Source organism: Leptosomus discolor, chromosome 1 (genome assembly GCF_034619465.1).
Source record: "Leptosomus discolor isolate bLepDis1 chromosome 1, bLepDis1.hap2, whole genome shotgun sequence".
Taxonomy (NCBI): Eukaryota; Metazoa; Chordata; class Aves; order Leptosomiformes; family Leptosomidae; genus Leptosomus; species Leptosomus discolor.
The window spans coordinates 198,249,160-198,393,338 of record NC_141391.1 but is presented as its reverse complement, the minus strand read 5'-3'; the positions used below and the strand labels follow the sequence as shown (position 1 = coordinate 198,393,338).

The following is a 144,179-nucleotide window of genomic DNA, read 5'->3' as shown; positions in this document are numbered from 1 at the left end:
ATAATTAGAAGACTTTCTACTAACTTCAATTACCTTTGATTTACTCCTTAGGTCTTACTTCTATGTACAAAGGGCATGAAACCCAAGAGGCTATTTAAACAGATGTTCCAGCTTTCTGCAGGTACTACTTGGTATTGCTTTATGTTGAACCAGATAAGCAAAACTTCCAAAGTAGATGGCTTACATGTACCAGCACAGGTGCTGTCACCAATCCATTTCTGCTCATCTAAAGATCTAACTGTGGGGATGAAACTCCTTCCAGATATACTTTGGTTGTCAGCAGTCACAACAGGCCTTCTACTGGATAAAAAGTTGTCTCATTTCTGCAATACATGTGAGAGTCAGGGAAGACAAACCTTGGAGAGCAATGGAAGTGGTGGTGTACTGAACACTTAAGCGCAAAGCCATAAAACTCAAGTCTATCCAGTATGTTCTGATGTGTCCCTGCAGCAATCAAATGAGAAAACAAGAATGACTAATGGGTCCTTGAAGGTTGTGGAAGGACAACAGTGTATGAGTACAGATGTGTGCTGCAACTTTTCTGCTGAGTTAGAAGATAGTTTTTTGCTGTTATGATGAAGGAAATGAGAAACCAAGTGAACTAGAGGAAAGGGAGAAATCCACTCACTCAGCATTTACCATATCAACATCACAATAACCACTGTTGCTGATGAAGATGGAGTCAAGATAAACAGGAAACTGTATGGTCATCACAAGAAAGAAAGCATAAGACAAGATAAGGAATGTGGTAAAGACACATCCCCCCAAAAATTGTATACCTTAACTGATAATCTTGAGGTTCAGTTTCGAGTACAAATAACCGGAGAAATCATAGAATCATAGAATAGTTTGGGTTGGAAGCAACCTTTAAAGGTCATCTAGTCCAACCCCCCTGCAGTGAACAGGGACATCTTTAGCTAGATCAGGTTGCTCAGAGCCCCATCCAACCACTTGTTGAATGTTTCCAGGGATGGGCTTCTACCACCTCTCTGGGCAACCTGCTCCAGTGTTTCACCACCCTCATTGTAAAAAATTTCTTCCTTAAGTCTAGTCTAAATCTACCCTCTTTTAGATTAAAAACATTACTCCTTGTCCTATCGCAGCAGGCCCTGCTGAAAAGATTAACTCCATCCTTCTTATAGGCCCCCTTTAAGTACTGGAAGGCCACTATAAGGTCTCCCCTGAGCCTTCTCTTCTCCTGCCTGAACAACCCCAACTCTCTCAGCCTTTCCTTACAGGAGAGGTGCTCCAGTTCTCGATCATTTTTGTGGCCCTCCTCTGGACTCACTCCGACAGGTCCATGTGCTGAGGACTCCAAAGCTGGATGCAGTACTGTAGGTGGGATCTCGCCAGAGTAGAGTACAGGGAGAGAATCACCTCCCCTGACCTGCTGGCCATGCTTCTTTTGATGCAGCCCAGGATACAGCTGGCCTTCTGGGCTGTGAGCACACATTGCTGGCTCATGTTCAGTTTTTCATCCACCAGTACCCCCAAATCCTTCTTGACAGTGCTGCTGGCAACCCCTTCATCCCCAGGCCTGTACTGATATTGAGGGTTGCCCCAACCCAGGTGCAGGACTTTGCACTTGGCCTTGTTGAACCTCATGAGGTTCAAATGGAACCACTTCTCAAGCTTGTCCAGGTCCCTTTGGATGGCATCCCATCCCTCAGGAGTGTCAACCATACCACACAGCTTGGTGTGGTCTGCAGACTTGCTGAGGGTGCACTTGATCTTACTATCTATGTCACTGTTGAAGATATTAAAGAGCACTGGTCCCAGTACAAACCCCTGAGGGACACCACTCATCACCGATCACCATCTGGTTATCGACCAATTGACCACTGCCCTCTGGATGAGTTCAAACAATTCCTCACCCACCAAACAGTCCACCCATCATATCCATATCTCTCCAATTTAGAGAGAAGAATGTTATGGGGGACTGTGTCAAAGGCCTTGCAGAAGTCCAGATAGACGACATCTGTAGCTCTTCTCTTGTCCACTGATGTAGTCACTTCATCACAGAAGGCCACCAGGTTGGTCAGGCAGGACTTGCCCTTGGTGAAACCATGCCGGCTGTCCCAAATCACCTCCCTGTCCTCCATGTGCCTTAGCATAGCTCCTAGCAGGATCTGTTCCACGATCTTACAAGGCGCAGAGGGCAGGCTGACAGGTTGGTAGTTCCCAGGGTCCTCCTTTCTACCCTTTTTAAAAATGGATGCCATGTTTCCATTTTCCTAGTCTCCAGGGACTTCTGCTGACTGCCACGACTTTTCAAATGTCATGGAGAGTGGCTTGGCAACTACATCAGCCAATTCCCTCAGGACTCTGTGATACATCTCGTCACGTCCCATAGACTTCTGTACATTCAGGTTCCTTAGGTGATCACAAACCTGATCTTCTCTTACACTGAGAGGGACTTCACTCCCCTGGCACCTGTCTTGCGGCCTGTCCTGATGAGAGGTGTGGAAAGGGAGGCTGCCAGTTGTTGACCACTTCAACCTTCCCCTCGTCCATTGTTACCAGTTTGCCAGTCTTGTTCATCAAGGTTGAATGGTTTCTCTGACCTTCCTTTTCTTGTTGATACACCTGTAGAAGCCCTTGTTATTATTCTTTGTGTCCCTTGCCAAGTTCAGCTAAAGTTGCACCTTCCTGACCCCACATCTACAGAACTGGGCAATGTACTATACTCTTCCCAGGACGCCTGTCATTGCTTCCACTGCCTGTGCATTTCCTTCTTGACCTTTAGTTTGACCAGCAGGTCTTGACTCAGCCATGCCGGTCTCTTGCCTTGCTTGCCTGATTTGTTACTCCTGAGTATCGAGAGCTTTTGTACTCTATGGAAAGTGTCCTTAGAGATCTGCCAGCTGTGCTCTGCGCCCTTGTCCCTGAGGGTAGATTCCCAGGGGGTCCTATTGACTAACTCCTTGAAGGGCTGAAAGTTTGCTTTCATAAAATTCAGGGTCCTAACTTTACCCTTCACCTGACCCGTGTCCCTCAGGACTATGAACTCCACCAGTGCATGATCACATGATCAGTGCAGCCCAGGGTGCCTCCAATCTTGACATCACCAATTAGCTCACTCACATTGGTGACCGTCAGGTCCAGTATTGCATTCCCTCTGGTAGGGCTATATATTACCTGGCTTGAGAAGTTATCCTCCTTGTATCATGGAAACACTTTAGCTACCAGTTGAATAAACATCTCTGAGCACTAATTCAAAATGTAAATGACACACTGGTTGACCAAATCCTTTCAGTTCTGGTATTTTTCACAGTCTTAGTCAAAAAAGGAACAAAATCAAACTTTCGTGTCCAATTTTTATTTGCCTTGGATCACTGATGAGAAAATGTAAAAGCTGAAAACTGCAGAGTCTATTACTTTTCCTGTACTATAAGAAAATGCTCTTAAACCAGATGAGTAAATGGATGGGTGGATGGATGAATGGATGGAAGGATGGAAAGAGAAAGAAAGATAATGTGTGTGCGTATACATATATGCACACACAGAGCTTTCATGTCTATAGAAGTGTGTGTGTATATATATATATATATATATCTCAAAAAGCGTATTTGCTACAGACAAAGCTTTGTTCAGGCAGACCTCCAGAGACTGCATTCAAAAAGAAAAAGGAAAAAAAAAAAAAGTGCTCCAATGAGAAAGCTTTTGAGCACCTTAAAGTTGGCTGACAAACATCCATTTCAAAGAGATTTAAACGCTGCAGCACGCAGGAATGGTACACAGTTGTGGAAAACAGAACAGTTTGCAGTAGTAAGAAAATCTGATGTGCAGTAGCTAAGGTAATATTTTTTAATTTAAGAATCAAAACAAAGAACTTAAAAAAACGCCAGAAATTAAATAGACGCAGTACAGCACACATGGCTTATTAAGTCAGTCACAACATTTCTGGTTTATGCTGCTATTTTAACCACAGACTTCTGATTTTTAAACAAAGCTCCTGATCTCATGCAGGCTTAGCCTAGATTTTAAATTCTGATAGAAGCGGTTTCATGTTAGAGAAAACTCAATAGATGGAAAATAGATTGTTTTTCTTCAGCGATTATTTTATTCCACAGATCACAGAGTTGCTAAAGGCAGTGGGACGCTCCCCTGTGGTGCTTTTTGCTTGGTATTTGTCAAGTGAGTTGCAGAATTGTTCATCCGGTACTAATAAACAATCTCATTAATGCTGCCTGAGCCCTGCTGCCTGCTCCAGCAAATCTGTCCAAACCTTCATAGGCTAGTCACCTTTACTGCAACATGCACTCTCCCTTGTGTGCAGGGAGAAGTCTTCCTCCCTGCTGCATTCTTTATCTCTCCCAACTATCTTTTTGTGGTCCCAGTCATTAAATTAACACAAAAAGAATGATGTAAAGAAACTAACATGGCAATTTAACAGGTGTATATTGCTTTCACAAATTACAATACACTAAGCAATACGAACCGTATGATCCAAGGGACTGATAATTTTTTATTCTCTTATTATTCATGGCCCTTTTTTATTCATTGAAAACAGCTCTGTTAAAACTAGAGAGAAAGCTGGTTTACAAGTAAGGTTTCAAATCCTATTTAAGGGTACCTCCGATCTCAGTCCTCTAGGAAAATCACATCAGTTTGCTCTGCTAGAGTCCCTCCAAAAGCAAATAAAGTCTTGGGACTCATTCCTATTGTCTGATTAGACACTCCTCAACTTGGTAAAATCTTGCTCATGTGGACATTTGGTGGGTCCCAGGAATTTCCTCTCCAGGTAGAAGCAAGGTGAAATAATTAATACTTTTCTAGAGAAGGTCCTTTAACTACATCTAAGGATTTTTGTATCTCTAAGTAGAGAGGTAGGTAGATAGGCAGTTCTGTTTTTCTAAGAGAAACCTTTTTGCTTAGAGAGTTTAAAAACTTTAGCTTGGCTTTTTCTTATTCAGTTTTTGTTTTCATTGTATGTAGTCTTTACAGAGTACTTGTGCAATAGGCTTACAGTTCAAAAAGTTATCTGAGTTATGAGAAGAGGAAACATTAATGATAAAATGACAAGCCAGACTACCCTTATAAGAGAAGGTCTGCAGATGTAAAGGTATCGATAAAAAGTGTTCAGAGCATCTATGCAGTGAAAGCATAAGATCTGAAGGCTCTGAAGCCTCCAGAGTGAACAAACTCAGTAAAAGAAATATGAAAATAACAAAAGGTTGTTACAGAGAATGTTTCTATACAGCCAGAAATCTCACATTCTGTTTTGAGAGATGACCTACACACAAAACATCCGGGTGACAGATTTCTTTGGGATCAGGAGAAGGCATTCATGTGTGTACACGTCACATCATCCCTCCGGTTAGCCCATTCGGGTACTGAAATTTCAGGATCCTTCTCTTACAAAATCATCATGACAGAGAGTCACTGCTTTCTGACTGAGATAGAGTGAATTCACAAAAGGTGATAGCTCTTTCTAAAGGAATAGGAAAATAACTGCTTAATGAGGAGCTGGGTAGCATAGTTTTCCCTTCAAACCTTGCTTACAACATCCCGGGCATCTGGATTTTTGCAGTCTTGCCCAGAATTATTCATGCACATCAAGAAATCTCATTTATTTTATTCTTTGTAAAATACGCTTAGCAATTTAGTAATGCCAAAAGGGGGAAATTAAGATAATTCTTTACCATTAGATTCAGATGCTGCTTCAGAACTGAAAAGCAGAGATCTAAAAGTGGGCTGAGTTCCATTAATGCCACTTCATAGACTTGCCTCCTGCATTCTCATCCGAAACTCTGCATCCTGCCTGGCACAGCAAACCAAACAGCTGTCATACGAGAATGACAGTCACTGCCATGCTTAGATCCACCATTCAAGGTGAGTGAAATAGGAAAGACCTCATATTCTGCTGTGCCTGCTTTCTAACATCAATTTTTTACTAAAAATATACAAAACATAAAAAATATAGTTTTTCAATATAGTTTTGTTTTAAAGGAATAAACACAAGTGTAAATGTTTTCTGTAATTAGTGTTGTTTAATGAATATATGTCTCCTTGACACAAGAGAGAAAAAATTTTAGTGAAATCTGAAATAGTTCTTCAATGTCTAAAATTTACCATGACTTTAACTCGCATGCATAAAAAGTCCATGAAGTACATGATGAACCTCTAGAGAGCAATCCAATACATCCCACATTCTTAACCGAATTAGATACTTCTGGTATAATTTGGTGATTAGCTGACCACCTTTTTTGCTACACACATACATCACCAAATCATGGAACAAAATGGAGATGGTACCCTCAGCTACAAGGGGTACTGTCTACAAGGCAAAAAATAATTATATTTTTTTAAAAGGTTGCTCTTGAGCTGTCTGTTTCAGTTGTCTCTATATGCAAAAGGGAACATTACAGAGGGATCAATAAAACACAGGTTTGCTCTTCATTTTATGGAATTGTTAACCATCAAGATTAAATAAGCCCAATGCATGATTATGCTGAATAACCATATAGTCAGCTAGGCCATTTCAATAAAACCTAATCCATAACACTCTACCAAAAGGAGACAGAAATTAAGAAACAGACTTATCATCAAATAAAACCGATTTGTTCCTCACACAATTTTCTTGCTATTGCCATTGTCCATTTTCTCTCTTACCATTTCTGCTCATTTTGCAAAAACCAATTGTGCTTTATTTGATCTCTTCTCCTTTCTATGTTTTGTCATTTGTAGTTATTTTCATCCTTTTTATAGTATCTCTATTCTCTTTTTTCTTCCTTTGCAGATCCAGTCTAGAGGACTTCCTATATTCTTAATCTCTTTTTTATATACTAATTCATTTGGTTTCTGCAATCTCCTGTTTAAATTTTCTACCCAATCTGGTATTCTGAATATGCACTTCAAGTATTTATTTTCACCTTTTTTTGGTACTGAATTACATTCACCTATACTCATGCTACATTGCTCTGCTTCCTAATTTTTAATTCTTATAGACATCAGCAATGTACAACAAATTGGTTGTTAAGATGTCAACCATTTCCTAACTAAAAAAAAAAAAAAAAAAAAAAAAAAAAAAAAAAAAGATTCTCAGATAAGGAAATAAAATATTTTGTATGATTAATATTAATGTTTTCAGCATGATTGAGCAACTGAGGGGAGGATCTCAAATGTATTTAATGTATATTAAATATCAGCAATTTAGAAAAAGATCATATTCTTTACTTACACATATGTAAGAATATTTGAATTAGTTCTGAATTTGCATATACATGACCTTGGTGACTCTGAAAGACACAGGTCTACACTGCATATCAGAGCCCAACAGGTAGCTCCCTGGTTTTGCAGTAATAGCCACATTTTAGTGAGGAGACATGCAGGCAAAACAGCTCAGGTCTAGAAGCAGTAAAACGACTTCTGGGCAGCGCTGCATCTGACTAAATGAGCCCCATCTCCCTTGTATGATTGAGCTACAGAATAACACAGCTACGCTTCACTCCTTCTGGGTCCCAGGATCCCCTCCAATCTCTCTTACGCTGCCGGAAGGCTTGTCTAAGCCAAGTGTCTCTGTACTCACCATGCAGTTGGGCTCTTAAAATGATAAAGGACAACCATTCTTGTGTTTTTCTTTAGCAGTGTTGCTGATAGGCTTTTGTAACCTGAAAAGAAGTAAATTTGAATGCGTACCAATAATATTGGTGTCATTTTATTAATGTTTAGTCAGGTGTTAAGTATATATATTTTTTTAATTTTTTTTTTTTACTATTGCCCTATAACATAAATTTCCAGGGATGTTGAGAAATATGTGAACCCTAAAATAAGGATGTCTGTGAGATGAGGAACATATCAGAACTGTACTGACTTCCACCTGGAAAAATATCACTGAGATGCCAAGGCTTAAAAAATATTTTAAAGAATCTGTATCTGAAGAAAATTCACTAAGTTATCCTGATAAATACCTTAAAAACTTCAGCTGCCTATGAAATGTTGTCCACAGACAAGCAGCGTATCACTTTAATGCAATCAACAATCTTTCGTAGCAAAAGGAACTAACCGTTTCAACAGTAGGCGAAATTACCTTGGAGTTGCATGTGCAGGACTGTGTCAAACACTGCAGAAATGTGCAGGGACCCCTTTTCTTCAAAATGGAGTATGCAGAATTGATTACTATGTAACAAATAAGCACTGCTTATATTAACTATTGTCTTATCATAAAAGGGAAATATAAGTCTCATGTTTTGGTCTCCACTTTACATTTATGTTCAGTCACTCTTATTATCTGTCCTTGAGGTGTTTAGTTGTAAGATTTAGATGCAGAAGACTGATCCTTTTCTGGACAATATTTAAAATTCTGTACCTCAGCGTCAACACTCATCAACCCCATCCAAGGGAGGTAGTATAATTTGCAACATCCTTCTATGTCAGAAAGCTAATCTAGCACATCAAACACAAGACTATCTCTCCGGCTTGTACTCCACCAGAGTGCCGACTACCATGTAGTGCCTATCTAAGCATAGTATATATGGTATGTCAGCACAGCATCACCCCACAGGACAGGATAATATCCCTAATTCAGTGGTGACTCACATAACAACTATCCTCTTACTCACATAAAAGAAGCACAATCACAGAAACATTCCTGCGTGCAGCGGGCAAGATGCAGCCTGATATGAGTGTATCTATGTGAATTCACCATTTCTGTAAATGCAGAACTTTGCAGCCTCTACTGTGTTTTTGTGGTGGGTTGACAGTGCCTGGCTGCCAGAGGCCCACCCAGCCACTCTCTCATTTCCCCTCATTAACAGGACAGGGGGAAAATAAGATGAAAAAGCTTGTGGGTCGAGATAAAGACAGGGAGATCACTTACCAATTACAGCCATGGGTAAAACAGACTTACCTTGGAGAAAACTAATTTGATTTATTGCCAATTAAAATAGATTGGAAAATGAGAAAAAGTAACAAATTAAAACCATACTTTCCCCCCCCACACCAAACACTTTTTCCCAGTTTCATCTTCACTCCTTCATTCCCAACTCCTCTACCCACCCCCAGCCCCCAAGCAGCACAGAGGAATGGGGAAAGGGGACTGTGGTCAGCCCAGAACAGATCCTCTCTGCCTCTCCTTCCTCCTCACACTTTTCCCTTGCTCCAGTGTGGGTCCTTCCATGGGCTGCAGTCCTTCAGGATAAACCTGCTCCACTGTGGTCCTTTCCAGGGCCTGCAGGGGAACCTCTGCCCCAGCACCTGGAGCACCTCCTCCCTGTCTTCTTCTCTGATCTTGGCGTCACAATGCTGTTTCTCAGACTTTTTTCCTCACTCCTCACTGCCATCCTGTGCTTTGTCCTTTCCCAGAGGTGCCACCACCTTGGCCGAGCGGCTCAGCCGTGCCCTGCCGTGGGTGGGTTGGAGCCGGCTAGAACCGTCTGTGCCCAGCACAAGGCAGCCCTGGCTGCCACTCACAGAGGCTGCCCCACAGCCCCCACTGCCAGCGCCCGGGCACTGACAGCTGGCACAAACTTTTTCCATCACCCAAGTCCTGTGGTGGAGGAACATGCTGCTTGGTAATGTCTAGATTTGAACACAAAGACACGAACAGGTTAAACAAGTTGCCCCAGATCTTAACTTTAGAGTGTGACAGAGCAACCTCAGCAGGTGATTATAGCTTGTTGTCAGCCAGAAATTTCCATAGGGTCTCTCAGACAGTGTGATCTATGCTGGCTACGGCTGTGGGCTGTGAGCAGCAGCTGCGTTAGTTCAGGGTTATGCACAAATACAGCTGAGCAGAATTTTCTTGACATTTATTTAAGCATGTTTAGATGGTTTTGTCATTTTGTCCATGACCAGAGAGACACACTTATTACTTGAAACATTGCATTTTTACATTTTCATTCCTTTGATTTGTTTAGCTTGCTACAAGGTCAGTAGGATGTTTTAGCTCAGGCATGGGTTTTTAGATCAAAAATATGCCATGGCATATTCTGACAAATGCACAACCAAAGTTCTTGCAGCTTTCCTTACTGTAGTACCCAAATGCCTTGCCGTAGTCATGGCATTTACACCATTTTGTATTTTAATACGGGCCATATAGCTTTCTAAGCTTTTAATAGTGTTCTAGGGACTGTATCATGGCGAGCCTGAATCTGATCTGTAGGGGTTAAGAGGTATCTGTAGTGGGTCCATGCATACCAATGCATTCTTCAACAGCTCTGACTTCAGTAAATGTTTCCCTTCAGGTGATCCCATGAAGAATTAACACTATAAGTCAAAGACAAAAAAAAAAAAAGAAAAAAGAAAAAAAAAAAAGAAAAAAAAAGAAAAAAGAAATAAAGAAATAAAAAGGAAAAGGAAAAGGAAAAATAGAAATACATTTAGATAAGTTGAAGAGAAAATGAGAGAGGAGAGGAGAGGAGAGGAGAGGAGAGGAGAGGAGAGGAGAGGAGAGGAGAGGAGAGGAGAGGAGAGGAGAGGAGAGGAGAGGAGAGGAGAGGAGAGGAGAGGAGAGGAGAGGAGAGGAGAGGAGAGACAAAATACAAAAGAACTGCTGACTGTATTGGGAATTCGTACAGAAGGGGGACAGCAATTGTCCACTTACCCAACCAGAAGAAAATCCTCAATTCTAACAAAAATCAGCTTTATATATATATATATATATATATATATATATATATAAAGTCTTTGTATTTTATTTACTTCTATTGTGCGTAGGTATATCAGGTGGAAAGGTGAGTTAGGTGTGCCAGAGATCATCAAAGCTGCCCCTGGTCTTCACTGTAAAATGTGGGACTTGGATAGCTTAGACCTCTAAAAGCCTCTTTGATCCATGACTGCCACAGGGGCATGGAGAAATTAATACAATGTAAAGCAACTTTATCCCTAATTTGCCCCACTTTGTATCAGCCCATCCTCTGGCGTGCAGGACCAGCCAGGGACTGGAAAGTATGGCACCCTCTTGATACAGTTTCTTTGTACTCTACCAGATCACCTCTGCCACAGCAAACTCTTAGGTACTTACGTAACAGAGCATTTTGTCCCTTTGAAATGCTCTAAAAAAAGATCAAAAGCTAATCAAAACTGCGTATTTGCTTGCCTTCTGAAATTAGAATCAGACACATGAAGTCATTTAGCACAGAGAAGTATTTGTGCAGTCCTAGAATGGTTCAGAAATATATTGTGGTTGAAATAAGTCGTAGCTCTTTGTGACTGAATATATTCAACAATGATGTACTGTAGATTCTTCAGTGCAGACTGCACTGATGATACTAATGATCTTGAATGTGGGAAGTATAACTTTCTGCAGCTATGCAGCTGCCTTTTCAAATATTTTGGTTTGTTTTCCTCATCTGAGATTTACAAAATCATCCAAAAAACCAATAGAGTCCTTGAGTAGGTTTTCCATTGCTGAAGTTCTTTGACTAAATCTGAATATTGTATAAGATGCCATTCACTGCTGCCATTCACTGCCAGAGGATTGCAAAAGGTCTTCTCTGAATATAGCAACCTTCAAATGTCTGTATAATACTTAAACTTCCCTTAATTTAGTAGCTGGACTGAACTAATTATCACAAACATCAAAAGGTTTCCAGAAATACAGTCATTAAATATATTTTCTTTTTCTGGCATTAAAAAGCAACTCCTGGATTTATTAGCATAAGTTTTCTCTTTAATTGGGTGCTAATGACGGTGCTTTTTCAAGGATTTTCACAGCTACTACCTTGGGGTGAGTAAACATATAAATAGGTCTGCTAAGCTTTGGGTCTGAAATCTCAGGTTAACAGCATCATTATAAAAGGGTATACAATAACAACACTGATTTCCTTAAATTAGCTTTGGTGCTTTACATTTCAAAATGACTCATAACATGACCAAAGAAAAAAAAAGTGATTTTCTTACAGCTTGACTCAACCTCTAAACAACCATTTACAGAATTTCAGTGATGCATAATTTAACAGTACCCTTGTTCACTATTTTTTGCTTTAAAGTGAACTCAAAATGAGAAAGACCCCTCTAACAGCAAGAAAACACCTCTCAAACAACTGAAATGTGAAGAAACAGGATCTCAGAGCAACATTCTGAACACACATTTTGTTTTTTCAGCTATTTATTTAAAGACCATTTGCTCACTGTAGTCACAATTGATGTTTACTGGTACTTGCATCCTTCCATAATTTACATTACACGCTATTTTGTGCCTAAAGAGTTTAGGGAGGTGATGAAGATTCTGTACTTCTTCATGACTTAAATGGGTTCAGGCTAAGGCTATTCCTTTTATCTTTTCATTCTGGTAATGTGGGAGGTTATGGAGGAGTGAGAGCTGTCACTGATGACATGTCAGGCGTGAGGTCTGTCAGTAATGAAGCACCATAAACCCTGGTCCTACCTTCTCTCAGTCTAATGGTAAGAGCAGTCATTATTCTTTGGGAAACCTGTATCAGCCTGCTGTCACCAACCTCCAGTGTGCAAAAGCACTGTCTTACACCAGAGACTGTCTCTGTTCCTGTTCTCGAAACATAATGACTTCTGCTTTGAGATTCCAGGAAAAGAACAAATCAAAATATTATTAATGTGTTCTATGCACTGACCTTAACAGCAGTGACTTAAGCTGGGAAAATATTACTTTTTAGTAAATATTCTTTCCTACAAAAATACTTCATTCTGTGTAGCAGACTTAAACCTTCCCCTAGTCAGACAAGGAAAAAGAGAAGCTGGCAGCAAGTGAGCTACAATTCAACCATTCTCCAGACTTCCTAGGTCGAATTTCCCTTTACCTGAGACTTTTAAATGCAAAATAACTGCCACTCACATGAACTGGAAACTCTCCATTCTGCAGAAATGCTGACATTTTGATCAAGATAATAAACTGATTAGCTATGAACTAGGGGAAAAAAAAAATGTTTGTACTGAATAAGTTTATCTTCAAATTTTATATCTGCATATAGTAATTTATAGTCTTCTTAAAATATTTAACATTTTCTTCATTAAATGAAAAATTGAGGATGATTCTTCTTTTATTTCTCATCAAAAGCTTCACTGAAAGAAGTACGTTCATCTGAAGCATCTAAGAGAGATGGCTGTTGTCTCTCAACACATCATTAGTTGTTCAGAGACAGTGGAGCTCTCAGTGTGTACATGGGCTGAAACAAAGGCAGCTGTGGTGTGTTGCATTTCCAAGGCCACTGCAGAATATATCCTATGCTTTTGAATCACCAAAATGGTATGCAAGCTTATTCCCTGTCCCATGCAACCTTTTTCTTTTTTTACCCCATAAGCTATATAAATTTGGATTCTGAACTTAATTCTTGCAGGTCATTTTCCTAGCATTCCTGTGGAACTACTAACAGTGTTACCTCCCAGTGCTGAAAAACTTTCCATTCTACAGATTTTCTACTGACAAAAAGGTCACAAATTCTAATGATTTGACTAATCAAATTCATGTTAGGCTTTTTTTTTTTTTTTTTAGTGTTGAAACAAGGCGAAGTTTCATTGCAACTGAAAAAATCTACTTCAAACCAATTTGCCTCTATCTTTGAGTAAGATGCAACTATAATGATTTGATATGCCAGACTGAGACCTGGACCTTACTCTTTACAACTGAAAAGTTTGCTCACTAGTGTCTTTGTGCTTTTAGCTATACGAATGCATCACCTTTAACAATGCCCTCTGGTCAGCTGGCTTTCTGCACTAGGCGTTCAGCTCCAGACAGATGTGGGGAATATTAATCATGCCAGTGTTTTACCTCCTACTGCCCTGACCTTCACTGGGGAAAGCAAAGATCTCAGAAACAGAATATCTGAAAGAGCAGATTAACTTGGGCCAGATCCCAAGCTAGAATCAATCTAAAGACTCTGCTGAAGCCGACAGAATTATGTTATTGAAACCAGTTGAATATCTTTTGCCACAGTAGGCTCTGCACCCCTCAGGAGAAATTTTTTTCGGTTGATTCTAGGCTGCTTGAAATATTAATAACACTAAAGTAAGTACATCCATATTATATGTAAATGGTACAATCTAGATTCTTTGGGAGCCAAACTAAAACTATCATGATTGGCACCTTGTTAATTTATCTATAAGTAATAATTTCATTCTTGCAGGCTATTTTTCAGATAGCTTTGCAGGCTATCTTCTTATAATTGCTGGATTTTTTTCAGCACCTTGCTAGCACGATATTGTGAATACACGAAAATATCCAGTCTTGATTTCTTATGTTCAAGCAAGTTTCTACACTTTAGAGGTATAGCAAAAAGCAGAAAAGTATGTCTCTAACACTTTAATGGCATAAAAAGTCTACATAGTAAATAAGAAAAAAAAAAACCACACAAAAAATCCCACCAATAAAACAGCCGCATGACCCCCCCAGAAAAACCTCCAAATATTGAAAACAAACTGGTAATGCTCTGGAACACTGTTCATCATATTTCAGCTTTTGAGACTGGCAATGCAGCTGTTAGTCCCATTTCACAAATGAAGAAACTGAAGTAGGGTTTTGGATGAATTGAGATGAGCTGCATTTGAAAATGATCCAAGTGTAGGGTTCAGAGGCAGGAGGGAGCACTAAGGTTCCCAAAAGCCCCAGGTGAAAGCTCAGACTGTATTCATCTAGCCATTAGACTGTATCATCATGTAATGAACTAATGCCTCAGAGAAAACTAATCAATCCTTGTCCTTTCAGGGTGATCATAGTGACAGGCTCTGTTTTGGAAAGCCAGAGACACTAACTCGAAACCGGCATGCAGTTCTCCAGGCTGTGTAACCCTGTGCAACATCATAGCAACAGTTGATTAGCCAAATTTGTATGAAAGTAATATAATTTATTCCATTGTAAATAATGTAACAAATCCTCACAGATTATTTAACTAAGCATGATACTGACAGCTGGCAAAAGCATTTCTGACAGGAGGAAAAAAACCCTTTTAATTGGAAAGTGTATTAATGGCCTCTATTTTTAACAAGGAATAAATGTTCATGAGACCTACCATGTCAATATTTCATAACTTCCTCCGAAAGCAGCCACAGCTGTGGCAGGAGCTGAACAAGCTACCCCACTGATGAGCCCAAGCCCTATTTTGAAGGAATAACAGCGCCAATGACAGGAGGTCGATAAAACTCTAATGTAAGGGACGGGAGAGGGGCTGCATGACCAACCAACCATAGTCATTTCTGAAGTTGGAGGAGCACCTCTGCTCTGGGGAAAACTCATGCATTGACATGAGCTAACATCTGCCATCAGAGGGTCTCCAGTGTACCAGTGTACCTGGCCCATGGCCCAGGAGCAGCTCCCACGCTGCTTGGCAGTAAAAGAGTGCAGCTTCTACCCTCCCTGTTTGATGAGATCCTATCACCAGATCCTGACTCAGCCTGAGAGGGAGCTGCTCCGCCGTTTCCATATAGCGAATACATCAGATGATACCAACATTTACACTCTCCAGGGTTTGCAGATTGTTAGAAGCAAGAATCCAAACTCGAGTAAGGTAACTCCTTCCACAGGGGTAGCTCAGCTCTGCGGGATGAGGCAAATTGCAGGAAAAGTTTGGAAACCAGAAGTACAGCAGCCCCTGAGGGTCCGGGTGCTGCCATGGCTGCCACTATGGGGGGCTGACAGCTCCCTAGAGAGTCGCTCTCAGGATGGCACAAGCACAGGTTCCCCTGTGGGCTTAGCCTCGGCCTAGCTGGGAGTCAGTCAGGGCACATACACACATGCAGCGTGCCTCCTCCTTACTAGGCACACCGTTTCAGCAGCAGTGCAACACCCACTCGGCAAACACAAATGAGCCAGGTACCAGAGAGGCTTTTGGATGCAGGAATGATGATCACTTATCACCGTTTTTTCTTTGTTTTACTTTGTGAAGGCAAAGGCAATAAGCTTTGAGAGGAAAAAAAAACAGATGACTAAATGTTCTCCCCCTCCCACCTCCTTTCTCCTTGCCTAGTGAAATCCCACCGCTTAACGGTGGGAACCAAGGTCCTGTAGAGAAGAACTGACAAGAGATGCTTTGGAGCAGCAGCACAATATGAACATCCAGCTGCATCCAGCTCTGCTCCCCTCAAAGAAAAACAAAGTGGTATTACAGTTTTGGTTTAGAAGAACAAATGGTTTCTGTGCTGTTCTTATACAAATCTCAGTTTGCAATACATGGTTTTACACACAGTAATTAATTGTAGAAAAGCTTTTTTTGTTTTTTTCTTTTTTTTTTTTTAAATTGTAATACTTTCCATAATACAAATCCAGACAGTCAGTTCAGAAGTTCATGCCCTCTGAAGTTATTTCTCTTTTAATGTATTTTTATTTTAAGGATAATTTATTTTATTCTGCTTAGTGTATGCACTAAATAAAAAGATAATATTGATCATGCATGTGTTTACTGCAGAGAAATATTCTCCCTTTAATTTTTCTGCAAATAATACATCTTTACATGTAGAAATACAGACTAGCAGTGTACACAAGGTTATAAGAACTGACAAAAGAAGAGAAGAAACTCAGCTCATGTATACACACTACAATGTTTCTTCAGGCAGTTCAGACTAAAAAAGAGCTCCTGCTGGGACATTTTAAGAATACAAGAGATTAGCATAAATAACTGTTGACTGTTTACATTCTCAAGACCTGATCTCTCTCTTATTAAATGCAATTGAAAAAACTCCCCATTACATAGCAAGACTTAGATGAGACCTTTAATTTTTCTGTCACCTTTCTATACTGTTAGGTGTGGGGTTTTCTTGCTGGCAAATGAGATAAAATGAGAAATTACATGGGAAGTTTTTCTTAGTGTTTAGATTACCTTTTTTACGAGCTTTATACACAGTTGTGAGGATCAAGTCTAACTTTCCTAGTAGTACTTCTGAATCAGACTTTTCTTTAATAAGAATGAGATACTAAGGGAGAATTATTGTAGACTATATTAAAATAATTTCACTATCAGCTCTGTCAGTGAAACACACTATAATTCAGTAATATTGCATTCTGGTAAGCTCCTTTTTTTTTTTTTTTTTTCCCAGAAATAATAGCTGAAATGTGCAAAATACAATTTTTCTTATACATGCATAATCAAAAAAATATTGCAGGTGATGAATAGAGGTGAGATAGATTTATTAAAACACTTTGAGTAATGTTCATAAAACCTTAATGTTTCCAAAATTAATTTCAATTGGAATAGTAATAAAGACAATCATACAAAGTGGAAACTATCTGAATAGTCATAAATGCACAACAGTGATAAATACCAAATTTTTGATTGGTGGGCAAAAGTACTGAAGATCCAGGTTTGTTTAAAATTTCCCTGGCAGATCCATAAAATAGGAGTAGAACATGATGTTAATAAAAGGAAGTTTGAGAAATAAAACAAAGGTATCTGGAGAAATTAGAAATGTGATATCAAAAAGTGGCACAGCTTAAGAAAATACAATCTCATACCTCTGAGTAAGACTAATGCAGATCAGAACTTGAAAGGTGGAGAAATCAGGAGAGAACAACATCAGAGGGGTCAGGCTGATGGCAATTTCCCATACCGATGTGACAGCATTGGCTCCTGTCAGGCTGCCCACAACCACCATTTTCTAGACAAAACCAAGACTACAGCTGCCCAGATGAGCTCTTGTCCGTTTGCATGGAGGATGAGTATAGGGTCAGAGGAAGGCCTCAGCTAATACGGTTCTCTATGGCTGCCTTGATTTTTGTCTCCTTTTCTGAGGGATGTAGAAGAGTAAACTGGATTTCTTGACTTTATCTCCCACCAATCTTTTTTTTTTTTTTTAAATAAGCCTGGTGAGAAAGAAGTCACGATGGTCTCTGTATACTTTATGCTTTAAAGAAAGGTAGTTTTGATCATTTTGATCAAGAAAGGCTCATTTTGATCCTTCAGTAATTCAGAAAATATAAATAAAATCCAACGCAAGAAAAGAGCATATTGTTAATCTTATTTTTGTTGGCTTTCTCCCAGATAATGTCTTTTTCCTACTTAATTCTGGGATTTTGTCATTTCTGTATCCCAAATTCAAGCCTTGGCATGTTGAGATGCCTTGAACAGTAATGAGTAGGTACAGCTTGTTCATTGAATGAGTGCAAATAAATTACAAAAAGAATTTTTTTCTTTCACTAAAGCTAGCAAATGAAGGTTTGTCATTGTCCAGGTTTTGAAATCATATCTTAAGCTGGAGGAAACAACTAGACAAACAGAACTCCAGGGCTGATACATGGCTGTGACATGCTCTGCATGGCCTCCTCCAAAGACCTTCTCAGGGCCTCCTGCTGCCTGTTTGTGCAACCATTTGCAGGAAGGCTGAACTATCCCCTAGGACTACACTACCAACTATGCCATGTTAAATGACCTCGTCTTAAAATTGGCATAACGCCTTTAAATCTTTCAGTGCCCCATGAGATAAACAAGCAACTCATTCCAGTTGTACACCACGGTGATTACGCTGAATCCAGTGGAGCCACACTCGTTCACAAAGTCGAGAAGGTACAGCTGTGGTGACTTACTAATACAGACAGCCTCACGTTAAGTCAGCACAGCTCTACTGCAGACTCTTACAACTCCGGTTGGTCCAAAAGCTCATCCTAAGTGAAGCTTTGCTGGGATTTAGACACTTTAATCCACGTGTCTTCATTCTTTAAAGTGACAGGTACCTAACAGCTGTGGGCAACCATGCTGCTGTCTACGCTGCAGAGCTGCACCCAGTGCAGAGCCATTTGAGTGGTGTAGCACTCAGCAGTATGAAAATCACTGGGTTTCTTGTTTATGAAGACTATTACTTACCTCTAGTGGTGCTTCTGCCTAGTCTTCAGCCATATCCATGAGACCAGAAGAAGGGCTGCCTGTCACCAGGGTAGTGACATGTCAGGTGTTTCTTCCCTCACATCCTTGGAGAAGTACACCTGGACAAGTGGACCTGTACACAATGAAAGTCTGCAAGAAACCTCTGTCTGTATGTGTTTCTCCTGAGCTTTTCTGTGAGAGAAAGACCACTCATAAAAAGAAGCAACAGTACTTCCAACTTCAAACTTGCTGAGAGGATATATGTTTTTAAAAAGATTATCAGAGGTTTTAATGCTGTGGTAGGGACAGGGCAACACTTATATACAGCTGTTAATGCACAGTATATGGTTTTGTTTGAGGCTTCTGTTTGCATTAAATGTACAGAAGCCACCAAGAGGTATTCATACTACTAAACATCCTCTATACTTTCAAACAGTTTATTTCAAAACTGGTTGCTTGAATTGGAGTGAGTATCACTGGAAACTGGAGCATGTTTTTGCATTACTTGAGCGGCCGGTTTGGGGGATACTGGGGCCCATCTGAAAGTGTCTCGGGGTGGCATGCAGTGCAGCCCCAGTCGTGAGCACAACACTCCGCGCTTCAAACCTGCTCCCAGAGTCGGAAACAGCAGCGAGGCTATTAACAGAATAATTTGTGGAGGCACTCTCAGACCAAGATTGCCATCTTGTGGACTGTGGTTGCAGAAGAAAATTTTTAAATCGGCTTGCCACACTGTGATCAGTGATGAAGACAAGTTTTGTATCATCTCATTGATTGCACTCCCCCAAAAAATTGATTATTTTTTAAAAGGCTCTTTAATGAATCTTTAAGAGCAAAGTAAGAAAGTTAAGTACTACTGAAACAATCAGAGAAATTGCAGTTTACCAAAATATTAATAATATCTAATAATAAATATTTTACAGCTGCAATGTTTTATAATTACAGGGAACAGTTTCATGCGCAAAAATTTTCAATATAATTTAATGGTTTATAAATTCAGACATAAAAATTTAATTAAATCTTTTCGAGAGAGAGTGACTTGGTAAAGAAATCTGCTCTCTCAACAGATGTTAGCTAGAAAAGCAGCTTTAATACAGGAAAACTGCTCTCCTACTGAGTTACCCAGAGAAGTGTGTTTTCTTTCGTTAGTGGGCATAAAGTATTTTATTTACTCAATATTTTGGTCTAAAAGATTCTAAAATATCTTCATCCTAGTTAAAAATACTTTAGAAAGTTACTTTTTAAAACAAAAACATTCCGTGTTGAAGGAAAGACGAGTGTAGTAAGGGAAAATTTTAAGCACCATTACCTGAGGCAGATCATATATACGTAGTATACATATATGATGCAGCATTGTGTGTATGATTTGCTTAGTTTTGCTATTGCCACACTTATTCAAACTGCCTGGTTTGTAAGCAGACTGTCCTGAGTCTGATTGCTGGGCTTGGAATTCTCAGGCAATCAGGTGCTCCCAACAGCAGGGCACATCTGGAGAATGCAGGTTCATTATGGGGAACGATGAGCCCTGCTCCCTGCTCTGTCATCTGCTATCAAGAAGACTGTTTCATCCAGAGATAAAAGCTAAGAGCATTGTTTTATGTTTTCCAAGGCCCTGCAGTATGTGCGGCTCCTTCTTTGTGCTGTTAATATGCAGCTTACAATGAGACCTCAAAATTCTGAATTCATTTGAGAACCCAAAAAACATATGTTGAAAGGGCCTCTTGATCAATGTTAGCAATATATTGAGGACACATGATATAGAGGTTATCAATTATGTTTCTTTAAACACTTTGCATTTTATTTTAGATATACAAATGACAAACAATAACAAGTTTGAAATCTAATCACATAGTAGCAATCCACTAATAATCAATTCTATCAATCAGCCTGATTTGCTTTTCATTTACACGTTCATTTTCTTAAACGAAAACTTTCTTTAATATTTTATACTGTCATTTTAAACTATGGATCATTATAAACCATGGGTTAAATATATAATATCAGCTATTTAACTGTAACAGAGGTCTGGTGTAATTTTCTATGATATTTTATATAATAATCACTCATTCTCAGTTAACTTTGTATCTGCTCTATTTACTCTGCTATGTATTTGGTGTAGTAATACACAGAGGAGATTCTAAGTTAACACACACAACTTCTATCACAGAAGTTGAAAAAATGCAAATGTATTCAACCATTTGTGTCCATAATAAACAGATAAATTTCAATAGTGAGTATTCATTTTCACTTTCCAAGTCAAAATTACTCATTCCTGATTTTCAGAGGCTCTTAACTTTCTCCTGTCTAAATTAAATTAATAGAAATGTTGCTCCGCTTTTGAAAAAAAAATCACAGGTATCTTGAATAGGGCATGTAAGACGGTTGTGTTTGAAAATGTACAACACAATGCCTCAGTGAACATCAGTGCATGTCTAAAAAGCTCAGGTTTACAATAATGTGAACATGGCATCCTCTAGAGAAAAGATCAGGGTAGAATATTTGTCTTTAAAACAAGACAAGCAAACAGGCCACCTCCATTCCACCAGACACTAAGGTGTGGAATTGGCTAACAAAAGGCACTCCCATGCTAACACGATATGACAGAAGAATACAAATCACAGACATCCGCTCAGCTGTTATTGAGGCTGTAAACACAGATATGCCATAAGCAGAGATAAGTCAAAACCAACAGCCATCCCTTTTTGGTGTTTGCTGTTGTAGTAAGCTTGTCAGTTTTATTACTTTATCTTTTGTTTAAATTCTGCAACTTTGCAACTTTTCACTATTATCAAATTTCTCATATGAAGTACGCGAGTAGAAACAGATATTTTGAGTCACAACAATAACAAATACACATCTCCTCATGTGATATATTTTGACATGTTTACGTTATCACCTTTCTGTTAAACCGCAGTTTTGAAGAAAACATCAGATGTGACACCAGACATCATAAAAAGGAAAATATAATTGTACCTACAGAGAATAACTGGATAGGGATAGCTAAAGAGTCTATCTACTCTTTTATGTCCCTGAATATATCAGCTGACAAAATCCAAAATTTTGAATGTGACTTCTAACACTAAAGACACAAGCATTTAATCTGCTCCAGTGCTAATTCTTATTGTGTCAAAATTTTTCTTCCAACATGAATGATTAAGTGAGACCTGTTTTAAAGAGCTATTAAGTGCAACACTGCTGCACGTAGACCAGTGTTTCTACTGTAAAGAACATAAAGAAATAAATACAATGAGCTCCTGAGATAGAGCTACTACCTTGTAGCTTGTGTTTTATGTTACAGCCCAGAGAAACACAGGGACATAGAAAATTCCACAGTAAATTAAAATGGTGGCCTTTCTGTCTGGTGCTACAAAGAGAAATATGTAATGAGTCCTGCTGTGGACCACATCCAGTAATTCCTCAATGAAATTAGTAGGAAAATGAGGGCAGAATTACTGTTTGTACATGTGAAAAGTAATCTGCAAATGTCAAAATTTAAACTATTTCTAGCAAACTAGGTGGGTTTTACTCCTTTGGAAAAAATCAAACATCAATAGAAACGATTTAGACATATGTATCTTGGTCATCAACAGCATACACTTGCGCTATTTTGCTCCAGGCTGAAAATCCATAAGGTTAATGCTAAGGCTGTGCACATCAACAGTTACAGATTTCTGGATACTGCTTTATTCATGCAAACTGGGTTTTTAAAATATTTTAGCACAGAATAGAGCCTCATGCTCACTGGGAGTCATTTTTATCTATCAAAGCAATAGGGATTTCTTGGGAATTTCTGTATGCACATGTGAATCATCTTCTGGTCCATCTGTTTTCTGCAGCCATGTGCTGAAATTAATTTTAAAATTTCCATCGATTACAGTGGTTTCTCAGAAATCTACTTTTCTGGAAAGACAAACTTGGTCTGCTTCACTTTGTTTAACAGAGCTTCCATCTTTACGAGGACACAACCATCATTGTGAAGAAGCTGATGCAGCAAAATGTCTTTGCAAACCAGATATTTTTGTACCTACAGTCTCTACCTGTGCAAGTAGATAACCTTGGTGGAAATACAGCAATAATTTTAAGCAATGCCACAAAATCAGCCTTGCCATTATTACCCACAGGCCTACCATGTTATGGGAATTCTCCGTAACCCAAAGGTGAAAAGATATTAATCCTGCATGACAATACATATTCTTTATACTTTGTTGCTAGCCTCATTTACTGGGCTTTTCTGGGGAAACAAGATTCTGGGCTCCTCTCAATTGCTGTAAGTGATTTCATGGAGAAAAGTAGTTAAAGCTGTGGGTGTTATTTTCCATCATCCTTCTGGGGCCAATAATATAAGCTGATCAGAGCCCTAAGGCAAGTGATTGCTGTCACAGCAATGGTATCAGCTGCATTCCCACAGAACTAACCAGCACAGGAGGCCTTGGTGTGGTCCCACAGACCCTGTTTCTGACGAAGGGGGGCAGCTGAAGGATGAGGAACTGCTACAGTGTCTGTGAAGGACAGTCTGATTTTTTGCCTTAAACAACCTGTTTGGCACATTTTATGTATGTGTCTTGAACAAACCTGGTTTACAGTGCAAGTTTCATGTATTAGCCCTAAAAACACCCTGCTTTGCAGTACAGCCTGCTCCAGGGAGGGAACAAGCCCTGAGGAGGTGGAGCGGTGCTCCCTCCTTAGAGATAGGAGGGTGGAGCAGTGTTCTCCCTTCAGAAACTTTAGATGGGGAGATCAACAAAGGGGGCTTCAGTGAGCAGCTACCCAACCTCCCCTATCCAAACCAACAAACCCTGCAGAAGAGGGGGTGTTACCGGACTTGGGGAGGCCCCCTCCCTTATCTACAGGTGTACACTGAACTTGAGGTGGTCCACTCACTTATCCATAGTGGACAGAACCCCCTTGGAACCCCCAAAATGTTGTATACTGCACCTGTGTTCTAATTAGCATGAAAAGCAAGAAGAGGAGGGGATAATGTTAACAGGACTTATGAATATTAATGAAAGGGACCATAAAAATTACCAATAATCAAGACGAGTGTGCACCCACCACTAAAGAACCAAAGATCAGACTAGACCTAAGAGACATCGCTGAACCCCAGGAGTGGTGATATTTCTTTCTCTCCTTCTTTATTTCTCTCTTTCTTTCTTTCTCTCTTTCACTCCGTTTTTCTTCTCTCTTCATATTATTAGATAGAATTACGGAAAGCCATACTTTTATCTGATCTGTGAAATATTATTTTATCCAATCTGTGAAATATTATTACTATTAAAGTGCATTATTTCTGCCAATCTACTGACCAAAGAGAGTTACTAACTTGCTACCTTTGCCGAGCAAAGGGTCTTGCCATGCAGAGGAAAACCCCTTTTAAAAGGGAGGATACAAATGATTCACCTACCCTGAAACCCACCTAGTGGAATGGGACAACTGCATGAAACAGCAAAGTGTGATTACAGCATCAGCCCGGCAGCAAAGCACATGTGCCACTGCCAGAGAAATGCGGCTGAAACAGAGGGACTCGCTGTCCCTATGTGGATGCTGCTGCAGAAAGGAGGTTTTCCCTGTGTTCTGTTGATGATGGATAGACACCCACATCACACAACACGCTCAAACAGTGGCAACTTTGCAGAAACTTTCAGACAGTGAGTCAGTTGTACAGGGACCGCCTCAGCAGTGCCCCAGATGTCTCCAGAAAAAAGGCGGAACAGAGTAACGCAATATGATTAAACTCTGCTTCTTTTGCCCTAAACAACCCAAGTTCTGTCCTCAGCAATTTGTATTCATTTCTTCATGGAAAGGAAATTAATTTCAAAATCTCAAGTAAACCATCTTTGAAAGGTAGACAGAGGTTTTGCACACAAAGAACCTGTAATTCCATCTTAAAATCACGTAACTATTTTAAACAAACAGATTCAGAGATCTCTGAGAAGAGCTAACCACCTGTCAGGAATAAGGAGAAATCCCTCCAGATCTTGTTTTGGACAGGAGTCTACATTAACCACCTGTCTATACATATGTCTGTAGGGACATGTGGGACCAGCTCAGTATGACCTCTGTGTTCTTTTAGATTTATTTTAACATGCAATATGTTATGTTAAAAGAAAACTGTCCCTGTGGCAGCATCCATCAAAGAGAATATCTTCAGCATAAACAGCAGGTCTTCACGGGGGAAAACACACAATTCTTTTCAAAGTTGTCAATATCCTTGAGTTTTTCTTCAAATAATAGTTGGAATTTTCTCTGGGTAAAAGTTGAGTGCAATTAGGATGGGCATGTTTATTAAAAGGATTAAAATAGGATTTTGATGTGAGAATAAGGCTGACATAGAAAGAAAACCTAACGAATGATTACGTTGCTATAATTTCTGGTACCAAACAGAGGAGTCTCCTGGTTTTAAGATATGGATGTTACAATGTGAGAAATTTCCTATGAAGAAAGAGTTTTGATAAGGTTTTGGTGACACCTAAACTCAATTTGTAGGACATTTTGGCTCTTCTTTCTGTAAGCTCCAAAATGTTTCCGGGCACATTTGTTGTCAGATTGATAATAAGAATTACAGTATCAAGTTAGGATAAAAAGATTTATACCTCAACCATACACAGCTTTCCTGTTCAGAGAACTTTTATGAGAGTTCAGGTGACAGCAAACCCATAATAATGAAGTAATTTTCTATTAAAATTATAATAAAGTGCACTACACAATGTCATTGTAGAACAAAGATGTTCTTAAAGTTTCCACTACTCTATTAATTACAGTATTAACTCTAATACTAATAATGTTATTTTAAATGTCAGTACTGTTAAGTAATTCACAGTTAAAAGACTAAGAAACGTGATGAGACTCATTATAAATACTTTTATCAATACAAATTAGTATGGATTGCATCAGGCACATGCAAAAATTGTTCAAATTAAAATGCATTTGTGATTAATAGGTCATGTGAAACATCTTGAGCATGAATAAGTGCAGTTTCAACAGACTAATTTAGCTGTGCTCTTTTCATTTTTTTAACACACAAAAACCCCAGCAAAAATAAGAAAACTACTTATTTGTGTAACTCTCCACTGGTTACTGAAATGCTGGTGATGATTTCATCTCATAAAATAGTTTGTCTTTTTTTTTACAACAAGATTTGTGAGCTCATATAGATTGAAATTTCAGCCAAAACGTTTCAAAACCTTTGAACGATTTCAGTTTTCCACTTTGAAACATCTTACTTCAGAAACTACCTATTATTATTTTTAACTCCCTCCAAATGGGAAAAAGTAAAAATGGTTCATATCAGATGTAAAAGTTTTAACCACAATGAAATGTGCAGAAAAAAGGGGATTGAAATATTACTACATGAAAAGAGAAAAAAAAAAAAAAAAAAAGAAAAATCCATACTGAAATAGTTTAATTAATTTTTCTGTTAAGACAGCAAATTGCAAAAATTCCACAAAATCCATCAGCTATCTAAACCTGAGCTGCGAAGTTACTACTACTAGGGAGCTTTTTTCCTAATGTCAAACCTAAGCCATCTTGACAGCAATTAAAGCCCATTATTTCTTTTCCTACACAAAAATTCCTTTTTTCAGCTATTTTTTACATATTGAAGACTCACTTTTCCCTTCTCAGAATTAAACACCACCAGCATTATGTACTACTAGACGTTTCTTTTTCTGTGGAAAATTAAATCTTTCTTGTTTGAAAATAGAGCCTGCTTCACACTGCATGAAACCTCTCGAATAATGAAGACAGCAGCGCTTATGCTGTTCTGTCTTTTCTTGTTGCTGCTGTTAGGAGAATTAAGAGCAGAAAAGGGACAGGAAATAAATTACTAGATGAATAACTTCACGAGAAGAAAATAGTCTTCTGACCATTCTGGACTCAAACATTTCTCACCCAGTTGTTAATGAAAATGTGTGGGTTTTTTTTCTGTAAATGTTATTTATATGAGCCTGAATCCCGCAGTCAGACTTGTCATGTAATCACATTGCAAGAGTAGGACCGTGGCCATCATCCAGACCAGCAGCATCAAAATCCTGCAAAAATTGTCAGGTGTATGCAAAACTCTTAGTAGAGCATAAAATGATTAAATTATTCCTTGCTGGCTTTTCTCTGTAGCTTTATGTCTTAATACACACTTCCTTACTGCAATGTGCAAGGAGGATGGGGAACAGCAGCGATGCTTCAGCCTCATTTAAGGGTCTTGGGACATGACTAGAGATGGTCTGAACCATTTGTTCACTTTGATACACTTCAGATGCCCGTGCAACATAAAAAGCACTCAGAATGAATGAACAGTCCCCGTGTGAACTGGATTACGTCATACAGGTTTACCTATACATGCTTGTAGACACATAGAGGCTGAATTGTAGAGGTGGACTCATCAGAACATTTCCTTAGTTAATTAGGTACTGCTTCTTATTCCTAGACCTCAACGAACTTGCTTCATATTCATGGCAATAGCAGAGCTGCAAATAATTGCAAAAAATGATATTGCATAGATTCATATGGTATATACTCTCACGATATCTGAAACTGATACTTGTTCCATGCCCTTTGAAGTAGGCATCATTTTTACACTACCTGTTTCTGTAGCCTTGTGAATTCAGCTGATTATTCAAATACAAAAGAGGAGCTGTACTTCTCCGAATCTGATAAAAAAACAGTCGCCTTTGAGGTTTGTTGTCACTTCAAAGCCTTCATTAACAGTAGAAGAACAACTGTCTTAAAATATCTGCCTTAGCATCAAATTCCTCCAAATTGTGCTATATCGGTCATACATACTCCTGACTGATGTATCTGCAGCCCGTCAGCCCAGCAAATACTCATTTCATGGAAAGTCACTCAATAATTTCAGTAAATTTTGGAAGAAACTCTAGCTAATGTATTTTGATATGTTGGACAGGTAGTGATGAATCAGCATGTAGAAACAGCAGCTTAATGATCAGGAATCAGGAAAAGTGAGAATTTAGTTCTAGCTAGTCAGACTGTGGACAGTGGGAAATAACAGCGCTCTGCATATGGTTTAAACAAAAGAAATCTGGAAAACATAAAAAAAGAGTTACTAAATGGCATCCCCAAACAATGCTATTTCTGCAACAGGAGTGATCCAGCAAGGATGAAAATACACCATAGCATTTAGGGAACTGGCTGTACATTTAAGGTGTATAAGCTTAGAGTTTTGGACTCTAATACTTTTATAGATACCGGGATGGGACTTCTGATGAAGTGAAAATGACAGGAAGAAAAATGACATTTTTCACATAAGTAAATTTAGTTGTTTCAGAAGAAGATTCAAAACTTTAATCTGACATAAAAATTGCCTTTTAGTTATTTACTCCAAGACTCTGGAAAACATAAGAGAAAAATGAAAACAATGAAAATACCTACATTACATGTTTGATTTAAACCCAAGTTTTTCACCTGAAGTCCTTTAAAATCTATAGAGTTAATTGCTTAGCTGAGGCCATCTTCACTCTGGAAACCCTCAGAAGATCTGCAAGGACACCTTTCCATTCTTGGCATGCTTTAAGCTCTCCAGTATAAAATATATCACATAAAATAAGGACTGAAATACAGAAACGAACAATCTTTGCCAGCTGAGTAGAGGATCTGTCTGAGTCAGCATTGCTGCCATGCTCCAAAGCAAAGTCACACAAATAAGATTAAATCATCATGGATAATTATTTTGCCTATAGTGAGAAAGGTCTTTCTTACCACTGCTGAAGTTATCCCACTTTAAATAAGCAGATCAATATTTATCAGGCAGGGAATCTGAATCCAGACATCTTATGTCATGTTTGTTCCCTGGCCTGCAAGTGAGACTTTGCAGAAACAGTTTAAAATTTGCCAGAGTTGAGCAGCTCCACCAGAAGACCAAACCAAAACTGCCGGCTTGCACTGTAGCTGTGAAGACAGCAGTGAAGACATTTGCATTAGGCGCAGCACAGCTGCGTTCAGATTCCTTAGCAAACTCAAGCAGGGCGCAGAGCTGATCTCACATATCCATACTGGATGGTTACTGCCAGCCTACTGGGACCATGAGTTGCTTCCCTGATGGATGTGGTGGATTGACCCTGGCTTTTAAGCGGTTAAATACTTATGCCCTAGATATTTGGCTGGATGCCAGGTGCCCACCAAAGCCATTCTATCATTCCCCCTCTTCAACTGGACTGGGGAGAGAAAATACAGTGAAAGGTTCATGGATCAAGATAAGGACAGGGAGATATCTCCCAGCAATTACTTTCATGGGCAAAACAGACCCAACTTGGGGAAATTTGTTTCCTTTATTACCAATCAAATCAGAGTAGGGTAATAAGAAATAAAAATACAGTCCCCCCATCCCTCCCTTCTTCCCAGGTTCAACTTCACTCCTGATTTTTCAGCCTCCTCCCCTCGAGTGGCACAGGGAGATGGGGAATGGGGGTTGCAGTTGGTTCATCACACACTGTTTCTGCCACTCCTTCCTACTCAGGGGCAGGACTATTCACACTCTTCCCCTGCTCCAGCATGGGGTTTCTCTCACAGGAGACAGTCCTCCACGAACTTCTCCAACGTGAGTCATTTCCACAGGCTGCAGTTCTTCACGAACTGCTCCAGCGTGGGATCTTTCCACAGGGTGCAGTCTTTTAGGAACAGACAGCTCCAGAGTGGGTCCCCTGCAGGGTCACAAGTCCCACCAGCAAACCTGCTTCAGTTTGGGCTTCTCTCTCTGCAGGTTCATAGGTCCTGCCAGGAGACTGCTCCAGTGTGGTCTTCCCACAGGTTCACAGCCTCCTTCTGCCATCCGTCTGCTCTGGCATGGGGTACTCCATGGGAGTAGATGAATATCTGCTCCACCATCAACTTCCATGGGCTGCAGGGGGATAGCCTGCCTCACCATGGTCTTCACCACAGGCCGCAGGGGAATCTCTGCTCCGGCTCCTGCAGCCCCTCTTCCCCTTCCTTCTTCACTGACCTCAGTATCTGCAGAGTTGTTTCTCTCACATATTCTCCCTGTTGAGCAGCAGGCTTTTTTCTTGAATATGTTACCATAGAGGCGCAACCACCGTTGTTGATGGGTTTGGCCTTGGCCAGCAGTGGGATCGTCTTGGAGCTGGCTGGCTTTGGCTGTATCAGACACGGGGGGAAGCTTCTAGCAGCTTCTCACAGAGGCCACCCCTGTAGCGCCCCCACTATCAAAACCTTGCGACACAAATCCCATACAATGGGTTATCTAAAAGGTCTATCTTGGACCCCAGAATATTCGTTTACAAAACCAGTGTTAAAGTTTCTCTATTTCATGGAAGCTTGAGATTCATCAAACTGACATATTTTGAGAAAATAAACTTCTCAAATTGAAAAGTTGGTTAATATTTATGCCCTAGAAATTTATCCTTTGCCAGCATATCTTCCTTGGAGAACAAGTCAGAATTTAATTCTATCACACCTTAGGGCTTCTCATGGTCTTCTAAGTCGTTAACTTTCATAATTTAGTCTTAAAACATTATCAGATTTCTCTGCCAAAGGCCTATTGACATTGCTATTATCTATATGATCCTTAGACATTGTTAGCAGTAAGTTTACTCTGTGAATTCAGTTAGAGTTGAAGGACATTGCAAACTGCCTCTGATTTCTGGACTGCATAAATTAAATCATAGCAAATTGAAATAAACTGAGTGAAAGACAACTGATTTTACATATTACAGTATTTTCATACAGGTGTTCCATAATCTGAAAAGAGGTCTTAATCCAAAAAGTATTTTACCACAACATATTGAACATGAATCTATTCTACTTTGTGAAATGCAGGCATATTTACTGACTAATAAAATGTTTTAATTACCTTAACATTGTTTACGTATATTTGTTCTGTTTGAACTGCTAGTTGTAGCATACTATCAGGAAATCGGCATCTTTCCAGACTTGTATTTCTCTGTAATACATATAGTTTTTAAAAAGTTAATACAAGAAATCCAGTCAAATAGCTACTTCAAAATTTCTTATTTGGTATGTATTTCCATGCAGTTGTAAATGCCGTAGCATTAGCCTTAAAAACTAAAAGCGCTAACTTCAGCAGGCCTGTTGGGATGTACAGAGCAGCGTCTAGCTAAACGGTTTCTTGTGCACCTTCTTAATCTCATGTTGTGCAATGGTAAAAATCCCATGTGGAAGAGTTGCTCAGCTTGTTCATCTCCTTCAGAGTTAACATTTTCATTTCCTCTCTCAGAGCGGAGAAGGACAAAGAAAGTCAACCAAGGGCAAACCTGAAAATGTCTGTTAAAAATGGACCTATAAGAAATCTAGAAGATGAAGAAAGACAGAAAATGAAAGGCAGGGCCAAGCCCTCTTCATGTCCATGTCCAGTTTCACCCTTAAGAAAGATTATCAGAAATTATATGGGATGAGTAGAGGGAGGGGGCACATGATTTTATACATAATCTATGTCCAGATCAATCTTCATCTTGGGCCTGGGTGAAGCCTGAAAATGGTGGGCACTGGAGCAGCTCCACAGCGTCTCCGTTTATGCAACTGCAGCCCCCCTATATATTATAATAATTCTTCATATTAACTAACAAAGGAGGTCTACTGTGCATTAGGACAAATCTTTCCAAGATATTAGGCTATCTTCAGCATTTTAGCATATCCACAATTCGGTTCACTTATATCAAGCAAACAGCTGAGAACAAGTTTTCTATGCTTGCATTTCCACAATTCCTTTAAAACAAGCAAACAACCTTAACAGAGTAAAAGAGTTAGCTTTAGTCTTTTGTTGTCAAAAAATTTCATCCATGGCTGTAATTTTTCAGTAATATATGAATTTTAGCCTAAACCTTAAGTTCGGGCAAAATTCATGCTGTGAAGGTATTTATATCTTATCTCTGAAAAAGAAGTATTTAACTAAGGTTGTACTCATTTAGTGAAAACAATTATGTTTGTGAAAGATATATAAGCAGTTTATAATTTTACTGTGTTTTCACAATAAGCTGGTCTTAATGAGAAAAGTTTTCCACAAGAAAAATTATGCCTATCATAGTTCTCCTGCATCTTTGTAGTATATTTGTACTAAATGAGCAGCTCATCCATCAGAATGAAGTACTCAAATCCCTTAAAGACCATTGTGCTAATTTAGTGCTATCATTTGATTAATACTCAGTGCTTCCACTTTTCCAAAATAAGGGATTTTTTTCTCTTTTTACTATTTTAACATACATTTTGGCATTCATACTTAACAACCTGTCATCTTTTTGCCTAGAGATCTAGCAGTATAAAATAAACTTACATAGAAAGTTGAAACATTCATATTTCAACCAGCACATAAAGAAATGGAAATACAGTTTCTAAATGAAGAAGCAGAAAATGGTAAACCCCCATATCTTTAAACACAGTACAGAAGAATTTAAACTCTTTAACTACATGCACTACTTATTTGTTTTGGTAGTCCCCAAATGCATTCCCACAATGCACAGTAAAACTTCTATTTATTTCACTCCTGTCATGGCATACCTACAGATTGTATACTGGGAACAGCTAGTACCAGCAGTCAATATGGTAGTAAATAAATTAGGATAAATTAGTATCTGTTTTATAAAAAATGTTTTATATTGTGCCTCACATCTGTAGCACAGGGGTAGAAATTAGGTAGAGTCAAGATTTATGGGTAGATAAATTGACCCCCAGGTGTAAGAAATCAGGCAAGGAAGGCAAGAGACCAGCATGGCTGAGTCAAGACCTGCTGGTCAAACAAAAGGGCAAGAAGGAAATGCACAGGCAGTGGAAGCAATGACGGGCCTCCTGGGAAGACTACAGGAACACTGCCCAGTTGTGTAGGGATGGGGTCAGGAAGGCGCAGGTGGAGCTGAACTTGGCAAGGGACACAAAGAATAATAAGAAGGGATCTACAAGTACGTCAACCAGAAAAGAAATTCAAAGAAAGTGTACCCCTATGCTGAACAGGACAGGCAAGCTGGTGACAACGGAAGAGGAGAAGGCTGAGGTACTCAATCACTTTTTTGCCTCAGTCTTCACTGGTGAGCTCTCTTCCCACACCTCTCAAGTGGATGGACCTCAAGGGGGGGACTGGGGGAGCGAAGTAAGAGAGGATCAAGTTTGTGACCACCTGAGGAACCTGAACATACAGAAGTCTATGGAACCTGACGAGGTGCATCCCAGAGTCCTGAGGGAAGTGGCCAATGTAGTTGCCAAGCCACTCACCATGATATTTGAAAAATTCATGGCAGTCAGCAGAAGTCCCTGGAGACTAGGAAAATGGAAACATGGCACCCATTTTTAAAAAGGGTAGAAAGGAGGACCCTGGGAACTATCAGCCAGTCAGCCTCACCTCTGTGCCTGGGAAGATCAAGGGACAGATCCTCCTAGAAGCTCTGCTAGGGCACATGGAGGACAGAAAAGAGAATCGGGACAGCCAGTATGGTTTTGCCACAGGCAAGTTCTTCCTGTGTAACCTAGTGGCCTTCTATGACGGAGTGACTGCATCAGTGGACAAGGGAAGAGCCACAGATGTCATCCATCTGAACTTCTGCAAGGCCTTTGATAAGGTCCCCCACAACATCCTTCTCTCTAAACTGAAGATACGGGTTCGATGGGTGGACTGTTCAGTGGGTGAGGAATTGGTTGGATGGTCACATCCAGAGGGCAGTGGTCAACAGCTCAATGTCCAGATGGAGATCAGTGATGAGTGGTGTCCCTCAGGAGTCCATACTGGAACCAGTGGACTTTTGTCTTAAAACTAAATTTAAAAGTTTAGCATAACAAGACCTTTAATGCTGATGCAAGATCAGACCGAACTGAAAAACCTCAATCTTTTTTTACTGAGTCTGGCTGGAATGGAGTTCGCTTTCTTCACAGCAGCCCATACGGTTCTGTGTTTTGGATTTGTGACTAAACCAGCATTGATAACACACGAGAGTTTTGGCTATTGCTGAGCAGTGCTTGCACAGCATCAAGGCCTTCTCTGTTTTTCACTCTGCCCCTTCAAGTGAATAAGGCCAGGGCTGGGCAACAGGCTGGGAGCGGACACAGCCAAGACTTGACCTGAACTGGCCAAAGCCATATCCCATATTGACTTTTTAAATTGTCTTTACCTCGACCCACGAGTTTTCTCACTTTTGATCTTCCAATGCCCTCCCCCATCCCACTAGGAGCAAGGGAGCAACTGAGCAGCTGTGTGGGTACTTTCTTTGCTGGCCAGGGGCAGCCCACCACACTTCTTTTTCTAAAAAAATTCACCAAGTGGCTGAGTTAGCGATTAAGTTCCAAATTTATCAGCAGATTAAAAAAGAAGCTATCATTTGGCAGTTGAGGCAGAAGTGTGTTCAGTTCAATTCCTAACTCTGTCACAGGCTTCCTCTGTGGCCTTGGACAAGCCACTGAATTTCTGCTGTCCTTGGACAGCACACTGAATTTCTGCTTCACTCCCTTATCTGTTTGCCAGAGACAACAACACTTCTATTACATTCTTCTGCTGCATCTAAATTACAGCCAAGCCCCCAGAAGGGCTGTGGGCAGAGTGCAATACCAGACCAAACACAAGCAAGAGATCAGAAGTCCAAGCAGCAGGGTAAGCAATACCATAGAAAACTGAACACAAGCAGTGGAAGTCCATTTCCCTTTAACAATCATTAAAAGTACCTTCCTATAAAGTACCTTCCTAATACCACATACACACATATCTGTCTGTGCACACATCAAGTATACATGATAATCTATTGATTAGTTCTGCATACCTGACTCAAGTATGGTGCCATTCCAGCTAACTTTTTTTGTTGCAGACTTATATACACGATCTAAAGAGGATTTCACCTGTGCTATCAACTATGGGCAGTATTCATAGGTTGTTGTACAGTCCTATACGTGGTCATATGAGCCCAATTAGGAGGCTTTTTTCTTTTTTCTTACCATCCATTGAGAAACAGAGTTTCTCCCAGTCTTTTAAACTAAACAGTTTTCAATCAACAGAAGGTTTCTATTTTTACTAAAACTAACTTAATGGCGGCAGCAGCACTAAGTCATATATTGCTTTTGTCTTGCTCTAGAACGGGTTTCCCTCCTGTTTGCATTCAAATTAATCATTAAGTGATCATCTAAACTTATAGCCATACAGCCTCTGGCTTAATTTTATAACAGATCTCATGAAGACCAGAAAAGGTAGTGGTAATTTGATTATCTGAGCTTGAGTGGACTAACACCTACTGCAAAGATTCCACATGTTCTCTAGCTGCAAACGCAACAGCTAAGCAGGCTCATCTTCAGCTTTGTAACTGTTTTTTGACTTTCCAAGGCTGTTTGTTCTTTAGCTGGTAATTGTACAATACGGCTAACATTAAAGAGCAAGCTGAATACAAGAGCTAATATGAACTTCAGACTGTCCTCAGAACTAATTTTTAGACACTTTTAGAAAGAGAGGTAATAAAACAGACGTGTAATTCATTAACTACACCTAACCCTAGGACTGATTGAATATATCACTGTCAACTGTAACCTTGGACACAGAAGATAATGTCATGCTAAGATTAATGAAAATACTGAAAATTAAATATGAAACAAGACCAGAGTTTTCAAAGCAAAAACTTTTTATTGCTGAGGTATTAAAATGCTAATGGTTTATTTTTACGCAAGTAGCTTATATGAAGCATGCGAGATTTGATAGACACTTTGAGCAATTGCAGTAACGAGACAGCAGCATGAGCAATGTCTCTAGCATACAAGGCTCTGGAGGAGGTGTCATGCGACTATACGCTGCTGCTATTGTCTTTGACCTTATTTTTTATAATTCTGACTCTAAACAGAGAACTCTGCCCTCATTATTTACACAGCCTCCTTTTCCTTGTCTAGAAATTAGGACTTTTTAAATAACAACTGTTTTACTGTTGTTTGTCAAATTCAGTTTTATTTGCCTTTTTTTTTTTCTATTTTCTGGTTGACAGACATAGCCTTATCATCTGATAAATCAAATAATACAGTAACATCTCTAACTGGTAATAGTTTTCTCTCACTGCTTATTTTGATGAGAAGTGTTTTTCACTCCATTCCAGAAATTCTTCTGAAAACCAGAAAAAACCCACACTTTTATTTACCTAAAATATCATTATCTTTAATAAACTAGAACCTTTATACCTTCTAATGATGTGCTTTGTATAAACACCACCACAACTGCCCTTGAAAGAATTCGAAATATTATGAAGTAAATAATAAAACAGAATTTGAGAGTAAATAAACAAAAAGGAGAGCAAACAACCCAGCATGTTCGCTTTTCTCATCCTGGGAATCGTTAATTCTGACGACTTATTCTGGCTTTATTTTAACATATGAATCGGGGGAAGAGGGGGAAAACCATTCATAGTAGCATTAGACTTACGAAAATTAGGTTAAAAGCCAAAACCAAATCATATTTACCTGTCATGGTGCAGCTTAACAACCAGGAAGTAGCAACACAGCATTGAAGAGACCTTCTGGGCCATCAAGGGCAATCACCTGTTATTACAAACAATTCAGTTACACAGTTCGTGTCAGAAAATTGTTAGGCTACATTTTTGTTGATTTGTCCAGTTAAATTTTAATGCGGAGTTGCCTCTACCCTACTGCTTCAATGGCCACATGTCAAACCCATTGTAGAAAGCTTTCCTTCTTTCTTTGCCCATGCGCTGCGTTAATGCACTGCATGAATCACAGAAGGGAAACACTGCTGCACGTTGATAGGGATTGTCCAGACCCCAGGATGTCTACTCTCTTCTGTGTAATATTTTGCGATTTTTTCCATTTTCATCCTTCCTAACATGTATTGGTTTGCTGTTCTAATACCCAATCTCAGCAAAAGAGAGACAGCTGAGGAAGAAAAGTTCGATGGTAGCATTAAAAATAAGAATTATTGTAAAAGAAAAACTTGCGGTAAATAAAACCGGCCCCCTTTTTTTTCTTTTTAAGTGAACTTTGGTTTACAACATAAAATATTATATGTCTTAATTATTTTCATTATAAAGGGTACATACAAATGTGCTAAAGAGAAAATCTTAAGAGGCAGTACTTTAGGAACACCATCATAAACTTTGATTAATTTTAAAATAAATTCTAAGAAATAACAGAAGACATGATTGGCTTCCTTAAAACTTCCTACCCTCCCCAAGGTGCCTCCTAATTTAAAGTGGAGTTACAAAACTTTTGTGAACTCTGCACACTGAAAAGTTAGATGATCTTCAGGAAGAAGTCTAAGGGTATCCTGGGCTGCGTTAGATAAAGTGTTTCCAGAAGGGAGGAGTGTTTCCCCTCGACTCAGTGCTGGTGAGGCCACACTGGAGTACTGTGTCCAGTTCTGGGCTCTCCAGTACAAGAGAGACATGGACATGATGAAGAGAGTCCAGTGAAGGGCCCTAATGATGATTAAGGTACTGGACCATCTCTCCTATGAGAAGAGTCTGCAAGACCTGGGACTGTTCAACCTGGAAAAAAGGCGGCTCGCAGGGATCTGATCAATGTATATAATAGAAACCTGAAGGGAAGATGTAAAGAAGACTGAGCCAGGCTCTTTTCAGCAGTGCCCAGTGAAAGGTCCAGAGGCAACAGGCACAAACTGAAATACAGGAGGCTCCATCTGAACACCTGGAAACACTTTTTTACTGTGAGGGTGACTGAGCACAGGCACAGGCTGCCCAGGGAGGTTGTGGAGTCTCCATCCTTGGAGATATTCAAAAGCATCTGGACATGGTCCTGGGCAACTGGCTCTACGGTAGCCCTGCTTGAGCAGTGGGGTTGGACCAGATGACCTCCAGAGGTCCATTCTAACCTCAGCCATTCTATGATCTGAGACATCACAAGCACCTACCATGTTTTCAGCAGTTCAACACAACCCTCCAATTATTATACCTAAAGCCATCAGAGTCAATCAACAACTCCAGCTCCAAGGAACAGGACAAGTCTTGTGCACAGTAAAATGCAATATCCAGGAAATCTTTCACTGTCAGGTCTACCCTGTTCAAAGGCCAAAAGTGAAACAAGTGGCTGACACGCCAGAAGGCTGTGCTGCCATTCAGAGAGACCTGGACAGGCTGGAGAGCTGGGCGGGGAGAAATGTAATGAAATACAACAAGGGCAAGTGTAGAGTCTGGCATCTGGGAAAGAACAACCCCGTGTACCAGTGTAGGCTGGGGACTGAGCTGTTAGAGAGTAGTGTCGGGGAAAGGGACCTGGGGGTCCTGGTGGACAGCAGGATGGCCATGAGCCAGCAATGGGCCCTCATGGCCAAGAAGGCCAATGGCATCCTGGGGTGTAGTAGCAGGGGTGTGGTCAGTAGGTCAAGGGCGGTTCTCCTCCCCCTTTACTCTGCCCTGGTGAGACTGCATCTGGAATATTGTGTCCAGTTCTGGGCCCCTCAGTTCAAGAAGGACAGGGAACTGCTTGAAATAGTCCAGTGCAGAGCCACAAAGATGATTAAGGGGGTGGAACATCTCCCTTATGGTGAAAGGCTGAGGGAGCTGGGTCTCTTGAGCTTGGAGGAGACTGAGGGGTGATCTCACTAATGTTTATACATACGTAAAAGGCAAGTGTCAGGAGGATGGAGCCGGGCTCTTCTCAGTGATGTCCAATGATAGGATAAGGAGCAACAGGTGCAAACTGGAGCACAGGAGGTTCCACATTAACATAAGGAAAAACTTTTTCACAGTGAGGGTGACAGAGCACTGGAACAGGCTGCCCAGAGAGGTTGTGGGGTCTCCTTCTCTGAAGATATTCAAAACCCGCCTGGACATGTTCCTGTGTGATCTACTGTAGGTGGTCCTGCTTTGGCAGGGGGGTTGGACTAGATGATCTTTCGAGGTCCCTTCCAACCTCAAATCTACCCTTCCTTACTTTGCACTGCTCACTTCCCACAGCCAGGGAAGTAAACTGAATAGCAATCAGGGACATAATTTGTAAATCTACTGGTCTGCACAAGAATGTAAAAAAGGCTTTGTACCTGTTGGAGTATGTATTGTGACACAAAAAATGAGAAGAATTCAACAGTGCTATCAACAGACTAAAGCTATGAAATATAGCATTATACTTAGAAGATTTTGAGAAGCCTATTCTGATCCAGATTAATTTGCCACTTGAGCAAGATCTCAGAATGTTTAAGAAGAATTAAGTAGTCCGGGATGGATTCACTTAAGAGATGCCTTTATGCATTCTCTTGTACTAAAGTATTGCTCTTTTCCCCAAAACAACCACCAAAGAATTTGGTGAAACCTATTGTGTACAGGAAGCTACACACAGGGCTGCTCGATCTTACTTAGTATGACTATAAACATTTAATTACCTATTAAAGACCAACTAACTTTACATTTACATACACCTCAACATTTTTACATTAGCAGTAGAAGAATTAAAACCAAATAACTAATAATAAGTTGCATTCAAGATAAACCTAGGAATTTTAACAGATCTTATAGAACAAAGTCAGTCAGTTTAAAGATCTTTGACTGAAAAGGAAGTAATGGAAACAGGAAAAAAACATACTATTCTGTGAGTTTCTAGAATACAGTACAAAACGTATACACACATTTCTTCTTCTAGTCAGACAATACAAAAAGCCTTTTTTCTACATTGCTGAAATCCCCTTTTAGAGTAACATTTTCTTTAAAAATTAGGACTAATGTAATCAGCAATGCAGCCAAGCCCCATATATTCCTCAGCTAGGAACACCTGCTGACAAGTACTGTACTAGACATTTTCAGAAGAAATAAACATCTGTGGAAAGAAGCAGACAATTATGCAGCAAATTAGATTAGCTTGGTTCAAATTATTTGATGAAGTTGATCTGAAAAATGGATCTTCATGCTTCATCAGCATCTTACCAGTATCTTGTATACATTCTCCCCATAATCATCATCTAGCACAAGTGCAGAGAAGTAACTTTGATTTTACTTTTCTTCTAAAATATATATAAATTAAGGACTACTCATTTGCACCATCATAAACATGGAAGTTATAGAAAAGGCATAAAATTTAGATTACTAGTTAAATTCATGTACAAACTGACTGTAGTTCTACTTGTTTTCTGTTTATCTTGTAAAAGTCATTTTCCTTGAGCACAGACAACTATTTCCACTGAAAGAAAAAAGAAAAAAAAAAGATATTTTTAAGATAAGCCTTTACTTTCTTAAGGAACTGCTGCCCAAATGCATCATCTTGTCCTGGTTTGGACAAATAAAGTCTCTTTAATTCAAAGTTCCCCCTGTGCTGGTGAAAAAACCCCACAAACTTATTGGTATTCAAGCACAACATTTTACAGCTAGTTCAGTGAAGTCTACATGTCAGTCTGTAAAGAAATGAATTCTGGGATGTCCATATCATAGATAGAAAAATCACACCAAGTAGCGTGCAAAGTATGAGCCAAAGAACTACCAAAGCAAAACAAAATTCATTCAAAATGTAGGTATAAATATATATTAAAAAACCCCTGGACTAGCATTTAAGAGTTTTGCAGTGCTATTTAACGTGAAAGTATTAAGTACTATTCATCAACGTGCTGACCCAAAAGGCAGACTACTGAAAATGTTCCCCCACTTTCACATCAATCTGTTGACAATTACTTTGTGAACTGCTGCTTTTTTTCAAAAACCTGTTGGTTCTAGGTGGTATTTTTTGTGTTTGCCGAAGAAAACACGATGAAGAACTTCAAAAGCATTGATGAGGTCAAAAGTAATCCTGTTACTTCCCCTTTTATTCACCATTAGGACTGTTACTCTATCCTACACAAGTAATAAATATTTTGAAATTAACTAAAAATTAAGTTCTCCATAACTTTTAACTGCTTATAAATCCACATAATTTGTATCTTTAAGTAGAAAAGTAGGAAAACACTGTTGCCTGCTCTCTACCCATCTTTCAGCTATTACCTTTCCACCTAAAATCCAGCCACCATTGCTTGTCTCACCATGTCCCTGCAGTGGCTTAAACTTTAGCAAGACTGGTAGACAACTCTCTAAATCCCCCTCTTTATTTAAAGACACTACTTTAGCACTTCTCCAGCTCTTTAGAAAGCCTCAATGTCCTTCATGAGTTCATGATGAAAATTGCTAATGTTTTTCCTATAGTTCCCCATTGACTTATTGACAAAAATCTCCATCTACTCGAGCATGTGCATCAAGCTCCTACAGCCCTAAAGAATAATTAGATAAGGAAGATACTATCAACAACTAGGAGTATGAAAAAATGAACTGTCATACTCTCAAAACTACTCTTTTTGTGAGGAATGAAGCAGAGAGACAATCAAAACAACTCCAATCCTTCATCATCTTTGCATCGTCTATTAGCAATTGTTTTCCCATGAAAATAGTAAGCACAGATTTTCCTTTGTCCTCCTTTCATTTTCCGTGTACTTTGACAAGCTTTTTCTGTTTTGTTTTATGCTATAAAAGTGTGAAAATTCCCATCCCTATAGAGCCAATTTTGAGGGAGTGAAGGACATGATAATTGAACATAGATGAGGAAGACGCGTGAACTCTCTGAACCTGTCTTCTGAGGCTATAATAAATCTTTGTTACTTGGGGATGTTGCCAGGAAAGCTGAACAGATCATTAGATCTCCATAGGGTTTGCAAAGTGAAGCCCTTCACAGAGGAGAATGGCTCCAGACAGTTTAGGCAATAACAAAAATTTGCTAAAATGGAGATTAATGGTGGAGATAGTAAAGTAGTATCAATACTTACGCTCATTGAATAAAGAAGAGTAAAGACTGGACGTGGAAACTATTCACATTACCCCAGGCCTCTTTGTACACCCAGACATTAGCCCAGAAAGCCGAGAACACAATCAAAGAGAAAAGGATTTTGAATAACTTTACAGTTGAAGTACAGCTGTTGAGATCTTGCATGTTCCTCCCTGACCGGCAGAGATTTGATAGCAGTTTCTGTGCACAGGCAGTAAGAGAAAGCTGAATAAGTAGGCAGGTAAAAAGAAATTTATAACCCGTTCCCATCAAACAACAATTTTCAAAAAAGCTTAAAAAGACCTTACCAATTTCATGCTATCCCAAAAGAATATTTTCAAACTTTCATTACCTTGAATTTACTCTTTTTCTACCTTATGAGTTTTAGAGGGAATAAATCTTTCAAGGATCTTTTTTCCAGGTTGAACAGTCCCAAGGATAAAATAGGTAAGTCATAATGACTGAATGGTATACAAAAATGTAGGCAAGATAAACAAAGGGTGTTAAGTGGAATGTGGACACTGCGTGCTTCCTCCATTTACATTTCACTTCAGTATTTGTGTTATAGACTTACTGAGTGGGGGGATAGAGGTGTTCTCCTTATACAGATAATGTCCTTTACCCATACCACCACGTGTCAGAGCTAAGTTTATTTAATTCCCTTGTGCATATCCTCAACAGCCTTCCTTCGCCAGCCTGCAGGACAGGGCATTTGTCTGATCTTGCACCTTCACCTCCAAACTTGAATATTTTTGTTGGTGATTGCTGTGTGTCTGACTTGCACTGCGTTACTAGCAGCAAGCGGCTCTGAGCCATTTTCTAGCACTATAGAATGCGCCCATAGCAGTACACACCTGTGAAAAGAGGATCAACAGCTAAATAAAAGTGTAAAAAGTAACTCGCCTGCCACTAGCAACTAGACGTAAAGAGAGACAGAAAATCCAGAGTTGTTCGGTGCACTAGCTCTAGTTAAAAATAAGCATTCCCAAAATGGTGGGCTTGCAGCAAAACCATCAGAGAAAGCTACTTTTGGCAAACCACAAATACTAGAAGCAGAAAAGACTGTTTACCAGCAAAAAGTTTTAAGAGCAGCATTTTGAAAAGAAAGTATTAAATATTTATTTCGTGAACGTTGATGGTCTGTGTGTATTGCTCCCTCTAGTGGCAAAAATACAAAATCACAATCAACATTCAAAAAAAGTCAGAGGTTGGTGACTGTTTCTGAAAAGAAAAAGTCATTCTCTATCCCCACTTTTTCCCCAATATCAGTAACATGATTTCTCATAATTTGTGCAAGAAAATACAAATTTTAACTTAGTTTCAGCTTCTGATCTGGGCCTCTTACACTATTAACAGGAAATGATAGTACTAGAATGGAGCAGTGAATATGCAAATCTACACTCTGTATTCACCACTATAACACTCCCCAAGAAATCGGCAAGATATAATGTGGTGCTCCCTCTTCTTCCCTCCCCCCTCGCCATTAGAACAGTAATTTCCAGTCTATGATTGTTACAGTTATTAATGGTGTCATAGAAGAACTTGGTCTAAAATGTAGTGAAGCGCATTCAGATAAGCACGTATTCATCTGACTGCTGTACCTGGTTAGGCCCCAGAATCTGGAAATAGTTTTGGAGCTCGGACTTCCTTTTCTAAATAGGTAAGAAATCCCTTAAAAACACACAAGTCACCCTGAAGACTAACAAGTCTGAGAAGTTATTTTAGACTTTAACCCAATCTGAAGAACCACTGGATGACACTCGACGTCAGGATGAGAGTACGGTAACAGCTGTAGCCACTGCCGCAATCTCTTCTCAGGCAGTATCTGGGAGGAATTCCTGGGACAGTTTCCATTACATATACAGAAGAAAAACAACGTAGCCTTCGATGCCAGTTTCATCAAAAGAATATGCAGTGCGGTTTGTCAGGATGCTTAACAGGCTTCTTCTAACCGGTAAAGTTTTCCAGCTCAGAATTCTGTGAAGTGCAAATAGACACCTGTAACATCAAGGCAGTAAATTTACCTTCTCCAAGAACTGATGTAGCTGCTCTGAAGATAAAAGCCAGAAAATAAAACTGGCTGTGAACCATTATCCTGTTTCACACACATCAAATTTGAGTAGATTTGGTGGAACAAGTCTGGAATCAAATCTGACGGTCCTAACAGACAAGAAGTGGTTCTACTGTCTCAGTATTGCACAAAATAAGCTCCATTCCCTTCAAAGATGAGCATGGTTATATGGCAGATCCTTGAAGTCACTACACAGATGTTCTATTGGAGGCAAACGACCAAATTTTCATTTTATTTTTCTACCCAATTTGGCTGTTGTTTCTATCACAGCCACGCACCTCAATGACGGTCCTTACACGATACCTGCCATCACTACTCCCCCTAAAGCTGTGTCTACTGTCAAGACCGAGAAAACTATTTGCTTGATCATCTGTGAAATTTATCCAACTCATCTCTGTAATTAAGAGTCCATTACAGGCAACTGGTCTCAGCTAGTGTAGCTAGCTAGAATACCTACCACGCAGAGGGCTCAGTAAGGACGATTAACTGCATGCACAGCAAGAAAACAATCAGGTTCTTGAACTAGCGCCTCTGTATCAGCTCAGTCGAGGAGTAAGAAAACGGGCACTAGAGCAAAATCTCAGGGGCTAAATTCAGGACAAAATTAACAGTTGAGAAAGAAATTTTATTTCAAGCTTCTAAGGGGGTATTACAAACAATAGAGAATAAAAACATTAAAAACTATTTAAAAAGTAATTGTCCCTTTAAAATAAAGATTCAAGCAGGTTTAACAATGAAGTATGCTATTCAATGAAGTTCTAAAAAAAGATTTAGAAAGTATTGGTTTTGCTGTATTTGCTAATCCTTTATAAAAAAGCTGGGCATAAATACTTCGTGCATTCATATGCATTATTTGGTGTTTCATATTATATAACTTGATACAGTATTTAAGATATCACTGCAAAAGAGTTCAAACACAGTGCATTTATAAATAATGGAGTCATTATAAATCACATTGCAAACATACCTTGCCATTTTCATTGTTACAAATTCAGTATCTCAGTGAAGGTAGGAATAAAGTAGCTACAACAATCAATATCTTGACTTTATTTTTTTTCTTTTTAATATAAAAATGCAGTTCTGGAAACCCACCCTCCTTTTTCCCCCTGCCCAAACATAATGCTTTACTTCTTAAAAATAAAAATAAAGTACTAATTCTATATACATCACATGTACCATACAAAAATGTATCCAAAGTTTCTATTGCTACCAAAGTGTTCTAAATTAAAAGTTACATAAATCCCCTCATCGGAAACAAAAGATTACAAGTTACAAAAAAATCAAATTACACACAAACCATCAAGTTATTTTATACAATTTCCAATACATTTTTCTCCCAAAGCAAGTTGTCTTCTCATGTGCCTGTATAAAAATGCATATCAATATATTTGTCAATTTTATTTTTCATTATAAAGCAAATTAATACATTTTCTACAATAAATAAAACACAGGGAGGCACACATATCAACAAAATTAAATCAATGGGAGATAAATGGGATATGGTTTTGAAAGTAAAAATGTGCTTGCAGGCTTTAAGCCAGGTTTGTTTAAAACAAAAACAATCTTAAGTTATTTTGGGCAATAATGGAGTGTTTTTGGTGATTTGCAAGTGATGTACATAGTATAATTTTTTTCTTGGTGTCTTTCTCACAAAGTACCCTCCAAAATAATGCAACTTCCTTTCTTAAAATACATATCTGCAATTGTAAATTTACATCAATCTTAAATATGTGGTACTTTGTGCAAAGAGCAATGATTTACACAAACATTCAGAAGTCTTTTTCAGAAGCTACAGACCAAGGAGAAATGATACAAGCAGCACCATATTGTGTATGATCCAGGCAAACATATATTTGATGCCATTTTGATATTAGGCTTTAAGATCCACTAAACACCTTAAGCTGGAAGATGGTGCTTAGGTAACAACCTCAGAAAAAAAGAAAAAAAAAAAAAGCATGGAAACAAAAACCAACTCCCTCCCCAGCAAAATTATAAAAGGAATTAAAGAGCTACTTCTAAAATCAGAATAAGTTAAGTGTTGAATATACATTTATGTACAATTATGAACACTATGAACAAGACATTTTAACAGGTTTAGTGGAAAATCCTCCAAACTACAACACAATAAAATCAATAATCAATATGGCAATGGTGATTTAGAAGAATTGCTCAACTATTTCAAGTTTGCAGAACTCAGCCACTGAATCAACAATTAAGGGGTTGTATCTTCAATACATTCTTTTAGACAAAGAGGTTCATTAGTAGAGTTCAAGTCTGCGTGGTATTTTTCATGCCTTGGTAGAATCTCTGTCAGTCAATATCACTGAAGTCACTGACTGGTTCTCCATGGACTCTACTCAGGTGATTCATAGCACGATCAAAAGCAATTCTTACTGCTTTTCGTATGCTTGAGTTACGTCCTTCCATCATTTTTAACTTGTCTATGGTCTCATCTATACCAAGGGGAACCATTTTGGATTTGGGAAGCCACTGCCTGTAAGAAAAGGTAAAATAAGTATCTTAAATATAGAACAAAATCAAGCATTTTGACCAGAAATGTCAGGACTGCTATACCGTGTTTCTCATATAGCAGATCAGCTTTACCATCTTAAAGTGATGAAATTCCTTTTCAGACAGTACTTACTTGCCTTAAATATTTTAAGAACCAGAAATATTAAGAAAGCCTCTTCCAAAAACCAAAGAATACATTGCATTTCAATGATACATAGTATCAATAATTAAATAAGTATCAACTGAAAAAAAACTTAGCATGAAATACTGATGCAGTTTAGTTTCGGAACAGACAGCAGCAACTAACAATGAATGTGGCTCAAGATTCTTGACACAAAGACTTGACGCATCATTGTTTCTCTTCATTCTTTCATTTCCATTATTGCAAGGAGTTTGTAAGGCAGAAGTTCATCATCTGCATTTCATACATCCCAATTTGGTCATATGGAGAAAGCTAAACTGTCAAGGAAGTTCTACTTAGCGTGCTTTTACCCTGCAGTACAAAATCCTACTAAGTACTCAGAGTACTCTGTTTTAAGTTCAATGAATATCATTAATTGCTGGGCATAGAAGACTGATAACAAAAAAAAGCTCTACATCCCATTCTTCTAGTTAAACAGAAAAGCATTCTAAATACTTAATTAAACAGTATAAAGTAAGTTTACTTCATTTCCATAAAGGTTTATATTAATTCTGTTTTCTTAAGTTACAGGTATTAAGGAAACAAAAAATAGGGTAAACTAATGAGTATCTATTACTGTATGTTACTGTAGTCTGCAATCCCAATCCTGCAAATGGCAGAAGCCATGCTTCTGTTTAAAAACTTCAGTTTTGGAGTCCATTTGGAGCGAAACCAACTGCAAATCAGACAGTAAAGTCCGATATAAAACATTTATTCGAAGATTTTTTTAACCAAATAAAACCATCTCTTGAAATACTGGTTTTTATTAAAGCACTCTAAACTACAACCCTATTGTACTAAGCACACACAGTGAAACAAAAAAAAAAAGTAAAGAGTCAGTACAAGGATACAGACAGAACAGTAAAGAATAGTAACATCAGCATGATAAGCAGCAGTCCAACCATTATCAGTTTTAATACAGATCATAAGGAAGTTTTAAGAAGGTATTTTTAACAGAAAGCTTTCCAAGTCCTCCAGATGCAAGCAGCAAAGGAAAAGAAACAAATATGACTATTTGGAAAGGTAATCCACAGGTGAGAGAAACTGAAATCACAGACTGAAGATGACACATACTCTGCAAGAGAATGAAAATCATAGACATGGGTTCAGGAGTAAGAAACAAAAATGAGATAGAGTGATGAGAGCCAAAATGACCAAAATAATCAGGATAAAAGAACCATTAACAAAAAAAGTTGGAGGGGTGGAGAAGAGGGGAAAGGGGCTGGAGAATATTTAGCCTTTCCTGTCCATCTGTGCAGAATATCTGTTAATTCCATAATATTTCCAAGATTTAGGACCACCTGCATATGGCAGCGAATCTGAAAGGTTTAAGCTGCAGAGGATTCCAAAGATCAAGAAGCAAACACAACAACTATTAATAAAGTGGCCAGGGAGAGCATGCATTACACTTGTGAAATCAGTAAGAGAAAAAAAAAGAGAAGCAGAATATAGAGTATGTTTAAATTTGGATGTTCTCTATAAACAAAGGCAAAAAAATGCAGGATCTCATGAAATCCTGTGCAACTGAACGAAGATCACAGAATCACAGGATGTTAGAGGAGTTGGAAGGGACCTCGAAAGATCATCTAGTCCAACCCCCCTGCCAAAGCAGGACCACCTACAGTAGATCACACAGGAACATGTCCAGGCGGGTTTTGAATGTCTCCAGAGAAGGAGACCCCACAACCTCTCTGGGCAGCCTGTTCCAGTGCTCTGTCACCCTCACTGTGAAAAAGTTTTTCCTTATGTTAATGTGGAACCTCCCATGCTCCAGCTTGCACCTGTTGCCCCTACTCCTATCACTGGACATCACTGAGAAGAGCCCGGCTCCATCCTCCTGACACTTGCCTTTTACGTATGTATAAACATTAACGAGGTCAGCCCTCAGTCTCCTCCAAGCTCAAGAGACCCAGCTCCCTCAGCCTTTCATCATAAGGGAGATGTTCCACCCCCTTAATCATCTTTGTGGCTCTGCACTGGACTATTTCAAGCAGTTCCCTGTCCTTCTTGAACTGAGAGGCCCAGAACTGGACACAATATTCCAGATGCAGTCTCACCAGGGCAGAGTAGAGGGGGAGGAGACCCTCCCTTGACCTACTGACCACACCCCTTCTAATACACCCCAGGATGCCATTGGCCTTCTTGGCCATGAGGGCCCATTGCTGGCTCATGGCCATCCTGCTGTCCACCAGGACCCCCAGGTCCCTTTCCCCTACACTACTCTCTAACAGCTCAGTCCCCAACCTACACTGGTACACGGGGTTGTTCTTTCCCAGATGCCAGACTCTACACTTGCCCTTGTTGTATTTCACTACATTTCTCCCCACCCAGCTCTCCAGCCTGTCCAGGTCTCGCTGAATGGCAGCACAGCCTTCTGGTGCGTCAGCCACTCCTCACAGCTTTGTGTCACCAGGAAACTTGCTGACAGCGCACTCTGTTCCCTCATCCAGGTCATTGATGAATATATTGAGTAGTACTGGTCCCTGCACCGACCCCTGAGGGACTCTACTAGACACAGGCCTCCATGAAGAAGTACCAATTAATTAAGAAAAGAATTGAAGAACAGAGAGAGCAAGCCAAACAACTGTGATTATGCCAAAGGATCTGTAGGGACAGAAAAGCAAACATCAGTTCCAAATTTCAGGCAAGAAGGTAGTTAGGTGAATTTGACAGAGACAGTTAGGAGAATGGCAGCATTTCCAGACATCACATATAATCAGCTAAAGAGGAAAATGATATCTGAAAATGTAAGCAAATTCAACAGTAAAACAGGTATAAGATTTAAAGCTAGCTTGATCTGTGTGGAGACTCAGAAACAGATTAAGAACAACATCGGAAAGAAATATATAATTTGATGAAAAGAAGAAAGATGCAGATGAAAAGCTTCTGTACCTGGCAACCACCCAACCAAACCAAAATACACCAAAAACCCTAACAAACAAAAAAAAAAAGCGCTAGTGGATGGGGAAAAGAATGTTTTATTATGTTACTTAACCCTTCAAGCTCCACACAGCATATTGCTGATACTGAAAGAAATGGAAAAATGGAAGGTTTAATGAAAAAATTCAGAAAGGACTAAGAACTTCAAATGAGAGTGTTAATAAAGCATTCAACTAAAGAGCTTAAAGATTTCAAGAAAATGCACTTGAGCAGACTGGGGGGGGGGGGGAGGAAGTGTGTCATTCAGAAAGCAATGACGATGGCTCATACAGATGAAGGCTACTACCTTTAAATAAATCTGTTTAGCCAAAGAAGCAATCTCATCAGGTCAATAAATGAAACTAGCTTGTAAATCAAACCAAAACACTATTGAACAACTTATATTATTTTCTTCCAAAGGTGCCTTGGTCAGAGAACAGACTCAAATATGAAATTTTAACATTACAATTGATACTTCAATAGGAAAAGTATCCATGGAAAGAGAATGTTTCAATTTTCTTTTAGACTAAAGGTACAGGCTTTTAAAATTTTAAGTCACTGCAGCAGACAATACATTTCAATAACATACCAACTTCTTTTATTGTCAAAAAATAGTACTAAGAACAGTTTCTCATCTGATTTGGTCTGCATTTGTTCTCCAATTTTCAGTACATCCAGAGGTGGCACTGGTATAGTAACACCGTTGTGATGGCCAGCAACACGAGGCATCTTAGGGTCAATAATCTATAAAAGAGAAGAAAGGGCAGCTCCTGATTTTTATAACTACATAATTCATTTTAATGAGGTATTAAAATTAAAGTTAAAACAGCTACTGCATATAAATTGGCTTCGTGTTACACACATAACTTCTTGACATAAGCTGAACAGCTATAGCGGAGGCACAGTTTAACTGAAAAAACCCCACCTATCTCTAGAGCATTTTTTACCCATATCAGTTCTTAAAGTCACATCTGAATCTCACTTAATACAACTTTGCAGACTGACAAGCAGGTTTCAGAATGAGAAAGCTGAACGAGGATTTCTAAAAGCCATAACGGACCTTTGGTTTTGAATTTCAGATACCTTAAAGAAACAACCTATGGTAAAGTATAAATATTTGTTTCTGAAAAATACAAGCCCCATACTCAAAATCTGGAGCAAAACCTCTAAACAAGCAAAAAATCCCCAAACACACAAAAAAGAAACCAGAAGTCACTTTCAAATATCTTGCATATGCAATTTAATGACTCAGTTTTCAGGAAATCATGCAGTTACAGTTGCAAATTCTTTCTAAACAAAGGTTGGAGGAGAGGGGGAAGATGCTGTTAAAGGCTGATGGAAAAACTCTACAAACACTACCCTAACAAAAACCTGCTGTTTTTGTAGCATCCACACTGGCATCGATCTTAATTTCTCAGTCAACTCACCACATGCTTAGAGAAGCATCAGTGCTGACATAAAGGAGTGTGCAGAAAAGAAAGGGAGCCCTTTGGTCACAATCAGCTTAAATCTAACAGTAAAGTGCTAATACCATTCAAGAGATAATCACATTATCAAATTTTCAGCATCTGACCCAACAGTATTCAAGTCACTCACTGAGAGTACTTAAACTCAAGTGCTTAATCTCACCTCCACAGGTTTTAACCTGACTCTGTATGATTACATGTCCTGATTGTCCAGTCTATTATATAAATCAAGCCATAGTGTATGAACTGTTTCTATAACCTCAAATGCCTGAGTCAAACAGTTTATCAACAACACTTTCTCTGCAAGCTTTGATTTAAGTACAACTGTGTGTATTTCTCCTAAAATAACATGGGCAAAACCACCTTAAGTTTCCAGTACACCATTCACAACAAATTTTTTTTGTTTCTTTAATGAACTGCAGAATCAGAGTATTTTTTGCACTCATTTTGCATCAGAAAATATCTTACAGTTCCGACACTAACAAGATGTCTGCCAAAGGCTTATTCAGTTGATCCTTTAAACAACATATATTGCAGAAACAAAGACTACTGCGACAGGTGTGCTTGTTTTGGCTGGGATAGAGTTAGTTTTCCTTATAGCAGGTGATATGGGGCTATGTTTTGGATTTGTGCTGAAAACAGTGCTGATAACACAGGGATGTTTTAGCTATTGCTGAGCAGTGCTTACATAGAGCCAAGGCCTTTCCTGCCTCTCCCACCACCCCACCAGCAAGGGGGCTGGGGGTGCACAAGGAGTTGGGAGGGGACACAGCTGTGACAGTAAACCACCACTGACCAAAGCAATATTCCATACCATGTGACGTCATGCTCAGCATATAAATCTGGGGGAAGAAGCAAGACGGGGGGGACACGTTCAGAGTGATGGCGTTTGTCTTCCCAAGTAACCATTACATGTGATGGAGCCCTGCTTTCCTGGGGATGGCTGAACACCTGCCTGCCCACGGGAAGTGGTGAATGGATTCCTTGCTTTGTTTCGCTTGTGCACACGGCTTCTGCTTTACCTATTAAACTGTCTTTATCTCAACTCATGAGTTCTCTGACTTTAGCCTTCCAATCCTCACCTCCATCCCACTGGGGGGCGGGGCGGGGGGGCATGAGCAAGCGGCTGTGTGGTGCTTAGTTGCTGGCTGGGGTTAAACCACAACAGGTATTGCACATCTCAAAAGGGTAGGGTAGTAGAAATTGACTCAACATCTCATATTGCAGTAATTTTACAAACTGGATGCATGGTAAAGAGGGCAGAATAATCCACCTTTATTCAACCTGAATGGGAATTTTATCAGTTACCTTAAGCTCATGCAATGATATTTTCAGACCAGAAACAGTATCACTAGCGTACTGATGGAAAGCTGTGTACTTACCAGAGCTGGGTAAGAGGGATATCCACTACATTTGGCCCATACTACTTTTAGTGGCTCAAGAACAGATGTTGCAGCATCCGTTGAAATCCACATACTGCTATGCCCAACTTCTAAGAACAAACAATAATTAAATATAAAATTAAAATGTTAAAGAATGAAACCTCAGACAAATCTTCTGCAGTTGTTTCCTCATCAATATCTCAGGATCATTAGAATCCAAATACCAATACCACCTTTCAGGCACATACCAATAAAATGCAGGTCATGTTCCTAACAGCTCTTTAAATGATACTAGTAGTTTAAACCAAGCCTACTCATAAGGAACAAGTTTTTAGACACTTCTAGAAACAGCGTATCTTAAAACACCTTAATTCTCAGAAAGCAAGTGTTCGCCAAATTCTTAGTAATCATTTCCCTTTGAAAAAGCTCAAAAGAAAACATAGAATTACTGTACTCCAAATAACCACCATCTTTTGAAACTATGACAAGAATCCTGTCAAAGAGATGATGGTATTGAAGATGCAGCTTGCATAGTATATTTCCGAAGTGCTGGATATCCATAGCAGGATTAGACCTGATAACTTACAATGCTTGTGTGGTATACCTTTCTATTCTTATGTATAAGTTCTAATCTGCATTTTAATTTCTATTTATTTATTTATTTTTAATCAGCCCTCTTGGTGTCTCTGCCCAGCCCTTTCCCGCAGCAAAGTTCAAAAAGACAAACAGGATTCAAGGAAGCAGCTGCAGGAGGGGTTTTTTTTTAACTTCTTAGGAGGTAGCATAACAGAAAACTGAGTTTATTTTACTGTTTTCTTCTCTGTTTCTCACCACTGGAATGAAGTATGATACAGGTTTAAGCCTTTCAGTCAACCAGAACTGCAACTGGCTCCCTAGACACACAGGAACACGGTCAAGAGGCTGGGCAGAAGACAGTGAGTTATCTCCTCAAGATGGAACTGGGGGTAGAAAAAGTAGGAAGGTGGTAAGGAAAGTTCAAAAGCTGTAAAGACAAGGCAGCACTTCTTGTATGTGGAAATGTAGTACCAAAATACAGTTCAAAGATTGCAGTCGTACTTTTTTTTTAGTTGTAAGGCAATACTTGATAGCAGTAGCTCTCTACTTGCCAAAATACAACTTAATCCTCAATTCTTCCCAATGTGCTCCCATTTAAAATGGGTAATGTTTATTTATAATGAAACGTGGCATGCAGATATGCATTCTACCTCAACATCACAAAAAAGTACTGGGAAAAAAGTGGTTTCAGACCTCATAAGAGCAGAAATAGCAAGGAAAAAGTGTTTAAGGTGATCAAAAAAAAGGGCAATCATTCTCCACAATATATTCTAGGTCAATTTTCAGCCATAGGCTAATTCATTGAATGATAATTTCACAGAATCATAGAATGGTTTGGGTCTGAAGGGACCTTAAAGATCATCCAGCTCCCAAACCTCCCATGGGCAGGGACACCTCCCACTAGACCAGGTTGCTCAAAGCCCCATCCAACCTGGACTTGAACACTGCCAGGGAGGGGGCAGCCACAGCTTCTCTGGGCAACCTGTTCCAGTGTCTCACCACCCTCACAGTAAAGAATTCCTTCCTTAAATGTAATCTAAATCTCCCCTCTTTCAGTTTGAAACCATTACCCCTTCACTACAACCCCTAACAAAGAGTCCCTCCCCGCCTTTCCTGTAGGCCCCGTTTAAGTACTGGAAGGTCGCTATAAGGTCTCCCCAGAGCCTTCACTTCTCCAGTCTGAACAATGCCAACTCTCTCAGCCTGTCCTCACAGAAGAGGTGCTCCAACCCCTGATCTTTGCGGCCCTCTGTGAAGGACAGTCTGATTTTTTTACCTTAAACAACCTGTTTTGCAGATTTTATGTATGTGTCTTGAACAAACCTGTTTTACAGTGCAAGTTTCACGTATTAGTCCTAAAACCAGCCTGCTTTGCAGTACAGCCTGCTCCAAGTAGGGAACAAGCCCTGAGGAGGTGGAGCGGTGCTCCCTCCTCAGAGATAGGAGGGTGGAGCAGTGTTCTCCCTTCAGAAACTTTAGATGGGGAGATCAACAAAGGGGGCTTCAGTGAGTGGCTACCCAACCTCCCCTATCCAAACTAACAAACCCTGCAGAAGAGGGGTGGTTACTGGACCTGGGGAGGTCCCCTCCCTTATCTACAAGTGAATACTGTGCCTGTGTCCTAATTAGCCCGAAAATCGAGAAGAGGGGTAACATGAACAGGACTCATGAATATTAATGGCAGGGACCATAAGAATACCAATAACCCAGACACGGGTGTGCACCCACCACCAAAGAACCAAAGATCAGACTGGACCTGTGAGAGGTCGCTGAACCCCAGAAGTGGTGATATTTCTTTCTCTCTTTCTTTCCTTCTTTCTTTCTTTCTCTTTTTCACTCTCTTTTTATCTCTCTCCATATTATTAGATAAAATTAGGGAAAGCCACACCTTTATCTGATCTGTGAAATATTATTAGTAATATTTCGTAGATTGGATAATAGTAAAGTGCGTTATTGCTGCCAATCTACTGACCAAAGAAGGTTATTAACTCACTACCTTTAGCTGAGCAAATGGTCTCTGCCGTGCAGAGGAAAACCCCTTTTAAAAGGGAGGATTCACCTATGCCTAAACCCACCAAGTGGGACAGGACACCCTCCTCTGGACCTGCTCAAGCATGTCCATGTCTTTCTTATGCTAGGGACCCCAGAGTTGAACACAGCACTGCAGGTGAGGTCTCACCAGAGCAGAGTAGATGGGGAGAATCTCCCCTCCTTTGACCTGCTGGCCACACTTCTGATGCAACTAGCTACCTGGGCTGCAAGCACACATCGCTGGCTCATGTCCAGTTTTTCATCCACCAATACCCCTGAGTCCTTCTCCGCAGGGCTGCTCTCTATCTACAACTGTATCAACTTTTCAAGAATTTACTTGTTTGGAACTCTAACTTAAGAGATTCATAGCTATGTAACATCAATTATCAAATGCAATAGTTCATAATAACTTGCCACCACAGCATAATTAAGACATTAGATGTTTTTGAAGCCAAAAGATGTTATAGGTTCTATTATAGGTGTGAGTATCATAGAAGAATGAGAAACAAATTAAATTTTTCCAGTGTCTTTAAGACCTTGAACAGGTCTGCTAAAGAAAACAGGGATATTTGCCATCAATCCCAGCAGGCTTTACAGAGATCTTTAGTTAGTGGATTCCATTATACAAAACCATGAAAATAATTTGTCTTATTTACATTATTTCTTACTGAACCACACAACCTCTGAAAAATAGTTACTAAATCTATTTACTAGTTTATTTATTTGCTCCTTTCTATCTATTTTTAAAGAGGTCATTCTAGGGCGTTCTTCACTTTCTCATTAAAAGCCATAATAACATTCTTTAGATTTATATAATACAACAAATACAATATAAACAGGCATTCTTACACTTCTAAAAGCATAGCTGAATACATAAAACTGGATATTATGGAAAGACATGTTAAATCCAGATGAGCCATTTTGGTAGTATCTCCAAAGAAAACAATCAGAGCAATTGCTAACACAACAGAAAAAGCAATTTAAGCAACTTCTTTCTCTGCTCTACTAACGTATGTTAAGTATTCACAGGCCACTTAGAGTCATGAAGGTTTAGATTAACATATCCTTCATACCCAGACTATTCTGAAATATATATACAGAACTGTATCTGGTACATAAAAACAGTACAAGTCCTCCTTTTCAGGGCAGCTAACAAGAAAAGAAACCTACATTATTCTCAGCTGCAGAGTTGACATGAAAGAAAGAAAATGGTATTTTATAATGCTGAGTAGAAGGTCATACACACGTTGACAGGACACATGCAGCCAGATTCCCTCAGACTTCTCAGGTGTATACACAGTAGAGAAGAATCTCAGAATTTTTCCTAGTCAGAATTTATTCCATATGGAGATAGAAGGTTACTACACTAGCACATATGGTTACCAGTTTTCTGTTACAACATAACAGCCCTTTATTTCCTCAAGCTATGAGAGACAATTAAGTTAGCAGTCAGGACACCGAACTGATAAAGATTTTCAGTAACAGTACTCCCACCAGCTGAAAAACAACAGTTTCAAAATACCACAAACCAGACTTAAAGATCCTACATAGTTTAGAGCAAAGATAAGGACGTCTCACTATACTTTTTCTCCCCTTACGGACTTTTTACTTCTTACAATATTTTTAAAACAACTAGTGTTTTTTTCAGTAACATTTTCATAATAGAGTCAATGTGTTTCATTTTTTGTGGGAAGTTGAGCAAAACACCCAGTAGGTGCCAGCGTCACAAGCCTCAAAACTTTAATGCAGTTATGTCTTCAAAAACAGAGCTAAAAGCTTCAAACCCAGTATCCGCATAGCTTTCAGCGAGGAATGCGAGTTCTTCATAGGCCAGTTTTACTTTAAACCAGAAACTCCAGCCACAAACAGAGAAGTCTATTTTACTGAAAGATGACCAGATTAATAATAGTGCACAGCGTTGCGGGTGGGGTTTTTGTTTTGTTTTGTTTTTAAAAATCACATAGAGGAAACTAACACCTAACTCTGCAGAGAAATCCACTGACAGTGAGCATATTTAAGTTTATTCTTTAAGATTAGTCTTTAGCACAAATGATCAATTGAGACCTTCCCTTTAATGTGTAACTCTGGGCTGGATAAAGTGTCCTCTCTGCTGTCAATGTTACCTGCAGAAACTAAGAGCTTGCAGAGGTGAAAGCTATTTGAGCCAAATGCAGCAAAATGTCCCCCTACAGCCTATCCCCTGCCCACTCATGCTCACCAGTCTGATGTGACTGAAGGGAAAGACAGCATCGAGACACAGCTGGAAAAAATACCATCACTAAGGTTCACTGAGGTGAAAAGAAATCTGACAAGAAGGTGAATCAACTGGCTGAATGAAGATGGAGCCAAATAATTGAAAACCGAGACAAAAAGCATAAGAATGCCTGGGAACAGGAGAGCTAGGTAAGATTCTTGGACGAGGGAACAAGTAACAGCCAGGCAAAAGGATCAGGCAACTTCAGCACAGCAACTTCCTGACCCTATAAAGGAACCCAAGACCTACAAAACTCAGCACATCCCTGTATACAGCAGCTATTAATTAAGACCACTCATAGCATGTGTCTATTTATCTTCCAGTGCTCAACCAAAGATAACAAACTATTAAATACAGATAATTCTATTTTAAAACCAAGAAAACCGTATTAAGCCTACAAGTCCAAAACGCAAAATTTGGACAGAATTTTGAGTCACTTTTGAAACTTGAATTCATACTCTGTATTTATATCTCACTGTTATCTTCATATTTCAATACAGACCATATTTTTTCATAATAGTCTTAACTTGTCCAGTACACTGAGTGGACCTGGTTCTAAAGCACACCTCAGTCTCACAAGTCAAAACCACTGAACACAGCAGCAGTGTCACAGAAAACAGCATGCCCTACCTTGTGCACTTGGCTTTGCGATTTCAATAGCACTCTTCTAACATTGTCTGCGTTTGAACTAACATATCTCAGTGTGTGTGCACATTACAATGATTACATTCATTAATCAATGCAAAACAGCATTCCATTATAACTGCAGTATTACAACATACCACACTATAGGTTCTGAGACAGCACCTTGTAAATAGAAACAAGATATTCCTTGAACCTAAATATAGCTTAACTGTAAGCACAGCCTCTGTTTCTAAAGCATATCTACACACTGTCAAACAGAACTGTAAGACATTTTGCCAAGAATGAACAACTCTTTATTTAAGTTTCTTTGTAAAATCTGGGATTTTACTAATAAAAGTAAATCATGGCAAAATTCCAGTTATGCACAGAATGTAAGCAGGAGTTTTCACTTCACTCCTACTTATGTCCTCTTCTTGATCTGCCGAGGTAACAGGGTGCAGAAAGCAGCCAAAAGAGCTCAAATTAGACAGAATATATAGTAATATATATAATAATGCTGTTAAATGTCATTGCTCCTCCTTTTAGGCAGCTGTAGAATGTATCTGAGAACAGAGACAGAATTAAGAGAGATCAAAGACAGTTCTGAAAAAAACAGGTCCAGGAATTCTAAGTGGAAAATGTTAAATACAAGAATACCCAGGACAGAGCCAGAAAGGCAAACAGAAAAGGTTACGTCCTGTAGAAGTGGTTACCGTACAGACAATAAAGATACTAAACCTGAGAGTAATGAAGCAGTAGCTGAAAACAGATTAGCTGCAAGAAAGAAAAACAAAACTGATCAGATGGGGAGGAAAGAACAGACTAAAGCAAACAGAATCATATAAAAACACTAGAAAGACATGAAAGAGTCCTGGACAAAGAACACCCAGGACGAGGAGGAGAAGAGTTGTAAGGTCAGAAACTAAAGTCAGACCTGCTAAACACCGCAAAGCTGATGCCTAGCTTCAGAGTGCGAGCAATACATGATACAACCACAGTTCTACTTACAAAGAGATGACCTTCTTAAATCTTGTAATGCAATTAAAATGTTGAAACAGGTGGAAAACTTAACAGAACATAGTTACTTCTCTAAAATTGGGTAACTTATCCTCTACATTCCTAGAAATTTCCACTTCTTTCCAATTTCAATTTTTTCCTGAATCAAAGCAGGCCATGTCTTACCCAACTGTCAACACACTTATGCAGAAAAGTATATGAGGAGTAAACCTTTAACCAAAAATCCCAACAAATAGTGACAGAACCGAAAATAGTATTTCAGGCCAAGTTTTGCTTGTATTACTAGAGTAGCTTGATTACTTTAAACACCACTTATCAAATAATAAAAAAAAACCAACAACCAACAAAATCAGGTACTATTCTTTTATCTTCAAAGTCTTTAAAGAACCAAAAGCAGAAACCACTAGTTTCTGCAATGCTATCAACACCACTTGCAGAATGCTTAATGCATTTCAGCAGCAAAAATACGAATGCCAGAATCTGTCAAATAAATGGACAAAATCATAGTTATACAATATTATTAAGAAAAAAATTATTTATAGTTACCAGCTGCAATTCTTGCTGCTTTGGCATAGTTTCCATTTTCAATGCATGATATCAATTCACTTCGGTCTTCCAGTGTGTGTCTTCGAACAAGTGCAGGTTTACCTTTACCACACTTCGGTAGGCTGAAACTAGGGAAGTATTAATATTAAAACCATTACTTGATAATTAACATTGTTCACTATAAATCAAGACTTTGAAAAATAACTTAAAATTCATCAGTGCACAGTAAAATCAGAGCAGGAAGCTCTAGTATTTTATGTAACAAACAAAAAAAACATAAAGGCCAAAAACCTAGATTATTTTCACACACAGAATTGCCTGGATATCAGCAAAAGACCAATAGTATGCAACTGCACCTCAACGGCTGTACAGGTTATACATGCACAAATGAGAGAAGCCGCTTTGTCTCCAGTGTTACAGCAGATACTGGCCAAATGAAAACATGTTCCCTCTGCTCTAACAGTGCCACTACACAGGAAACAATTATTTTTTCTTTCATTTTTCACGACAAATTCAAGTCTTTCAATTGTAGAATGTCTATACACAAAAAGGGAAATTTGTTCTCTGAACGCTTGAGTTTTCTTTTAAGAGATCATAGAACAGCAACTATTCTAGATCAAATCCTCAATAAATCACATTTACAAGAGGTGCAATATTAAATTCTCTTTGTTTCTGAAAGCTTGTTTGATATGAGTGCATTAACATCATTCCCTTAAGCAGTTTAATACCAAATCTCAAACATGAATAAGCCTTCTTTTTTTCTCTAACAGATTTACCCTATACTCCTGTATACCCCATCCTCATAGCCCAGGACTAGAGACAGCTACCTTTTCACCCAGAGATTAGTGTGCTTTTGGAAGATGTGCACCATTGGTGATGGAGAAATATTTATCAACGGTGGCAGACATGACCATTCTGACAGTCCTATCTTTAACAACAGATTTCACAAAAAGAAGGTCAATAGTTGGTACACAGGTACAATCATCACTGCACTACTAGCTAGTAATCCAAACCACAGACTGATAATCTACAGTTCCATGGCTACTAAATCTAATTTCCCTGTGTACAAGACTCTGCTTTGGATATTGAGCCTCTCCTCCCCTCACCAAAACAAATACACCTCTTTTTAGCATTCAGGATTAGAAAAGTAATTAAAACAAGATATATACACACAAATGTGTACATATCTATACAGAGTAAGAGAAGCATAGTCAAATATAAAGTGTAACTGTCTGGATCTGAAACAACCTGAATTCAAAGAAGATCACTAGCAATCCTGAAAGCTGTCTCAGCTTTGACACACAACTGAGAAAACTGAAATGTACTTTTTTTCTGAAATTTATGCAGTCCTCCAGTGTGGGTCGCAAGCATAGAAACCCAATACATTCAGTCTCAAATTTATATTTCAGATTTACAGTTTTACCTTGAGTTACACAAAAGACTGTTACTTGATGAAATACTAGATTCTGATGCACAGCGGCGACGAGGTTCAACTTTTCTTCCCGGAGTATCATCTAATGCTCTCTCTTTACTTCCATCTCCAAAACCATTTGACAAACCTACAGTGTAACACAAAAATAAACTGCATCAAACTGGAAACCACACCATTTTCATTAATAACTTTTTGTATTCACACATTGTATCATTATTGTTCTGTACTTCAAGTATTTTGATGTGACGAATAAGAAAGAATATGAATATTAACAAAATATCTAATTTCAAAACACAATATTATAAATAGGATGTTCCTGTAGTCCAGATTTTAAATATGGGATGGAAATTTAGGTAACAAAAGAAAAGGTAAATATTATAATATGGGAAATGCCAAATGAAATATCAAATCAATCTCTGTATGTACTGTTTCCATCTATTAAGACAGCCAGGCTGCAGAAGCTGAGTAGAAAAACTAAGAAAAAATAACGTTACAAACCAAGCAGATTTACCAAGTCAACACAGGACTCACTTGAATACAATGTTACAACCATAGGTCAGGAAACACTGAAAATCCTTTTCAAACCACTGCAAGTAAAGAATGGTAGGGATTCCCTCCTGATGCTATATTTAGTTCTTCCTGAAAGTCTTCCCATTTTAGTAAATTCAGACTGACATTACCATGTCTGTTTCTGTGATCAATAATCAATAATATATGCACATTACTATTTTTGACTATCCTTACCCTGGCACAAGTTTATATACGTCCAAGGATATTATATTTAAATTTTGTAACTGTAATGAAAGTGTAAAAAAGGCTTTTATATTACAAGCTAGTGATTTGATGGGCTGCCACCAATCCTGCTCTGGGTTTGCTAATTCGCAAACAGTATAGTTCTTGTTAAGCCATTTCTATATTTAATTAAAGAGACAAATGAAGAGGTTTAAGACAGCGTTCTGAAGACTTTTCCAAGGAGGGTGGGCATGGAAATTAGGACTAAAAAAAAAAGAATCCAACACAGACTCAAGAATATCAACAGAAATGAACTGGCTAAAGACAACAGTACTAGCCTGCAATCAGCTCCTGCAAGCTGTAGCCTTCAAAGAGAACAAAATTTTAACACAGATTCAATTCTGAGCACACTTATTTCCTTACAGTAAATTAAAGTTTTTACTTAAAGCATATGACCAGCATGTTTCTCGTTACGCAAGAAAGAGCTACCCATCCCAGTCATCCTATTATCAGAGCCTCAAAGGTCATAATGACCTTTGGTCACTCAGATGCAGTCAAATAACCTTATGTAACTTCACATGCCTCTCCATAGAGCATTATACTGTAAGACAATTATACTCCCTTTATTAAGTTCTAATTCTTCCAGTCTGTTTGCTACCCAGACCTCTGCAAAGAGGTCTGACAACTAAGGAATTTAAGCTTAACAAGTTACTTTGTACAATCTAGCCTTATTTCAAGGCATTTCCATACAGTGATTTATGGGACTACCCCCTCCCCCCCAGGAGACCTTCCACTTGTATTATCAACACAATGTTTTTAATAGAAAAAAAAGGAGAATTTCTTCAATGGTCTGAATAATTCACAGATAAGTATTCTCTTTCATTGTTGTTTAGTTGACATTGTAGAACATTCATTTAAGAGCATCTGTTTTGTAACTCCTATATTTGCCTTTGATTTCCTATACAAGAAAAAAAAAAACAATAAAGGTAGCATTGTCTTGAGTGTTCAAGCACCAAACTACATGCTATTGATTAATCTTGTTCTCATTCTCAGCAAGTCAGTACAAATAGCTGGAGATTAAGGAGGAGTTCAGTCCCAGGTTAGGCTGAAAGACCTGTCAAAACAGAGTACACTTTATGACAAAACTTAAATTCCCCTGTAAGCTATCGCAGTACACTTCACATAGCACCTGAAATGAAAAGCTGAAAAAACATTCTGCAAAGATAAAAAGGAGATCTCCTAGGTCTCTGCAAATAACTATTTGTTATTCTTAGATATCCTGTCAGACCTATTTTTCAAGGGAGGTATAGAAACTTTTGTTTTCATCCTGCCACAAGCTGGAGACACATTACTCAAGTTACCATGCAGGCATCTAGCTAATAGAGACCAGCTATCAGCAGAAACAAGTTAGAACACAGACTGAAATTTTAAATTTAAAGACAGATCAAGTCATTATTGCTACCAGAACCACAGCACAGTTTCAGGCTGAAAAAGTGGAAGGAAATAACTGTTTATTCTTGTGTGAGTACGTATAAAATGCTTAACCATACGTATACCAAATATGACTTGGCTAAAAAAAAAAAAAATAAAAAAAAACCAAAAAAAACTTAGGAGTAGCTTCACATTTTGATTTCTTCAATCAGTTTAAGATCATGTTGCTGGTGAAATGGACATTATGGCTCTCTCAGTCCTTTGCAATGGTTTCTTCTCATCATCACCATGTCAGTAGCCTAAAGTATGTCATGATGGTAATGAACTAGTTTTCAGCAATGCACTGGTTGCTGACTGCTGATGTTGAGAAACAAGGGATGCAACAGAAACATGCAACTATAGCCATGGGGACAGCTCTCTGCACTGGTAGTCCAGTCTCATACTAGTTTAAACAAAACCTCCATTATGAGTTTAAAGACTCATTTAATTCACTAATGCAGGTTTTTAAGACTACAGTAAGCAAAGTTGTTTCAATCTGTAGAATGGTCACTAACAGTGGGGAGAAAAACCCAAACTCTTCTGACAAATAAGGAACATTAAAGTGCAAAAGAATTTAGAGCTTCTCGGACACATTTATCTCTTGCTTGTGGAAGTATGAAAACCAACGCACATGTAGGCTAACAGCAGGAGTAATTTTCCAGAGTATCAAGCCCTGAATGACATGAGTTTACGCTCCCCATGAGACCCAAGTTTATCAATGCACTTCTCAGAAATTATAAGGAATAGGCATCATTCTAAGAAAGAAAGACCTCAATGCTTATTTTAAATAAAACACACTCGTATTTAGTCACAAACACAACAGTTCCCAAATGATCTTGTAACTTGCCAGAAAAATCCAGGCAATAAAATGTAAGTGCTTTACGCTATCACTGATGTGCAAAAAGTAAGCAGATACACTACATTTATATGCTATAACTGGGAATATGTATTTTAGATCATTACAAAACTCTTTCTCCCATGAATCAAGGAACACCCAATCTCCTGTAGCTACTAGATTAAAGAAAATCCCCATTTGCTTTGAGGAGTTTGCATTTTATTGGCTCAAAATATATTACTAAGAAGGTGAAATAAAGACAATCCATGGGAGAAGCAACTCATCCTGCTTCTGCGGATTAGTAGCCTGGGTAAGCTTGCAACAAACCTCTATGGGCCATTTACATCTTCCAAAAGCTCACGATTTTGTTAGATCAAATGAGCTTTCTCTACAGTCATGTAACAAACTTCATTAGGTCAGATACTGAACTTCTTGTGTACACCCTCTCACCAACATCCTTGATTGAGACAACCCTCCTTCAAAAAAAAAAAATCCCAATCACCAACTAAAACCTTTCATTAGTAGATGCTTCCTTTTTATTTTCCCTTCTGTTCTTAAGTTTCTTCAAAAAAAGCAGTCCACTCCTCACAAATAGCGAAGTCTGCTATCAATCTTAAATGCAGGGTAACTGCTATTTCCAGTCTTCAGCTCTAGACTTCAATTTACATAGAAAGTTAACTTCCATGTAAATCATAGCATAACACACATAACCACTTTAAAAATAAAGAAACACTAACAAAGAACTGTAAACTAAGAAGAAAAAAAGTAAGCCAAAGATGATCAGTTTGATTCTTTTTCACAGGTTTCTCACTGCCCTGAAAACTGTATTTATTAGGAAAGGTTTCAAGTTTTTCTCGACAGTAGCAGTTTGTTCTTAAACTGCAATTAAAACTTGCACTGACTACCTACACCAAGCAAGTCAGAATCTTGTTGCCCATACCAAATTAATGGAAGAAGGAAAAGATAACTCCCAGAAGGCAGAAGTTTGGGAAAAAAATGACAGAGGAACAAAATTCAGGGTAGTCCAAGGAGCAGCATGTCTCATGAGTGTACAAAATGCTGCCACAGAATACAGAATTGTGCCTTTCAAACTGTAATCGCATCTTGCGGTTCTGCTGAAACAAAAATAAAAAAGCAGAACTTGTACAGAATTATTCTAAAGCAATTAAAACTTTACTATGCATAGCTTGATGCAAAACCAAGCATATCCAAATGTGAGATGAAGTGCTGTATTAAAAGCACAGCTGAAGAGCTGAGAAATAATGAAATCCATTAAAAAAATTTCACCCACTAAAAATGTGGGAGCATTCAAAGAACGACTGCACAAAGCGCACCAGCACTGACATAACACTATTGAGGTTTATTTTACCAAGCAAGGACTAATCAAGTCCTGACTTGTGCACTTACCCAGCACCAGTGATATCAGTCTTCATTAAAGTATATATTCATTAAAGAAAAAAAATGTGTTTTATTTAAACTTCATAAACGCACAAAAATAGCTAAAACATTTTTCGTATGCTTTACTTCTCCAAAGAAGAATAGACTGTTTTTTGGGAAAGGGAAGAGGATGGAGATGGAACAGTCTTAACTAATCTGCTCTCACAGAGCACGTTCCGGGAATAAGAACGCTGGGACTGGTAAAAATCTGCGACCAATTTGTGTCACATATACTACAACATGTACAACTTTATAACTTACGGAAATGGGGCAATATATTGAATGAAGAGCATAGTTTCATATATGTCAAAGACTTCCTCCAACAGTGTTCATATTTTTTTTTTGTTTTAAGGATGGCTGGTGTCTCCAACATGATCCAAAATAATTACGTCAAATGTAATTGTCTTTCTGCGTTCCAAAATGATCATTTAATTGAATTCCATTCCATGTTGAGGATAACAGAAAATAATTAGGATCCAAAGAGATAAATACCCAGCATGATATTAGTTAATATGAGAACCTGGAAGACAGTGAAAAAGCCATTAAGTCTCTCTGAAAAGAAACAGATCTTTCAAATAAATAAGCCATCCTTACAGCAGCGTCCAGAGACAGTGAGAATGATACAAGTGTCCCACGTATTCTAACACTAACACTCAGCTAGAATTTCAAAAGGGGCAAAACTAGATTAAAAGTTTCACTTTAATTCAGTCCTCTTTCTTGAAAAAGAAAACAATATGCAAGTCACTGAAAGCATAGAATACAACCTCCACGTGCATGATGTGCATCAAGAACATGGTTTTGAAATGTATCTAAAAATCCCTCCAGTAAAAGTAAGAAGGGGGATGACCCTAATTTAAGAGGATTTATACATACAGGTATGCACAGACAGGATAAAGGACTACTCAAGTTAATAAATAATCAGAAGTTACTGTACTCTTAAATACACAAACCTTGAAAATGGGTGTATTGCAGCAATAGGAAGGCATCCAAAAAGTTTTTTAAAAAATTCACCTTAGAGAAACCCTATAAATGTCTACTTCCAACAGTAAGTTCTGAAGTGCAGTAAGACTATTAGACACAATCCTTCTTTCAGAATACACAGATGAAAAGTTTATAGTTGTTAAAACAGTCTTCAGTATGCATACAAGCTAGCTACTCACAAAGATAATAAAGTTTGGTGTGAACAGTCCCCTTGGAAATAAAGCTTTTAAAATTTGCTTAAAATTTGGACATGGCCAAAGAGAGCAGAGAAAGCTCAGTGTGAGCCCATGACACAGCACCTACACACTAAAAAGCAGCAGCTTTGAAGGTCCTAAACAGAAAAATTTTATCTTTATCGGTTCAAGTAACACACAATGAATAGTTTGGTGGCTCACTGAACAGTCAATGTTTGATATGTTTCAAAAGAATGCTTAAGAACTCATCCTGTAACTACTAATTTTTTTTGAAATCTGGGAATAAGAAGTGTCTCTGGCTAATCAGATGAGAGTCTTCTAAAACAGCTGAATCTGAATAGGACAACAGAAAGTAAAACTAATCAATATTTAATAACTACAGCTTCCACAAGCTAAGGATTGTCTGTTGCTCTGTGCACGGCAGCAATAGGGTCATTGTATTGTAGGATAACTGTTCAAGACATTTTAAAATATACAAGTGGGAGGCAACACTAGTGGACGAGTTTGAAAACATTCCAGAAAAATCTGAAAGGAAAAAAAAAAAAAGAAAAAGAGCATACAAGCAGAAATGTTTCTCAAAAAAAAAGCTTCACAACTTCCAGAGTATCAGCTGTTCCAGTGGTATAGAAAAGACTGACGACAGTAATAGTACAGTAGAAAACACCATTAAAAAGTGCAAACACAAAACTTGAAGAATTTAAAACAAACTTATAAATTGAATTGCTTAGTCAGCTCTAGTGTATATGATTTATGACACATAAAACACAGAGATGACCGTAAAATACAAAATTTAAATGCCTCAATCACACATAGATCAATGGCTTGTCATTCAGGATCCAAGAAATATGCCTGCAGAAAGTCAGTAATACTTAGGACCGTTTACTTCTAATTATCTTCGCAAAGACTATTTCTGAGGACTTAGATCAGAATCTTTTTTCCAAATGTTTTTTCTGAATTGTACAGTAACATAAACAGAAAAGAACTTTTAGAAAAAATACTTTCTTACACATGTTCCATTGGAAGATTTCCATTTTCTCACCTACCAAATCCTGATATAAATCAAAAGAAAACTGAAGAGTGTTATTAAAAACTTAAATCAATAAAGAATATTTGCCTTCTCAACTCATATTATGAAAACCCATGACAATTATCTATCAATACATTGCATAAAAAACCTAGTGCCTAGCAGCATTTCAGATCTGCCCAGCAGGACCCACAAAGACAGGCTATTCAATTTCCTAAATAGAACTTTCTTAAATTACTACCTAAAGGACTTTATACAGAGCTTTTACCAACACTTTTTTTTAATTCTTTGAAAGTAAATGTTTCCCTGTAATTGTGAGAACACAATCGCTGGGCATGGTATCCAAAGAAACAGACAGACAGGTGGACTTCAGAGCTCTCTTACATCACCATGTCCAGCAATCCTACTCTATTGAAAAGGAAACAAATCCTTTATCATTTATTTCCATTTTACAGCGATATAGAAAAATCAGTTCTTAATTTGTGCCTCATTCTAGGACAGGGAACAGGAACTGAAACTCAAGCTGCCATCTGAAAGAAAGATGAAAGCAGAAATGTTTTCCAGAGATCTGACCCTCCCGAGATGACATACAGGACAACACAGTAAACTGCAAGTCCTCGAATTAGCCAGTTACTTCATTAAGTTACACAGCAGCATTTTTGGACCTTATTTTCCAGTCCTTTTGTACCTTGAGAGGTATTTCACACAGGGAGATGAAAACTTCAAGTGATTCAGTATAAAAGATGCAGTGCTTACTAGGGGCATTTCTATGATAGCTTGCACTGTACCTGAGGAAGTGCGTATCTGAATCCTTTTAGAGACTGGAACATCATACTAAAAATTTATTCCAGCCTAGCAAAAATTAACAGTGTTTGCAATCTTAAGATTGTCTTCCTGGCTTCAACGAAATGAGCTGCAAAGACAAAACAAGATGTTTCACTGCTCAATGCAGTCAACGTGACAGTGCTTGAAGTGTTGTCAAGTGAAGATAATCAAAGGCTATTAAACGCCAACCCAGCTTTGCTATTTTCAAGCAGCACTGAACCAGAGAATTAAAATAAGGCTGACTTGCATATTCACATCTTTGTACCGAATCAGATGAATCTATAACATATTCCCCCCCCACCCAACCTAAACCACTTTTATCTTCAATAAAATAAATAATAAAAAAAAATGTTTCTAGAACTCGGGAGTACTCAGTCATTCTCATCAGCTGAAGGTTAGTCCTCAACATCTACTTCCACCTACATTTTTTCCAATGACATATTGTCAGAAGGTAATTTCTGAGTGACGGTAGAATTATTATGCTGTGGAAATAAGGAGGAAGGAAAAAGTTAAAGGACGAAAAGAGAAAAAAAAAAAAAGGAAGGAGAGGGGAAAGGAAAATGAAAGTGGGAGGAGTATTACCATGTTAGGATAGCACGGCCTGACAAAGTCCAAGCAACAGCATGGCCAATGAACACTGTTTTGGTACCAACAAAATAAAAGCAACTTTGTTTCAAGTATTTTACCTATTCTTGAGTAATACACGTTTCTTTGTATGGGATACCTTCTTAATGTGTATACTTCCTCTATGCACACTGAAGAAACTATGTCTGGGTACGACAATGGGAAACACAGAAGAGAGCTATCAACTTAGAATGGCCCAAAATATTGGAGTGCATGTATGACACAGTAAGAGAGTACATGCTACCGTAATTACTCTTTATGAAGGATCTCCCTCTATGTATGTAACTACATAATCTAGTCTCATCTAGGGGGGGAAAAAAAAAAAAAAAAAACACAAAAAACCCACAAAACAAACCAACCCACACAGAAACCTTTCCTGAGATACGTTAATCTTGCAGTCAATCATACTGTGGGAACTGTCTCCCTCTGTTTCCAATCATAGCAGAACAAGGCCTAAGTCTCATATATTTTTGACTGCTAGGTTCAGTGCCCAAAGTTAGTGTTGGAGTCAGTGGAATTTTTATGATCATCCATCACTTAAATCAGATCCGAAGGCAATTATGTGGGGGTTGGACTAGATGACCTTTAAAGGTTCCTTCCTAACAGGCCAAATAGTGATTTGTTTAACTCTGGTACCTTATGTACCTGATAAGAGGGACTGTACGATATCTAAGCCTGCAAATTTGAAGGTAGGTCATCTATACTCAGCCTTCACACCATGGCAGGCATGTTCTTAATTTGTAAGTATAGTGTGGATCTCCAAAATCACTATTATTTTATTTTTTAATACTGTCAATAAATCCCACGGTTCTCTGTTTACCATCTGCACCACGCATAAAAATCAGTGTTAAATGCCACAGGTGAAGCACATAGGGGACTACGACATTTTATTTTTTAGAAAGCCAAACCTGATCCAAGAAATGAGCTAAGCATTCCAAAAACATGAAGTGCCAGATTACAGTAGAAGAATCCACAATTCCTACCACATCAAGAAAAACAGAATGGCATTTAGAAATATTTTTTTATTATTGAAGAAGATTCAGTTATACTGATCTGAGAAAGCACAGCAATTGTAAGTTGGGTGCTAATAACTAATATCTTAAAAATAACTGAAGAGAGTGCTTTCAAAGAAATTAACAGGTTTAAGACTTAAGAAAAATTTCTAAAACATTAACGTGTATTATAACTTCTGCATGCACACACTTCACAAGCCTTGAAAAAGGACAAAACCTCCATTTATCGAGTTGTTCATCAAGCCCCATAGTTCTTGACCATGTTGCTCAAATTCCCTCTATTCTAACGACATAAATCAAGAAATAAGCAAAGGATTTTTAATCGTGAGGAAGTTAATGCTATAGTTCTTTAGATGAAATAAAACCAAAAGGAACATTTATTCTCCTAAATGTCATTGCAACGGCTGACTGGTTTCCTCCCCCCTCTTTCTGCCTTATGCACTTATTTTATTCTACATGTATTACAAAAATCCCCTATTTCTCAAAATTTTTCCAGAAATAAAATTGGCAAAAATTTTAGTAGGGCTGCCAGAATTCCTGCCTAAAGCTTGAGCAGGCCAAAGACAACTAAAGAAATGCAGCATTCAGTTTATTTCAAATTTTTCTGATTTTCTTAGCAAATGGTCAAAGTTTTTCAGTGGCCTATCATCCCATCCAAAACAGAAAAAAAAACCTAAACCCACCAACCAACCAAACTTGTCAAAACCACGCAAAATTGCACTAGCATCCTCCCCAATAATTTTGGTAGTGTTCTAGTCAAAATTCAGTTTCTCAGCCTCTTTCGTACTTATGGGCTGCTGCACAGCCTGGTTTTATCCTGACAACTCAGAAGTCCAGCTCTTGTTGTCCCCATGTCTCTACACTGCCAAATTTAAGAAGCCAGGGGATAACTCCTTTTAGGCCTTCACAATCTCCAATGCTTTGTTTGTTTGCATATACACCTTAAAATGTTCTATGTTTTGAAACTTCCTGAAGGCAGGCAGCTGAAGATTTTGGATATCGCTAAGTGCTTAAATAACTAAATTTCACATCAGACTTTACAGGAAACAACCACTATGCATCCAAAGAAGAATAAAAAGAATAGTTTTATTTCAAAGTATAAGGACTCCGGATCTGTCAGTAAATTTAGTCAAACTGCTGCATTTTACTCATGAATATACGTATACACTATCATTCCTGTCTACGTTAACCCGACAAGTAATTATACCAATTTGTTTTTTCACTGAGCAGACTCTAGTTTAGTTTGTTATTTACTTACAGGACATAAGTTATGTTCTTAGAGACACATGTTTCACTTTCATTTCTTCCATTTAGAGAATTGTAATTGAATGCTGCACATATGAAGTTTGACTTTTAATCAAATTGGCCTGTGCTCCAGGGAGCTAAAGATTTACTAGAAATCAAGTACTGAATTCGAAAATCACCCTTGTGTTCCATTTTACCCCAGATATAATCTCTATCCTTATCACACCAAATAAAATTAAGTAAAAGTAGCCATTGCTACAATATTAAATTGTATCAAATGCAAGTGGAATTCATATACAGGTGCTTGCAGACAGTTCTCAAGTGCCGTCAAACATTTTGTAGCGATCGGGCAGAAATAAAGTCAGCCCAACACTTACTAATAGATTTAATAAGGTATAATTACATTTTGTTGTACACTGACAACTGCATGCAAAGTATACATTAAGTAATGACAAATTCCTCCACTCCCCAAAAAACCCTGTACTTTTTACTATGTTAAATACTCTAATGCAGTGACCCATGTTATAGATATTTGTTAACATCTGTTTCAGTGCATTAAGAATACCTGTGTAGCTGGAAGCAAGAATATCAAGTAAATGATGTTTCACTGAAATTTTCTATTACTGCTATCTAGCCAAGAAATAATACAAAACCAACATCCTGCACTACAATAATCACTATCTGCAATCCTAATTCTATGATAGGTTAAAGTAATTGCTTTAGGACTGTATATTCTAAATACTTAGGTTCTCATTAAGATAGAGGGTACCAACACAGTAACTGTGAATTCCTAAATTTATGAAAGCTTAAAGTGACTGATAAAACAAGAAACAACATGAAAATTTAACCTGAACCTAATCTAGCATTTCACAATGTTCAAAAGGTATCTTAAACCAGTCATTTGTTCCAGGAGTTTATCTTACCTGTACATAACTGACAGAGGCAAATTTTTAAATGGCTGGTAAAAATCTATCTTCTACTCATTAATCAGCTTTATTTTTCTCAGGTGTAATAATAGTAATAATAGCACCAACTAATTTCCTGAGAAAAAGGATTAGCCTTTGTAACAAAAGAACAAGGTACATATACAACGGATATTTTTAAAAGGTCATTGAAGTTGTCGCAGTTAAGATTTGAACTTCAAGAATCATACATCAATCTCTGATGCAACCAAAATTTCCTAAGTAAAAACAACCTTAGCAATTCTTTTTCAAATTGCTAGATACCATATGAAGCAAAACCAAGATACATCAAGTATGTATAGGAAATTTTTTAAACACATCTTTCCTCTATGTAGTTATTCAGCTTCCACATAGCAACTATGGAGAAACATGTGCTACACATATATGTAAGTGATAGTGCCCTAGTAGAACGCTATGAAATTAAAATTTAAAGTTACATTACACTATTGCTTCACATTTTTAAACAAAGATTCACATATAAAGGGAGGTCAGAGTATTAACTGAACTGCTTTCAGTCCTCTTTGAAGGTTAGGTCATTTTGTGCAATAGTCCCCGATTTCTGAAAAAAGCTAGTATTTCAGTAATTATTTCGTATATGAAAACCAACAACATAGGGGACACCGTACTTACAAAGTAGTGTGTCAATGGATCCGGTATGTGTCTGTCTTGAAACTAACTGGCAAGCACATCAACCTCAAATGTAATTCAAGAGAGCACAATAAAAGGCAGTCTATGAGAACAATGAAACACCAAAGTAGGTGTGGTTTTACTTAACTAGGTAAACTAGCATCTTCCTTTGAACTTCTTCATATAAGAACATGAGTAACACAAAAGCAGGAAACATTGAGGAGACCGAGTAAGGTGAGGGACAAAACAACAAGGCATCCTTAAGTAGTGGCAAAAAACCCACATTGGTTACCAACAGCTAAGGAACAAAAAAAAAAGAAAAAAAAAAAAGGGGAGGGACAATGCAGCTCCCGACCACTTAAAAGTTTCAATGCTTTGTATATTAAGCAAAGTCCTTTTTGTAATGACTTTTTTCCCTAGATCCACTAGAACTGAGCATATTTAACATTCATAGCAATCAAAGAAAACTGTGCAATAATAATTAATTTTCAACTACAGTGATTGCTCATGAAGTTGCAAACTGACAAGAACACATGTAAGAAGCCTGAAGTACACCTTTTCTATCATGGTATTGCTTCGGAGGGGAAAGCTCATGTCTGCTGAGTTCTTTGGAATAAAAACTTTTTTTACCAGCAGCATGAAATTAAAATTTTGTGAAAAATAACCAAATAGAAAAAAAATACATTACTCTAGATATCATCTCATTTATTTTTATGAGAACACAGATGTCTGCATGAATGTACACCAGCTCACATATGCAAAAGTAAAACAATTGAACTGCTTTTAAATCTGGGAAAGCATCCGAGGTTTGTGCTGGTTTCCTCCTGAATCATAGCTCAAAATAGCTGCCAACTGCAAATTCTTAAATTACTGTGGAGACACAAGTTTGAAAATAACATGAGGAATAAAATCTCCAACGTGAAAGCAAAACGCTTGGTTGCAAACGGAAAAAGAATCACAAGAATAAATTTGATAAGCTGACACATCTATATGAGCCATATATGCTTGAAAAAACATGTACTACTAAAGAATAACAAGAACATCTTCAAATGAATTTGTCTACAAAATTTCAATTCACATACACAGCCTCTTCTCGAGCAAAACCTCAAAAAGTTTATATATAAATTCCCCTTAAGTACTAGTTCTGCATAAATTTAATTCTGTGCCCATGTTCACTAGCTTTAGGAAAAGGCTACAGATTTTATTTGAAAATCAAAGAAAATATACCTTTTAGCGTTTTGGATTTTATTCCTGTTACTAGCCTACATGTAACATAAAAAAATCCCCACACCCAACTAGAAATTCTGAGATAGGAAGAGTACTAAAATTCGAAGAAACTATCCATAATTGTTCAGGTTGTTGTATGGTTTATTTGTTTTGAAGATAATCAAAAGCATATTTGCCCCACATACACCTAACTCCACAAAAGGAAAAGGAACAAAATGACAGATTTTAAGTGTATTCAGAAATCTGGTGAGGTCTCCTTTTTCGTCAAGAATTTAGTCAGTTTTACTATGTAAAAAACCCATTTTTTCCCCAAAGAAACAATTCACAATGTATGAGATAAAAATTTCAAGGAATTTGTGGTAATTCCTGGTATGATCCAACACAAAATTATTCGCTGTGCATATGATAAAATGTTATCTGTATAAAGTACACAATGAAATTATCTAAAGACTGGTAAATCTGAATATTTGGAAACCAAAGCTCGTTATATCATTAATGAAGATTAACTCATTTCTACCTTCACATGGTTCCTACTTCAGAACTAACATACCAGATCAAAGCTATGTGCTCTTTCCAAGCTGTTACAAAAAGGAACAGAAACTGGGGCTTTCCAAAGAGGCAAAACAAAGAAATGAAAATATAAATGAAAAGACACATCACCGCCAACCCCAAATCTTATCATTTTCTCATGCTATGATTCCAGCATTAGAATCATCTTCCTCCTTACTTGATCATTCAAAAAAAAACCAACCCAAAAAACAACAAAACCAAGCCATCCCAAAACCCAACCAAAAAACCCCCAAACCCACCCTCCTCCCCTCACCAAACCACCAAAAAAAAAAATCACCAAACCCCAAAACAGAAACCAACAAAAAACACAAACAAAAAAAGCCCAAAAAAACCACAAACAGCTTTTGGAGCACATCTTTACAATAAAATTTCAAATTAGATTACTCTCTTTCATTCAGACACAAAACCACACATGCTGTTTTCATACCTGCATATGGGTTGTCAACACGACAATGAAACAGAGTATTTATTTCAACGGTAATATAAAAGTCATATCAACGGCCATGGATAGCGTTAAGGAAATACACTGAAGTAATTTCCCTATGCTGCTGTATTCTTCCTCAAAAAGGGTTTTATTCAAACTTCTTCAATAAACAGAAGTACAGTTTGCTAGAAAAGGTGTAATTAATGTCTTCAACTATACTGCACCAACATATCAAGATAACAACTTTTTTTAACGTTCTTTAGTGAAGTCTCATTAAGAGCATAATTTAACACTTAGATACTTCAACTTCAAAGTGCACAGACTAAAGAAACAAAGAAAATGTCATTATATTTTGGGATTTTAACACTTCCATAAAATACATGAGTATACCAAGCACCTCAGAGAGAGTCATCAGTTTCATAATGTGCAAATATGCTTGGAGTAACGCTACAGCAATATGAAGTCGTACATGGAACACGTATTCTCCATGCCTCTCCTAGTTTTGGCACCCTATATGAAGTTTCCATATAATTTAACAAGGAATTTCCAAAAAAAGCAGCTGATTCACCCTTCCTATTGGTTGCAACAAAAGGAAACAGCTTAAAAAAAAAAAAAAATCACCCACATGTAAACTCGGAGATTCCACTGCTAAAGTGAAAATTGTGAAAAAGTAAAACTTAGTTCACTAAGTCTAATTGTATAAGGCCAACACAAAAACGAATCAGTAATTTTCTGAACTGTTAACTACTCAACTATGAGGAAAAACTGTTCAAGTGCTAAAATCCAAAGACTAACAATTACATGTATGTCAAAAAATTAACAGATATGTTAACTTCCAAGATGCATCCATTCAAATAAGTTTTGTAACATTTACCTGTATCCAAGCGCTTTACAGGGGACTCATCATCAACCTCAGAATCTCCACATGCACTCCTTGATCTTTTCCTTGGGTGCAGAAGTGTCTCCAACCTTGGAAGGACTACAGACAAAAAGGTTTTGGTCCCTAGCTGTGGAGAAGTTGGCTGGGTTTCAGTGTTCTTTGCAGACTTTTGGGGGCTTATACTTTTCGATTTGCAGAAGAGAATGGATGTACGTCTGTTTACATCAGTTGATGACTCAGCTACAGCAGAAACAGTCGACTCATTGAGATTACTGTCAAGTAAGTGTTCTGGAGTGTGTCCATTTATTTCTTTCTGAATGGAAGTGCTATATAATTCATTATCAAATTTTACTCTTTTGTAAAGCTTACTCTGCTCTGGATTGAGTTCTACTGGTTTGAGGGTTGGTGGTTCTGAATTAGTCTCCAAGTTTGAAGGAAGAGGTAATGCATCTGATGGTTCAAGTTTAGGGGGAGATTTATCTCCTGAAAAAATTATAAATAGAGTGTGATTTTTGAAAACCTGTAGTTATAAAGTCTATTATAAAACTCACTATAAATGTGCAGCCCACCAAATAAATTGTTGTTTGGAAACAAAGCATAACATTTTAAAAACAAACCTTGTCTAGCAACAATCTGTCCTAGTTAGTAGTTCCTACTTTTATACTGGGAATGTAACAGGGATAGAAAAGTAGGTGTTTATAGTTGGTGTTAACGATTTACACCTGGATAAATACTTTTTACTTCTCATGCAGTTATGTTAGTTTCATTAACTAAAAACTAAGAAATCTATTTTTTTAAATATAAAGTTGAGGTGGTGGATGATTATCTGTTAAATGCAATTACACTGCCATTCAAGTAAAATTCTTGATAATATACATTTTTATCTATTTCACTTTATCAATATTCACCTTACCTGCCTAAGACAAATTTTATCAGATAAGGATTAAAAAAACACCTTTGTAACCTGATCTACTAGAGTGAGCTGAAATGTGTCATAAAATTTACAGAAAAGATTCGCAAAGCTGTTTTACAGTTGTGGCTAGAAGTTTAATCTACCAAAAAGAAATTACAAAAAGGGCTGAAAAAAAAAAACAAAAACAAAAAACCAACAACAAACACCCCCAAAGTCTTGCAGCTTGATTAGCCACTTGTTGGCAAATGCACACTTGACAATGCAGACTTAATAGGAGAAATCAGAAAAACCACCCTCTACCATTGATGACTGTTACTCTTCACTAGATCAGAATTGTAACAACAATGCCAACTCTGGATCATGCTCTTCATCATGGTTTTTTTTTGTTTGGTTTTTTTTTTTAAAGCAAACTGTAAACATAAGGAAACAGCTACTGCTCACTTTTGGACTTTTTTGCACAACAGCTGCAGTGAAAGGCTATGTCCTAAAAATGTTAAGCTACAAGTAAAAAAAAAAAAAAGTTAGTGTTTTCATTATCTGCCATTCCTAAAGAGTTATATTCAGTAGCACCATCACTTGAAGTTTAAAAAAAATAAAATTAAAAGTCATTAAACATTTTAAGAATATTTAACAGCCTCAGAACAAGACTAGCATGCTGAGTCACTTACACTTTTTCTACTATTGTTGTTCAAATTACAAGCAAGTTGTATGTCTGAAAAGTATCCTCTTAGTCACACTAAGAATTAAACACCAAGTTGCTGTTTGAATGGCAGTTAAGGACAGTCATTTTATTGACTTAATCTTTCAAAAATTTTGATAGCGTCAAGCTGCACCAGACACAATGTTTTATTTATTACCATGCTTCCACTTTCCCTTGAGCTCTTTCCTCCTCCCATTCAATACACTTATTCAAAATTAAACATGTCTCTAACTCTCCTAAAGAAAAACAGGTTAGCTTCTTAAAGAGTTGATCCTGAAACAAACTCAGAAGAATTTTTTTTGAGAGACTAGATTTTCTTTGCATCATTTAGAGATCAGCAATGAAGACCTCAGTAACTGATTTAAAAGCTAAAAATGCAAATACAATATTCAACTGAAACATAAAGTTAGGTCTTTCTAGTATACTGCTCTCACTGGAATACTGGAACTTAGCCAAGAGTTCCGGGACCAGTATTTTGAGAAGGAAGAGAAGCACAAGGGGAATGGCTGGTTAGATATGGCTGACTTGATTCTACAACATGAAGTTTGTTATGTCCTATTAACGGTTAGCTTCATTTAAATAAATAACCCCCCCAACCTACCCTCCACCCTCCCCAGACTCGAGTAGAGAATAAAAAAAAAAAAAAAAGCTACATTAAGACAGTACAACTGCCAGAGTTTTCAGCACCATTGACCTAGCTCACATGATCCCCAATACCTATTTTGGCATTTAAGTGGATCTCCAAAAGTACAGTTTTTTTCCACTCAGGCATTTCCGATTCGTTTTCTGATGAGGTTGTTTGTACTTTCATTTCTTAACACCTAAATTTTTAAAAATCCTTGCTACTGTGAAAAACAATGGAGGGAGGTTTTGTTTTAAAAGATCATTCTCATATTCTTAGAATATTTATTGTGATTAAGTGGCTACTTGTCCATTTTAAAATGAAATATAATATTCACTTTTTACACTCTAATTCACATGATTCAGGCACCTGACTGAAGAGGTTCATAACAGTACTGATTTAAACATGGTTTAAAATCTTACCTTCTTCTTCTCCATCTTGTTCTAATGCTGCACTTTCTTCTTCAAAACTTCCAATACCTGATTCTATTTGAGGAGCTTGGTTGTGTTGCTGACTTAGTTTGTTGCGAATAATACTGATTTCTTTCTTTAACAGCTTTGCTCTTTTGCTCCTTGACCCACTGGATTTCATTGCACAGGTGAGATCAAGTTTTTCTAGCAGCTCTCTCAGCTGTTCTTCCAAGGACATATGCGCTCTGTTTGCAGGATTCAGTAACCTATCCACTGAAGTCAAAATACGTATAATTGAAAATGTGTTAGTGTTTCCCAGCGTATTTCCCAGAACATAAGACCAACAGAATGAGGAAAAAAAATAAAATTCACTTGCCAGAATTAACAAATGTCATCAAAAAGCTACTTAGATTAGTCTTAGTAGCTTCACTGTACCAGTAAAATGTTGAAATGAATTCCTACTGCATTCCTACCACATAATTACTATTCTTCTTGATCAGCAATTTGCTCAAGAAAGTTAAGTAGTAGAGCAAAGAATTAAAAGGTCAGAAGAAAAACATAATTAATCCTTCCCACTCTAAGAGATGACTTCCTTCTTGCCAAAGGGCACGATTATGTTTACAAAGGAAACATGTTAATTATTCTCCTTTACTGCCAAAATCTCAGAAAACTGATGTGTACGTCAAAAGAAGTAATTTTAATTCTTAGTACTACAGACGTGCTTCATTTCTTAAGTCCGTAGGTTATTTAAGAAGGTGCTTAAGTTTATACACATTGGTAATCATTTTCCATGACTTACAAACAACATACAATTATGTGAAAGAAAGCACTCAATTTAAAAACCTTTTTCATGTATTTTGTTAAATTAGGCTCTGGCATTGTCAAAATTACAATTTGGATAACACTGTTTTCTAACAACAGATCTAGTAGAACAGAAACACTTGAATTTTTCAAGCAATGTTTTTAATGGAAGCAGGACAGGGGAAATTCAGTAAACAAACTGAATGGCAACACCTGTATGGAATGTACACACTGGGTGTAAGAAAAAAGGCAACTTTTAAAAATAATCCAAAAACATCTTACCATCTTCCCAAGAGAAAGGCTGGGGTGACTCAAGTTTAGGCCGTTCAGGTAAGTGCATTCCAGTTTCATTATTATAACCGATTCCTTCAGCATCTCGCCTAGCTTGCCTGAGAACTACACCTCCTTGATCTCTTAACCGCACCGCAGCTCTATAGAATATTGTATCTTTTGCATTGTATTTCATACAGTTATCTATGATAAGATTGAAGTCTTCTTCAAACTCACTGAGGTTTTTATAGCCTTGAGCATCTAACCGTTTTCGCATGGTAGAGAAATCCATAGGATGTTTAATGTGATCCAAATAGTCTGGAACCTTTGAATAAATATTTAAAACACAAATGGGTAAAATCAGCTTATTACAGACAAAGTAACATTAGCTATTAACTGATCCGCATTTTTAACATATTTTTTAACACCTCAAATCAAGAACTTTAAAGTGTGGCTGAGAATTGCACATCTTGATGTTGCAAATGTTTGCATGCCAGCAGAGGTTTATGTATTACAGGATTCTGCATCTTAGGTAACAAGATGGAGCTCTATTCAGAGATGCTGAAACTGCATGTTTTAGGAATTCTGTGGGTTTATGTACATATTATACATGTATTTATGCATATGCACACTTATAAATGTATGCATTTATACATAGGTACACATACATATAATATATACTTGCATGTAGGATATGCACACATACATATACACGCAATATATAGACATGTCTACATGTTACTTATATACATGTATAAACGTAATGTATACATGTGCGTATGTACACACACACACTCTCTATCTAGTTTCCCAGTAAATGAAAAGGAATTTCACCTGCAAGTAAGAACACAGTATCCACGCTTCAGTATTTAAGGCACCCTTAGGTTTTGCTTTATCAAATAATCTTATCACAAAAATCGATACGTACTCATGTTATTCTGTAAAAGTATTCCCCAGAAATTGTGTTGGTATACGAGCATAAATAGTCTTTCATAGCAGTAAGTCATAACTCATAACGTAAATTATCAAAACAGAGATTAAAAGGTAACATTGCTACCAACTCTGCATGCCATAATTTGTTTCTTGTTCATAAGTGCCACCAAGTCACACCTAAACATAAGGAAATACAGCTTAAAACATACCTCTTTAAGGTTCACTGGCTGAGCAAATATACGAGCAGAATCCTTTTCCTGAAGCTGATCCAGAACCGATCGCAGAAGTACAGTGAATGGAGTAAGCTGAAGTTCCATAGCAACCTGCTCAATCTTGACCTAAAGAAGTAATGAACATCCAGTTGAGCATTTTTCATTAAGATACTGCTTTAAAGTCTTTTTGCAGCAACAGTAGGTACTTTAGACATGAAACACCATACAAATACATTTAAGTAAATGAGTTCAATGCTACCTCCAATATCATCAGTTGGCATTTATCTGACATATTTTCAGCTGATGACTCTATAAGAAAAAATCATTTTCACCCCTTCATTGCAGACTCAACTTCAGCTTCTGAGAACTCAAATTTGTATTTTTATCTATAAATGAATTTCGCTCAGTTTAATTGTATTTATTCTTTTTGAAGTTTCATAAGAACATCTACCTATTTTGTCAACAAAGTGAAAAGAACAAGAATTTAAAAGTAACATCTTTAAAATTAAATTTCAGTTGTAGTTCCATGTTTAAAGTATAAAGAATGCATCTGTTCAACACTTACAGACTACATAAGACCAAAACAAAGATTAATTATAAAGACAATGTTCTATGTAAATTCCAAGAAAATAATTAAAAAAAAAAACCAATCAACAACAGCTTCAAATACTTGATCATCCTTCAGATTTTTCACTATTTTTGACAATATTACAACTCTACTCTATAGTTTTATTTTCAGATCATTTAAAGAGTTATCAACATTGAAACTGTCTTGTTATGGCAAAAGTAAATTCTTAATGACATTAATGGTGTGCGTGTATACATATAACACAAACATTTAAACAAAGTATACACACACACACAAAATACATGTGTATAAATAATAATACATAATACATGTGTATAGCAAGTGCTAGGTGATTGTACAGAAATGATGCATGGAATTCCAGAAAACAAGAATTACAAACTATATTATCTTGCAATGCATGTTTACAGCTTGCAAAAAGTAAAAACGGAATGGTGGTTTTGTGAATAAGAACAACTAAGGACTCGTAAGTGCAAACATTTTGCTTTCACAGTTTTCATATAAAGTGTTATCTTTCTGCATTATCTCTTCTTCAAATCTCTTCTCCCAGTAATCTTAACTCTAGAATATTGTAGGACTTAGATGCAGGATTTGTTGTTTTTTTTTTCCCTGGTTTTGGTCACAAAATAAAAGCACTGTTAAGTATAGTCAAATGTATTGGGAAAACCTGAAGGGATCAAATTTTCTACAGTTCTTCAGAAACCAATTGTCTTTGCAAGTCTAACAGAATGACTTGTTAAACAGTTTCTCTACACCAATGCATGCAGCATAGGCAACAAATAGGAGAAGTTACGAGGCCAACATGCTGCTGAATACCTATGACTTAGTTGCCATTACTGAAACTTGGTGGGACAAATCGGATGGCTAGAGTGCAGCTATCGATGGCTACAGGCTGTCCAGCAGGGACAGGCAAGGAAGGAGGGGTGGAGGCATTGCCCTCTACACCAAGAAATTGATAGAGTATGAAGAGCTGTCTTTGAAGAATAGACACGAGTAGGTTGAAAGCTCATGGGTAAGAATTAGAGACCAAGGCAACAAAGGGAACCTTGTGGTTAGGGTCTACTACAGGCTGCCTGATCAAGGGGAGCCTATGGACAAAGCCTTATTACTTCAGCTAAAGCAGGCTTCACGCTCACAAGCTCTTTTCCTGCTGAGGAACTTCAACCACCCTGACACCTGCTGGGAAAGTAGCACAGCAAGATGTAGGCAATCCAGGAGATTCCCGGAGCGAATGGCGGATACTGGATCTGATGCCCATAAACGTGACTGAGTTAATCAGTGACATCAAGATTGGAGGCAGCCTGGGTTGCACTGGTGGAGTTCAGAGTCCTGCAGGTCACAGGTCAGGTGAACGGTCAAGTCAGGACCCTGAATTTTAGGAAAGCAAACTTCCAGCTCTCCAAGGAGTTAGTCATTAGGACCCCCTGGGAAATTGCCCTCAGGGACAAGGGCGCAGAGTAGAGCTGACAGATTTTTATGGATGCTTTCCACAGAATGCAAGAACTCATGACCCCCAGGTGTAAGAAATCAGGCAAGGAGGGCAAGAGACTGGCATGGCTGAGTCAAGACCTGCTGGTCAAACTAAGGCAAGGGCAAGAAGGAAATGCACAGGCAATGACGGACACCCTGGGAAGACTACAAGGGCACTGCCCAGTTCTGTAGGGATGGGGTCAGGAAGGCGCAGATGGAGCTGAACTTGGCAAGGGACACAAAGACTAATAAGAAAGGCTTTTACAAGTATGTCAAACAGAAAAGGAACGTTAAAGAAAGCATGTCCCCCCGACGAACAAGACTGGCAAGCTGGTAACAACAGAAGAGGAGAAGGCTGAGGTTCTCAATCATTTCTTTGGCTCAGTCTTTACTGGCAAGCTCTCTTCCCACATCTCTCAAGTGGATGGACCTCAAGGCAGGGACTGGGGGAGCGAAGTAAGAGAAGATCAGGTTCATGACCACCTAAGGAACCTGAACATACAGAAGTCTATGGGACCTGATGAGATGCATCCCACAGTCCTGAGGGAACTGGCCAATGTAGTTGCCAAGCCACTCACCATGATATTTGAAAAGTCATGGCAGTCAGGGGAAGTCCCACATGACTGGAAGAAGGGAAACGTTACGCCCATTTTTAAAAAGGGTAGAAAGGAGGACCCTGGGAACTATCAACCTGTCAGGCTCACCTCTGTGCCTGGGAAGGTCATGGAGCAGATCCTCCTAGAAGCTCTGCTAGGGCACATGGAGGACAGAGAGATGATTCGGGACAGCCAGCATGGTTTCACCAAGGACAAGTCCTGCATGACCAAGCTAGTGGCCTTCTATGATGGAGCGGCTACATCAGTGGACAAGAGAAAGAGCTACAGATCTCTTCTACCTGGACTTCTGTAAGGCCTTTGACACGGTCCCCCACAACATCCTTTTCTCTAAGTTGGAGAGATATGGGTTTGATGGGTGGACTGTTAGCCGGGTGAGGAACTGGCTGGATGGTTGCATTCAGAGGGCAGTGGTCAATGGCTTGATGTCCAGATGGAGATCGGTGATGAGTGGTGTCCCTCAGGAGTCTGTACTGGGACCAGTGCTCTTTCATATCTTCATCAATGACATAGACAATGGGATCAAGAGCACTCTCAGCAAGTTTGCAGATGACACCAAGCTGAGTGCTGCAGTTGACATGCCTGAGGGATGGGATGCCATCCAAAGGGACCTGGGCAAGCTTGAGAAGTGGCCAGTGTGAACTTCATGAGGTTCAACAAGGCCAAGTGCAAGGTCCTGCACCTGGGCTGGAGCAATCCTCATGATCAATACAGGCTGGGGGATGAGGTGGTTGATGGCAGCCCTGCAGAGAAGGACTTGGGGATACTGGTGGATGAAAAGCTGGATATGAGCCAACAATGCGCATCTGTAGCCCAGAAGGCCAACCATATCCTGGGCTGCATCAAAAGAAGTGTGGCCAGCAGGTTGAGGGAGGTGATTCTCCCCCTCTACTCTGCTCTGGTGAGACCCCACCTGGAGTATTGCATCCAGCTCTGGAGTCCTTAACACAAGAAGGACAAGGTTGTGGACCTGTTGGAGCAGGTCCAGAGGAGGGCCATGAAAACGATCAGGGGGCTGGAGCACCTCTCCTATGAAGACAGGCTGAGAGAGTTGGGGTTGTTCAGCCTGGAGAAGAGAAGACTCTGGGGAGACCTTACTGCGGCCTTTCAGTACTTAAAGGCAGCCTACAGGAAAGGTGGGCACAGAATTTTTAGCAGGGCCTGCTGCGAGACGAGAGGAGTAATTGTTTTAAACTAAAAGAGGGTAGATTTAGACTAGACATAAGAAAGAATTTTTTTACAATGAGGGTGGTGAAACACTGGAGCAGTTTGCCCAGAGAGGTGTTAGAAGCCCCATCCCTGGAATCATTCAAGGTAAGGCTGGACGGGGCTTTGAGCAACCTGGTCTAGTTGAAGCTGTTCCTTCTCATTGCAGAAGGGTTGCACTAGATGGACCTCTAAAGGTCCCTTTCAACCCAAACCATCCCATGATCCTAGGATATTTTTATACATTTTAAACAGTTTGCCTGAGTGTGTGCATGAACGCATGTTTCTTGATCATATCTGATGATTAAAATACAAATGCTGCAGCCTTTCTATTGAAAAAACTATGTGTAAGAAGAAACTATCTTTCCTTCATTAAAAGTTTCACCGAATTAAAAGGTACTCCCTTTACCTGTTCTCTTTTTAATTTCTCACGCTTACGTATAAGCTCAATCAACAAACGTGCTCTTTCAAGATCATGGCGCAGCCTTTGCCAGTACTTCAATTTTTCTTTTAAGGCTTGCATTTCTTCATCATCTTCTCTCTAAGAAAAGAATCAAAAGGTTTTCATTAATTGAAAAACATTAACCTCTTTGTATAAGCTTGTTTTATACAATTACTGAACATATTCACAGTAAAGGAGAAACTAGTGTCTTACAGATACGGCGCTTGGTCATAAGCTTCATACTGCAACAAAAGACAACCTCTGGTCATCTTTTCTTAACCACCTAGCTGAAAACAAAATCTATAAACTGGGAAGCAATCCTATGTTTAAGGCTATTTACATCAGAAAAAGCAATATAGCAAACAGCAACCTAGTAGTGTAACAAGTTGCAAAATAACATTCGGTATTTTCACACCAAAATCCAAACCAGGTGAACATCATCAGCTTCTTCAGAAACTCAAGCCTGGTAGAAATAAATTCTTGCTATGCTCAACGCAGTCCACCTCACCCGCACTCAGCAGAATTAGGACATGCTTGTAACAGAACAAAATCATTTTGATTTCTGATGACAGGAAATGAAAAGCAATTCATTAAATAATATAGTAACTTCAAATGGTACTGTAAATGGATAATGTAATAATATAACCTTTTGGTAAATGGATGAAAGAATTTAATTCACACATTTTTAGGAAGAAGTAGTGCTCAAACACTTGCAGTATTTAGTTTGATTTGTACATACAGAAAACAGAGCCTTTCCTGTTTGTTTTTACTATTTTTCACAAGAAAGAGGAGGATATTGGCATACTACCTATAGTATTCAAATGGTATTAGTAATTTACCAGAAACAAGGCCATAAAAAAAAGGTCCTGATATTAGTACCAAATACACAAAAGAAACATCTACTTTAGCAAATTATTACATTTTAAATCAATATTTTATAAAAGAACCTCAGAAAGAGATCCAAAGCTTTGTATGCTTGCCTGTATCTAGCATAATGCAATACACACTTGATAAGTAACCATCATAGGTTTTTTGGTTTGTTTTTTAAAAACTAAGCGAAATAATAAATTCCGTAAGTTATAAAATATGTAAGACACACGAATAATGAAAACTAGCTAAGCAGATGAACAATAACCAACGTTAGAAATTGTTACAGTCAAAGCAAAAATCTCCTTAATACAAGGATCATTTAGAAATGTCATAGGTCCACTAAAGGAAGCTTGTGCAATTTCTCAGGCAGAAGGTTCTAAAAATAGAATTGCAAAAACTGGAAGTTTTAAAAAAAAAAAACAAACCCAAACAGATTTGTGAGTGCTACCATTCTATGATCTGCATTGTATTCTATTGCTTTAAACACTTTGTAAAAGTAAAGGCAAGTACCTGTGGAAGCCATGCAGTTAGTTTTAGTCAAATCCCTGACTTCAGTGAAGCTGAAAACTCTGAACTATCAACTCTCTCTGTATTACAATATATCAAGCTGGAAACAAGAGTTTGTTCCTCTTTTAAAAAAAAAAAAAAAAAAAACAAAAAACCAAAAAACTACCAAAAAAAAAAATCAAACATTGTAGCTAGAAACTTCTATGTCCCTTTCCTAATGACTATTACTAGTTACAGTTGTAATTTTTTTTAAGGAGTTAAGTCTTGAATTAAACACATAATAATTTAACTGTTGAGGATCAGAATAGTTTAAAGTAAATTTTGACAGAACAAATATTAATATGCACATTTTCAATTCCTTAACATTCTCAGCGACTCACTGAATTAGAAAGTCTACTCTGCCGCTAACTGCTGTTCTCCTACACCCCTTCATCTCTGAGTACAGACCCCATGCACGGAAAAGCAACCTAACTGTTAACTGACATAGCTGTACAATTTTTTTCATAGTTTTACTGCTTTAAGGACCAAAATTAAGCTGTGGCTATTGCTAAAATTGGAAGGCTTGTCCTCCCTTTTGTTGCAGCCATTCAGAGTCTGCTCTTTTGCCCTATGTAATTGCATAGTTCATGAAACTGGAGTACTGATCCTGCTGAAAGCCAAGTCAACAAAACTATACCAGGTTTAGGGTGGGTCAGGAAAGTGAATACAGCAAGGAAAAGAACGTTACTTTGTTAAACCATGTCTTGGGGTAGTTTATTAGAGACAAGTATTTGACTAAATCTGAAGATGCCATTGTCCTTTTTGGTTTTTTTTTAAAAAAGTATTCTTTTAGTTGAATCAGTTGTTTGACTAATGTCATTCCATAAAATAGGCAGGTAGGTGTAAATCTGCAGATGTGACCCAAAGTATCAAGAACATCTTGGTTGCTTCCTTTTGTGCACAGGTATACTCTCTTCTTGAACATCACTCTGCCTTGGGGATTAACAGCAAGCCTTCAATTTTTTGACACTTCTATGCAAATCAGTGTTGGTAGACACGGTTACAATAGCCAAGATAAACCCCCTTTACCCTTAACCTACTTACTACCTGACATACAACATATGTCTTAGATTAAAAGATCCAGGGAAGCTGAAAATAGCATGATGCGCTGGTTTCAAATATCTAACTAGTAAAAACTTAGATGACAGGAGTTCCTTTCAAAATTTTTATTTTTCAAAAGCTTTCTGACAATGAAAGTTTCTATTAACTTCCTGGTAAAGAGTTCTTCCAAATCTTTCTTTCTATAAGAAAGCAAGAATGTTTCTTCTGGCTGACAACACAGGAAAAATTTAGAAACTAACTCTGATATTTTCTGATGGACTTAGCTCTTGCTGAAGCATTATCTAGAAAAGCTAAAACTGACACATTTATTAACACTGAGGGAAAGGAGAACGCTTCTGAGCCTGCACACAGAACATGCGTCAACTGAGAACTGGTCTTCAGCTCCAGTCCCCACCATGAGTATGTTACCGGTCTCTGCACACTAGCAGAATACTGTCAGCGTACCAACGGCTTACCTCTTACGCGGGATGTGAATACACGGGGACAGCCTCATTCCCTACAGGGACTGTAACTTAATATGAGTCAAACAAAGTTAGAATTACAGTGATGCAACTGGATCTTGATCAATACAACCAGTTTTATTAAGACCCTTTGCTGGCACTTGTACGCCAGTCAAAACCATTTAGTGGTTGCAATCTGTGTTCCTACTGAAACCTTCAGTGCAGATATGACCCTAGTCACAAACGCCTTCTACTTGTTTCTTTGAACAGTGGTTTTAAACTAACCTCAGTACAGCAGCAACAAGCTATTACACTTAAATTTCATGTCTTATCTTCATTCACACATTCTTTAAGTACAGAAAAAAAATAAAACAATGGGGATGTAAATCATTATTAGAGTATTTTCAACACCCTTCCTGAATTTCTAGGTGGAGAAAAGTGACTGCATAACTCATTCTTCCAGAGGGTTCCTTGTTCCTACAGATGGTGAATAGTATATAAGCCAAGATCATCTTGCCTGATTTAGAACTTCAGTTGATGTAACATCACCTTGAAAAGCATATCATAACTGAGCTCCGAAACACGTTCATTAGGAAGTAATTCTAAATCATGAACACCTCCCCCCCGTCAAATTTGTTCTAGTAAACAAACATCGGAGAGGGATCAAAACCACCTTCCGCTAGGCATCTTGAAACCATTTTCAGGGTTTTCATTCCTTAACATTTCTTTTCAGTTTAAATAATAATTAAAAAAAATCTCCTCTGAATCTGTATTACATCAGTGTTTATGCTCCTTTGATTGACTGAAAATCTATTTAGGTTTCTTCATGTTCTGATCTCTCATATAAAATATGGTAAAATGAATTTTTCCCATCTAGACTGAAAGGAACAGAATTATCATCTACAACTCAAAAAGTTTTGAGGCGTTCTCACCACAGCTGTTTATTAAAGTCCTCATTATGGTTTGACTTATACTTGGAGCAATGAAGATTACTAATGCAACAAATACTTTGCAGTTATGACTACTTCAACAGGTATTATAAATACACACTGAAGACTTCATGGAGAAGACACTGTCATACCCAGGACACTTGCTGCCCACTGAAAAGCACTACCTACACATTTCTTAACAAAATAATTTTATACTCAGCTTTACTTCAAACTCGCTTTTTCTTTTCAAAAGAAAATGTTAATTTCAACTATAAGTTTTCAAGAACGAAGTCTCAGAAGTGCTCCAGTTTTTAATAAACCATAGAAATAGTTTCCAATTAATTTAGAAAATATTTTCATTATTTTCTTACTTCAGAATAGTTCTGAAATTAGAAAAGAAAGAAATAGCGTTTGTACAGGAGTGCAAACAGGCAAAAGAATTTTAAACAGCTCCTATCTAAGGCTTATTTTATTATAATCAAACATCAACTATAACAATAATTTTATTTTGGTAGTTACTATTAAAATATTTAGAAATGTTGCAGTCTCATCATGCCATCTCAACAGGAAAAGTACTTCTCAACTAGCAAGTATAATTTTTTCAGACACTAACTACAGTATAGGTCTATACTGCCACATAAGCCCCGGATTTTTGTGCTTGATCTTATTACTTCTATGCTCATTCAAAACAAGAAGTTTACTCTCTGAATAAATTAATTTTAGCTATTATTAGGGAACTGCCAGGCATCACTCTTCAGAATAGAAACTTCTCATACAGAATTAAAAGATTAATAAAAGATTAAAAGTAGCTTACAAAATATTTTAGAGAAGTTACAGCTCAAAAAATATTAAAATGGAGTAATACAGAAGCAACAAAAGAAAAACAAGTGATCAATTTATATTCAAAGTTAATTCCACCTAAAAGGTATCCACCTAAATTCCACCTAAAAGGAATCTGAGCATTTCAGCTATGAGGAAAAGCTGAGAGAGCTGGGACTGATTAGCCTGGAGAAGAAAAGGCTCAAGGGGGAGGCGGGGGGGACACTCATCGATGTACACAAATACCAGACGGAAGGGTGCAAAGAAGACCAAGCCAGGCTCCTTTCAGCAGGGCCCAGTGACAGGAGCCGAGGCCATAGGCACAAAGCACAAAACAGGAGGATCCCTCTGAGCATCAGAACAACACCCCCACCCCCCCCCTCTTATGAGGGTGACCAAGCACAGGCACAGGCTGCCCGGGGAGTCTGAGGAGTCTCCATCCTTGGAGATATTTAAAAAGCCATCTGGACACGGTCCTGGGCAACCTGCTCTAAGTAGCCCTGCCTGAGCAGTGAGGTTGGACCAGATGACCTCCAGAGGTCCCTCCCAACCTCAACTGATCTGGGAATTATTAATTAGGTTTTTCTCATGAAAAGCTAAGAAAATACACACAAAAATGACAGCTCAAATAATTAGGAAGCAGTGTTGACCATGGTATTTTTATGACTACATCAACTAATAATTTAATCAGCAAATAGCAACTCAATTCAAACAAAAACAATAGTTAAGCTTTGAAGGAAGAAAAATAATCTCAATTTAATACAAGTAAATAATCATAAAATGCATTCTTAAGTTCTAGAGGCTATTTTACAGGAACAATTCCACTGGAAGTCAAACACCTGGAGAATGGAAAGAACACAGCCAACTACATTTTCAGTTCAATGAAAAAAGGTAACTGGGATGCAGTAAGAATTTCCACATCATGATGCTTCACAGTATTTCAAGGTCTACACATGTGGATCTGTACACAGAATTCAGAAAAGACATTTTAATTATTTTTGAAGCCAGCCACTTACTTGAAATCAAAACCATGAAAGACCTGACAAAACCTCTAATGTCATATTACAAAAACGGGAAGCAGAAGAGTACCACTCTCTGAATCTCATACACATCTAGAGTGACTGTTTTTCAGCAATTCTGACTGGTAAATGTGCACAATTTTAACCAACCTCCACGTATTTTAGCTAGGATGACTTTTAATTGAACAAAGTATCAGCATAAATTTATGCTTGTCCTAATCCCACTTAATTACATCAAAAGTGAAACGAGAGGTTGAAACAGGTCTTTCAACTTCAACAACAACTTGCTCTTTGCTTTGTTATTACACAACAAGGTGGGCAATAAGGATCTTAATTAGGAAACTGTAAACTAGCATGTTTAACCTTTACTCTGTAAAAATCCCCGTTCTTCTCAGTTGTAAAAGTTGTCAAAGACGACATTTGCTTTGCATCTTTTGATGAATTTAAAATAAAATGTATTTTTTATCTTACCAACCCATAGCACATCGAGGAACAAGTTCCAAAAACCACAATACTAGTCAATGAACAATAGTATTAGGATGGTTTTGGTGACAGTATTTCTGTGAAACATTTCAGCAAAACAAAAGAAAAACCTGCATATTTTATCTATTTTTTTTTCCATATCTCACTGAAAAGGATTAGATAACGCCCGATTTCCAATATAGGTCATACTACTTAAGAATAAGGCAAAGAAGTTACTCAGTCCTCAATAAAAGACTTTTTATTCCATGCTGTTTCTTGGTTAATTTTTTACTCTATAAAATAGAGATTTTACTGGTTTCTTCTTGTAAGTAAAAAGAGTGTCACATACCTGTTGTGTGTTTCTTTGTGACTGTAAACTGGACTGCAGCCTTCTCAACAGAGGAACACCATTCCTAGACAGTCTTTTAAGCAACCAGTAACTGTGCACTCGTTCAACAAACTGCTTCTTCCGCTGAATGGCCACCTGATTCATAATCTTATTTAATCTAAAATATGGAAAAACTGATATTGTATTTTTCACAGTAAAGCATAAAATGTATTTGTCTATGGAAACTAAACATCAGATATATATGAACGTATAATGTAACAACTGCAGTGATCATCATATTACTAATTTCTTTCAGTGTCATCCCTTTCAGTACAAGTATTTCTGAGCAGTAGATTACAATCAAATACATCTGCTTGACACTGTGGTTTCTACCAAATACATTAAGGTACTTTATAAAGCCAAAGGGTATCAATTTTTTCATGATCTTTATCTCAAGAGCAATCACAGACTAGGGCTGAGAAGAAAGCTTTATGTGCATTTCAGAATAATTTTCCTATTGAAAATAAAATCAGAAATAAAGCTCTAGATCTCTGCAAAAGTTTTCAGGTCATTTGATGCCACCTTCATATAGCATTAGTAGTTATTTTAAAGTCAATATATCTTCAAACTTTTTACATAAAAATATGCAAAAAAAAGCTTGTCTTATTCACCTAATATTATTTTTTTTGTAAATAAAGCAAACAAAAAATGTAAAACACTTACTTTACCCCACACATAAAATGAATATATCCCCACAGAAAAGATGCAAGAGAGGATACAGTTACATGAAATATCTTGATTAAATAAACAGTATTTTCTCCAAACTTGTTTTTAACAAATGCAAATACTATTTACATATACTTGATTTACATACACGGTTTAAAAATACTCTAGGAAAGTGCTATATGAACATCACACACAACAACCTTGACTCCTATTTTTTAAATAATGACACATTAAAATGTCCAAGTCTCACACACGACACTAACCTCTCAATACCTGCATACAAAGAAAAGTTTATCTGAAACAGATACTCAACTCGCTGTGCCTACAGAATCTTGAAATCATAGAAAAAAAAAAGTTAATGGTTGTAGAACAAAAAGGTTTAGTCTTTGTGTGACATTGCAGTGATTTGTCACTGGTGGAAGCCCTTGCAAAATTAACACAAAAAGCACCAAGGCACCAAGCACCTGCATAGTCAGGGAGACTGTTCATTCAGCTTGAGGGCAGGGGTGAGTCAGAAGGAGAGAAAAGGATTTCCCTGAGCTAGATGTAAAACAAGAGTTACAGAAAGGATAATATCAATGAACAGAAATCTGTTAATTCTTCACTGAGCATCTTATTACCCATAGCAAAACTCTATAATGGATAGTAGGTTTACTAGATTCTCTAATAAAATTTAATACCAGAATAGGAAAAACTAAGTTCAAGAAATGTCTGACTTGTAGAACACTATCACGAGCTGTTTAAATAAAAACCACAAACATATATATATTAGTGTTTTTCTGCTTTTTCCTTTTTAATATTAGGAATAAAGCAGTTTCTCACGTAAGCGATAGAAGAAAAGTAGTCAAATACCTAAACAAAATGTAAAGCTATGAGTAAACCTTGGGTAAATTGATTTTTAAGCATAGCTGGGCAACTTGAATAATATTTTTCAGACAGACATAAAAGTGAGTCTGCCCTGAATTCACCAAAGGTCGTCTGTCCCTGGTTGTTTTTTCTGGGCTGCGTAGAAGGTAAGGTGAAGTAGGTCTACTCAGTGCTATGCTAACTCCAGCTACAGAGCTTTCAGCCATCACAGGGTAAAGGCAGAGCAAACATAGGTTTTCTTTGAAGTAAAAGTCCATTGTGTCCTTCGGTTCTACAGTGATATTGTTTTTCAATTCATAACTAAGCCAGTTAGGCATTCTTGAAAAATTTTAGCTTAACTTAAAGCTTAGAAAATCTGTAGATGGACTTAGGACTGTCTTCTAAGTCTTTCACTGAAGGGCAGAGGCAAGCTCCACAAAGACTTACTCAGGGCAGAACAGACCTTGATGTGATCGTACTAAACTCAAAACACAACAGAACTACAATTAATTATAGAATGCAGTCAAAATCAAATAATTACTTTCATACCTCTCTCTTGTAAACAGCAAAACCTACTGAACCGAGTCAAAAAAAGCACAGCCAAATATATACCCACTTGGAAAGATCAGAGAATCACAACATAAAGAAAGGTGCCTTGGCTTCACGCCCATCAGATGTGGCAAGACTAGGCAAACATCTCTAATTACAGCTTTCTATTCACAGATAATTATAATAGTAAAGTGCTAGAATAAGCTTAGGAAAGATGTTCACAGAAGATATTCTCCAACTTTCAAAATACAAATAAACAGAAGGTAATTTGGAGTGCAGAAACTACCTAACAAGTGGTAGGAATCTACTCCTCTGTCTTCCCTCCAAATAAAACCAAATACTGGCTGTTCATGTCTCATTTAGACACCAAACTTCGGTAGTGGCAATATATCAGCAATCACCCCTTAATTTCTCAAAATACAGAGGTCAGAGCCTCTACGCTATGATCTTCTTGACATAATAAGGATGTTACATCTGCTGTGAGATCCCCAAGAAGCTACTAACCATGGCACAGTCCTCTAATCATCTTTTTTGCTTAGTCAGATACTCCCAGGTAGACTTTCACTGCCCAAAATGCTTTAAATTTTCACAGAATCATGGAATGCACTGGGCTGGAAGGGACTCCTAAAGGTCCAACCACCCTGCGGTGAGCAGGGACATCTTTAGCTAGATCAGGTTGCCTAAAGCCCCACCAAGCCTGATCTTGAATGTCTCCACGGATGGGGCCTCCACTGCCTCACTGGGAAAACTGTTCCAGTGCTTTACCACCCTTATGGTAAAGAACTTCTTCCTAATATCCAATCTACATCTACCCGTTACTAGCTTAAAACCATTGCCCCTCGTCCTTTCGCTATGTGCCCTTGTAAACAGCTCTCCTGTAGGCCCCCCTCAGGTACCAGAAGGCCACTGTAAGGTCTCCCCAGAGTCTTCTCTTCTCCAGGCTGAACAACCCCAACTCTCTCAGCCTGTCTTCATAGGGGAGGTGCTCCAGCCCCCTGATCGTTTTCATGGCCCTCCTCTGGACCTGCTCCAACAGGTCCACAACCTTGTCCTTCTTGTGTTAAGGACTCCAGAGCTGGATGCAATACTCCAGGTGGGGTCTCACCAGAGCAGAGTAGAGGGGGAGAATCACCTCCCTCAACCTGCTGGCCACACTTCTTTTGATGCAGCCCAGGATATGGTTGGCCTTCCGGGCTACAGGTGCACATTGTTGGCTCATATCCAGCTTTTCATCCACCAGTATCCCCAAGTCCTTCTCTGCAGGGCTGCCATCAACCTCATCATCCCCCAGCCTGTATTGATCATGAGGATTGCTCCAGCCCAGGTGCAGGACCTTGCACTTGGCCTTGTTGAACCTCATGAAGTTCACACTGGCCACTTCTCAAGCTTGCCCAGGTCCCTTTGGATGGCATCCCATCCCTCAGGCATGTCAACTGCAGCACTCAGCTTGGTGTCATCTGCAAACTTGCTGAGAGTGCTCTTGATCCCATTGTCTATGTCATTGATGAAGATATGAAAGAGCACTGGTCCCAGTACAGACTCCTGAGGGACACCACTCATCACCGATCTCCATCTGGACATCGAGCCATTGACCACTGCCCTCTGAATGCAACCATCCAGCCAGTTCCTCACCCGGCTAACAGTCCACCCATCAAACCCATATCTCTCCAACTTAGAGAAAAGGATGTTGTGGGGAGCCGTGTCAAAGGCCTTACAGAAGTCCAGGTAGAAGAGATCTGTAGCTCTTTCTCTTGTCCACCGATGTAGTCGCTCCATCATAGAAGGCCACTAGCTTGGTCATGCAGGACTTGTCCTTGGTGAAACCATGCTGGCTGTCCCGAATCATCTCCCTGTCCTCCATGTGCCCTAGCAGAGCTTCTAGGAGGATCTGCTCCATGACCTTCCTAGGCACAGAGGTGAGCCTGACAGGTTGATAGTTCCCAGGGTCCTCCTTTCTACCCTTTTTAAAAATGGGCGTAACGTTTACCTTCTTCCAGTCACGTGGGACTTCCCCTGACTGCCGTGACTTTTCAAATATCATGGTGAGTGGCTTGGCAACTACATTGGCCAGTTCCCTCAGGACTCTGGGATGCATCTCATCAGGTCCCATAGACTTCTGTATGTTCAGGTTCCTTAGGCGGTCACGAACCTTGTCTTCACTCACAGTGGGAGTGACTCTGTCACCCTGGTCCCCATCTTGTGGTCCCTTCAGCTCTCGAGGTGCACGGAGAAACATTGCCAGTAAAGACCGAGGCAGAAAAATTGTTGAGAACCTCAACTTTCTCCTTGTTTGTTGTCATCATTTTGCCAGACTTGCTCATCAGGGCGGGGACACACACACTCTCTTTCACCCTCCCTTTCTGACTGACATACGTGTAAAAGCCCTGTGTTACTCTTCACATCTCTAGCCAAATTCAGCTCCAGCCACGCTTTGGCCTTCCTGACCGCATCCCTACACATCCGGGCAGCAACCCCATATACTTCCCAGGATACTTGTCCCTGCTTAAACTGCCTGTGCATTTCCTTCTTGCCCTTTAGTTTGACCAGCAGGTCTCGACTCAGCCATGCCAGTCTCTTGCCTTGCTTGCCTGGTTTCCTACATCTAGGGACTGAGAGCTCTTGCGCTCTGTGGAAAGCTTCCTTAAAGATCTGCCAGCTCTGCTCTGCACCCTTGTCCCTGAGGGCAATTTCCCAGGGGGTCCTATCAACTAACTCCTTGAAGAGCTGGAAGTTTGCTTTCCTGAAATTCACGGTCCTGACTACACTCCTCATTTGACTGCTGCCCCTTAGGATTGTGAACTGCACCAGCGCCTGGTCACTACAGCCTAGGCTGCCTCCAGTCTTGACACCCCTGATGAGCTTGCCTGCATTAGTGACCATCAGGTCCAGCATCGCATCCCCTCAGGTAGGTCTGTCTATTTCCTGCCTTAAGAAGTTATCATCAAGGCACTCTAGGAGTCTCCTGGATTGCCTACAGCTTGCTGTGTTACTTTTCCAGCAAATGTCAGGGTGGTTGAAGTCCCCCAAACGGGATGAGAGCCTGTGGACACTATACCTCCTGTAGCTGAAGTAGGAAGGCTTCATCAGTCAGCTCCCCTTGACAGACTATACAACCGTTTGGGGAAAAATAAGACACAATTCATCCGCTGCTGTAGAACCCTAGAAATAGTATAGCCTGGGTATTGATTCTGAAGCTCTCACCCTTCACAGCACTACCACATTGGGAAGAGGTTCTCACTCAAAGATACACTGAGTAACAGTGAAGGCAAACACAAGCATGAAATGCAGCACATAGGTATGCACCAGTCTTGAGCAAGTTCCTTTCTGCTGCTTAAGCTTGAATTAAATTTGTAAATCTTGAAATTAAATTTTAAACTAGAATTTTTAAATTCTTTGAGGTCTTAAAGGAGTCTGCTGCACATTCCACTTCCTTTTTTTCAAAGGGAGAGATGGAATTAAAAAAAAAATTATTTAAGAGTAAAAAAAAAAGTATATATTTGAAGCAGGTAAGGGAGAGATGTTTGAAGACTTTTTAGTTCTGCAATCCAGGATTTGACTTGCACAAGACAAGATTAACTGCTACACTACACTGACAAATCTCCCACACAGAGGCAAGGCTTAATAACTTAGGTCACCTCCCAGAACTACAAAAAACACCTCAGAAAAGGCTTTTTTTTTTGCTAAGGTATCTGTCTACCCCAGAACTTCTTCCAAGTATAAAACATCAGAAAAGTACAGCTTTCTGTAGAGTTTTATTTCCTAATGGCAAATCAAGCATAGTTAAGTACTGGGAGAAAAAAAAAAAAAAATCAGATATTTAGAATGCACATTAAACACAAGTGTATCAACTGAACCGGTGCTTTCTCTTCAGAAAAAATAGATCGATCTCATTGCAATGAGTAATCTCATTACTTAATAATTTTTTATATCTGTTAAGATTGCCAAATAAGTGCAAGACTACTATTGAAGACAGCTCAAAGAAGAGAATGTAGGAACATACATCTGGAAGATACCACCAGAGTTACTCTCCCCTATCACAACTGACTTGAGACACGTCAAGAGGACAAAAAAAAAAAAAAAGCAACTATAGCAACTACAGAAAGAAAGCAAGCAGGGAGACAAGAAATGTTCCTGCTGTCCAAGTTTCACAGCAAATTTGTTAAAACAAAAGAGGTATCCTGAAGTGGACCATGTTAAGTGCTAAATGCTTTTCTCTCAAAATATTTCAACATTTAACACAATTAAGCTAAACCCGAGCGGAACAGTCTTACACTGTAACTTGCTGCAGCCTGAACCACTGTTCTGAGGTGTTAAGACCAGCTCAGTGGGGCTCACAGTATGTTGTTTTTCCCCTCAACTTATCAGTTACTTAAAGTACATTGAAAGAAGAATTTGAAAATTCTTTAAGAAGTAGTTGTGTTCCTATGAAATTCAGTAGCTGCTGTTACATAACTGGTCTCATAAAAGAAGCATTAGGTTTCAAGCTGATGACCGCCGCAGCCTTTTGAAGTTTTGGCACCACCAGTCATACTCCCCCTTTATTTTTTTCTTTTTTTTGGGTGACATTCCAAGACTACACAGACGTCAAAACATTTTTCAAACTGTTTTATTTGTGCCACAGGCAACTGAGAAAGCCAGTACTACTTCCCTTCCCCAGTCCCGCTTGTATCTAACTGTAAAATACTGTGACATGTACCACAAACATGATATGGAGGTATCTTACAGCCCCCTGCTTGTCTTTAAAAAGGGAAAGTCCCTCTTCAATTGAACGTTTCAAACAGCACGTGCAGTTCCCAGCCTGAAAACACAGTTCAGGATGAAGTGTAAATTATGGCATTAAAAATACGCTGCATTTACAAAAGCAACAGAAGATGAAGAGAGGAAACTGGTTTGTTTTGAAAGGGTAAGCCAGACTCAAATAATTTAAAATGAAAGTTAATATACAACAGCTTTGGTGAGAAGCTGTAATTTACCAGCTGCTCTACACTAACCCTCTCCTCACACAGAGACATTGATGGATAATCTTCCCTGCAACAATACTTTTAATGCACTGGTCAAAGCATTCAGAGAAACCTGAGTGTTACTCAGTCCTCTATTTCCTCATCTTTTAGATAAATGCATAAAATAATTTTTGTCAACGTTAAAAGATGTACTCTTGTCATATGAGCAATCTCGAAGCTTCCTTCTTCCCACTCAAGACTGCCTTCCTCTCCCAGTTTCAGTTACATGTCACTGTGGCAACTGCTGCAACTGGTTGTAAGAAAAAGTGAAAACAGTGTGGTGACTAATGATGCAGCAGTTTAATCTAAGAAAGGCAATGAGAGATGATCAGCCACTTTTCTGTTAATCATCACTAACCGCTCCACAGACCATGCACGCTTTTTAACCCCACAGATACCATCATTTTGGTATTACAACATATGAAGACTTCTATAGCATCTTTCTGTTCTCAAGTTTTTAAAATATTAACTGGAGGGAAAATTTCCTTAAGCAAGCAAGTGATTTTGCCAGTATTACTATAGTAACTCAGGGCAGAAGGAACTTAGTATGAAAATCTGTAAGATGAAGTAAGTTCAAATACCCACCAAATCCAAACAATTTTCAAACATAAACTAAACCTAGTACTTCAGTTACTATACTTGTTCTAAGGCTCCAGTTTCATTAATTTGTTATTTTGCACCTGCCTTTATCCAACACAGCTGTATTAAAGGTAGATGCAAAAGAACAGCAAAACTAAACTATACTCTGTAAAATTTCATTTAGTATCACTAAAATACCAGTTTCTCTTGACATACAGTAATACCCATAAACAATCAAATTATGTTCCACTTTACTAGGTAAATAAAACAACCCTATTTTCCAACACTAATATTGCAGATATGTTTCTAAAACCTGTCAGAACAAAACATAAAAAAAATCCAAATTGAACAAATTGTAACAAAGTAAACTGACTTTCAGGAACATCTGAATTCCCAAGCCTGGCTCAGCAAAGTTCCACAGAACATACAGGCTCACAGGAAGCAGGAAAACCACAAAAATTACCTATAAACAATTATAGTCATTCCAATGACACCAACTGGAAGAGATTTAGCAGAAAAAAAAAAAAAAAAACAGAACAAAAAGCTATGGAAGTATCTATTTTGAGAACTGGAATTAACTGCAGAGCCTTGCCACCTACTCCTCCTAGCTCTGTATCCCAAAACTTCAGCTTTCAAGATGGGAAAGCCTGCTTGGACAGATGGAATCCTACTCTTCCTGCAGAGTAACTTTGGGAGCAGCTGCTTATCAAAGAGCATTCGTAAAACTTGCCTTTCAGTACACCTGGGTTTTTTTAAACAGTGGAAAGAATTTTGATTCTGTGTCTGTATCTGTTACTCCCTTGATAAAAAATTCAAACTGCTGTACGATTTCTCAGCAAAAAAAACCCCAACCAACCAAACCAACCAACCCAGCAACCCTTTCAATCATCTTTAAAGACAACAGAGGTAGATGAATAATGATGTAAAAACTGCACTCTGTATGTCTTTGTTTCCTTTTGAAAAAAGGTAAGGATAAGGTTTCTTTTGTACCAGCAGAAGTCAGCTATGTACCCAACAGGGTACATATCAAACCCTAAAAAGACTGACAATGATTTCATTTAACCTTCTGTGCCACACAAGTCTGCAGAATCCCCACGTGAAGATGACACACTTTCCTAATTATAACTACTTTCCAGATTCTGTATTGAAGATTTGAAGAAATGGGAATGTCCCGTTCCCAAATCACCTCTGTCACTAGTGCACTGCAGTGTTTAATTACCTTCACAGTTACTCCTTTTTGTCTGTATGTTTTAAAATTCTAGCTATTGAAGTTGTCTTTCTCTGCTAGATTGAGAGTCCAACACTATATATTTTATCTACTGATATATCTTCCAAAGCCTGAAAGTCCTTCCACATTCCTATTCTTTATTCTACATTTAGTGGTATTTAAACAGTATTTGACTTTGACTGAACATGCAAGAAGTATTTTTTCTTGCTTCACATGAGTGTGAAACCAGGCATCTATTTTTCTACTTGACCAAACAGCTTGTAAAATTTTCTTGGACAAGGAAGCAGAATATTGAACTTAAAGAATTAAGAAAATGGTACATTATTTCAGCCAATTCTCTGTCAGTTTTAACACGTTAATTCTTAGAATAGGAGCATAGAATTGTGATCTTCCAAAACTTTGGATAAGGAAAAAACCAAAACAAACAAAAAACCCCACCTGTCACACTGGAAAACCTCCTTAGTCTTCTCAGAAAAATCACACGTATAGCTTTACTTCTGCCAATTCCCACACATAATACTGAGTCATGACTTTTCCTTACAATTACTCAAAATATTTTTCTGCGCTTCTTTTTTTGTAGTAGTCATAACCATACTATACGATTTTGAAATCTAATCTCAAAAGGCTAAATTTACATCAGCAGAAGGTCAAGTATTCATCAAAAATCACCTTTTTACCTGTAATAAAAGAAATCTCAGTATTTATCTACTAATTTTTGTGCACTCTAACTTGACCATTGAATAAAACACTGCCAGGAACCAGTCCTTCAGACAATGTATTCTGAAAAACATGGTTTTGCACGGCACTTACAGGATGTGACACCCTCTAATTGCCACAAAAAGAAAAATTCTAGTGAAAGTTCACATAACAGGTGGAACTCATAAGTAGTGAAAAATAAACACACATAATTTTTGTCTTCATAACTGCAGTATCACACACATTATCATTGTGGACCAAAACCCTTAGAGGATGCAGAGAATACTAATGATGAACTTTACAGAAATATTTAATTTATCAATTTAAGCTTCTTTACCCTTGTACATGGCAAAATAAACAAAAGATAGGAAAGAAAAAAAAAAAAAAAATCAAAGCTATGTACAGCATATCCCAAAACCCATTTTGTAAAAAGGACATATTTAAATAGGAGGCAGCACTTCCATTCTCTGGATTATTGGGGGGGATGGTGGGGGGGCAGCAGGATCTCTCCTTGTACATCAATCAACATGTGGCTTTTAATACCAGATATACAAGTATCTTCCACTTTTTCTTTTTAATCAAGATCCACTTTTACAACTTATTAAAATATCACACTCTCTAAAACACATTAATTAATTCTTATTTAATAAGCCTAGCAGAGTCAAGACAAACTAGTTTGAAAATAAAGCTCTAAAATTACCTGATTTTATTTTTTTTTAAAAATAGCACTGAGGCAGAGCTACTGAACACCATAGTAGCTCTTTTCTTGATTTAGGCAAGAATTGTTATTTTATTTAAGCAAAGAGGTCAGGATGTCGTCAGCAGTAGTTTCCACACGTATCAGAAAGGTTTTGAAGTCGATCAGTCTTACAAGAAACATCAGTGGATGATGACTGCTAGCATCCTCTTCCACTTTACCTAGGTGATTCCATCATCTAATTATTAGATACAGCCATAAGGCATACCCACATCATGCTCTCCCGTAATTAAAGTAAATACGTATACATGATTTTGTGAAAGTATACATACATGTACAGTCAAGGACAAACAGCTAACAGACATTAGTAGTCTGGATTTATCTAGCTTTCAATTTTTTTGCAACACTGGCTCTAGCAGTATTTTTCAATGGCTTTTTCTTATGCTGAATTTTAAGCAGCATTTCTTGTTCTTTTCCACAACTTAAAAACTTTCTGAAGGTATTAAAAAAAAACAAAAAACAAAAAAAAAACCCCAGCCCAGTACCCTAGAAAAAAATTAAAACAAATCCCCAAAAGAAACCCACAAGCCACCTATATGACTAAGAAGCAACATTTGTGAATGCAGACTAACAATGCCTCGAAGGCCTTGTAAATGTTCCTTTCTGCTTCTATTCTGTTTCATCACTTTCTATTCACTTATTTTTCTGGTCCATATAAAGACACTCAAGATTCCCATGTCGAGATAACAAAACTACATTTAATTATTTGGTAAGAAAGTTCAGGATAGTTCAAATGAATAAATTATAAAACAAAAGGAAATACTGGTTCTGCCTTGAGACATACAGTAACAGAAATCCAGTTTTACTACCAGGGGCAATATGCTTTCGAATAAAGGCAAAGGTCAACATAGAAAAATCAGTTAATGTGCAGCACATAAGTGTTGATTTCTAAAGACAGCTGAAAATATTTTTAAGTCTCAGCAATTTTTGCTTAGTTATCTGCCCACTACTTATCTACTTTCATAAGGATCTTTTAATTCTCTTTCAATAAAATGATGCAACACAACTGATGCATACAACATGGAAAACAAGTATTACACCTCATTCCAACTTATTATGAAAGCAGGGCTTTTTTGGCTTATTTTTTGCTCTCTGTACTAGTACTGCATTTCAAATGCTTTCTTAATTTCAGACAGTACAAACATATCATGTAGAAATGGAAACTAAAGATGAAAACAAACATTTACATATTTTAAAATATCTGCTTCCACTTTTAATAGAGTAATACTTGCATAAATGGTATTTTAATAAAGCAGATCACACTGTATCTCAGTGCGTACTCTGAAAATACTGAAGATTAAATATATCACATTCAATTTCCCCAAAGTATATAGCCACAATATGCTAGCTTCGCAACATTTTTGAAGAACACGAATAGACACTGGCTTTGCTCTTCATCAAGCAAACACATTTTAAATGCCTCTTCCAACACACAAGATCAAGAGACTCCATCAAAATGATTTTATTTGTACTAAAGAATCAAGCACTCAAAAATAACAGAAAACAGATCGTTTTCACAGCTAACACTGCAACTCTTTTCCTTTGTATATTCATCCTACTCACTGATAAGGCAGCTGTTATAAAGGACAAGGAGCAAGGGGGGAGAGGGATGATCCACCAGAAATGGGGCACAGGGCCAGTACAAGATCACTAACATAGACAAGAATCTAGATTTAGATTGTCAAGTCAGCCCTAAAAGTTTGGATTTCCTAACTTGGAAGTTCTGGACCTGTAATCTAAATACAATACTTTTACCTAATAAAATACTTTTTATAAGGTAAAAAAAAAGTTGTTTACCTACTAGGCAAAATTCAACCATCACACATCATTAGTGGAGTATGAACATTGCAAGGACAAATTTGTCACAGTCTTCAGACAAACTAGCTGGTGGCAGCAGAAGGCCACTTCTTTGAAGACCATTTGCCAACAGGTCCAGGTACTGTCTGTCCCTCCCATAGAGAGGAACAGTTTGAGAGAGTGTCCTTCTCTACCCAGAATCCCACATAATATAGCTGCTCTGACCTTCCCAGAAACGCGACTTTTAGACTGAGCTCATTTCTCCCTTTTCCAAATTGGAAAAAAAAAAAAAGAAGCTGATAAATGCAAGCAGTACAAAGTAAGCAACAATCTTCAACAGTTTTATATTTCAAGAAAAACTGAATGGCATTTCCTAGTAAAGAGGTAACACGCTTCTGTAGCCAAAAGGTCTGATGCAAATCTTACCTGTGTACAAGGTTCCCCAGTGGTCCCATAGATTATTCCATGTGCTAAGAAAGTTAGAAAGAAGTCAGCCCTGACAGCACTGAAAGCTGAAGTCACTTTAAGGCTCTAACATGACCTACTGCACTTTTGGAACTGGATACTTCGGTATAGACTTTCTAAAGAACAGGATAGATGGATGCCCAGCATTAAAACTTCTGATCCTACACTCTTAAATCAGTAGTTCACAGATGATAGCCTGAAAGGCCATATAATTAGATTACAAATGAGCTCCAGAATGACACTATGTAACTTAACAGCAAAAAGCTTAGAGTATGACATCTGTGTAAGAAATTCTGGTATCAGAAAAGTGTACAGCTCTCAAAACTATTTAAGGTAGTAGTGTAAAAACTTGACCTACAGATAAGCTGGCAGAGAAACCCATGAGCTAGAGAAAGTTGTGTAGAAATTAAGAAGTACATTGTTCTACACTAGTCTGTTTAACATATCCTGAACATTAAGATAGGTCTTTTGGAAGATACGAATTATTACAAATGGTGTAATTAAAATGCCCAGTCTTTCATATACACCCACTATTCAGTTAAGGAAACAGCATACAATCCTTCCACCTTAAAACTAAGCATAAACAGCAAGCGGGTCTTCCTCAAGCTTCAGCAGGTGTGCTCAGGGGCTACACCCATCAAGTATTTTCCTCCTAACTATAATCTTCGTATTTCTATACTTCTCCAGCTACCAACTCTAAGGAACGAGCTATATGCCAAGGAGACATACAGTCTAGTTATTAATGACTAAGAAAGTAAACGACACCGAACATCTCCACCTGTGCCTCAATATCTAGAGACGTTGAAAACACATTAATTTCAAATTGTTTAGGAAAAAAGCACTAGTGTTTAAACACTGAGCGTACATGTTTCTTCTCTGATAATTCATATAGCTTAATTGGTCTTCCTTGAGATCTCTGGAAAAGTAAATCATTTTTGTTCCAAGGGAAAAAAGCACATTAAAAAACAAATTAGAGAAAAGGGATCGTTTAAATGAAGACTGCTGTAAAATAATCCACACCATTCATTACTACTTTATGGGAAATTTCTAAATGGGAAAAAAAAAGAAAATAGCCAAAGAAAATTGGAAAACTGAGATTTGGATCTGCAGCATCATCACTTTTTGTTTTAATATGCCCATTTCTGTTTTGCTTTTAATTCAAGTTACCAGTTTTCTAGGACTACGCATATTCACATTACAAAGAATATTTGAGCAAGTCTCCTTCAGCTGAAGACAAGCAATTTTTAATAAAGCTCAACTTTAAAAGAGTTTTAAACTGTGTCTATTTTTTACACTTCTGACATAGAATATAGGAACTATACTTGCGTCCAGTAACACAAAACTGAGCATAAACAGAAGAAAGCTGAATCTCTCTGCAGTCTTGAAACAAAATTTAGTTGGTATTCAGAAAAAAAAAAAAAAAAAAAAAAAGTCTTTATGTTTTGGTTCCTGACATCTAAGGACACTGTTTAAAAAAATAAATCTGATTATATCACCCTTTTAGGGTCTGGCTTTCTTGAAAGTCACCAATGGAAAAAATTGCCAGAAACATACATTCTAATCCTAATTAAGACAACGCCAAACTCCTTTATACGAACTCCCCCCTTCCACAGACTAACAATATCTGTTTAAATAACACCAATCTGATGTTTGTCAACACCACACAAAAGCTAAAGGCTGTTTGTCAAAGTCAGTCGATAAGTAGCTACTTACATCAAAAAAAACTTAGTACGGGAAAGGACTGCAGTCTCACAACATTATTTAGATTAATTTAACCACCCTTAATTGCCCACTACCTAAGACTTGGGAGTCAGCTTTCAAAAAAGCATGGTTTATTTGTATTATTTTAAGAGCCCTCACTGTCTGAGCATTCAGAGTCCTGTCACAGTACAATAAGCCTGCACATGGAAGCGGTGCCTATTTTGAGAAACTTTCTAAACCACTGTTCTTACATCAGTAAGAACTTAGTCCGAAGGGTAAACAAACACATTGATGTTGCAAATACTAGAAACAAAACAAATACTCCATAAAGACAAACTTGGTTTTAGTCCCAATAGTCCAATTTTGCATTTCTCAGCCCAGTATGTCTCAAACGTTTGGCAAAGCCAAAACAGTATCTGTCTACCACAGAGCTTTGTCATTGCTCAAATCCCAGAAACAAATTATTTCCGCTGTTGAAATGCATAATTCAGATTAACTGAAAGAAATCCGAAAAGAGATGCTACTGTTCGTTTAAATTAAGATATGGCTAAGCTAACTGAAGTTCACACTGAGTTTAACTCCTGAAATAAAGATATTAAAAATCTTCATTTCGCTCCAACTCTATTATTCCTTATGAAAGCCGCAACTGAAAGCTCCCTGCTTTCTGAAGCATCACTTTACTAGCCTCACCAGATCTAGAGCCATCTGCCAGCCCCCGATCACCACTGTTAAAATACAAAAATATGGCATGTTAAATGTAAACAGCAATTTCAGTCCTGGTGTTCATGCTTTATATTTGCACTTACACAGTAAGAGCTCCTGCAAGAACTACAAAAGACACACTAACATAAAAAACATCTTAAACAGAATTGTTACAAAGTATGAATTTGTAAGCAAAACCAAGATTAGGATGAAAACTCTTTGTCATGTACGCTAACTCATTGTTGTTCAAACATAAACATTTTACTGAAGTTATAAGACAGACACTTGATAGCATCATTGAACGGGAGTGCACACTCATTTTAGGTTCCGTGATTAAGAATACATTAACCAACTAACTTACCATCACTTACTTGCTAACTTTTCTTAAAAAAGTCTGCAAGTTACCAAATTCATCCAAGCCATGAAAAACACTATTGCATTTCCAAAAGGAAAAACACAAAATTTGGAAAAACCTGAGAAGTTACTCTGCCCCACAAGGAAAATACCTCCTGGAGGGGGTTTTTTTGGTACCACTTACATAGATCTTACAGCACAAGTTTATACTTGAGTGAGATTAACAAGATTAAAATCTTATATATGCAAATGTAACTTTCATTTTGGGGCTCTTAAAAACTACGAAAAGAAGTTTAGATTCCCAAATTATCAACAGTTAACCTTGAGCTTGGCTGCTTTTTAATATAAAGGTCAATTACATATGCTATTCTGAATTCAGTGGTTAATTCTCAAAAGTGCAACGAATGACAACAACTGAACATACAACATGATCTGATTTGACAAAAAAAAAAAGACAGACCACTTGACCACTTACTCATTTCTCTAGGGAAGTTACTGCATTTTTAATGCAATTTCACAGAAGTACAACGTACACAATTTACATTAATCCTCTGAATATGGCCTTTAAGGAACACATATAACAGGCACAAAAACTTCAAGCTGGCATCTAAAAGCATTGGTTTAAAATTAAACAGATAATTAAGTAAAAGTTTCTCTCGCTTGGACGGTTTGCTTACCTCTGGGGGGGGATATAAGGAGCAGATACTGTTGGCATAACCGTACAGGGTTCAACCACTGTTTTCTTGGCTTTTTTGGTCTTTTTTCTGACTTTTGATGTAGACCTAGCAGTTCTGACTGATCCCTCCTTTCTACAAACACCATTTTTGATTTCAGCTTCTCCATAAATATTTAGAGGTCTCCGTGTGCAACCTGGTGGAGTATGTACATCGCAATAGGCAGTCTTTTTTACAGAGAATGTTGTCCCACTGCCTGTTAGCTCTTTCACAGGTTCCATTTTCATATATAGACCAGCCTTTTGAGCACACGTCACATGGAATGCAGTATAGCAGTTTGCTTTGTGGCACTGGATGCAGGCACCAACACCTTTCTGTTTACAGAGGTAGCATGTTAACTTCCATCTGGCTGGGGGAATGTTCCTGACACCATCAATTGGCTCAATAAAAACTGTATTGGCAAATCCAACTTCTGGAATCCACAAGGCGCACACAACATGTCCCCAACGATCATCATCAGTCTTTTTAAAGGCACCTCCCTTGTTTGGGCACAGCACACAGTCTACAGGCCGAGAACGGGACTGCAGACAGTGTCTGCAGAGCCACTGGCCCTCAGGTATATATGGCACCCCATAGCATTCCTGATGTACTGCTAAATTACACATATCACAAAACAGGATTACATTGCTGTTCTGACATTCACCATCCATGCATATACAACACACTGCATCTTCATCAATTAAAGACTGATGATCACCCTGTTTTTGGTTCTCACAGTAAGACTCTTTTTCAAACCTATCCATAAGGAATTCAAACATATTTTGTGAAACAACTGATACTCCATCACTTTTCCGCTTCTCATTTATTATTTCTAACCACGCATAATCTTCTTCATCCATGTCATACTCAACTTCGTTATCAAGTTCTTCTGCTGACTTCTCAATGAATTTGTAATAAACGGGAGGTCTCCGAGGAGCCGAAGGGGGACTGTATTCAACGATCCGTACTTTTGGTTCTGGAAGAGGAGTTGTTGTAGCAGGTACACCATGTGAGCTTGGAAGAGCTTCATTTTTCTTTTTCACCTTGTTATTTTTATGCCTTTTGCTTCTTAGACAAACTGGCGGTCTTTCGCTATTTTCTTTATTGCTGTTGCATTCACTCATTTCCTGGGCTGTAAGATCATCTTCTAATATAATCTCTAAAGGATCAAAGATACTGATCCTATGCAGGCGACCTTCAATTTCTATTTCAACCATTCTTTGAGCTTGAGCGTATGTCAAAGTTTCTCGTGTTGGGGAGTGCTTAATACTGCATGGGGAAGAAGAATGCCTTGCTGCCGATACTCGATGACATCTTCCTTTTCTCCTCATTTGGTAATGTTTACCTAAAATTAGAGTAACAGTTAATATTATGAACTCCAAATATTCATATTAAAATATCACTTTTATTATCGCAAGGAAAAAAACCCTTCAGTTCTACAGCCCCCAACATATCCACTCAATTAAAAAAAAAAAAAAAAAGCCTGTCACTGACTTCATAGGACTGCTCACACCGTTTTGTGCCAATTTAACCTAACACTAAATAGACCTCCTAAATAACAGCTTCTCTAAGTAAACACGGCTATCCAAAATCCCTACAGAAGAGTTACCTGCAAGACAAAAAAAAGCATTTTGGAACTGCCACAGAAAAAATGTTGCACTTATTACACAGCAAGAAAAGCTTTAACACAGTATTTCCTGATACCTTAAGGTATCTGCACTTTGACATTTAACAGCTACAGACTACTTTCTCCAGATCTTCCCTCAAAAGAAATAAGATAATTGTGAGAGAAAACAAAGTTTTCCCCACAATTTTTTCCAGTGCAATTTGAAAGAGTCATGTTAACAACTCCATTACTACGGCTATACTTAAAGCTATAAAAACACACATACTTCCAGATTTGGCAAGTATGCCATCTGACAGCCCTTTACTTTTTTACTTTTCTCAATTCCTAGTGAGCATGTAATTCTTTACAAAATGAAAAGAACACAACTGAACTTGCAGCGCCCAATATGGCACAGTACAGACTGCAGCTAGGGAACATTCCACCTGTAAAGCAGATTTGACTTACAGCAAAAACATGCTCCCTGCATGTAAGTGTGCATGTATGCACACCCTGCTCCCTCAACAGATTCTTCAAGAGTTGTTCTCAGAGCAACTGAGGTAGATAAAAATCTCCCTGTCTTTAAATCCAATCCAAAGCTCTTGAAAGTAATTTTCAAGTTTATCACTTACTAGAAAATGATCATTCCACATACCATACAAAAAGATAGCTTCCCCCCCCCCCCCCCCATGAAGCACCAGGACTAGGACAAGCATGCATTTTGATTACAAAATTTCTGATTAAATGCTTCCATACTTACGCCTTCTAACATTTTAATGTTGGGGGGTTTCTTCCTATGAGGGTTGAAAATATTAAAAAACCAACCAATAAGGTCAAGTTTAAAAGTTCTATCCCCCTCCTTCCTTCTTTCTAATAAATCATTCATAAAGCAAAATTCAACCTCAGCTACAGAAAAAATTCTTGATCTTTAATCATCAGGGCCTCACCATTTCAATTCTTTACCTCAAGTCAATGTTGTGTAGTAGTTAAAATAATGCAACTAGCGTTAGCGTGTATTGCCAAAATAGCAGAGAAATACAGTGATCAAACCACAATTATTGTTACAGACTAGTATAGCTGTTTCAGGAAGAAAACAGCAAGTGCTGGAGCAATTACATAAACTACTCCATGCAGCCTGCCGTTTGCTTAGACTATGATGCCAATCCCTAAAGGTGCACCTTCAAAGAACTGAAGGAACTCCATTCACAGCAAGACTAAATAATTTAAGCAGCTAGTGATAAAACTAGTTCTTGAGAGGATTTGATCTTCTCTCACAAACTGACTTTGTTTTCCCAATCTAAGCTGGTTTTATTATTCATGCGAGAATTGCGCTGCTCACAGATTTAACTTCTACACAAACAATCCTTTACTCTTATTACTTGTTTTTATAGCACAAGCACAAACCAGAGAACAGTGTTTAACCACGACAGACCTCTGATCTGCTCTATATAAACAGACGAATAAAAAAATGCTCCACCTTCTCAAAAAAATTCAGAAGAAATATTTAATAATGTAAATCTGTAAAACAATATAGGATTAAATCATGCCAATTTCTTAACTGTAGAAAAAGTTTAAACCACTAATACTGCTACCGAAGGTCCAATAACTAGGAACAAGGGCATACTGATAATTTAGCAAAAATTAAAAGTTAGTTCCCCGTGTCGCAACAGATTTTGTAATTCCAAGGCCAAAGATAACACAATGGCCCTGGTTTCTGTTTATTATTTTGAACAAATAATGAGGAATTCTTCAGCTAAAACACACTGATGTGTCAATATACAGCAACACACTACAGATCAGAATGGTTCCATTTTATGGTTGTTTGGGGTTTTTTTTAACTATCTGTCTTTAATTTAGTCACCAATTAAGAAAAACAGATCATTTACATTATGTTTACCTCATATAACTGCACTTTAATTCTGCCTAGATGTAAAAGTCTGTTTTGTTTTGTTTTTTTAAATGTCCCTTCCTACACCTTAGCTGGTTGTGTATCTGTTCATAGTGGTTCATGAAGACAGTGACTGTTTTGAACAAAATACTGGGGGGAGGATGAGAAGTAGCCTTCAGAAATCAAGAAAACGTGCAACTTGTCCACACTTCACCATCTAACTTAACCCAGTACCACAGAAAAACACATTAACACCAGGTTTCCAAGCTCTCCAACACTCCCCGTTCCAGAGATTCTTAAGCATGGCTGCAAGCAGACAATAAGAACAGGAAGAAAACACTCAACAGCACAAGTGTTCTTGCTTTAAGATTTAGCACTACTATCCTAGAAGTCAAAAACACTGCAGGGACCAGAATGATAAAAAAGATTGAGCTAACATCTAAGCATCTTCCCTGTAACATTTAACTGTAAATAAAGCGAAATTAGGAAGCAAATTATAGTCACAGCTAAATGCAGAATGGATACCCTACAAGTGCAATCCAACTGCAACTGGTTTGTACCCTGCACAAATTTCCTAGAAACTTAATGTGAATAACTTAAATGCTCCAGAAGCCAAAGCAGTGTTTCTTTTAGTTTCTTCAAAATTCTTCTGTTTGCAAATGTCCTACAAATATTCCAATGAAGACCAGATTTCTGCATAGCAAATTTGTGACTGGCAATTGATTTACTTTTCCTAGTCAATTATCAAGTATCTTCCTTCTCTCCCACCCTGTAGTATCCTGTAGGGATCAACCAGAATGAAAACCATGGATCTAGGTTTGGAAAAGAGTAAATGAAGACAGTTTCCATTCAATACAAACAAAGATGCCACACTAAGAGCAAAATGAAATTACTTTAATGTACTTCTGTTAGCACTTTTCTGCCTCTTACAACTCAATGAGTGTAAGAGATTAAAAAGGAAAGTTATCCACAGCTTTTCTCTCTCGGAATTACATCAGCTGCTTGAGAAAAAAAAGTCACCATCAGACGCTTTCCCTCACAACAACGGACACGAAGACAGCTGTTTGTGTGGAATGCACGGTACGAGGCAAAAAAAATACTTTTTATCAAGGTGTAGGAAAGCTAAAACCAACAGGGAGAGTATGATAACGTGCACTTTTCGATTACAATTTCCTTTTGGAATCTCCATCCTAGTTACCTTCCTCCGCTTCAAATAAATTGCCCTTGGTCCCTGGATCCCCTGTTCAATGGGAAAGGGAATTCCATTCTCAATGGACACTTTCATGCAGACCATTAAAAAGAGAAAGACACAGGAATGCTCTTTAGTCCTAGACAATGCGGGAGGGCGAGAAAACAGCACTTACACGGGGCGGACACCACCCACCGCTTCAGCCGCGGAGCGGGAGCCATCCCCTCAGGGCAGCGCCAAGAACCAGGGCCCACGCAGCCCGGCGAACCGGCCCGGGGACGCCCAAGCGCCGCGGCACCCCCGGAGCCGCCCCCGCCCCCCCCCAGCCGGCGGCAGGACCCCCCCCCGTTGCCGCTGCCGCCCCCCGCCCCGCGATCGCGCCGCCATCCCGGCCGCCGCCGCCGCCGCTCCCACCGCCCCCCGGCCGGCACCGCCGCCCCGCGCGCGGGGCCCGCCCCCCCCACGGGCCCGCCCCCGCCGGTCCTGCGCGAACACTTCCTGCCCACGCCCAGGGAGCCTCCAGCGCGCACACGCCCCTCCGCGCCGATGGTTCCTGCCCGGCCCCGGCGTTCCCCCCTCCCGGCCCCCGGGAGGATGGTTCCTGCCCAGGCCCATCATCTCCAGCCCTTCCCAACAGTCACCTCCCTCCCCTCCGCGAAAATACTCGGCCCACAAATATGGCGGCTGACAAAACAGCTCGAGCGGCGCCCTCCCCCAGACCGCCGCGCTCAGCTCCCCCCCGCGCAGCCTCCCCGCCCGCCCGGCCTCGCCCCCGGCCGCCTCGTCCCCCCGCGCCCTCCCCCGCTGCCTTGCCCAGCCTGCCCTGCCCTTCCCCCCTCCCCCCACCCCCCCCCACCGCCGCCGGTCAACGTCTCGCCGCGGCGGACCCGCCGGCTCCCGGCCCCGAAGCCCCCACCCGCCGGCCTCCCACCGCCCGCCCGGCTTCACTCACGCTGTGGGAGCCGCCGAAGCGCGGCTGACAGACCTCCCGCTCCGCCTCTGCGGCCGACGCTGCGGCCGGTTTAATGGCGGAGGTCCCGCCGGTGCTGCCGCCTGGCCCCGCGTCCGGCAGCCGCGGGCGGGCGAACGGGCGCTGAGAGGGCCGCGCTGCCCGCGGCGGCGACCCGGCGCTGGGTGCGGGGCTGCTGCTGCAGCCGGGCGCGGCGCATTCGTGAGGCGCGGCGCAGGTCGCCGTCCGGCTGCGGGCTGGGCGCTCAGCTCCCGGGGCTGAGAAGCTCCCCTCCCCCCTCGGCACAAACAATGCGGCTTCACCACAGCGCTGCGCCGACGGGGGGGGAGGAGAGGCAGGCAGGCAGGCAGGCAGGGAGGGAGGGAGGGAGGGAGGGAAGGGACGTGAGGGCGCCAGGCACCGCCCAGCCCCGCCGTTGCCGCCGCCGCGGGGCGGGGCCTGCGCGCCACCGCTCCCCCCGCCCCGGATGGCGGAGGCCGCGCGGGGCCGGGCGCGCTGGCACCAGCCGGCACGGGGCGCTCCGCCGGGCCCGGCCGCGCCCCGGGGGACAGGGCGGGAAGGCGGCGGCCGGAGCAGCGCGTTCCCGCCCGGGGCCGGCCGGGGCCGGCGCCGCGGCGCCCCCAGCCAGAGCATTTAAACGCCCCAGCGCTGGGTGAACGAAACGGGGGGGGGGGGGGGGGGCGGGGCGGGGCGGGTTGTTACAAAACCAAGGCTCGAAACTACAAGCGAGTGGTATTTATTAATTCGGCGAGGGGGTGGGGGGGAAGGGGGAAGTCCAAGCTTGAGATCGGTACGTAGAAAATTTCTTGAAAGTTAGCTCTTGCGTGGTCTCCGGGTCAGGCTGCTGCTTGTAAATTAACTGGTAACAGCCTTACGTTTTGACAAAGCAAAGGCGAGTTATTTCTGGCTCTCCCGGCGAAGGACACCCTTTGTTACGTATTATTTTTAGACAGCCATTACAGCCACATTCGAGATCTGGAGGATTTTACTGCAATGCATTTCTGCGAGGCGGCTGCACCCGCATGCTTAGAAAACAACTTCTAGCTAGCCCAGCCCGCGACCAACACTTGCCTTTGCCGATCACACAGAGTAAGTCCCATGTGTGGCAAAAAGCGAAGGGCCAAGAGCAGGGATGGTTCTCTGCCGATCTGTAACAACCACCCATCGAGCAAAGCTTTCTCCAAAAACTTACCAGTTCGCTTTCACATTTTCTCTAGCTGTACCATTTGCTTGCCTCGAGCAGCAGTTGGCCCCACAATAAATTTATGACTAGGAAATCAGAAATGGATACACCTGTCATTACTTGTAAGAAGTGAACTAAGGTCCAGAGAGCAAAGGAACGCCTGCAGAATAGGCAAAGTACTGTCCAACCCCTTTTCCCCCATCAGGGACCACCCAGCACCCTGATCTCTAATGAAACAGAAGCTATTAAAACAGCTAATGTTTGTGCGGTGCACTCAGTGTAGAAATCGATCTTTAGGACCAGATAGGCCCAGTCCCTTCCATTTCCAATACACATGAAAAAAAGAAAGATTGTGTGAACTGTAGAGGCCATCTGGTCATTTGTGTAGTTGCCTGTGAGGAACCACTCTCCGGTCGTATCGCCCTAAGCGATCCCACCATCGGTCTCGGAAGTCTTACAACACTCTGATTTAAGCTAATGTTGTTGCGCTGGAATTCAGCTTGTGATAGAAAGATATTAAAGAGGGAGCAGCATAATAAAATGACATACATTAGTGCTCAAAGTATAAAAATGACTAGAAATGATAAATGCTGTCAAGAAGCCAGTAACAAGAAAATCTCATTTAGGCTAGAAAGCACGTTGTTTAAGTGCTAAACCACGTGTGGATCTGCCCTGCAGCTGTACAAATGCTTTATAACTGGAGACAAGTCTTCCACAGAGAACTTGCTGGTGTCCATACTCTCACGTGTCCGATGCACAAGCCAGCCTGGCACTTTTCCAGTTTCTTTTTTCTGCCAGGTGGACTACAGCATTCCAAAGAGGGACATCCCTTCAGTAATGCAGTGTTCCTTATTGGTATTTGCATCACTTAACCACCTTTTTGTAGTTTGAACTCACGCTTTATTCTCTGTAGTAAGCTCTACTTAATGATTTTTTTCTTGAGATTCGTCTCCCAGCTCTGCCTGCCCTGTGCATAGGGCACGTTTGGTAAAAACGCTCCATCTGTAAGACGTAAGGTCTTTAACTTCATGCTGATAAAAACAGGAAGTGGCAGTTTCAAAATGATTTCATTAAAAAGACAGCGGCAGCATCGATTCCCACAACCCATTGACCGAGGACTCATAGCACAGCCCGAATCAATCACGACAGTGTGCTACGGTGCCAGAACCCGATCTCCTAACAGATTTGGAATGAAAGGCTCCTGACCCACGTTAGCCTAACCCAGCAAGGCCTCCCTGCTCCTCAGCGCCTCTACAGAATTTCGAAGAACCGCTGAGCTTTATTTCCTGGTTCCCATACTGAAGACAGTGTCCCCACCTCAAACACTAACAGGCAGGCAGGGTCCAATTATTCTCAGCAAAAAACATGAGAAGATTTCGCTAGGGCCTGCCCAGGCTCTGGGACAGAAGGCACGTCATTCCTTGATACGGTACTTCAGAGCAACAGCACGCAGATCAGGGCAGGCTGAACATACACTTCAGTATGAGGAGCCTCACTCTTCCGAATTGTTTCTCATTGACCCTACAACAGGCTACCAGATTGGGACCTTCAACCCCTCCTCGTTAAACATTAGTATGCTGGCCCATATTATTTCAGAATACAACAGTATGTAGTATCGACTATTTGACCAGTCCTCAGCACACGCTTCTATAATCTTAAAGATCTGTTTTCTCTGCCTTTTCCATCTCACGAGTGAGACTTGGTGCCCCAAAACAGTATTCTTTCAATTCTCAGACAAGGACGAAACAATTCTACTGGGATACTGTGCAATTTCAAGCAAAAAATAACTGGCCCCTCTGAACCACAGTTTGATGGCAACAGGACCCTCACCACCTTTTTAGCACTAGCTCGACATGTGCACAGGGCTTCATGTCCATCAGAATCTTCACATCCCCGCTTGGCAGCATCAAGTTTTTATTCAAGCTGCCACTACTGACTCACTCTGCATGGAAGACTTCCACAGAAGGAATATCTTCTGCCTACCAGCTTTCACCTGCACTAGCTATCAAATTCTCAAGAACTCTTCAAGAAGCAAGGATCATGTAAACACATACAAATGCTATTTATCTGCTGTGGCATCCTCCTCTTTCCTTGCAGAACCAAACTTCATGAGACACGTTTCTACATTGCTAAAGTGTATCACCTATATAGTATCACCTTTGCTTTACAGATTAATAAAGACCAACTCAGACTTGCTGCAGCACTTTGATATTGGCAGTGGTGCTGACCTTCCCTGGGTGGGACCCTGTACCCCTCTCCTGGTCGGAACAGCTGGCTGATGAGGGCACAAGGAAGAGGCAGAGCCGACTCCACACGTTCTTTAGAACCTGCAAGAATCTTTCAAGACAGGTTTTGGACTGCCACAACATGCATGTGCGGGTCATCTTCCTATCACGGTGACAAATCTGCCTGACCTTGCTAGGTCACGTGAGGCCTCTGTATGATGCCTCAAGCCAGTCTGTCCCCGTACAGTTTAAGTCTGGCTTTCCCACTGCATGGTTTACACCTTCAGACTCATCTATGCGTGATAAATGTTCCCCTCCAGAATACTGCCTCATAAGAGACAACCATGGTCCCCTCGTCCTGCAAGGGGATGCTTTTTGATCTCACTTACCTCACCAGTCACGGTATATGGCACGGCACTGGCAAGTACTCACGGGCATGACTCTGCAAGGCTGGTCGTTCTCAAAAGAAAGGTTGTTCCCAAACCGCACAGAAGCCAGAACAGCATGCACTGGGGTAACGGTGCTGCAACCCTACCAAAAGACATGTTATGGCAATATGCTGACACACCAACCCACAAGTGTTTACCTTCAGTCTGTGAGGTGTGGTGTGTCCCTCCACCTCGCCTGGCCGATCTTTGCAAACTACTATATTTAAAGACAAATGCACACATCACTGATCCATCTCCCAGTTATCATTGTACTTTGCAGAAAGGCTGACTTCTTTTTCATACTAGACTGAGGGGGATATATGGTCCAGAGTCCCAGATGACAATTCCAGAACAGGGATCAATCTTTAGCTCCAAATATGGAAGAAAAGTGTTGGCCCTTTTTATCCCTACATGTTTACTGAATATCTTCTTTATTCTCTGGTTAGGAAGAATTGTTTGCATTTTCCTTTGCATTCCTCTGATCCCGAAGTTTTAGCCGTATTATGACAAAAGAGTGAGTAAAGATGAAATAATATTGGTGTTCATCCATGTTCACCAACTGCTAAGGAATCAAAGATTTTTGCTTCTTATGGCCTCACTAGCTCTCACTTCCTGCACACACCATCCTTCTCATCCTCAGAATCAAATCTCTATTTATAAAATCGGTAAGAGGACCTTTTAGATCTCCAGAACAGTTTGTGTTGAGCCAAACGAACAGTCTTCACCAAAACACTAGTTTTAACAGACTGGAAGCTGTGTCAATGCCTTTTATGGTCCTGATAAAGACTGAGCCCTTTTACCATCAGAGCTCCACCAGAACTCAAGCTACATCAGTGCGCTTGCTAGGAAATACCTCTTGAGTTGCATCTGCTAAGCAGTCCTTTGACAGAGCGGTCTTTAAGCAGTACAGCTGCTAAGCAAAGGCCCTTACCCCATTTCCATTTAAGTATTTGTGGAAACTACTGCTTGGAGTCACCTGCTGCAAGAAGAAGTATGTAGACTGTCACCTGCAGACAGAAAGGTATCTAAGTTAAGCACTTTGCTGAGATACACAATTGACAGGGAAACCTAGCTCGTGCCTTACTTACCCTTCCACTATCTAGCTTGAATCCTTTTCAATCGTGTACCTTTGGGATTTTGCAGTTGTAAGATGCTCTCTACCACATGTGCTCATAACTGTTGCATGATGGAAGGTAGGGCTTGAGTTCACCACTGCAGACACTGCAAAGATAAAAAAAAATAAAAATCTTTGGTATTAGGATGTATGTGAAAGAGTATGTAAGTTACACTCCAACAAAATGAAACAAACCCAAATTTCAAAACGTTGCAGCAAAAGAACAAAGCTTGCCCATCTACTCACCTGTAGATCTTCTAAATAGCAAAACTACTATCTACTGGAGACTATTTTATCCAAACCTTTGGAGCAGAGTTATTTGCACTCTTGTGTATAACGATATTGTTGTTTACAAAAGAGCAGACAGAGCCATAAACAAGGGAATAGCATTCCCCTTCTCTCCTGTCATTGCCTCTGGCATTAATTATTCAATTCCTAGTGTTTACAGTTTGGCACCTTTATTATGTTCTGCATAGTAACTCCACCTGCAAAGGTCTTTATGGGAAGCTGTTCCTGCCAAATGGTAACTGCCATCGGAACAACCCTTCATAAACAAGTCACCGATTTTCTGTTTAGTTCTCAGAACTACCTCCCTGCATGATGAAAATGATTGCCAGAGCAAGAGAGGCAGCAGAAAAGCAAGTCCGGGTTTGGGAGTGCCCCTTCAGCATCCCTAGTTATTAGCCTTTATTAGCTTAGCTGACAAAAGAAGCTGCATGTTTAGATTTGGAGTGTCTGTCAATGCACACAGCACAACTAACTGAGCCAAGTCACGGGCAAAAGACAAAATGTCAGTGGTAACGGGTAGGAATCAAAAAGCAAAACAGTAATTGCTATGTGAAAAGTTCTAAAAATATCATACTTGCATAGCAAAGAATTACAAAACACTGTGGCTAAACAGGTTATGTTGGATTTTGACTTTTTTTTTGCAAGACATGATGAGGAAACCTTAGTAGCAGATAAAGACAGAATTTACAGAAAGTTAATGCAACAAAAAAAACACCTATTTGAACCGAAAATTTTGTCAAAGGCAGTCACAGCGAAGGGAAAACAAAATGCTCTCCACATAGTATCTGATACATGACAAATTTCTCAGATCAAACATCAATTTCAGTACTTTTATTTCTAATTTCTCCCTGTGGTATTTCTCTTCATCAGGTTTGGATTTCAGAGGATATTTTGGTGATCATGAACTCAGGTAACTGCTTAAGCCAGCATAACCCATGTATTACTGCAAACACATTATTACTTTCTCTGATAACCCTTTGCTACTCCTCAATCTTTTCCTCTACACTGGAAAGGATCCTCTACACAGCCTTCATCCAAGTGAAGATACTTATTGCCTTCATAAAGTTTAACAGTACATAAAGTTTATTTTATTTATTAAATCCCTTAGACTGACTTCTCTACTCTCAATTCCTTGCTGTCAGTATCAAAAACTTGCAAGTGTAGTATGTGATGAAGTACAAACTCTGAGTGAAGTTGTGTTCCTACAAACATGTATCTCTAAGAAACGATCTCCAATGCTTACAATGAGTTAATACTTCAGCCTTAGTATAATTAAGTCAAAATTCAATCAACAATGAGACACAAATCCAGTCTTAATTACTTTACTAGCTCTTCCTCATTCATTCTAGAGGACAAACCTGGTCTGCAGATGATTAAGACGGTATGCAATGGAGGAAGCTTTGCTGTTAGAATCCCTAGTCATTTATGACAGAAGAAATCCCAAAATAGATGGGCTCATTCAGAATTAAAACCTTGCCTCCTCATTTACATGGGGAACGACTACACAGCAAGGTGACATAAAAAACTGGGGAGGAAAAATAAAGTGAAAAAACAAGTCAGAGGCAAGACTCAATACACGACATCCACAAAAAACCCCAAACAAACAAAAGCCAGACGTGGCTCATGGTTTCCTCTGTTCAGAGACACCCAACTAGTATGTGCCATCTAACAAACAGTAACGAGCCCTACGCAAGTTTTCTTTGCTTTGTCACAGACATGCTTGATGCTGGCTAACAAAGAGATCTTCCAAACTCACGCAGATATAAATCCATTCTGAGATATAATACGGCTTCATAATGCAGACAGAATCTCAACAGGCTCAAAGAAATGCTGTAATAGAAACTTCAAATTGAGCACTCCTGAAAGACATATGCCAGCACCATCCTCACTCCACATGAAGCATAAATATGAATAAATCCTGTGAACATGCTATCATATGCTCAACTCCACGCCAAAAATCACTGATGTACACCTCTGATGTGCTATAAATCCAGGAAGATAAAGAGATTAGACAGTTGTGTTTGTAACAAATTAGGTCATTAATATAAAACTACAAAGGCATCACGGTTTTGGCAGCGAATGCTGCTTAAAGTTGCTCACAACTACTGTGTAATTGCTCATTCTTTATTTTCTGAGCACCCGATATGAGGAGCAGAGCCAAGTGCCTGCTGAAATTAATGGGGTATGTATGCTAAATATATGTTCTCTTCTATGTTAGGTGTTCTTAGAAATCGTACCCTTGTGACATCCAAAATTTAGTACTTCTGACTTCTACTTTAAGGTTTTGATCATTAAGTTACTTGACACTGTCTAGATAGGGTCCTGGGAGAGGTTGGAGTCTATATAGAGCGGAAAAGAGATCATTTTATTAAATATAATACCTCAGTGCATACAAAAGGCAGCAATTCTTTGTGCTCAACTTAAGAACTATTATTTCTTGATACAGTTTTTCTCTTCATGAATGCATATGGAAAATGCATCACAGATGCAGAATTTGCTAGAGGTAAAGCCAAAGGTTTGAGTGGTTCAGTAAGGAAAATAAACTTATCAGAGCAGGTTTGGAAATAAATATATTAACTGCCCAATTCCACTAAAACAAGGTAACAGCAGCAAAATGGTTAATACTCCTGACACTGGTATTATCAACATGCCTTTATAACATTTAATGTCTCCAAAGGTATACAAACTCAGAAAGACAGAACCACATCAATTTATCACTGCAGTATCAACTCTATCTTTACTACCAAGGAAGAAAAGGATAGAAAGAAGCAAAAAAAAAAAAAACAAACAGACTGAGATGAATAGCTCAGTGACTGGAGACTGTAGGACCACAGAACACAAAGCTCTGGCTGCAGTAACGGAACATCTACGATAGTTAAATAACATGTAACACAATATAAACAGAGAAATAGGTATATTTAAGGCATATTTTAAGTTCTGTGACAGTAGAAAGGGATACAAGGACTTCATTTAGCTTCCAGCTGGTTTTAGGATTTTGTTACAGCCTCCCCAAGAGCCTTCCAAGTTCAGTGTGTACCCCAGTACTGAGAATGACAGAGCTGATTACTTACAGTTACTGCAGTGACATTTCCCTCTTCTCTGAACCTGTAACAGAGAACCCAAGCAGTTTCTTTGGAAGCATGCTCTTTTAGCTTTCCTATATCCTACAGAACGTAACACGGAGCAAGGTACTTGCAGTTTGCTCCAGGGACTTGAGTGAGAAATTACTTTTTTATATTCATTTAATATCAGATCACTTTTAATTCATGCCAGGTTCAGTTAAATGTGCAAATAAAGATGTTTATTCATGATATCTGAAACAGAAAACAAGTTTATAAATTCATAAATAGGGGAAAATGAAGAAAAAAACCCCTACTCTTCTGAAGTTAAATAAGGAAAGTTTTGGGTTCTTCCTGTCCAGATATCTTGCACAGTCTTTCCTAATATCCATTTTACCAAATCACTATGTTCTTTCTTATACTTACACCTCAGACTGCATGCTTTACAGAGAATCTGTCGCTACACCAGTGCTGCTGCATTCACCACAAGCTGGCAGTCTGGAGCCTTCTCTAGGAATTGCAGTTATTTACTCTTTCCTTTGCCCATCAAGAGATCACCTTCATTTTGTTTATTCTTCATATTAATTGGTTGTTTGTGAGAAGACTTTCTGGCCCCGGCTTTGCTCAGATTTTTTAGACTATTTTCTTAAGTTTCTGGTGTACTTTTGTAAAACCAAAAGAAATTCCAGCAATTTTACTCAATCTGTGATATACATCTATAGATTATATACTGAATCACTGATTGGTTCTCAAGCCACTTAAAAGATAATTTAAAGAAATAATCAGCTTTCATTAATCTCAACTTTCACTAACCCTTAAGGAAATTTTCAGAATAGGGTGTATGAAAAAATGAAGAGGTAGAGAGGTGCATACAGTAAGAGCAACATGCAGTGGGAAAGCACGACGTGAATTTCCATTCTTTTAATTTACTGTAAAATTTTCAACTGCAAATTGGGAAACTCCTCAAAGCCATAGCTATTAAAAAAAAAAAAAAAAAGGCAGGTAATAGAGTCACATATTCTTAATATTATCAGGCTTTCTCTGGTGTGATAAGTGTAACTGTAATTCCATGTAAAATTCAACATAACTGTTATAATTTAACAGTTCTCTAAGAGATGACATATTTCTATTTATTATCGTTGAATGTTAAATGATCACCATAATTTCCTGTCAACAGACTGGTGACAGAGGCTTCTTAACTAAGCTCTCACACCCCTATTACTGAGTCTAGTTGGCAGATCTGACCAAGACCAAGCTTCATTTTTAAGTAGTCGCATTCATATAAATGCACTTTGTAACAGTGGAAACTGGGCAAGTAGAAGTAACTTCAAATCACTTTGGCCTCAGCTACACGGCCTCAACCATCTATAGTAGCAGTTCAACTGTATCAGTAAAAACACACTGTAAGTTACGGAGTTACAACATGGTACAAAAAAGGGCTGCCAGCACACAGTGTAATAGCTACTTTGGTGGGATTTTAAGTAGCACATGAATGAAAAAAAAAAACCAACCAAAACCCATGAGATTTCCAAAGGAAGCATTAGCCATAACAGATCATTTTCTTTATGTTGACTGACACCATCCCTTTAGAAGACTGCACCAGCACTACAAAAATACAAACATACAAATACTACAGAAGAATGTTCAAGAGCTCTACTACTTCAAATCAAAGAGCAGTCAACTGATTTCTTCATATACTGCCATATATCCACCAAAACATTACTAAATCTGTTCAATTAAAAAAGGAAAAAAAAACCAAACAGTCATTTCACTGATAAAAACAACTCAGATCAAAACCCGAGTACTTGCTTAAGCACTATTTCTCTCTCTTCACAGTCTTAATCTAAGATTTAGCATTGCTTCCAAACCAGTGCTGTTAACGTTGTTCTCCTGCTTCCACTCCCAAAGGAAAGATACAAAGCTATTATGACCAGTGACACTGAAGTCAAAGAAGCAGAAATCCATGACTGCCACTAGGAATTTGACAACAAACATCAATGTCTCATCAGATCACACCCTTACCCAGCTCTCTGTAGAAATGACATACATTGAAAAAAAAAAAACAACCCGAAACAAACCACTCTGCTTCACCCCCACCCCACCCAAAAAGCCTGGGTCACTCAGTCCTCTTGACAACCTTGACTAATCTTTCTCAATCAGAGAAGACAACTACCAATTCACAACTGAACACCAAAACTGGTGGAGCTTTACCCAGAAAAATTCCAAGATCTCGAGCATATAGCAGGCCGCTGCTTCACTGAACCAACACGACGCATATCCTTCACCGCTGAACAGCCTTCCCGGTAGACAGCTACACAGGTCAGACAGAAGGGTGATGTGAAGCGCCCCTCCCGAGATAGACAGTAGCTCCAAGTATAGCAAAAAAGAGCCCACGACCAAATCTAGTATGTGTTAGACCACAAATACATATCAAGGTGGGCTTTTTAGTGAAAATATGCATAAAGGAGAGTAAATTCCTGAAAAGGCAAGGGCTGTGTTCAGAACAGCGGTGTGCCCACGCTCCGGCGGAGCCATGCCCATGAAGGCCTCTATTCGGGGTTTCGGCCAGGGGAGGCTGCCAGCCCTTCCTGAGGCCGGGGTCCCGCCGGCAGCCCGGGACGAGCACGCCGCACGCCAGGAACCAGCTCCCCGCGCTGCCCCGGCAGCCAGCCCGAACTGCGAGGACGGGAACGGCCGATCCGAACGCGGCCGGCCCGGGGGGAGCCCAGGACGCCCGCCCACGGCCTCCCAGGGCAGGTGCTGCCAGCCGGGCAGAGGCCCCGGCAGTCCCTCGAAGCCAGCAGTGCCGCAGGAACCCCCAGGCCGGCACCGCCCCGACCCCGCCGCTCTCGGAGCCGCGGCAGCCGCAGCCGCCGCCTCCCTCAGCCACCTCCGAAACGAAGCGGGCGGATGCGAGCGGCCGCCCCTTTGCGCAGAAGGCTCGCGTCTCACCCCGGCCCCGCCGCGGGGGCGGCGCAGCAGGACACCCGGCTCCCCGCGGCCGCTGCCGCCCTGATCCAGATCCGGGCTCGGAGCCGCCCCGCCGCCCCCTGGGCGTCACGGCCCCGGGGGCAGCCATTTTGCGGGCCGCGGCCCGGATGACATGTTGCGCGTCGTGCGTGCCGCCGCTCGGCGACAGCGGCGGTACCGCCCCCCGCGCCCGGCGCCTGCGCACCGCGCCCCGTGGCGGCCGAGCCGGGGCAGCCTGCTCAGCGCCGCGGCGGCGGCGGCGGCCGGAGACAAAGCGCCCGGCTAATGAATGGGACGGTCCCGCCCGGCCCTTCCTTTTAACTCCTTCGGGCCCGGCCGGGCGGTGGCGGCGACCTCCGGCTTCTCCTGTGGCGGCCACCCGGAGAGGTGAGTGGTACCGTTCCGGCACCGGGAGGGGGCCGGGCAGGGCGGTCCGGCTCACCCTCCCCCCGCCGCCCCCCCCCCCCCCCCCTCCGCCTTCACACCCCCGCTTCCCGCCGCCGCTGGGTTTTACCTTAGTGGCGCCGGTGCCTGCGCGGCTGGGGTCCCGCGCCCCGGGCCCGTCGGCGCCCCGTCCTGCCTGGGAGCGCCCGCAGGACAGCGCCGCCAGGCCGGGGAGGGGGCGTGTGGCGGCGGGGCGGCGCAGGAAGCCGGGGACTAGGCCCGCGGTGCTGGCTCCATTGTCTGCGAGGCCCCGGGAGGGGGGCCGGTCGGCCCCGCGGGCGGGAGTCGCCGGTCCGCAGGGGCTTGGCGCTGGCCCGAACCTCCTGGCAGGCTCTGCCGCCCCCCGCCCGGGGAGCGGTGCCCGCCGAGCCGCTGGCCGCACCCCGAGCCCGCCCGGCATTGTGCGCGGCGCGGGCCGGGCCGGCGGGACCCGCCGGAGCTGCATGCCCGCTCCCACTTGGCGGAGCCGCGCCGCCGGGAGGCCGCGGGAGCCGGGCCCACGGAGGGAGCGGTGACCATGTGGCCGCTGCCATCCCGAGCTAAGATGGCCCGAGCAGCTCCGGGGGTGGAGAGCCCGCCGCCCCCCCCCCCGCAGCAGGCGGCCGCGGCTCCGAGCGCCGCGCAGAGCGCACGGTGCGAGCCGGGGCTGCGCGGGGAGCGGCGGGCGGGCTCCTCAGGAATGGACTTGCTAGTCGGGCGCCGCGGCCGAGAAGCCCGGGAAATCCTAAAAGCGTTTTCCCCCGAGAACGTGGGGCAGGGAGGGGGCAGGCGCCCGCCAGCGGCTTCGGCCGCGGCGTAAACACCGCGTTTTCCTGCGTGCGGTGAAGTCCCCGGCCCCGTCCCTCCTAGGCAGAGTCGTTGAGGAGAGGTGGAAAACCTGCAGGATTTAACTTTCCTGTATTGCTTCTCTTGTTTTGTACTTGGGACACGGTAATTTTGCTTAAAAATGCTGCCTATAACTTCTGATCTACACCGAGACAGCTGCTTGTGGTAGAGACTGGCTGCGTTCTAATGGTTGCTGGGTTTCAGAGGGTTTTTGGTACATTTAAAGTTGCCTGCTTCACACGTGGTCTACTAAAAGTGTAAAAACAATTATTAATTTAATAAAAGGTAAAAGGCCTCTTTTGCGTTAATGGCAATTCTAACTATCGCTAAGTTTTTAGTAGAGTTTAGCTTTGCAGTGTAGAAAAAAGTCCTTTTTCCCTAATCTCCCTGGTGCTTAGGTGTTAGAAGCAGCCCTGTTGTGTTTCTGGGCATTATATTTGAGAGATTTCAATAATTCAGTTGACAGTGTGAGCTGTCATGCTGTGCCTATAACGCCCAGCAAAGAAATCTTTCAAGCCCCCGTAACATAATCATGCTTCTCAGGCTTTCCTTAGGTGTTGTTTGTATGGCCCACTACGTATGTGCATGTGTTTTGCTTTTCAAGAGAATGAGCACAGTTCTTTCCTTCTAAAGGTTATCTTCAGTAATGCAACGTTTCACTTAAAGCACAGACATGCACGCTTGGGAGGATGTTTGTTGAGTACATACCGGGGGTAGTGCAATCTGGAAGACTTTATTAACTATCCCAAAGATACCACATGCTACTAGAAAGCCTGTATTTGTACAAATACTGGGCAGGGTGATTCTAGTTATTATTTACTATGGAGGTTTGGTTTGTGGAGAAAAAAAGTCTTGGATCCCTTAATTGTATCTTAAAAACAGCAGAAATTCTTTTGTGGACTCGTAGAAATTGGAGTGCTGTCTGCTAGAAATAAGACCAACAGGCAAGGTGCTGAAAATTTTTCTGCAGTTGGATGTCGGTCTACTTTGGTGCTTACAGTGTTGCTGGTATCTTCCAACTTTAATAGATGTTGAGGAATTTATTCCACAGAAGTTCTGCAGAGTAGACAAATGTAAGAATTGATTGAGAATACATAAAATGAAAGTAAAATGGAATACCTAAACAAAGCATCTCAGAGAAAAGTTTTCTAAACATTTGTACCTTTGAATGACCATAACTCTTTTACTGTTACTCTATATAAAGTAAAATTGTGACAGGTACAGCATGATAATGTGAAGGGCAACATATTTAATAGCAGAAGGCTAGACAGGTGATGAGCTTAGAGTAATGCTTACTGTCTTCCTGTTATCTTGTCTGCTAAGGCCTCTCTCTGATGTTTCCACCTATTCTGGCTCATTTTGAACCTCGACTGCAAACGTCCTGAGCAAGAATTGTGTTTGTGGAACAGCTGGTGTCATGGGGTCACAGGTGTTGGTGCAGAGGGGGTTTGCTTCAGTACACAGAATGCATCACTAAGGCTTATAACAGGTCCTTCGGAAAAACAGGAGGGCAACTGAAGTTCACATATTTATTTAAAATCATCTATTCATGTAGAGTATCCTCCTATCAAAGATTCTTAAGAACTAGGTATTACAGAAGGAAGTTCTGGCCAACTCTTAGGTCATAGGGAGTAGCTGCTGGTTTGTGTGACCTTTGAGCATGTTGTATCTTTGTTTTGTTTTTTTTTCCCTCTCCTTTTTCTTGGAATTCTTTTTCTGCTAATTATCCAGAAACCTGCATACGATAACTTCTTAGAGATTTTTTTGTGGGTCTGAGAAAGTTTGAATTAACGAATGTGGATGTTTTGGGTCGTGTCTCCCAACGCCTTGCTGCATTTTACCACCATTCACAGTGAAAACTTTGTATGAGAGGATTTTGTAAATCCTGTCTTTTGAGGCTTGCTTTTAATCTATAGGAGTTCTTATCTACAAAATGAACATATTGTGCTACGGGGTTGCCACTGTTGTGTGAAGTTTAAAATAATCTGCTTTGTGCAAATAGGTGTGATTATACATGTATATTAGCTTAGATTTAGCTAGAAAAAAAGTGTTATTGATAGTATAGTTGGGGATTTTACACAATGTAGACCACAGTGTTCAACTCATCACCATGACTGATTTTTTTTTTTTTTCTTTAGAAGGGACAGTCTAGATATTTTACTAATATTGATACAAATTAATGTAATTTACATAATGTTATCCATTCTAGTGTATGCTTTCAAAAAAGGCCTCAAAAAAAGGTGTTCTCTTGTGTGTGGCAAATGTGTGTCATTTCATTTATTTTGCATTTACTACTGGCATCATCAATATCTGTAGGTTCACAGCTATGGGATTGTTTGATTTCAGCCAGTTAAGTGAAAAAGTGAGTAGTTTCTGTGGCCTAAAGATAGCTGAGTGAAATCTAGAGTTTAAAGCACACGCAAGAAGAAGTAAGAACAACTAAAGCTTTTATAATTTTTTTTTTACCCCTAAAGTGGAGGAACTCCTGTCCTAAATTATGTAGCTTGATACATAGTTTAACCATGATAGTATTGTTTTTTGGTGTTGGGTTTTTTTTGTGATGAGACAGAGTATAATATGATGGTCTATTAAGGCAAAAACAGGGAAATAGCTTCAAGATCCTTATTTTCATTCAAGTGCAATAATTCAAAGCAAATTGTGAATTTTTGATATTGAACAACATATTGGAAAGCGAAGTATCGGTCTTTGCTACAACCAGTGTAAGACCGGTTTTCAGTGAATGTTGATGTAAGAAGTATTATGATATTGCCATACTCTTTATTTAAACTTGCAACCTGCATGCTCTGTTTAGCCATTACTGCACGCTTGTCTCCCTTCTATCTTTTAACTCTTTTCCTTCCCTCTTTGCTTTGTGGTAACATGTAGGGTTGGACAACCCTTCTTTGAAGGTTTAGAGGGTTTCTAGTTCACTGTTACAGCTCTCTGAAAGCGTGTTGGATTATGATTTATTTTTTTAGTCATGTCTGCTAGTTTACATTCACTAGTGTCATACAGATATATTTTTCCCTCATGGTGTTGGAGGAATTTTTGCACTGAGTGCTCAGATATTCTGTACATTTAATACAAAAGCCAGTTCTGGATTTCAGTAGTCAATAGCTTGAAAATTATGGCTGAAAATAGGCTTGGTTTAACAGCTGTGATGTATTTTAGCAATACTCTTTTGCAATTCTTTACAAAATGTATGTAAAAAGGTATTTACGTTAATATGTTTGTCTCATATGACAGTGATCAATGAATTCATACTAATTTTGCTCCAAATAGGTTCATTTAATTAGCATTTCAATAATTATGCTGCTTACCTGTTGCTGTAATGCTGTATGCTATTTCTGAGTTGATGTTTGTCTCTAAAGAAAATAAGCTCATATCTAGATAAAATGACTTTTTCTTTTGTCACTAAAATAAACAATCAAGAAAACGCAAACATTAATTTGAATTGAATGAAATGTTTGGCCTGGCTCGAAACTATTTTATAGTCCTCTTTAACAATGAAAGAATGGGAAAATGAGAAAGGAAGGGTTGTGGGGTTTTGGTGTTGGGGTTTTTTTTAAAGATATCAGGAAGGGTAAAGATGCATTATTTGCACTCAGTCTTGCCTGTAGTGGGATGGCTCTGGCACTTGGAAGGAATGTGGGAGAGCCAGGTTCAGTTCTCTGCTTTGCCTGAGGAGCTGAATCTGCATCTCGGGAGAGTTCCCTGACTGCTCCTGCTGAGCACCCTCCATAAGGTGGATCTCTGTCTCCTTGGCTGACACCTTCCTCTTGGTATACATTATTTAAATTGTCACCACAGTAGGAACAGTTGAAGTGTTTCATCTTAACAGTCAAACTAGCCAGCCACACAGCTCTGGAGGTGTTTTCACTTGCTTGAGAGGGAGTATGGAATTATTTTTAAGTGAAAATGAGTAAAAAGTTACATATAAGAATTCTTTCCATAATGCACAGCAAGGCAGCAGTCAGGACTTTCCACCCTTGAGAGGTGTTCTCCTTCTCAAGGAGGGGGGGAAATGTGTGTGCATATATATATATATATATATGTGTGTGTGTGTGTATATCAATCACAGCTCACAATCTGAGTAAGAGCTGTAAGCACTGACTGGTTGGGAGAACACTTTGCTGATTTAACTGCTGTTGATGCTTGGTCTATATGAAGTTTAGAAAAGAGGACAAAGCACCATCCTGACCACTAAGTGTTACAGAGTCCAGTGTTTTCTGCATTCGCATTTGGAGTCAAAGTTTACTTTCTGGATTTTCTAAGATGGCGAAAGATTTCTTGGTTGGGGTTTTTTTTAGTTGTACTGGGGCAGTGAAACAGGTGGGGCCTCTGCACAATCACAGTCATGCCTGTATAATGGTCAGTGGAACCGAAGTTGAAAAACTCCAGAAATATGTCCTGTGATAGACTGTTTTGGTCTGTTTCGTTGCTAAGTCAAAATACCTGACTTAATATGATCCACTTGCAATCATTCCTTTCTCATACATGAGGAATGATAATCTTATGTTGATCCTGTGCTATTGTGTGTTGATTAATAGACATACTAGGTGCAGTGTGTAAGCAGTAAGTTTATCTCGTAAAGAGAAGGTGTAACAAGCTACCAGATAAATCCTGTAGTGCATTGAAAGGTGTCGGCAGGCTCCTTTGAAAACTTGCATGTGGTGTAGTCTTGGTTTCATTCGTCGTGAGATGTAGTTATCCCTAAAGATTAAAAAAAAAAATGGAGCAGCACCAAGACAACTATAAAAAATTGTATTTTTGAATTCTTTTAGTATTCGTCTCGGGTGGGGGGTATTTTTTTCTTTTTTTGCGCTTTGGAGCTCTAGAGCTGAAGATGTCTAATTTTTCTTGATGATTATGAGGGCTAGGGATTTTGAAAAAAGGTAAGAGCTAGTCATGTAAGTGCAAATGCCAGAAGTGTCACCTAAAGAGAAATTTGAAACATCCCGTGACTTGCTGCTGTGACAATTAACGTGACTAAAAAAATATTAAAAGGAATTACTTTCTTCTTTTCCTTAGATACAATCATCTTCATTAAGTTTGAGTAGCAAGTATTTAACCTCAAATGAAGCTACCTGCATGCAGTGGAACAGATGTGTAAGTTTGATTGGTTTTGTTTTTCTCAATAAACTAGTGGACAGTTTGTTTGTTTTGGGTCTTGTATCGTTGTTGTTACTAATTTAGAATAAACCAGTGGATAAAGATAGTGAATAATTGTATGCCTGTGCATTGACTTGTATGGAGATTAATAATTTAGCAAGAGGTTTATATGAGTGCCTGAGACTTAAAATTAGGTTCAGAATCCTGGATATCTTTACAGTGTTACACTAATAGTAACTAGTTTATTATTTGTGGGCCACCTCTTATTTTGTGGTAACAGCTGGCATATAGAGATCCTTACCCTGCAGTCTGCTTCTTAAAAAGGGGAAGTAACTTACGTGCTACATTCATCCTATACTCAAATTGCACTTGTCTTGCTCAGATTTTCATGTTGTCACTGATAAAGTGAATTTTAATATTTTGTTTTAGGGCTTTTGAGTGAAACTTTTTTTTTTCTTTATATATTCAGTTTGAGCTGTTGAGTACAGATTTTTCAGAAGCCTAAGGTCCCCGACTAAGATGTGGTAGAAAATAATTGTTCGTATGCAGATCAGCATTTATGTGTAGATTAACAATAAATGTTATTATTGTATAGTGTTTCAGAGCTTTCTGTTTATTCCCCCACAAATAAAATAGTTCAACTTTTAAGCTACCTATATTGTTGGTTAACATGTACATTAGCAACAGATGGAGAAAATGTTTGATATGTAAAATGTTGAGCTAGGAAGTCTTGGTGGGACCGTAGAATGGTTTGAGTTGGAAGGGACCTTTAAAGGACATCTAGTCCAACCCTCCTGCAATGAGCAGGGACATCTTTAGCTGGATCAGGTTACTCAGAGTCCATTCCAACCTGTCCTTGAATGTTTCCAGGGATGGGGCTTCTACCACCTCTCTCGGCAGCTTGTGACAGTGTTTCATCACTCTCATCATAAAAACTTTCTTCCTTGTATCTAGTCTGAATTACACTCTTTTAATTTAAAACCATTGCTTCTTGTTCTAAGACTACAGGCTCTGCTAAGAAGTCTGTCCCCATCTTTCTTATAAGCCCCCTTTGAGTACTGGAAGGCCACCATAAGGTCTCACCAGAGCCTTCTCTTCTCCAGCCTGAACGACCCCAGCTGTCTTAGCCTGTCCACATGAGACTCTGGCCTCTGTAGGAAAAGAAAGAAAAATAAAAACATGATTCAGATTCATTTCTTGAAGGAAAGTTTTCCTAGGTGACACATGCAGAAGGTGTGGGGGATTTTATTACATACTAAGTCTGCTTGTGGATCTTTCTTCATCAGTCTAAGCAAAAATGAACGGCTAGTGCTTTCCAAGTCCATAGCATAGCCAAAGAGCAGGAAAGAGTAGTCATTGTTTGCAGTAGCCTTTTGAGTCCAATCTAGACCACTGTAAAGAAATCCAATAAAAGGGACAATGTTGCTTTTTGCCGAAATATCAAAAAGTTCACTGTCATGTATTTAATGCTGAATTCTAATATACTCATCTCAGGGTCACTGTATGCTTTGCACCATTTCATTACATGATGTCAAGCACTGTAGCATTTTATGGTTCTACCAAAAGTGCCTTTTTAATGAGGCTCTCAAGGTTAAAAGCCTTCAGTGAGAATATCCGCTTCAGTACTAGCTGTCTACTGAAAATAAGTATCTGGTCTTAGTATCTTCAAGAACTATTTTTTTTGAATTAAAATCCTAAATTTAATAAATGTTGACTGCAAGTTCAGTTGTTCTGATAGAAAATAAAATTTCTAAGTAGTTAGTCTTAAAGAAATTAAATGCCACTATGAGCTCTAACAGAAAAGTGTACACATCTTACCACCTGTTTTTTATCATATTCCTGTGCATCATTGAAATTCAGATTGTAAGCACTCTGGAATAGAGCTTAGATAATTTTGGACAACCTAAAAAATGCATTTATAGAACATATTTTGAGTTCCTTGCAACTTTTTTTTTCTTTAACTATTTTGTAAGGTTTTATAGAACACAGTCATTTTTACATGTTTATTTGGGGAAATACGAAATGTGAGGAATATATCAAATACATAATCTTTTATGCTAGTTGCAGACTGACTTTGTTTTTCCTCTTGTGTTTCAGCTTATCAGTATGCAATATGTCACGTATTCATCAGTACAGATTGCACCATGAATCGTATTATGAAGAAGTTATTGCATAGTAGCTTCTGGAGTAGTGTGGCCCAGAGAGCTAGCGTTTTGCAAATGTTCCTTCTGTCCATGATGCTTTCTTCATTTGTGATTAAGGCGGCACTCTTTTGGTAGAATGGGCTCTTAATATAGAGCTGGAGTCTTCCAAGAACAAAGATGGGAGTATTCTGCTGTCCAGATGTTGTCTTCCTTGTTAAAATTTTACATTCCTTTAGCATCCGCTGTAAGAATTAGTCTTCCAGTGCATATGTTATGCAGTAGCTTTTATGTGCAGTTTAGATTGTTGAAGAAAATCTCATTCCTGATTAAAGGGTTCTAGTAGTGTTAGATGTGCCATGAGGAGGTGGGAGAGGAAAGAGCAGTGTGGAAACTGCTGCCTGTTTATAACTCCCACCCAACTACCAGCTCCTGAGAGCTTTAACATTTGGGACTGCAAATCGTTGCTGAAATGTGGCATAGATAATGGCAATCCTATCATATTTTCTGTTTTTACTCTGTGGTTTCCCTACTTTCTTCTGCATTAAAGGTGGGAACATGATATGTTAATAACTGTGGGAGCATATCTAGAAATGGGGGGAAAAAACCCAACCGAAAGACAACAGGGCAATACTTATTACATGAGAGGTTTTCACTTGTTGCGACTTGCACTAGTAGCTGCTGAAGTAGTAAGAGTGGGTCAGCTTTCAGGGAGCCATTGTGCAGGCCATATTGTCGGCAGCATCTTTGCTTTTGACACTGGGAAACAGTAGGAATTGAGGTTCTGTTCCTCTTTTCCTTTCCTAGTGATTTTGTCTCTTGTGCCTTACTATGCTGTGGAGAGACAGTAATCTGTTTATGACAGGAAATGCAATGATGCTCATAAAGAACAGGAAGATTCCTGATCCTTCTCCTTTGTCTAAGTATTTTTTATTTATTTACCTTTTCTAAACCTCCCAAAATATTAGGTTTATTAAAATTATTATTTTCAGTATAATAATAGAAATCAAGCGAATGGGAACAGCAAGAGCTATGCTTTTCTTTACCTGCCCTTGTATGAAAAATGTCGTAGATCCTGCTTTGAATAAAACATCTGTGTAACCTTATTCTGTGAAACTTATTTAAATTACAGGTTGCATTACATGAATTAAAGCTTGTGAACTGCGCTAGTTAGAATAGGTTCTACAAAAAGCTTTATTCTTCATTAAAGTTCTTGTAATTTTTGTTAGCTCCTTGACCAAAACCTTATTTGCTCGAATTAAAATCTGTGTCTATAGCTGTAGGATGGTTCTCCTATAAACTGTTTCTTTTGGGAGAAGAAGACTGAGCTATTTGTTCACCAGGGACAGGAGTGTCTCTTTGGATTTCCTGCTAATGCTCGGTGTGGTGCTAGTGGAAACAATGTCAGCTTTCCTGGCTTGGTTGTCTTGTGTCAGCTGGGTCTTTGCTGCAAAATCTCACCTTGCCTTGAAGTAGGCAAAGAGAATGTGTCCCTAAAAGAGGTTAAGAGGGAAAAGACCCCTTGTCAACCAGCCTGTCCCTAACCTCCATGACAGGTGAATTGAGAGATCTGTCCACTCATTTCTCTCTCCCTCTCCCCCATTTTATGAATAGGAATGTTTGTTTTGAGAGGGACAGCATTGAGGTCATTGGTTTTTAGACTAGGATATCAGGTGAAAATGTCAGATGCTACTGATGAATGTACAGTTAACTTAGAAAATACTGAATTACCATAAATACTCTAAAGGGTCATAAAAAGTTCACCCCTATTATGGGCATGATTGATTATGTCTGCATGTGGTATAGAAGCTTGGCTTTAAACTTACCTGGTTGTTCCAGCTCTTGTGCTCATTGGCAGGATGAAACTGAGTACTTCTGAAATCTATAAAAATGATCTTGGATGGTATTGTGAATATTATTTTCTGTTGTATTTAGTGTATTTAGTAAAGGGATGGTCTTTTCCTTGCTTCAAGTAAAATCTAGCCATATTTCTTCGAATTAATGTATGAGGAAGAGGGAAGATAGCTGGTACAGAGAAGAAACAGATTTCTTTGGAGAGTCATTTACAGTGAGGGTATCTTCTGACTTGAAATAAAGGTTTATGACAAAAGAATGATTAAGCTTAACTATGAAAAGTACAAAGTATTTAAACTACTGTTTATATCCTCCTGAAAATTTTTTTTTGTCTTTTCAGGGTTTGTGAACTGCATTTTCTTTCTAAACTGCCTTTGTGTGCACAAGATACAAACATATAGTAGAAGCATAGTACTATGTCATATTACATGTATATGAATACGATAAGTGTAAATCATGGAAAACCTCTCTGTAGCACGTGACACATCCTTAGATAGTTTGACGGACTGGCATCAATACAAACACAGAATTGGATTAATGGGTAGCTGTGAAAGGTTTTTAAAACAGACTTCTTCAGACATGATCTGATTAGTATCAAAATAGATACTAATATGTGATAAGCTTAGCAGTTCAATTAATCAACAGATCAACAGATACCATTCAATTTTATTTTAGAAAAATTATAGTTTAAACAGATAAATATAATGATTACATTCTGTAAAGGACCCTGTTTACATTTTGTGGGTTTTTTTCACTTTATACTCACATGGATCTTTTCAGCAAAAGTTCCAGGGAGACTTACTGTACGCAAGCCATGGTGTGTCTCTCCTAACTGCTTTTTCATTCTTCATCATCCTGCCTATTCAGCTTTGTAAGCCTTAGCTTTCTCCTTTACAGGTGTCTCATGTTTAACTGCTTTAAATCATCCTTAAAGTGCTTAAGGTTTCACTCTTACTGAGTTTAAAGATACATATTAAAACAAAAATAACAAAAGTGTATGTTTTCTAGTATTTTGCAAGTGAGGAAGGAGGACTGTTCAGGAGAAGAATCTCCTGTCCTAATCCTATCCTATTTATTTTGTTGGCTGTGCGTTGCACGGGAAGAGGAAGAGAGGAGTGTAATGGGCTAGGCAGAGGAATTGATCACTGGGGAAGAAAGTGTCAGAGAATCTTTGCTTTAAATTTGCTGATGCTTTTCTGAAAGCAGGCTGCTGTTCTCGAGCAACACGGAGTAAATGTGTTTGTGGTTTTTTTTTTTTTTCTTTCATTCTTTCGGACCTTATCTGTTGTTACTGTGTTCTTGGTTGTGTGTTGTTTCCCATTCCACGATAATACTGATGCATCTTCCCTACTCTCTTCTTATTTTTGTCTTCGGCATTTTACCCTCATGTTGTATTACTGCAACCTTTGTTTGTTTCCCCTCAGCCCCGAATCGTACAGCATGAGATACTAGAAGCAGCTTTGATATCCTGCACTAAAAATGCTATAAGGCAATCAGTACATGCTTCAGCTGTTTAATAAAAATCTAATTTTTTTGCTTAAACTACCTTATCTTTTATATCATTAATAATTGCCCCATCTTATTAGCATATAGTATTTGTTAGTCAAAAATTGCAGATTATAAAAATATCAAAATAAGAGTATAAACTCCTATAGCTTTTGCTTGGAGCAACATTGAACTGATGTGTAAGACTTAAGAAAATCCTGCTAAACATTTTAATGACATTATTGCTTAAAACATCAGTATTTTAACAAACGACAGACAGATCTGACATTTGGTAGCGTAAACAATATCATAGAAACATATCCTGCAAGTGTTGCTTCTGTAGTATCATACCAGATAATCAGAAAGAACACTTCAACACTGAAGAGACCGTTTGGATTCTAGACAAATTTTCTTATTGTGACAGATGCATTTTTTGTGAGTGATCTCTTGGTAAACCTGGGACAGAAATGGTTAGCATGTGTACAACCTGCTCTTTTTTTTTTTCCCCTCCTTTTTTATAGTGCACTGCAATGGGAAGTTAGCAAAGGGCATGTGAAGGAAGATAGCCCCATTTGAGATCTGATGGTATTTTTAGTGCACTAAGAAAAAAAAATAGCAACAATTAAAGGCTTATCAGGTGGTTGTAGGTGTGAGTAGTGTTACTATTTGTACCACCATACATAATATTATGTAGCACCACATGCAACACAATGATAGGGTTTTTATATATATATATATAAAACTTGGGAGTGACATTGTTTTGGCTGAGGTGATTTTTTTTTTTTAATTGTTGTTTTAGCTTTGCATTTTTATTTTACTTTTAAGATAAATGCTGTTTGAAATCATGTGGACTGGGGATTTCTGTGCTATGGGCTTTGTAGTGTTTAACAGTGCTGTTTAAACCTAGGTGGTGGAGGATAATGCTTCAAGTAGATACATGCTTAACAGTCAATTATGAAGACTCATTTCTCCAGAAGGAAGCTGGAGTTTTGACTTCCTACTCTGTCAGGTACCTGCTTTATTCTTAAATATGCTTGAGCAGTCAGCCTGCATCATTGAGGTCTGATGAAGCATTTGGGTACTGAGCATGTTTAGCAAATCTGGTTGGGTGCGAAACAGGGATGGCAGAACTAAATGTCAGCCAGATGTGAATAATACACATGCTAACACAAACATTTTTATTTATACCAGAGTTAAAAATAATGCATATGAAATGTCTAATATTTAAAAAGCATTATCTGAATCTTTTTAAGGAGTTTTATGATTGAGGATAAACTGGTCCTAAGAACTGAAATAAGAACTAGATCCTCTTTTTTAAAAAAAAAAAAAAAAAATAATTAAAATCTTACTTAATTTCTGCTTTGTGTCTATTTCAAAGTATTTTTTTCAGTGATGCTAATTTGGAAATCATACTGTTTCTCTTCAGTTTTGCCGTTGTCATGAATTATTTTTACTCCTTTTACACATCAGTATAAGAGCCAGTGTAGTTTTGTGCAGCGGGAGCTGGTGCACACACTTTTTTCTATACACAGTGAAGCAGTTGATGTAGGGTTGAGATGGAGATACTTGTTCAAAGCTGGGGCTTTTAGTTCTTGGGATCTTCCCTGAGGTTTCAGGGAATATCTGAAAATGATCAGTAAACAGAGTCCCACAGACTTTTCAGTGTTTACAGCAGCAAGAGTAGAAAACAGATGTACAAAATAAGCCATCTTTTAAAAGAGTAAGAGGCTAAGTTGGAGGAGTTTGAGTGTGTGCAGTGTTAGGTGTTTTCTGTGTGCTGGTTAGATTTTAACTCGGCACTGTCCCTTTAGCAAGAGTCTAAAGACTAAACCTGTCACTTCTGAGCTGTGCTGCTGGTTGTTACCTTCCTGCATTATTGTTAATTGTGGTGAAAATAGAAGACAGAGAGAAGAGTCCAGAGACTCTGCTAAACCAAAAAACTCTAACTTGACACTAGCAGGTCTATTTCGTCTTAATATAGAACAATATGTGTTCACAGTAAAATTGTCTGATGTTTTGAGGGACAGGAGGCAAGAAAGGGGAGAATATTTACATTTAGCTGGTAGTCTTTACCTTTTCAGCCTCTACTTTAGATAAATTCTTGTGTTTGTAATTAGAGTTGAGTACCCAAAGTCCGATGATGATAGTTATGGCAATAATACTCAGGTTTCCGCATCTTGGCTTCTCTCTGTCTGGAATGACTGAATTAGGCCCCGGCTTACAGCAAGCACTGAGTTTTTCAGCAACATGAAGAGGCATGAATGATCTTCATACTCGGATAAATCGGAGGTCTCAGTGTCATGTCCTGACAAGTAGCATAAGCAAACCAGGGAGCACACACACCTTTCTGGGAGGGCTCTCAATCTTCCTGCTTTGTCTCCCAAGCCTGTGAGCATGTACCTTTGTCCCGTTGCTTTCCAAAGGACCTTTTCTTTTCCTTCCTTTTGTGTTACTCTGGATACGTTATTTTCTCTTTGTAATTTTTCCGGGCTTCTCCTCTCTTCAGGGATGAGGGAGTTGAGGGCATCAGCTGCCCTGCCAGGATGCTGCCCTGTTTCTTCCAGGAGCTGAAGCCCGGCAGTCGCAGCCTGGTTGCTGCCTCCCAGCCTGTTACAGCTCCTGTGCATGGCATCCTGCTTGGCTGGCCACACATTTGTGAAATGCTCCAGCCTTGGAGGAAATAATCCCCCCCACCCCTTCCCACCACCAGCCCTAGTCTGAGAGCTGAATCAGTCTTTTCTTGTTTACACAAACATATAAAACTGTTCATGAATGTTCCCTGTGTGTAAACTAGGACTTTTCTAGGTGTTTGTCTATCTCCAAAATGTAACTTTAAAAATAATTAGAAAAGCTTTTTTTTTTTTTTCATTCTACAAGTGTTTCAAGAGTACTTAGGGCGCCTTAGTGAGGGTGAGACCTTGATGGATAAGCCACATAGTCAGATGACACTGTAAAACTCATGGCAGAATAGATGGAACAAAAATGAAAGACGAAATATTACAGCCCTCCTAACTGGGAGGGTGTGTGGAGGGAGTTGTTTAGACTTCTGCAAGACCAGTGGTTTGTGACAGAACAAGAACTAAACCTAGATGTTATTTCTCAGCGAACATTCAAAAATGTTGTATTTTTGTTGCTTCCATATCTATTTTTTTTAAGATATAAGTAGGGGAAAAAAGCATGGTATATTGTTGAAATTTTAGATAAAAACATTTTCAGTTTCTAACATAAGGGATTTTCTCTCCAGTAAAAGAGAGCACTTACAAAAGTAATAGCTTCTGTCATTTTTTGTGTTTTTTTTTTTTCCTTCTCTTTCTGTGTATGCCCTTTTTTTTTATTAACTTAGATATGGTTTTGGTTATAATCTTTCCCCTTCCATTAACATATGCTTCTCTGATTTTCTTTTTTTACATATTTTCTGTTAAGTATATAGATTCCTATAAACTTCAGATCTTTCATGTAAGATTAGTAAAAATGTCTAATGTTACTTGTCCTGATTGTTATATTCCGTTCCAGTATTTGGTTAGGGTGAAGACTATTCCTGTCAACAAGGAGCAATGCACAGTATTGGTGATGCTGTTTCCATACTTTACTCCTTTGTGTCCAGATGGAGTGTTTGGGGTCGTGGACATGAGAGGTTACGTGGCAAGTAGGAGAGAATACCTCTGTAAAACCACAACAATTACCAGTTAATGTAAGATCTGCCTTTCAGGTGACTGGAAAAGTAATGGAATAGTAAAGGTGGCTTTACTTTCCTCTTCTCTCCCAACAGATTTCTGCAGATCATCTCTCCCATGAGGTCCAAAACAGCTTGTTTCTTTTATAAAGCCTAACTTTCTGTACTTTGATCCCAATTACAGTGTTGTGGCCACTAGTTCATCCTTGTAGGTCTTTGCAGTTTCCTGTGAGCATCAGTGAGACTTGAGTGTAGGACCCACCTCGAGTCAGAGTGTGACTAACATGCTAATTTTGCAGTCTCTTGTAATACCACATTTTAATCACTTAATGTCTTGCAAACTTCGGCAGTTTTTTGTGGGTAAGCTAGTACTGATAGCTTGTCATAGGAAACTTCTATAGGAAAAAATCTGCCACTGTTCTTAGTTTTTCTTCTTCAAGGGGTTTGTAACTTTGAAAAGTGATAAGGTTCACCTAGGCTATGTATTTGTAAAAATATGTTCTGCTTATTTGTTACAGGTTTTTAGATGCGTTTTGGGGAGTTTATTTGGATTTTTTTTGTGGGAGTGGTTATGGATATTTTTGGGGGTTTTGGTTTGTTTTGGGGTTTTGGTTTTTTGGGGCGTTTTTGTTGTTGTTTGGTTTTTTTTCTTAGCAAATATTGCTTAATTAGCATAGTACCTGCCGTTGAAGTGGAAGCTAATAATAATTTCTTAAAATGACTCCTCCTTACTTGTCTTGCTTGCTTTTAGGGATTTTCTTTTTTACTTGATATTCTTAATGATGCCTGTGCATTTCCAAAAATAAACAAAATTAGCAGTATTTGTCCTAAAACTGACATTGTTTGTGCAAATTGTTTTTATTAGCTTTTATGTACTTACTATGCTCAAAATATGTCACTACTTTTGATATTTTTTTTCAAACTAGTAGGTAGTTTTGCTTTCACTTTATCTCCACATTTTGCATCTTTCTTGAAACAACTACTCTTGTGTTCTGCAGGTGTGTGTCTTTATTTCACTATATGCACTCATATAATTGAAGTTTTTTGTTTGTATTTTCACTATATGCACCTGTATAATAATTTAAAGGCTTTTTTTTTGTTGTTTTAAACTACTTTCTCTAGACCATTATTTGCCCTAAGATTCTGTAATATGATCACATTGATAATTATTGCCTGAGTACTCAATCTAAAATTGTTTAAAGCTTGCAGGGCACTTGTCTGCTTTACAAACAATCTGCTCGTGGTTCAGTGTTCTTGCATATTTTCATACTTCTATGTATGTTAATGTATGTCTCTGCAATCCCAAGACACCAGTGTTTCTCTTTTTTTACCCTCTTCCTTCAGCAGTGATTTCTTTTGGTCATGGCAGTCTGCTGTGGCACTCTTTGGATCAGTGACATTCTCCTGACATTTCTTGTCAACCACCATATGCTTTCATTAATCCCATTTGGAATGGAAAATCCTATAAAATGTTTCTGCAGGCTTCTTACCACAGCAAACCACTGACTGTCTACAGCCGTTCAGGAGCTAATAGTCTTCAGTAGTACGTTTGAGTAGATAATTGTTCTCTAGTTCCATTTATTTTCTTTGAAGATTTTTGTTGCAAGGTGACTTCTAATTCTTTTTGTTTCACCGCTTGTCTGTATCTAATTGAGGAGATTTCAAAGGCATAAATCGTTTTAATTTTGAGCTAACTGCCTGTAGCCTTTTGTACATTTGAAAACATTTTCCTTCTCCTTGAATATCCTGTTTGTTTAGCAATAGTCCTTAACTTCGAGTACCTTATGTCCAAGGGTAAATAAGCTATGTAAAGGTGGTCATAACCAAATTCATACTTTGTTCTAGGTTACTCTAAAATAGTATGGAGTGTTTTGTATGTTTTTAAAACAGATTGATTCTTACATAGAGTTGGCATGGGAGGGGGAGGTGAAGCATATCTATCTCTTTAACCCTAAGCATTTTGGGGACTGTATTCTAAAGAAAATTTGGGTTAAATCCTCCAGGGTGTTTGAAGGGAGGGAGCTTGACTTAATTTTACAGTATGATGTAGTAACAGTTAAAGCAATAGAGACCATTCTTAGATGTTTAAAGAAAATTTTAAAAAAAAAAACCAAAAACATGCAAAATCTTCTAAGGGACATCCAAATTTGGGGATTTCCCAGGAAGCAATCTAGCAGCCCTAACAAGTCTCCTCTAAGAATCTCAGCTCTTCAATGTTCCTAGAAGGCAGCACCAACGTAGCCAGAGACCTGTAACAGCCATAAAGTAGACAAGACATAATGAATGTTTTCTTGTCTGAAACAGTCATAAGTACCCTAAAATAGTGTAACTGGCCACGGTAGAGAAGCACTTCATAACACTGCTAACAACGTAACCCTCCTAACGGCATGAAAGCATTTGATATCACAGCTAAGCATAAGTATAGAAATAATATGTAGCTGCAAAGGGAGACTTATGTTTAATTGCACAAATAGGGAACAGAAAAACACACGAATCAACCACTCGTAGTAAAACCTGCAAGCAAAAACAAAGGATACAGAATAAGCAGGAAAGATTTCTGGCGGAACAAGAACAGTTTCTAGTCCTGAAGAAAAGAAGGTAAATAATGTCAGGAGCAGATGAGATTGCTTCCCACAGCCTATCACCATGGTTCCTGCTTCAGAATCCAAGTAGCCCTCTCACCTATTCACCTCAGCTTTAGAGCCTGAGACCACCAAGGACCGTAGCCATCAGTATTTAACTACATGGCATCAGCTCAGTGGTATTGTGTACTCAAAGCTAATTTAGGATAAGATGATTAGGGCCCAACTGTTTGGATATGGAGTGATAACAGCTGATAATGATTAAGAACTTAACCATTGGCAGTGTGTACTGTTAATGAATGTCAATCTAGTTAAGTATTGTTATGAAGTTTGCAACTGGTCTCATTTATCCTGTTTCCAAATCTTCCCATCACAGCTACCTTACTTAGCTGTGTTCAGCAGTAACTGCTTATCAGGACAGGGACAAGTGAAGCATCTCCGTGGATTTTTGTGCTCAACTTCATCAGAACCTGATGCCAATAGACACATGCGTGTATTTCGGGCGAATCTAGCTAGGAGTCTGTAATGTGCTTACTGTAACTTGGCACTTACATGCATAATTTATGTTCTGTAAGATCTGCATGGAGTCACTTGCTTGTGAGCGTTTCTATTCTGTGATCCTAAGTCATAACAGTTTATATTCTTGCTTTTCCTGTTTGCAGTACAAGCTTCAAATTCACAGATTAGATTAAAAATAAAGACCAAAAAAAAAAATCTTAGATTGATGTGTATTTAAAATGTTGACCATCTTATGCTCTCTCTCTCTCTCGTCCCAGATGCACATGCTTCCATATCATCAATATGTGCATGATCACTAATTGATTTCATTCAGTTTTATGCTAAGTGATGTAAATTTAGTCTTTGCTGCCAGACTTGTTCTTAGATGTGATTTCACAAACCTGTGGAAAGTACTAGAAATTTAAGGGTTTTCTTTTCTTAAAGTTTCTCCCTTCACTAGAACTGACATTCTTCATGCTCAACCCTCGTATCTTTCGGTGTCTGAAAACGTCTTTTTTATCTTTTTTTTTTTTTTTTTTTTTTTTTTTTCGGAGAAGGAGAGAGAAAGGCAGAGCAGAAATAGTAAAACTTTCACAGAAAGAAAACCAGAGTTACTGCCCTCCTCTTTGCAATTTTTGACCACTCCATCTCCCTTTTCTTAAAATAGCTGCAATAAGCTGATTGCTCCTTCTTTTCCCTGCCCCTTCCCCTGCACTAGAAAAGAAAGTTAGTTATCGCTATGATAGGCTTTCCAGAAATCTGAAATCCACAGAAAATAAGCATTTCTGATCTTTTGTAAACAGACCTCAGAGAAATCTTAATTAAAACAGGTTACAAAGCTAATATGACGCTGGTTTTATACAGGGGGGAAATGGCTATGTGAGTACAACCTAGACTTTTTTCATGTGTGTTATAGCTATGGCTAATTTCACCTTTTGCCTGCTGAAATCTTGCTTGTGTTTGAGCATCACATGAAAATTGTGTGAGGAACCGTTTCAAAGTTGTGTTTTGTCTTCAGCTGGGGAGAAGTCCCATACAAATTGCACGGATTGGAGTGCATAGCGTAGCATCACCTGTGTGGTCAAAAAATGTTATCTTGAAGGAAGGTACCAATAACTACAGTGATGACACCAGAGAAAAAGTGAGAAAAGGTTTGGCAAAACTTAGAATTCTGATAGGATTGTAATAATAAAAAAAAAAGTGGCTGACATACGCAGCTTCTTCAGGTTTGTGGGGCGTTCTGGGTTTTGAGCCTGTTGTGCTGTGGTTTGTATGCAACTGTAGTTCAAAAACCTACTCTTTGTACTGGAATTATTGAGGGTGGAATCTTTACTCATGAGGTAAATGAACTATCTCGGTGTTAATGGGCTTTCTAGTACAATCCTTGGGTATGTGAGGAACTTGAGCTGGCAGTGCTGCGCTAGGCACC

General features: G+C 39.1%; 1 protein-coding gene across 3 annotated transcripts; it reads right to left on the bottom strand.

Annotated features, from left to right (window-relative positions):
* Nucleotides 1-44,475: 44,475 nt before the first annotated feature.
* BRD1 (bromodomain containing 1) lies at nt 44,476-112,866 on the bottom strand. Of its 3 annotated transcripts, none has more exons than XM_086480576.1 (13): nt 112,852-112,866; nt 107,184-108,564; nt 91,128-91,284; nt 84,599-84,730; nt 80,311-80,439; nt 79,181-79,493; nt 78,110-78,370; nt 75,447-75,935; nt 60,374-60,509; nt 58,951-59,078; nt 51,903-52,012; nt 49,644-49,798; nt 44,476-45,937 (listed from the first exon to the last, which is right to left on the bottom strand). In XM_086480576.1, exons 2-13 carry the CDS (start codon nt 108,548-108,550, stop codon nt 45,754-45,756), a joined length of 3,561 nt encoding a protein of 1,186 aa, XP_086336702.1. In that variant the 5' UTR covers nt 108,551-108,564; nt 112,852-112,866; the 3' UTR covers nt 44,476-45,753. The 3 variants fall into 3 exon arrangements, with proteins under 3 accessions (XP_086336702.1, XP_086336708.1, XP_086336709.1); XM_086480582.1 differs by having other exon boundaries at nt 75,447-75,551; XM_086480583.1 differs by lacking the exon at nt 112,852-112,866 and adding an exon at nt 109,478-109,499.
* Nucleotides 112,867-144,179: the final 31,313 nt, after the last annotated feature.

Excerpts from the sequence above, each read along its gene's own strand:
- BRD1 (XM_086480576.1), bottom strand. The coding sequence starts at position 108,550 with ATGAGGAGAAAAGGAAGATGTCATCGAGTATCGGCAGCAAGGCATTCT. Across the intron at positions 80,440-84,598 it reads AGAAATTAAAAAGAGAACAG|GTCAAGATTGAGCAGGTTGC; the intron begins GTAAAGGGAGTA and ends TTACTTCTTTAG. Across the intron at positions 78,371-79,180 it reads GCCTTTCTCTTGGGAAGATG|TGGATAGGTTACTGAATCCT; the intron begins GTAAGATGTTTT and ends TTTTGACTTCAG.